General features: G+C 40.5%; 4 protein-coding genes across 9 annotated transcripts in view; 2 read left to right on the top strand and 2 right to left on the bottom strand.

Moving 5' to 3' along the window:
* The window catches only part of magi3 (membrane associated guanylate kinase, WW and PDZ domain containing 3), a 118,802-nt gene extending 118,251 nt beyond the window's left edge, over positions 1-551 (top strand). The window contains exon 22 of the mRNA XM_022761397.1: positions 502-551. Coding sequence (XP_022617118.1) covers positions 502-551 — 50 coding nt within the window. The remainder of the gene's footprint in view (positions 1-501) is intronic.
* An 8,035-nt stretch (positions 552-8,586) lies between these two features.
* On the top strand, positions 8,587-18,483 carry cd55 (CD55 molecule (Cromer blood group)). Of its 6 annotated transcripts, none has more exons than XM_022761405.1 (13): positions 8,587-8,796; positions 9,807-9,992; positions 10,127-10,226; positions 10,766-10,836; positions 10,960-11,142; positions 12,531-12,593; positions 12,730-12,825; positions 13,025-13,096; positions 14,317-14,355; positions 14,441-14,482; positions 14,585-14,636; positions 15,401-15,476; positions 15,718-18,483. In XM_022761405.1, the coding sequence occupies exons 1-12, from the start codon at positions 8,721-8,723 to the stop codon at positions 15,456-15,458; spliced, it is 1,038 nt and encodes a 345-aa protein (XP_022617126.1). In that variant the 5' UTR covers positions 8,587-8,720; the 3' UTR covers positions 15,459-15,476; positions 15,718-18,483. The 6 variants fall into 6 exon arrangements, 5 of the variants coding, with proteins under 5 accessions (XP_022617126.1, XP_022617128.1, XP_022617127.1 ...); XM_022761404.1 differs by having other exon boundaries at positions 8,588-8,796; positions 12,727-12,825; XM_022761407.1 differs by lacking the exon at positions 13,025-13,096 and having other exon boundaries at positions 12,727-12,825.
* Positions 18,484-34,825: 16,342 nt separating this feature from the next.
* cd34 (CD34 molecule) lies at positions 34,826-43,626 on the bottom strand. The gene is made up of 7 exons (XM_022761390.1): positions 43,494-43,626; positions 42,499-42,770; positions 41,639-41,743; positions 39,839-39,959; positions 39,181-39,233; positions 38,014-38,163; positions 34,826-36,479 (listed from the first exon to the last, which is right to left on the bottom strand). The coding sequence occupies exons 1-7, from the start codon at positions 43,624-43,626 to the stop codon at positions 36,291-36,293; spliced, it is 1,023 nt and encodes a 340-aa protein (XP_022617111.1). The 3' UTR covers positions 34,826-36,290.
* A 21,087-nt stretch (positions 43,627-64,713) lies between these two features.
* Positions 64,714-124,614, bottom strand: LOC111233553 (plexin-A2-like). The gene is made up of 31 exons (XM_022761392.1): positions 123,460-124,614; positions 120,661-120,843; positions 107,318-107,452; positions 99,121-99,221; positions 96,174-96,297; positions 94,982-95,135; positions 94,376-94,472; positions 91,556-91,670; positions 90,111-90,311; positions 89,277-89,373; positions 88,300-88,499; positions 85,785-85,936; positions 84,442-84,559; positions 83,823-83,959; positions 83,103-83,270; positions 81,363-81,456; positions 79,267-79,506; positions 78,449-78,592; positions 77,750-77,984; positions 77,073-77,215; positions 75,618-75,886; positions 73,880-73,946; positions 73,372-73,518; positions 72,171-72,330; positions 70,802-70,905; positions 68,949-69,045; positions 68,039-68,238; positions 67,686-67,855; positions 66,953-67,165; positions 65,994-66,144; positions 64,714-64,809 (listed from the first exon to the last, which is right to left on the bottom strand). Exons 1-31 carry the CDS (start codon positions 124,612-124,614, stop codon positions 64,714-64,716), a joined length of 5,667 nt encoding a protein of 1,888 aa, XP_022617113.1.
* Between the last annotated feature and the right edge of the window lie 19,565 nt (positions 124,615-144,179).

The raw sequence follows: 144,179 nt of genomic DNA, 5'->3' as shown, positions 1-144,179 counted from the left end.
CTGAGCTCATCATAAAGACTGAAAGCAGCAGGAAATGGCTAGTTTGGCTGTGTTTATGCTTAATGCTTTCCTATCTTGATGCTAAACTAAGCTAAACACAGCTTCATATTTAGAGCAGAGATATGAGAGTGGCGCAATCTTCTCTTCTAAGTCTTGCTGTATTTCACAAAATTTAGTTCATTATTCGTAATCAAGTTTTAGCCAAGGCATGTTTGACTAATGTTAACAACAAAACTTTAGCAAGCAACTGAATTGGATTTATTTCCTAAACGTGTTAACACAGAGGGGATGATGACAGTAGTTCAATAAATGCTGAATACATAAATCCGCCTTATGTTTTGCTAATGATAATGACTTCGTCCAGTAATTGATGGAGCCTGTTTTGCAGTGTCACCCTTACTGATTTCATTTTACATCCTTTGCTGAGTTTTTTTTTATGTAATCATTAAATCTCTAACCATCTGCTTTGTTTTGACTCTTCTTCTCTTGCCCCTGACGCAGGTGGTACTGCTTCCTCTACTGTGTGCTACTACACTGAGCACCAACACTAACATCCTCACTGCTTTTACTGGCCTCTTCTCTTTTACCTTGGTAATTAGTTTCTTCCTCATGTGTTCCCTTTTTTAACCTCTTAAATATAATCTCAATTTTCCGCCTTCTTTCAGTCTTCTGTGTGACACATCTAATATTCGTGTGTGCACATGGGTGTATACATGTAAAATGTGTGTGCTTTCCTCCCAGGTCAACATGATCAAAAACTCATTTCACCCACAAGCTACTCCAGAGAGGTGTTTTTCTCTGACACATCACCCCTGTCCTCTCCATATCCCACCGGGGCTTCCATCTTTGTTTCCTCTCCCTTCTCCAGCAAACTGAAACATTCCCACAGCTGGAGCACCATATCCCCACAAGGCCTGAAGCCCCGCAGCAGCAGGGGTTTAAGCTTAGTGGAGGAGAGTGGTGAGTGGGCAGAGAAGAAGGTAGAAAGACTTTCTCCAGCCTCTGCTGAGCATATGAACTTCTACAAGAGGACCAGGCCCACAAAAGACTCCAGAGAGCTAAGCAGCCCAAAGAAAACAGGGGAGACATTTCCTAAAGCCAAAGAGCAACATCACAGTCCCAAAAAGACTGAGAGTCAGGCACGGGAAGAAACACTAAGCAGGAGCAGGATGTCTCAGACACACACAAAAACACAATCCACAAGCCCTAGGACGTCTCCTCAAGCTGGACAGCCAGTGGCTCCAACCCTGCAGCGTGCAGAGCGTCAACAAGGCCCTCAGAGGAGATTAAAGGACTCCTCCAGCAGAGAGAGCTTGAATCATGAAAAGAAAAATGGCAACGGGGGGAATATCGAGATCAGACGATACACACAAGGAGGAGAGATGGAAGGGAGAGGAGAAGGAATCAGGCCAGAAAGTTTTAAAAGGAGAGAGGTGGGACAATCTCACCGCCACAGGACATCGCCTCAAGTGAGAGAGAGCGAGAAAGGCGCAGGTAAAGACTCAGGGCGGAGAGATGCTAATGGAAAGGGCAAACCTACAGAAGACAGGAACAGAAGTAAAGAGACTATCAACAAAAGAGAATCATTGTTGTCTTTTGTAGAAAGGGGTAGGAAAGGTTCTGTAGTTTCGCCAAGAGAGACAAAAGGAAGACAAGAAGACAGTACAAAGGAAGACTTTGTGGCCTCTATAAACAGTTTTCCAGGGACCCCGCAGAGCCCGGAGGGACCTATTAGCCCTGGCCCTTGGAAAGTGCCCAGCTCAGCCAAAATCCTCTCCCGGGCAGAGGTTCTACGTGACCCTTTGTGATAGAATATTGAATCATCCAGACTTGAGCTGCGTCATGGAATATTTAACTGTACCTTCAGTGGATTGTTTTTCTGAGTTCTTCCATAAAATCGAGACGTGCAACATGGTGCCACTTTTATTACCTTTGGACCATGTGCAGATTTGTCTTTTGACAAGGTCTTTTTTTCTGGGAGTCCTGTGACATCGCGAGTGGCATGTAGCAGCTCCCCTCTGCCTTGTCTGCTGCTTCAGCATCTTTTATGTGGGATTTCAGCATGTGCAGCGTGCTCAGGGCCTTGTCAGACAAGATGTTTTGAAATGTGAATATGTGCCAATCCTGGGAGCCTCCTGTGGAACAACGACTACCAACAGCACTTCACCCATTACAATGCAATGACCCATATGCAAAGAAAGGAGAAAGGCCCGCGCCTCTCCCCTGTAGTATACACCAAGTGTGACTGTCATCCAGGGTTTTAATTTTCGCTCTCGGCCTCATTGTGGGATATTTTGACTGTCTTTTTCTTAAAAGTTTGCTCAACTGCATGCAGTCGGTCCTTCTGTTCGTTTTACTGCACGTGTTCTGCACATCAATGAGGATGATACTTTTTCTTGTTTATAATTCTCATTCTGAACACCAGGCAGATTTCAAATCCAACCCAGCAAGCGTTCACTTTACCGGGGACTTTAGACTGTTCTGTGCTTATAGACATGACTCTCCTCCATACAAACAGAATCATTTAAAAGACCAGAAACTTGTGGTTTGAGATCTTGTTTACCATGTGTATGATAACCAACCAGTGTGTAATTTATTGAGATAATAGATGAATATATGTATATGTAGCTGTACCAAGCCATTCCACATTTTGATATAGACTTCAAAGATTCGTCCCATGTTATTTGAGCTTTCACCTTATTTCCAATGTACTTCAGTGGTAGGACTTACCATGGATCTTTGTAGTTCATGAAATGTATAGGTGACGTGCAAACCGCTGTACCAAATGTTTGCAATCGCTCAAAACGTGTCTCATTGTGAAATATAATATAATATAATATATATATTTGAATGTGTCATGTTTTGCAGATTCTAACTTTAAAATATCTATTGAATTTCATTGCACTGCATCTGCCCTTGTAGCATAACAGTAACGACGAATGACCATGAGTTGTATTTAATTTGTGATGTTGACTTGCTACCAAATGCATTGACATTTAATTATTATTATTATTATTAATATTATTATTATTATTATTTTATAAATATGGTTCTTTTTTCTAAAAGGTTCACTGTTTAAGGCCAAAATTGCGATTAATATAATACTGTGTAAGTTTTTGAGTTATGCCCCTGGTCGTTTTTACCTTACCCTATTAAGAAAAGACAAATTAGGATTTTAAATTTATGTATTTGTCAATCCTGCTGTGTGATTATGTGCCAGGGCAGCTTGAAGGATCGTAGAGTTTAGAGAGTGATGTGGTGGTTGACACTGAGAAATACTGAGCAATGAGCATGTTGCTGATGTAAAGCAGGTATACAGAGAGCCCGCCTTCTTACGTACTGTATTTCAGGGCTAATTGAGCTGATGGCTAAGATAAACAATTGGTTCTAAAAGTGGGATCTGTTAAAATGAGAAATAGTCTAATTTCAAAGTTATTTTACTAAAATTTTCAAGCTTCCGCTGTAAAACCTGAAGAAGTAAAATACACTCAGCATTCTTACTTGTACAACTTATGAGATTAAGACATATTCAGATGAGCTCAGGGAACACAGTATCGTAGCAAATGTGTGATATAAAGTCAAGCGGTGGATAAGGTCTGTGATTGTCCAAGGGAGTTTTCAGGTTAAAAATCACTAGAGGATGCGCAATGAGCCAATCAGTGATATGTTTTTGTGCAATAGGTTGGTTGGTTGAATGAGTAAATCCAACCCAGAGTGTCAGGCACAGTCAGTTCACTCTGGTCCAGAATCAGATTATGCCCTTTTCATTGTACGTCTCCTGCACTGTAGTTTTCCTCCTTTCCACTTTTATTTTGATCGTTTTGTATCTCATCTCTGTATCATACTGTGGCCTTGCATCGCTTCATTAGAAAAACAATCCTTGTGGTATCTTCTACATTCTGTAGGTAGACAGTAGATGTAAATGTTTGTACATTGTACAGCACCTTTATAAATACTTGCTGAGTGCTCTTTCGGGGAGAAAAAATAGAGGTATATTAAAATCGCTCCATTATTTTTTTATGTGAAAAAAAGAGAAAATATTTAAAAATGGATTGAAAAGGACAGATTATGACCTTGACATGGTGTTCCGTTCATGCACTGAAAAATAAAGTTTTACTGAAAACACATTCTGGATTTCTTGTGCTGAAACCTAACATTGAGATTAAAACCATGCTATTCTATCCTGAACTGTATACCATTACACTGCCAACAGTCACAATTGTTGACAGAATAATCATTAAGGTGTCATGTGGATTAATTTGTTGCACACTACAATCCAACAACACTTTCATATGACAAAGCAGCATAGGCTGCTGTTACTATGGCAGATTTCCAGTTGTCATGGTAGCCGGCTGCTTTTCTCAACTGCATGAAGTAGATGCTTTTTCAATTAGAAGGGAAAGCTCAGAGGCATCTTATGCTACAAATGCATCATGTCCATTAAATATCCATATTTCAAAAGCAGGCATAAATCATCATGCTGAATTTGGAATGAGAATACAAATTAAATCTGCTCAGCGCACCAGTGAAACCATCACTGGCTTTAAATCCTCAATGAAATTCCAGTACCAGAGGTAGGAATTACAAAGATTATATAAGATATGAATGTAGTAGTACCTTATTGTATGTTTAACATAAAGCTGAAATACATGAAAATAAATAAATGACACACACCGAAGTACAAAAATTACTCAAAACAGCAACATTAATTAAGAGCTGTTTGCCAAAGGCTCTTTTGCATATTTGTTCTTGTGAGTGAATGATCTTTTAAGCATTTGTAAATCAGAATTGGGTTAGCTGCAGGGACCTTGTACAAATCAGGGTTCCTGACTGATACAATTTTACTTTAAGATTATGAATATTTGCTGTTTTGCTGTCAGGGACTCGACCAAGTGTGTATGTGATGTACCTCTGCAGTGCTTTCTGTCAAATTCATGCAGTTGGAGATTCACCTCTGAGATGTCCAATGCTCCCAGCTGATCACTGACCAGGTACAGCAGAGCAGTTAAGTACATCTTTGCAATTGTTTTGACTGCGTCACTGACATAGATGTATTGCCTGCAATATATCTGTGAATGACTGTAGGAACCTTTGTGCTGCCATTATTTTAGTGACCTTTAGAGACCTGCTTGGTTATTCAGAACTTGATAAGATGGTAGATGAGCAGTTTCAGTGGGTGCAGAGCAACTGGTAATTGCGCATGGTGCAATAATTGACTAAACTGCTTTAAAATGGCTGTAATATGACATGGAACTGCTGGTACTGATGATTTCATAGTGGAGGTAATTGTTCTGCAAAGAGCCATTGGCTTTGACCTTCCTTTTAAACCCGTCCTAAATTTATATATATATATACATATATATATAAATTAGATTTCTTTTTATATAGGCTATAGACAGTATAATATAAAATAAAACTTTAAGCTTCTCTAACCCTTATATTGTGTTTATTGCTTTTTCTGTCATAAAATATTTAAATTATGATCGGAATAAAGATCATTTTCTCAGTTCCAGGCTATGTGACCATCAACTAAGAATGATCTCTGATCTCTGGTATTTATAGATTTGGGTTCATTTAGAGAGATGAGTAGACATTCATATTTTTTCCTCTTATAGGCCTATAGGTTTGTACCTGTATTAGCTAGTATCTCCTCACCTGCTTTTCATTGACAAACCATTTTATTTCAGATCATAAAGAGCATATTTTTGCTGTGTTTTAAATTGGCGCAGTATTCGTCACTAATGTCACTTAAGTTACCCTGTGTGTATGTGGCAGTTTGATGTCTGAGAGGAGAATTTGTTTTGAAAGAGCTTTTCCATTTTAGTGCAGTTCATATTTTTCACCACTTGATGTCACTGACTTACAATGAAGTGTTTTGTCTATGTGGTTGCAGGGGGTACATCAACTTAGATTTGGATGAATTACTTTTAATAAACAAATAAATTACTTTTGTAGTATTAGAGATAGTACTCTGGGTTAGTATCATCTTCTGCTGAAGAGGTCATCGTTATAAGAATCCACAAGATGAACAAAAGGTGTAGCTTTTTGTTGTGAAAAACAGATCGTGACAGCAGGAAATAAGTACTTATGAGTCAGTACTCTGAGTCTTTTGACCTTGCAGTTTTGTGAAACGTGAATATCAGGGAGAAAAAACTCTCCTCATGCCATAGAGATAAGCAGATAAGCATGTGTGTGAAGATATGTGGTGTGGAGAGTTATGATCCTGCAGCTCTTACATCACGCTCTTGGTATGCCTTGCCACAGAAAAGGCAGGTGAACAATGCAGCAGTGGACAGATATTAATGCTTGGCCTGGAACCTCTGTTCCCCTTTATCAGCATGAAAATTGATGTTGTTGTTGTTGAGAAGGGAGTTGGACAGGGCACTCGGAGAGATAAGAAAAGCTGACTATGCCACCGCTCTTGGTTGGCTTTGAACTTGAGAAGCTGCTTGGCAAACTAGCATTAGTTACCTATTAATACTAGTTTTTAAAATGCCTTAAAAGGACATGAGGTGCACCACACTGTTTTTACAGGTCTCATTTTATTGGCTTTACATCAGTTTGAGTGTACTGGGGCATTTTACACTCACTTACTCCCAAACCAGTGAGACAGCAAGCTTCTTTTAATATCCTGCTTTTTAGTGACGTGACGTTGTAGTATCAAAAAATATCCCACATCCTTGTGTTTCTTCACAGCTTCAGAAAAACAAAACACGCACCAAAGACTACAGTTACGGGCCGTTAAACTTTGTTCACTCTCTGTTGCCAGGTTTCTGAGTAATCATGTGTGGCTTTCTCAGGCAACTCTGGGTGGAGGACACCGACAGCTCCGTGAGAACAAACTGTGGTTGAAAATGGGTGGTGGAGCAAACTCCGTGGAATTTACCCCAGCGTGTGTCTTAGGCAATGAGGTACAACCCCCTTGCTGGAAAAAAAAACAAAAAAAAAAAAACACTGAAATGTATCCATGACAATAACCCAAACCACAGACAGTGACTCAGGTTCTTTAATGTAATGAAAACTGCAATGAAAAAAAAGAGGAATCCTGACTATCACAATCCCTCCCTTATTTCTTGTTGAGTTGTTTCATGATGATGATGATGATGATGATGATGATGATGACGATTGACGTTAGTTTTTTATTTTATTATTATTTTACCATGGACACATATTGAAATTAAATTATTGTGATTTATCATCTTCTGGTGTTCAAAAGAGTCTCAAGTAGAACAGAATAGAATAGAATAGGGATTCCCCTTTTGAAGACTCAGAGAGGCAAGACCCCTTTTTCCAGGACACACCCATGATCTTTCCACTGTTTTGCCTCTGCAGCAGCCGGGGAGACACCTCCGCCTACAGCAGGGGGTGGAGTAACACCTAGCTGCCCTGACTCGTGGGCAAACTGAGAGTTTATGTTTATTAAAAGCTTGTCAAACTAACGCACATCTTTAAAGTAACTTTTTCTCTTGTTATCGGTTTATATACTTGTTTTTCTCACCTTGAAGTCGTTGTCTGTGCCTGCTTTCTACCGTAAGACAGTACGAGACTCTGGAACACTGCGGCGTTAAAGTAGCCGGTGTTTTAAAGCCATACTTCCTGTTCTACTTTTCAAAATAAGACTTCCGTTTGTGACACTGGCAAAATAAAAATATGAAAATCCTTTGGAATGACCTGGTGTTCTGCATTAACTGGTCATGAAATATGATCATCTAAGTAGCCCAAGCACAATGTGTTCAAGATAATAACACAGAAACACACCCATTAAGCATTTAACCAGCTCCAATTTTAGCCTTTAGCTGTTACTGGCATCATCTCAGCTGGGCATCCACTTCTAGGGACTGTTGCCACAGAAATAAATCATCTCTATTTATAGACAGTTTGTCTTAATGTGGATTGATTAATATCTAAACTCTTTGAGATGACTTTTAAACCCTTTCCAGCAACAATATTTGTTTATAAATCCTCTGAGATCTCTGTATGATTCACATCAGCAGATGCTTCTTGTGAATGGCAAACTCAAAATGTTTGAGTGTTTTTTTTATTAGTCAAAGTAGCTCTAACCCACACCTCCTATCTGCTTTCATTGATTCACTTCCACGTTTGATAAACTCCTGACTCCACTTAGCTTTTGTTAATGCTACTAGCCTCAGAGATCACACACTTTTGCCAGCCTACACAAAGTTTTGAACAATATTTTCAATATGGACAAGAGCAACACCACGACTTGTGTGTTATTGGTGAGAATAGATTGTGTTTGTTCATAATTGTGGCTTAGATGAAGCTTTGAACATATTTTAAGACTAATGTATAGATAAATGCAGGTAACTCTAAAGGGTTCACTTAGGATAGCTGCTGTAGGCGATGAATGAAACATACAGGAATGTGTATACAGATATTTAATATAGGCTATATGTAGCTATCACGTGAATCAATGCATAGCTGCTCCATAATGTGTTTTATATAGAGAAATATGCAAAAAAAAAAGCCTGCTACATCCCACTCTTCCTGAGAAGAATATATTCGCTTTTATTTTCTCAGTTCCTGTCATTCAGGCCATTGAAGTTAACTTGACCACAAGACAACATGGATATATGTAGTGCGTTTACAGGAGGGTCACTGTCGACAAGCCGCGGAGCTACTCGTGTGTCAGCGTTCATTCTGAAGAAGTAGGACTGAAAGTGACTGGATCAGAACCCTTTTGTCTCCCTCCGCAGCCCGACATGGACTTTTCACTGGACACCTGTGGACGGCGACGATGTCTGCTGTTATTATATCTCTTTGTCTTGGAGGCAGCAGGTCAGTAGAACATCAGCCTCGCAGTCTGTTTAATGAGATAATATTTATCAACGTACCAAGTCACATGAGAGTTTCAGAGAGTTTGAAAAGCTGTCAACGCCACAGAAAAACAACGGTTACTTATTGTAATGTCAGCTTCCATAAAATTACAGCGCAATAAGTTTAACTAGCAGCTTAACGTAAATACTAATAGAATTTTCTGTGATTAGTTTTGGAAAGTTTCTCAGTCCGTCATTGGGTACCTATTTGTAGTGCCACAGAAAAACGTTATCAGCTGTAGCAGATACAAGCAGACTGTTGATAAACAAGTATCAACATACTATAACATACACGTCTGCTGTATGCCTAAATCTATAATCCTGGTTTAAAATAGCTCAGGGCTGTGAATTGACTATTGAATTTCATTACATTTAAGTTTAATTTAGTATGAATTGTCTGGGAATGATGAACAGTCAAGAGAGGAGATACATTTTCTTCCATAAAATGCACTCCTCCAAAGATTTCTCACCCTAATATAATCAAATATTAGGCAAGGGAGCAAACTGGAACAGTTTATAAATCGTTTGCCAATATTTTGAAGATCAGTTAAGTCTTTAATAAAAACAACTTTCAGGATGTGAAAATCTTTTTGACCATTTTGAGCCTCTTAGGAAAATTCATTAGTCAAAAACAGCAATTAACATCTTCTTCAGAATCTTCAGATTAAAAACCTTTTATTAAGGACTTTTTTATTAATATTTGTATCTTTAGACTTAATGACTTACTATAAAGTGAGAAACCCATGAGTATTTATTAACGGTTTACCACACTTACTGTATAACTGGTTTCTCTTATAACCATAAACCAGTGGTAATTAATTTATTACCCAATTGCATCACTATTAATTAGAAACTTAGAAACTCTTATTAAAGAGGGGCTCATCTTACTTCATTAAAATAAAAAATAAAAGATAAAGATAAAAAATAAGATGATGTTGTTGATGTTGCCTCTTTGTCTCATTTTTCCTCCAGCCAACTGTCCTAACCCCGAGGGAAGGGAAAACATTGTCTTAACGACTGAAGCACTTCTGGTGAATACATTTCCAGAAGGCATTGGTGTCACTTTAGAGTGTGCTAATGGATACGTTATAGAAAGTGGCTCTGGGGTTATAAGCTGCACTGATGGGAAATGGACAGAACCAGATCTCATCTGCAAAAGTGAGTCCTGTTAACTTTCATTTGAACTCTACTGGCTCTTTTTACCTTTTGACAACCAAACACCTTTATTTTTTCTTTTGAATTTCCTGACATAATAGTCATGCAGCAATGTTCTGATCGTTTTGATATTACAGAGAAGGACTGTGGTCCCCCTCAACCTCAACCGCATATGAGTTTTGATACCAGTGATGGCACCCTGTTTGGTGCTGTAATAAAAGTCATTTGTGATAAAGGGTGAGTATAAATGTAAGAAGTATTGAATCTTGCCATTTCATCACTATCTGGTTGAATTACATCAGACATTGAATATTTATGTCATAAAATTAGAGAAGTGTCAAACATTCAGCAGCTCCAATGACAACACAAAGGAGGCACTCAGTAGATAGTCATGTCATGTCCATTTACACACAAGCCACAAAGCATCTCTTTTTGCCGTCCTGCCAACAGATGTCGACCAGACAACACTGGCAAACAGAGTGGCTGAAGTACAAGTGGATTTGCCAAACTTTAAAGAAATCAAAATAGTCCTGAAATAGAGGCATGATAAATAGAGGCACTCCCAGAAAGCGGTGCGTCATAGTTTCACTGATTAGAAACCTGGCTGTCTTCGCTCCTGGCTCTACAGAGCGTTGTTGATATAAAGCTCTTGAGTAAATTCTCTAAGAATTTAGTTTGTGGGTTGGAATTCCATTGCATTGCAAAAACATGGCTCTACAGTATTAATTCCTCCTAAAATAAATTGTTCTGTTTTATTTCCCTTCATCTTTCCACAGATATGAAATTAGTGGATTGAGCCACAAACACTGCTTTTCTAAAGGGTGGAATGGAAAATCCACGTGTGAAAGTAAACGTCTCTCATTTATCTTGTATTTCTTGAAACCACAACCAGGGACAATGAAACAGCTCTTTGGTACAAATGTTTCCACCGTGATGTGAATATGAAAACACCTGTTTGTATGTTCCTCAGTCGTAACGTGTGAGGAACCTGCTGAAGTGACCAACGGCCGGAGCCTCTGGGATGGTCAAGGTGAACCGGAATATGGACAGGTCATAACTTTTGTCTGTGATGAAGGATACAACCTCGTTGGTCATGACAGCATCATGTGCAATGAAAATGGTGAATACAATTTTGAGCCTCCTAAATGCCAAGGTAAGTCCATGTGTTTGACTTGTTATTCTACAGATTCCAGGTTATTCTGATGAGAGGCAGGGTGAAGTGGACCAAGCCTTAATCATACTTTTTTGTGAAGTTCTTTAGCGACCATGCAGGTTGCGCCATTGCATGTTTTAACACATTATTTATGAATATTCTCTATGAATACTGTTGACCATTTTCAAACCATTCAATAACATTTTAGGCTGTTTTCCATCAAGCTACTGGTTTCCATTCATTTCACTGCAGTATGAAAATCACTTTGCTCTAACTCGAGGGAAACTAACTCAATTAATAGTTGTCATCATTATTTTTCATCACTTACGTTATGATGATTAAGTTATATACTATTTTGATAATACCAGTTGTGAACAAAGACTTATCCCAAGTCTTGGTTGGTGCGTTCGAGGACGTTCCAAAATCATGGCGTCAAATGACAAAAAGCGTTGCATTCCCTAAGATTTTGATAAAAGTTGTGAATGCTCCAATGTACCACACCATGATAAAGTACAAGTTAATGTACATAAAAACATATGTGGACTGAAAATAAAGGCTGTGAAATGCTCACTGTGATGAATTACTGTACCACTCTCAAGGGTACTTCAAGGCTCTGCAAGCTTCTAACTGTAGTGAAATAAATTCAACACAGTGGCTTCCTGGAATGTAATAAATCAGTCAGAAAACCTCGGTTATGCTTTGAAAAGTTTCATGTGATGCAAATGGGCTAAAACATTTCAAACCACAGGCGTGGTCTTTTAATAACTTTTCAATCCTTCATGGGCATAAATAAGAAGCTTGCAAGAAGCAGTGGTCCGTCGAGTTTGGAGTGCACTTTCAGGCAGTTAAATGTTTATCTGTAAGATACTGTTTTCAATTAAGAAGAGTGCACTTGCATGTAGGTGTTGCCATGGTGTCAGTGGAGACACTCGGCATCGTTCATGCCGCTGACATGTTTAAACATCATCACTTATACCCTCTCTACACACTCTTCTAAATATAACAGCTTTACAACACTTTTCTGTCCACCATTCATGCCTCTGCTCACTCAAAGTGGTTTTGTTTGCTAACTGCCGAACTCATACGCTCCTTAACAGTTTGAAAGTGTACTGACTAAAGAGCAATCTCTGTCCAGAGAGTTGGTGATTGTCCTTCATTTAAATATTACACTGAATCATGGTGTGAAAAATAAATGGATGATTCCTCCCATTTGACTTTCTCCGCTGACATTGAGAGGCATGTTAATGATGCATTACTGTCGTTTGTAAACACAGCTCACTCTGCATGTAAAATGAATCATGTGCATGTTCCACCACCGGCTTCACAAGTGGCTGATGAATGATATTAATTGTAACCACAGATAAGTTTAGTGATGTTCTTGTTCATAGGTGTGACAACAGAAGATAGAATTACAACAACAATAGTAACAACTACTGCACCTCCAACACAAGGTAGAGAAATATTTTACAAAACTGAAAGAAATCTTTGAAATATTTTAACACTGAAGAATTTAGAGATTATAATTGATATACAAGAAATCAAAAAATCTTTCATTTATACAGTGATTTATTTTCCATGTCACAGCAGCGTCCACTTCTACGGCTTCATCTGCCACATCCACAGCTCAACAAGATAAAAATGTAACAACCAGTGCAACACCAACTGTCTCACCTTCAGCACGAGGTACAGAAAACTTGTCTCCAAACGAGCTGATCGGCATGTAATTAGACTGAAAACCTTTTAGGCACAGCAACACTTGGCAGCATGAATAGATTATGTGCACGCCGCATGAGTTTCAGAAATGGCTTCTCAGCTCAACAAGACACTTTTATCCTGTCCAAACTCCAAACCAAAAGAATCCTTCTGATCCTTCTGTTCAAAGGTGGCAGAGACATTTTCACAGCTGAGGATAAAGCTACCACAGCCAATGTAACACCAACAACATCTTTTCAAGGTAGAGAAAGATTCCTTAAGAAATTAAATGAGAGTTTGAATCTTATTTTTAATCTGTTTGCTCTGTAATTTCACATAATTTCATATAATTTATTGTCATCACTGAGGGGTGAAAGAAATTCCAGGTCTGGCCTTAGATGTTCTATCATTATTATTATATAATATGATGTGAACAATGTAACTTACATTTAGAGAATGAACATTAGTATCAGGGTGGACAGCTGACACTAAACCATCAGACCAGTCAGCTAGAATGTACATGTGCTCGTAGCACGTTCATTGTCTTTCTTAGTTATTCAGTTCACTTTTTAGACATGTCTGTGAGTACTTGAATTAACAAATATAACATAACATAACCAATACTCTAAAAAGAATAATCAGATATTTTGGGAAATATGCTTTTTTGCTTTCTGGCAGAAGTTTAAAACAAGTAGTTGCACTTTAATGAAGGGGTTGGGGGGCATTGATGGGGTAGGGGTTTTATGTGTCAGGCTATTTCTTGCCTCTGAGCTGTTGCCAGACGACCAGCAGACACTCCAGGAAGCTACTGCTCACAGCCAAGATAACCCGGCACATCACCCAACCTAAAAGGGGTCATCACGAGTCATAGACACTTGACGTATTTAAATGAGTTGCTGGAAGAGGGATTTTGTCATGCTAGCTGTTTCCCCTAGCCTGTGTCTTGATGCTAAGATAAGCTAACCATCTGATGTCTCTAGCTTTGTATTTAACAGGCACATACTGTATGAGTGTGGTGCCAATCTTCTCATTTAACTCTTCACCAGAAAGCAAACAAGTGTATTCCCTTTAATACTGTAATGTATGTCTCTAGGTTTTCCTAGTTGATTGTATTTCCTGCAGATAAAGGCTGATTTAAAGCGGATAATAAGGATTTTAATTTACTGACGGTAGAGAAATGTAATTTAATATTCTCAGATGTGTCCTCCTCCCTCAGTCCCTCTCCCATTTAATATATTAATGTCTTTGGTCTTTTTCAACCTCACTGATCCAACACAGAGACATTCAGACGAACAGGTTGAAAGCAACACACATCAAAATAATTTGAAAGATGCTATAATTACCTTAACCTGTACACATAGTGTATTTTAATCAGTTTGTAACAGACCTTCTCGTAGCTGTGTGTTGAATATGTTTTTGTTTTCTGTTGTCTGTGTCAGTTGAAATAGTTTATGTACTAATAATACTGTTTCCTACTTGCAGACAAACATGATGGGACTGTAATCACTAACTCAGATACTGGTGCGTTATTGAGCCCTCAGTCCTACAATAGATCTTAACCAGGGTGATTGTTTGCTCTGTGTTTACCTGTGAATGTGTCTTTCAGGATATGTGAATGTTATAGCCTCTGTGATAGGCATTTCATTAGGTAATGTACTATTTCTCTTATTGGAATTCACACATTACCAAAATTTTGCATTTGAAATACAAAATATAATAAATCGTTTTTTGTTTTTTTTTTCCTTTACAGTTTCATGTATAGTTGTCTACTTTTTACACAAGTTTCTTCTGAGGAAAAAAGGGTGAGATATATTTTTCATAATATTTTGCTCTTTCATGCATGGCTCATATGTCATTGTGATTTTTATCCATCTGTTGCTTTTTCTGCTCGTTTCACCTTTTTATGGTTTACATAAACGCACAGTAAAGTACAGTTCAATATTAGTTCATATTTATATGAGCAGTGCAACATGCAGTGAAGTATTATGGGGTAACTCTGCAGCAGGTTCAGGTTTCCTCACTGCTTTTTGACTCATTTAGGGAAATCTAGATGTCTGTGTTTCCGGACTTGTGCTCAGGAATGGGAGGTCAACAGGAAATCCTTTAATAAAAACAGCTGTGACATAGAATTTATCAGTATCAGGACAATAATTCCCCTCAGGACAGAATGAATTGGAATGAATGTCTTTAATGATCAAGTTCACTAAATGTAGAGGAATTTATATAAGTCAAAACCATATGCAGGCTGACATATTTTGTGATTTATGTGTTGACTTTTTGTTAGACATTCATGTGACCTGAATTTGAAAAAAAAATGTGCAAGCTTTTAACTATGAAATAACAATTTGACATATATAATCTTGTCAACTCGTATTAACTACATACTCATATTGAGCTTCACATTGCATTAAGCCAAGATTAAAAATTACTCAAAAAAAACAATCAATCATTACTCTGCGATGACTAACACTAATATTGAGAATGCAATAATAAAACATTTGGTGGACTAATAAAAAATTAACATAAAACATTTCTGACACAAATTCCTTATTTGGTGACACCATAGCTCATATGACACCAGAGAAGACCTGAAGCCGGAGTTATTACAGTTCCAAAATCTTTAGATTGCCTTCCTCACTCAGGTATCTGTCAATTCCTGTCTATTTATTACCAAAAAAACATCAAAATACCTCTAAAAATATATTTAAGCATGGTTTACTTGTTCATTTTACTTCACATTAACTTACAGTTTTTAAATTGGAAACATAGATTGTCACAAGTGAAGCCAAAAAAGCATGAATTCTGATTTTCCCCTTTTTTGCACCACTATGTGAATGAAGCTCAAACGAAACGGTTTTTCTCTTCATTTCTTGTCAACACCAGCTCTGCAAATGGAACCGTGCCTATCTCTTAAAGAGCATCTGTTACCCAGGAGGACGTGCCAGCAAACTGTTACACTGCCTCCATGAATCGATGGGGGTGAAAGAAAGAGAACTCACTTTTGATATTATTGCACTTGAAATGGCAGATAATCAGATCTGCTGAGTAGTATCATGATTTAAACAGAAGTATAGCATTCCAGTGATCAAAAGCACATTTTATAGTGATGCTTTTTTTATTTTTTTATTTCCACATTTTTTTAACACAAAATTGTAAATATTTTATTTCACTACTATTTTGTACATTATTTATATAAAAACTGGAGAAAACACTTCAGTATTTCGTCCATGTTTTATGAAGTATTGCAAAGTTATTTAAAACAAAACATTTTAGTTTGGAGTTTTTGTGAAATTTTAAGTTTCTGTGTTATTAATGTGCTGTTTTGTTTGCACAGAACCATGAAAAAGGTGATTCAAGAGACACACAATGTGGTTAATTCAACTGATAAAGATACAATCAGCTGCATTCTTCGCCTCCCGACTTTCCTTCCTTCATTGTCAATTGTTCTGGAGTCCTTTTAGTAAGCTCTGCAAAATAATGGGAGACCTTGTTTCATGAGAAAATAATTGAATAGAGTACCTACCATCAATGAACCATGTAACTGCACTAGCTACTGTACAGTATTGTGAGGGGAAAAGTGATGAAAATGTTTGTGACCTTGACTGGGTAACTGTGCCAGTGGAGCAAAAACTTGTAAAAGTTTGTTAACCATTCATTTGAGTGGAGAAGGCTTTTTTAGATTTTACAAAGAAAACCAAAAGATCAAAATCTTACTGTTGTCCACTGCACAGCATGTTATGTAAAGGGGTCGAGAGCCTCTACTCAAAAAATGACACGTGTTAAAACATTGTCTACATCTTACAAAGTAGCAGCTTCTTTTTTCTTAGAGGACAAACTAAATGAACACATTCACAGTCATGGCAGCGGTGAAGGACCCAGCCATTATCCTGGCAGGGGTTTGCACAGTACAGAGAAAAGCCCTGTAATAAAATGTGGTAACAGTGTTTCATTGTACCATGGTCTGCTGTCGTGCCAGAGGCTCGAACTGTGGCCTTTTAGGGATCAAAAGAGATGGTTTCTTGACTCTGCTTCAATAGAACTTCCAGGTTTCATTAAATCATCTTTGGTCATTTTGAAAAAACTTGAGCTTTATCTGGACAATAATTTGTAAAATCATCTGGAAGAGATGAACAAGGTCATAAACCGGATATGTATTCATGATTATAATGATTCATCTAAGGTATAAGGACAGACAGTTTATTATCAGAGAGGAGGGGTTTGCTGTGTTTCTCAGAGAATCCTCCAGTCAACTAATGTGTCAACTAACATCTTAGTTTTAGCATGCTACCTTGCTAACATTTGCTAATCAGCACTAAACACAAAGTACAGCTGAGGCTTTCGAGAATACTATTAGTTTTGCAGATATTTGGTCATAAATTTAAAAAAATTACCCTTGTTGTGGCATTAAAGAAAAATTCAGTCGATCACCAAAGTCAGTAGGATTCATCCTCTAGCGACTGCTTGTTCAAAATTTGATCATAATCCATCAAATAGTTCTTCAGATAATCCAGTCTACACCAAAGTGATGAACTGCCAAAGCTAACTGTGGAATATCATCAGCTTTATAGCTTACACAAAACATCACAACAAAACCAAGAAATCAAGAATACATGCTGCGACTGTTGAGGGATCATATGAAAGTCACATTGCAGGGAAATCTTTATAAGTGCTGAGTAAACCTACAGTCAACACAGTGGCTTTCCCTTCCATTCACACTCAGTCTCTGGCTCAGAGATCCAGCTTTGTAACCATAGCAATGTTGTACACGTAAATAACAATGTACGTATTGGCAATGTCAATCAATGCACTGTTTTTAAGGTGAATAAGCATTTTTGTCATTTCTCAAGCTTCAACAATCCTTTGTCAGATGTCTCAACACAACACGTTAAAACCTTAGTGACAGTAGGAAACATGCTGGGTGTCCTCCCTGTTTCAGAGAGTTTTCCATTCTCTAAAGTGAAAGTCACTGATTCCTCCTCCATCAAATCCTGTTTTTCCACTGCATTAGTACAGTACCACACCCATCCTGGCTCACACTGTATCATCACTGTTGGAAAGCCTTAAAGACCATGTATCTCCTCTGAAAGACTCTAAAAGACAGACTTGTTTTTACACTGAACGCCCTTCAGGCATTTCCAATAGTACCCCTTTGTCTTTGAAATAGGATTCGTAAGCCCAAGAATTTTCACACGATAACATCAATATGTATAAATGTATGTATGTATTCCATTGGACTTCTTTGAGCCCTAATTCTGTTTGTGAAGGACACTCTGTTCATTCTCTTTGTGGGGAGTCAATTTGTACTTTAATAACACAAATTCAAAGATGATGACAACATTAATGTTAAAGGTAAACAAGACTTATATAACGCTTAATGCTTTAATGTTTTACTGTAAGTGATGTACAATATAGAATATAGAATAAAAACACAATAATGTAATTGTATCAGCAAATCAGGACAGAAGCTATTTTTATGCACACATAAAATATCTATTTATAAAATAACATTTATTCTGTGGCCCTTCATATAAAGTGTGTATAGGTCATGTACTAGTTGTTGTACATGTTATAATACACATCTTTGAGCTTTAAAGAATTGTAAACTCACCTATGAAGCATTTGTATGTGTAATAAACAAATATTTATGGGGCGTTCATGTTGGTATGAATTTTTTTTTTGAACTTTCTGTAAGACAATGCAACATTTTATTTAATACATGTCTCTGTGTACATCAATATGACTTATGTCACTTCAATAGGATGTATAATACAGAGAGATTTACGTACTGTATGTCATAATATATTTGATAAATGCTAATACTTTTTTTCTTATGAATATATTATCAACCACATAAAATGGGTGTTTAAATGTGCTGACAACAACATCTTAGTGTGTTTCAGAACATGAACGGACAAAGTTAACACGGTCAAAATCAGTCATTCTCTCTCAGGAAGTTTGAAATTGAATGCAGTGCATCACAGATGGATGTTTAACTGTCTCCCATCACATTAACTTTTCAAGATCATGATCCCATGATCGCTCTTTGAACTGTGTCAGTCCACAAAGGAAGAAATCTCCTCATGAGGCCTGTGTGAGACAGGGGGGAACCTCACTGCAGAGGAAATAATGTGGCTCTAGACATGAGGTAAACAAGAAAAGGAACTACTACACACCCACTCAGACTATAACTCATGTTTCTGCGGTACTGTAGACCTGGCAGCCTGACCAAAATAAATGTCATCTTGACTGAATCACTTACATGGTTACACATATTGTGGTACGTGTGGTCAGAGTGGTTATGGCACAATAGATTTTGCTGTGGGGAGGGAAATAAGAAAAAAAAATGGGAATGAAGCTCCTCTTTAAAGTTGTTCTCATGCGTGGGGCGGATGAAGATCTTTAGGCACAAGACAAACAAGACATAAATGCTTCCCACTGAGGTTTTGGCATTAGACCAGAAACAGATGTTTAGTATGAATAGTCTACCAACACTTTGTGATCTCAAAGTAAATGTTTGACAAGCCTTTTAACAAAGCTGCTCTTAGTGTAAGCACCGTCAACGACATGGATAAGTTTACATGAGCAGCCTACTCCTACTTTCACTTTAGTAAGAAACCCCATAACCATTACGTCAGAAGCATATCAGCTCTAAAACACTGTACATTATATGGGCCTTAATACCTAATGACTGTATCTGCCAGTGTCTGTAACTCAGGTGTGCGGAGGATGAGAAAGTAAGAAGGGTTTGAACTTGTGTCTCAAGTTTTTCCTATCTTTTCTTGCTCCTCTTTATGACAGCCATCTTTTCACCTCCCTGTCGGGCATGGGTGTTTTGTTTGGAACACTGGTTGGACAACATGCTTTACAAACTAATCTTTTTCAAGTACAACCAGACTTTGACTCTAGCACAAGTAGAGAAGGATTGCAAAGTACAGCAACTCTGAAACATCTAGCTAAAGTTTGCTAACATTAGCCACCAAAAAGTACTGCTCATACCAGACCAGGTGAGGCTGTAGCAGTAAAACCTGTGTGTAATGAGTGGAAAAAATGTAATGTGTACAAATTCAACTTTTCATTAGTGAGAGAATAAACGTGCTGTTTCTCCTATCCAAAAGTCACAAAGTCGCACATTGAAATTCCTCTTTTTATTCTTCCAGTATTATCTTAATGTTTATGTCTGCAGTGACCTATCTAACTTTCAACATCAATCCTCCTCCCACATCTGCTGCTGAAGCCAAAGGAAAATTCTGACTGTTATTTATTGCAACCAGCTACACCAGTCACACTTGCCACATCACAATGAAAGAGGTGTGGCAAGTCAAAGCGAAGCGAGTGGAATCAAAAATTGATGATGCGGATGATGACGTCATGTTCGATTGAGAAACACCCTGTGATTCACATTCGCTCAAGTGAAAGGACACCGAATGCACATGGTCTTGTTTGCTGTTGATATAGCAACACACTCTGCTATGAATATATCCTTCCCCATTTGCCAGGCCTGGCTTCTTGCACGCACCAGAGATAAAAATAATGCGGTCATGCTGTGGGTAGAGGTTTCTACATCTGACTAGTCTATCCATTCAGTATTTTAAGCTTAAAGCATTTATACGCTTTGATTGAGCTCAACAACCCTTATCACTCTGTTTGAAAAGGTCAGCAGGTAGTGGGGCGTCACTAGAGAGCTGTGGTGGATGGCAGTAGTTAACAGCTAACCCTGCCTGGACAATGTTGGTCTCTTATAAGAATAAACGTCAAAGAAGAATATGAAAAGCTTTGAAGAGACTATTCTGTTTCTGGTGGTTGAACAGTGTCAAACGATGCTAAGAGTGATGGCAGGTCTGTGTTTAATAGCTCAAACAGAGCCAGCAGAGGATAAACACAACTGAAATAGAAGTGTCTTGCCAAGTACTGTAACTATAACTGCTCATTTGCACAGAAAATATTTCCCCATAAACACAAGAAGCAAATGACAGCTGGTACATGTGCACTGACTACATGTGCTGTGACAATGCCACAATGCAAGCAAAGTTTGATGATTAAAACAATGGGAATATAGCACATTTTGGCAGTCAGTGCAGTTATTTCTTTGAGAGCAAACAGCATTTATATGGTCAGGTGCACATAAACAATTAAAACAAACTGCTGGGTACATTAGTCATACTCCACCCATATGGTAGTTAATAAAAGGCTATTAAGTGGGTAAATGATATGGTAAGGCAGAATGAAAGAGTTTCAAAATCTGAAACCAAAAAAAAAATTGTGGCTTATTTTGGAGTCACATAAATGTAGTTTATGCTACTACTGTACATGCTAAAATGAATCTTTATGTATTAGAACTAGACCAAGTTCCATACTTTCTTTTCCTGTTAACCTTGGCAGTGTGGGTTAATCATCTATACATTTAATTACGAATCTTCAATCATTTATTAAAAATGGACAACTTTATTAATGCATATGCCATCATGTGACATGTGGAGGGCAACAGGGTGGACACTTACAGACTTCATGCTTTAGGCTAATATTGGCTCTCATTCGCCGTCTAGTCTCCACATAATGGTGCCTGAGAACATCAGACAGGCATGGATTAAAAGATTACCTGCTATAATTAAATTTAATTTAAAGCTCAAAAACTGAAAAGAATTGCCTCTGCTCTGGGGTCGAACAAGTGACAGGTTATAATTATAAAAATGGTTCAGCCATTAAATGTCTGTCTCTCTTCGCTAAAACTGAACTGAGGGGACATGGTGATGACAATCAAATAATGCAAAAACTGAACTTCAACATAATTTAAATAATTAGCATGTAATATTAATTGACACAAGGAATGTATGTTACATTTCTATCAAAAAAAAAAAAAAAAAAATCCAACAACAGTATAAGGATGAAGCCAAAACCTCTTCATCTACGCAATGAGACTTAATTAAAGAAACACTGTACAACTTAAAGTAAAACCAGATTTATTTTATTAAAGTAAATACAGTATGAACCTGTGTTAATTTAACTGTAATTTGTCACTTTCTATTATATGTAAATCTAAGAAAACACTCATAATTTTGACTCTTCAGCACTGGGCAGGTACATAACCTCTGAACTACTGAAATATTTAACCAGATATTCTTTCTTTATCATCTGAAGTAGAGGATACAAGTGACGGTATGGTAAATTATTTAAGGTAAAAGAAGAACTTTTCATAAAGTTTTGTTTTCATAAACTTTTCTTTCTTGTACTTGATCAGGGTTTTCATTTACTTCTTCAAAGATTCCAACAAAGTTAGTAGGCTTGGACAATAGCATGGTCAGCAGTTCAATGCTGCCATCTTCTGGTGCTTTGAGGAAGTTTGTTGATAGTCCCTCCACATTGTAACCGATTTCAAATGGTGCTAGACATGATGGTAACTCTGAACACCAGAGGAAAACGGTCAACCTTGGTGAGAGGGGAATCAGGTGGTCAGAAGACTGAACTTTGACACTGTTCTCTTCTGATAAGTGGAACATGAGCTGTATGGACAACTGGTTGAGAGCACAAACCGACACAAAATTACATCAGTGACTATCACAAATCTGGACTAATTTGCAAAAATATAGATGCGTTTGCAACCAAACTGCAATCCTGAACCTTCCGGCAACTTCGTGAATGAGGCTGCTCACTGTTGGCATTCTTGAAGTCGGTTCCTGCTCAAGAACACCGATTTCAAATGGTGCTAGATGGGATTTTATACTCTAAGTCACCATCTGAAACCAGTTTCCTGGGGAGGATGCCTTTAAGAAATACATTTGTCCACCTGAAATTAGAAAAAAAACAAAAACATTATTGTCATCACTTTTGAACATAGTACACATAATTATGACGACATGAATCGACATGTTGAATATATTTCATCAAGTAAATTATTCTAATACAATCAATGAAAGAGGTATATCATATCAGTGAACACTGAAAAAGACAGAGTAACGCTATGCCGGCAGTTAGTCGTATAACCTATTCCTTTTAGTTCTGGCAAAGGAAAACGAATTCCATTTCTTTAGGGCACATACTGTATCTGTGGCTCTCATGGCCATTTGATTGGGAGAACTGTGATTTCTTAGTCACATAAAATAAAATTCCCCTTTTCCTTATGTAAACTTCTGCAGTTTGTTTGAAACACTGCCTCTCAACTTTAGGTGTGGTGTTAAAATTACATTAAAGAATGTCTGATTACCATCATCTCGTTTATTTATTAAATTTATTAAACAGAATACCCACCTGTTTTATCACATTCACTGTGAAGCAAAATCTCTATACATACTACATTTTACTCGTTACAAAAACTAATACATGCTAAAGACATAGCATATTTTAGTTTATACACTGCTCAGTGTGAGATAGTCCCCGAGGTCTGTGTTTGAGCTGATGCTGTAAAACTTGGGGTTCTGGCTCTTTCCAAAGAGAGAGACAGAAGAAGAACCAAAAACTCGAGAAGATGCAGACTGTTTGCTGGCACCGAGACCAACGAGTAGAACCACTGAGTCATGGCCAGCACATCTAAGAATGACACAGCAGCTCAATTCCTTGCGTTATAAGTGCATCAGATGACCACGATCTTAGTATAAGAAAGGGTACGGCAGCAGACTGGCACCAGAGATGAACCCCAACAAAAACTGTCTATGAATCATACTGTGGAAAAATAGATCTCCGCCGCTCCCTGTAGACCTCTTTGTAATGCACAATAGGATACTGTGTCCTCTCCTGGGTCTGCCTCAGGCATCCAGTCCCGCTCCTGGTCCAAGTGGGGTTGACTGTGTATAGCAAGAAGGAAAAAACAGGTCCTGAAATAGGTAAGGATTCATTAGTATGAACCCCTGTTGTACATCCCTTTGAGGCATGCCGTACAGTACATCTGTAGGGAGCACATTTGAGGCTTTCTCTGTCACTATCACCGTTCTTATTTTCTTTTGAGATGACAACACAATACCAAGACAATTAATGTGGAAAACTCACTGGATTCTATTTGTAGGTCTGGCATTAAAAGGCTGGCATTATCCTGCCTTGTCAGTGTCACAGACGCTGTTGTCCTGTTGACGGGAAAAGGTGACGTAGCAACTAATCCAAAACCTTCATGTGTCTTTCGGGGACAATTTCCCTGTCTGTCACTCCCTAATCCTCTTCACTGGCAGTTCAGTGTCTTGGCTTCTAAAACAAAAGCCCTTGTTGTACTAAATATTTTCGCCCCTTTGGGCATATATGATGACCATCGTTATTTATGGACGTGTACTTCGGCCCAAACAAAGGCTTAAAATATTCTCGATTTCGACAAGCACTTCCAGTATTTACATGAACACAGTGTCAGCATCGAGAGTAACTCAGTCAGGCAGTGTAGTCTGAAGGCCGCAACCCTGCTTTCATCTGTCTTCTCCTTGTTCTTGCTATTCTGACTCCTCCCATGTTACAGTGCTATTCATGAACTCTGTATCGACCTCTCCCTTGCTCTCTTGTTCTTTTTACTACAAGCTCCTTTCGCTGTCTGTTGTGTGTGCTGTGGCTGCTTTCTGCATCGGAGCAGTTTTTTTTCTGCCGAGTCACCTGACCATCTACTGCTTGTTAAAGGCGCATCAGCCCCTTTCAAAACCAAAACAAAGGCCAATTGCGCAAGTACTGGTTTAATTTGTAGCTCCTACGACAAACTGTCTGTCCACTTTTAGCAGCAGATTACAGGAACAGATGCTACATGTTACATAAAAGTCAACAATGAACATAATGATTCAGTCATAAACGAGATCATCAAATGTTTCTTATTCGGGAGAATACCAACACAAAATATCCACGTGGTTTTCAAAAATGAGATATCCATGACAATAAGAAATCCCACTGTGCATCACGCAGGGCAGACTGTTAGTGGCCGAAGTGTGTCAAAGGGAGAGCCACTGGGTTGGGTCACATTAGAGTAGGTGACGTAAAGCGAACACTGAATGCCTGTATGTGTGTGACATTGTGTGTGCGTAACAGTGGGGGGGTGGGGTTGTGTGCATGTGTGCACGTGTAAACAGGGTAGGTGGTTAATCCTCTTACAGATTAGAGGTCCTAATTTATCAGGAGTGAGAGGGGCAAACTCATCGAGGTAATGTGTTTTAAACCACCTCTCAACATTTCTTCAATAAAGGAAAACTTCAGAATATATTAGCCTCATTATTCTCAGCATATTATATATACATGTATAAACAAAACTTGGATATATTGATATATGTGGGTTGTGAGTACCTACAAAAGTCACAACCGCTAATGGGCTATTAATGTGTTACCATCAAACCAGTGGAACTATACAGGCATCACATGAGACTTGACTGGACCAATCAAAGCAAAAGGTGGCTTAGACTTCATTTCCTGTTGATTTTGCCTGTACAGACAATGTCCTGAAAGCACCAATCATATTTGGATTGTTTAATGGCTTGGATAACTCCTTCTATGTTGCACCATCTTCTCTTCAGTGCAGCGAAATTGCAAAATGTTTAGAGATGTGAGAGTCTTAATGCGCTCAGATGAGTCTGACATTTTGTTTGTTCAACTGTATCTGCTGCATGATGGGTGGAAGAGTTGATTTTCACTTTGTCACTCTCTCCTGGCTCCCACTCCAGCTGTTGGGAAATATCACATGACCTGCTGATAACAAGAGGGACTTTATGGGTTAAAAAACTAAATATAAAAGCATTCATAAAGGTCGGAAATGTGGCTAAAGGTGTTTTTTTTAAAGCAAAGGAAGAGAGGGAAAATCTGGCTGGTGTTTCCCATTGATTAACAGTAATGTTGGACAAAAACATTGAAGCACCAATAAGCCGTCTCACTATTTCATCCTCGTCATATGCGCTGTCTTTCTTAAAGAACTATTTACAGAAGTCAATAAATACTTTTGCACAAAGTGAAATCAAGGCCATTAACTCCAGCAGTAAGGAGACGTCTCTTTTGGGCTTCAGCACAGCAGCTTACAGTATTTTTTTTTCACTTTTGTAGCATGTTAGGTGTCTAGCTGCGAATGATACCTGCGAATGAATGCTGCCTCACACTTGTCTATTAATACATCATCATCTAGCGAGGCCAGCAGTGCTCCGAGTTTAATTTTAGCACTGTCATCTCTCGGCTCTGTGCCACCTCCTATTCTATAATTTGTGTGTAGGAAGGATCTGTTTTAAAAGGCAGTCAGTCGCTCACCATTTTCTCCGAAGATTTATGAGGGCTACAGGTGATGCTGGCCCCCCGCTGTACACGCACCCAGAAGTATATTCACACTGCCTCTCCTTTGGGGTCTTTTAAAAGTGCTTGTTTGAAGCATCCAGTTTTGACCCAACAGTATCTGCTGAATTGCATCCGCTAGGCTGAAAAAGCCGGGATTTCTTTTTGAACTCAATAACACAATTATTGAAAAATTCCTTCAAGAACTCTGAATAAAAGTAGGTTGAAAGCATTGAATTTAGCCCACTTGTACTCGGCTCCTCTGTTTGTTTGACTCGAGAGGCTGCGCCCCTCCCCGAAAGAATCGCAAAATAACTATTGAGGTCACGTTTCCTTGTCTGTGAAAGTGGGTCACTTGTTCTAATGGTCAGCCTCAGAAGACATGGTAAACATTTTGACTGCAAAGGACATGATAATCCCATTCTATAAAAATATTCTGCTGAGCTTTGGCAGCCCAAAACATCTGATATGGAGTAGATGATTTGACTCATGTTTTCAAAAATAATGTAAATAAGCACAAGGGAGGTTCTGCTGTAAGGCCACCCCGGACACTCTCAGTGATCAGCTTGTGCTTCCTCCCATTACCTTTACCTGCTTGTTTCAAAACTAGTAATGTCATTCCCTCGGGAGTCAAGTTTCTATTAAGTACACATAATTAAAGTTCTAAAGCTCCTCTTCTTTCCCCTCCGCTTCTCACTCTGTCTCTCTACTCGCTTTCCATTTCTTTGCCAGCAGTTTAGCAACTCATGAGGTCTACTGCTGATTCACCCATTGACCGAACAAATCCACTTGTCATGAAGGAGTTTGCTCCTCCTGCGTGCCTGCTTTTCACCTCAGCAGTTCTGCCAGGCGAGGGAGCACTTCAATCCCCTGTTCTTCTGACAGGTAAGCAGTAGGAGGCACCACACCCACACCCTCCCTCACCAGGATCATTAGGAAAGTACGAGAGGCCGGCAGCCACAGTGTCAACAGCAACAGTGTTGTCACATCAGGCGTGTCAGTGTCCTACTGCTCTCACAGGTGTGCATTACAAGCTTTAGCTCTAAGGGAGACAAATCTGCCAAATGGCAACAACTTTGAGGAATACAAAACTACAGTTCCTGAAAGCTCAAGGCTCCGAAAAAATATAATCAGTTATGTAATCACATTTTTTTGTCCATGCCATCAATACCAAAAAAAGTAAAAAACTGTTACTGTTGATGAGGAATACCTGTGTGTCAATCCCCTAACAGCAGATGATATCAAAAATTATGTAGCTCAATAGCACCTCCTATGTTTGGGAAGAAGATCTTGTTTTCATCGTATCAAGTGCGCACTAAAGAGCCAGATTACTATTAAGGACCTCCTGGGATCTCTGTGACGCAGCAAATGTTGTTTAACACCTGAAACACAAAACAAGCTGCGTCACCATTGTGTTGCTCACTTGGAACTGAAGTTTTAATTTGCTCTGAAATTACACAAATAATAGAACAACCCCATGTGCGTCTATTTGTGACCATGTTTGGAAAGTGTTCTGATTTTTATTAAAACTGCAAGTTGATTTTTGATAACACCAGGAAAAAAAAGGCGACGAGGTGTTAAATGATCGTGCCAATATGAACTGCGTAACATCGTCCTCTCCCACAACAGGATTACGCACTATCCATCTCTTGCGCAGCATCCTATTCCAAGCTCTTCCTTCACACGCCATCCCTGCCGAATCCACGCTTTGTTTACATCCTCATTTTAACATCAGAACCAGGCTCAACTCAAGTTTCGGACCGAGCACAACACGCTGTCATTCCGTCACAGCATGTTCCACCATCACAGCGGAAATTCCCACTGGATTTCATGTGGTTTTTTCGGTCCTTCTCGCTGACGCAGTTTAATTTACCTGTTGTCATGTCGATGATGAAACACTCGTGATTACAAAAGTGTTTACAACGTTTTCCCTCGTCAAGCCCCCGCGCACTCTTTGACTGCGAATATACGACTTTCATTTTCTTTCTTTATTCTTTTCACTTTTACAACAGCGCCTCTGGGCTTTTATTCTTACCTTTTCCACTCAGCACTTGAGTGGTTATGAACTACATAGTGGTATTCTCTACGCAACATACGCAGCATTATGTCGCTCTCGTCATATGATAACATAAATAACTTACGTGTTTATCCCAAGAATGTTTTCTTCCTGTGCCGGAGGAGTCTCATCCATTCCCTTGCCGGTGCCTCTCAGACCCGCTCCTCGGTCAACGGTCAGTCCACTAGGTTCCCGTTTCAGCCTCGCTGTCGCTATTAGAAATCTCGGTGCGTACGTTTATCACAGTGTATCCCCCTAACGATTTTCCATAGCGCAACACGGGAACCCCGCCCCTGACACTCCCCCGGTCGCTGGTTGGTCGGGCGGCTGGAGAGTCTTTCCTCATCGCCAGAATCACATGTGGCTGACGCATGTTTACAAACATCGGTGAGATCACATGGTAATGGGCGCCGTTTTACCGTAAACTACCACCCCTTGACGCAGCTAACAGATGTCGTGCCGAGAGCTTGTTATTCTTTTGTTCAGCAGTATGAAAAAAATTATATAAACACTTCTATTTACAAGGACAAAGACAGTGCATACCAATATGGATAGCATACACGAGGGCTATTAGCCCATATAGTACATAGTATGTATAGAGAGTTGAACTGCATGCTCACATAATTGTTTCTATACCAGTGGGTCTCCACCAATTGATAAGAACATATAATACAATGTATGATTTTTTTATTTTTTATTGTGAACTACTGGATACTTACCTACACATGCTTTCACAAATCCTATAATATAAGAACAACAAGACAAATCCAAGAAGTAAAAATCACTTTTAGTTACATTACTCACAACCCATGAGGGATCACTAGTAATTGCTTAACTTTAACTGGGTCAAAAGCAAAAAAGGTTTTGAGCCACTGTCCTTTACAGTAGCTTTTGAGCTTTAATTAGATAAAGGTAAAAAAAAAAAATTAAATTATTCTTAATTGGTCATAAACGTCTTGAGGTGTTTTTGATACTCACCTCTGACCTCCTGTTATAGCCAGTCGTAATTTTTAGATGTCACAATATCCCCATAATATCCTAGGACTGAAAGTTTTATGGCCCTATACCTATGTGTAGTATCTTCAACTCCAAAAGATTACTTATTTTATTTATTTGTAAGGTTCTTTGTCAGAAATGTTTTGTTATCCANTAAAAAAAAAAAATTAAATTATTCTTAATTGGTCATAAACGTCTTGAGGTGTTTTTGATACTCACCTCTGACCTCCTGTTATAGCCAGTCGTAATTTTTAGATGTCACAATATCCCCATAATATCCTAGGACTGAAAGTTTTATGGCCCTATACCTATGTGTAGTATCTTCAACTCCAAAAGATTACTTATTTTATTTATTTGTAAGGTTCTTTGTCAGAAATGTTTTGTTATCCATATAGATCTAACAATTTGTGAGGTGACGAGACAAAAAAAACGTCACCTACATTGTAATGCCGTTTTTCTTACAACAGATGGCAATGTAACACTCAAAATTGGTTTGGCAGAATGAGTTTGCAGTGGCTTTATTTTGAATATCTTGTAGTATCACCATATGTCTATATGGGTAGATTTTAAAGCATCTGAAGTGACATTATAGATCTTCAATATAAATTTTATGTAGGTAAGGCAACAGCCTGCTCAATGGTGAATTCAAAATTATTTAAAACAGGCTATTGCATTTTGTCCTATGTCCAAGATCAGGATAAGAATGATCTATGAGGGGGCACAACTAAGGGGCCTGAGGAGACAATGCTGACTCATTTTCTGACTCAAGAAACCACTTAAAGATGCAATCATCTAACTAAAAAACAAGCAAAGACAAAACCACCGGAAGTATTTGGGCTACCTGATGCTATTTTGCTTTAACATACCCAAGTCTCATTCTGCTCTAAGCAATAAATCGAGTAATTTACTTTCTGTAAATCGTGTCCTGCTTTACTTGACTGTAATTTACGGTAACTGAGGTGACTCACTGCTCTACTTTACTGTCCGTTACGGTAATTGTCACGTTACGTCACTCGCGTTACATCACTACCGAGACCAGGATAAAAAAAGAAACTTCAGTTTTTCACTGCATTTGTTTTCGTTCCTTTGGGGTCACAAACTTACAGTATTTCAAGTAAGTAGACGTATATTTAAACTGGTGCCTCGTGAAGGATGGTCCTAGCAAATTTCAGAAAACGGCTATGAAAATGTCTTAATTTGGTTTTAAATGCAAAAAACACAAAAACTCTCAAAATGTTTGAAAAAAGAACAAGCTAACAAACCGTCTAAACATCAAGCATACTGAAAACTCAATTTTTTAATGTCGAAAATAACACACAATGAGTTTGATTTTGCGGCAGTAGTTCACATAGTCTCTCCGGGACTTATTAGGAAAACACTAGTTAGTCCATGTGGTTGTTTGATATCAACCTGATCTGATAGCTGAAATGACGCAAGACTGCCAGTAGGTGGAGATACAGTCTTAACAATTCTGCTTTGCTGGAAACACAGTTATCACATAGTTGAAGTTTTGCTTTAACTAAATCAGAATCTTCACAGGTTGTTCTTCCATGCAGTCAAACTGTTGGTGGTGTTGGTGAATAAATTCTCTCTTGCATGGAGGTACTTATGAGTGTTGGAGAAAGTATATTAATTCAATGAGATGATTGTGTTCCTCATGTATATTTCCATTTATGTTACTTTACATCTCTACCCCAGTAAAAAGGTACTTTTTTACCCTTGTACATACAAACATTTGAAAGCTATTACTACTGGTTTGCAGGTACAGGTTTTTACATACAATACCTTGACTACTACTGACCTTGAGTACTAGTGCTTTTAAGGCATGTATACATTTTGTTACCAATATGTCCATACTTTTGCTTAGGAAAGATCTTTAATGCAGGGCTTTAACTTTGCTGAAATCCTTTTACCTGAGTAAAGGGTTTGAATACTTCTTCAACTACTGCTTATAGATTAGGCTGCTTGGCTGAATTTGGAAAGTCTGGGATTGTTTGACAGCTGCATCTGATCATTTTCATCTAGAGATGTTTGCAGTGGCTTTATGTATAACGTTTCCTTGAGCAAAGTACTGAACTGCAAATTGATCCCAAAATTTGTGTAGGAATGTGTAGGAAAATATGAATGCAAAATGAGTGGAGAAATAATTGCTCAAGAAGAACTGTAAACCATGGAGACTAAATGGTAGCCCTGATTTTGTGACAAATGAGATATTTGATGTTATTGTAAAAGCACTGACATTTCACATATTGGGATATTTGTTGTTGTAGGAATGATCTTCAGTGATGGAGTGATGAGGCCTTGTTCGGAGTCATTGCCAAGCTGCTATTGGCAAACACCACGCTGACCTTTGCATCTACTCAGCTTTACAGCAGCTGTACAGACAGTGGTAGCCTCTACCCCAGTGGGCTTGGTAAGTGAACCATTACTGCAGGCATGTATAGGCTGTCAGAGTGTAACAACAAGGGTTGAAAAAGGTCACATCAGCTAGTATGACATCAGTGGTTAATTTGCAGTGGCTACACCAACTACACACTCTCACACACACACACATGCAGAGTCAGACTTTTTACACATGCATACTCCCTCTCCAGAGTATCCACACGCAGAATGAAAGGTGACCTTGTGACCATGTGTTGTGTGATTGAATTTTCATGGCCATTGGGAGCCACTTAGGTCATTGTCTTTTTGTACACAAATACTTGCTGGCACTAGCAGTGGACCATTACTGACAGTAACAACAACAATTCCTTGTTGTTGGTAGTTTGTTGTTAAGATACAGATTTATACCGACGATTTTTGATTTTGATATAAAGGAGATCCAAATATTACGTTGAAAATGCTGCAAATATATGCTGTATGAGGGGGACTATCTTTCATTTAGGATGGTACACCAGACTAAATAATTAATGTTAGGACGACGATTGATTTCAAACCGGAAACCTCCTCTGTTTTGTCAACACATCCATCCACCATTTAGTATTTATAATCTTTACTGTACTCATTGTGTCTTCATTAAAGTAAAACAAAAGTTAGTTTTCATGAATATTTAATAACTACTTGCATTAAGAATTAGTAAATTGATACAATAGAGCATGTAAATTTGCAAGATATGTACATAACAAGACTGATAAGCAGGCAATGACCCAGAATAAAACTCTTTGATTACTGTATTTATGTGAAATAATTCACCAGTAACATGCATAACATAGAATTACAGTTGAATCAAAATCACGTCATAGTAATTTCAGCTCTTAATATGTTTGTAAAGACATGGATATATATCAATATCAGGCATCGATTATAGTACAAATAATTTTCTAAGGTGCTCAGGGAACTAAGGTATCCTATCTTTTCCTCACATTTATTGGTCATTCTCTATTATTTTGGAAAGAAAGCATACATAGAACAGCTTACATACCTTGGATAAATATATGGTCTGTCATACATTTGTCAGTTGTCATTTGTCAAACATTGCAGTGTGTACAGTATGTTTCAGGACATGCTTAAGTATTATATATATATTTAATTGCAGACAAAGTTGAATTTGTTGACACAGTCCTGGCTGTCCCAGTGCTGTCCCTCCAGTGGGAGGGCCCCACAGTGGTGACCCCTGTTTGGGCACTGCTGTGTCTTCCCTTGGCTCCAGGCCTTGTACTCCATTTTTTCCCCGTCCACCCAAAGCCAGCTGCCAGCCAGGTAGCGCAGGCCAATCCACACATGGCCCGTCTGGGCTTCCCTGTTAGTCTGCAGGGTTTTAGCCAGAGCAGAATCCAGAGGGCAGGCTGACCAGGTCACTGTCCTGGCGGTGACACTGCTCCATCACCTTCTCCCGTGTCTTGTTTTCTGTCACCAAAACCAGGTTGCTGTTAAAACAGTAGAACGGGAATTTGTCCATCTCACAGTTCCCTCTATACCAGCCATTTCTGTTGTGTACCACACATCTGTTGTCATCACTTGACTTATGCAGTCTTGACCAGTTGAGGAACGATGCAGTTTTCCCTCCCGACCATTTCCAAGTATCTTTTGCCTCTTTGTAGAGACCAATCCAGGCATCAGGAAGCCTTTCTGACCCTGCAATCTTGAAGAATTCTTCCTGTTTCTCCTGGCTGTTGATTGAAGACAGATCAGTGTAATACCTTCTGCAAATCTTTCTGGCCTCTAACCAATTCATTTTAAGAGGGACATAAATATCCCTTCCAAAGAAGGCACCGAGGACCACCTTGAAGAGACCTGTGAGAATGAGAAACCTGATAGCACTTTTCTTCATGTTGACTTGATGTTGAGGTTCCCTTCTGTGGATATTATGTCATCCTATCAAGGATCTTTAGGGCTCTTGAAGGAGCAGCAAGCACCCATTCAGAGTGTATCCCAGGCTGTTATGAAAATACACAGCAAAGCATACACAGGCGTAATGATACAAATTGAGGGCATTCAACTGTTCACAACTTAGGCTGAATGGGAAGTATCAACTGAAGGTTGTCTTTATTTTGTTGCCAAAACATTATGCCATTCCCAAACTTCTGTCCTACCCATTTAGACCAGATAATGATTATGACACAAAACTCTAACATTGTGTATTTTTCTTCCACTCTGCATGTGAAATCTTGGAATCTTTTACTTGCTCAGAAATTTTTATTCCTATACATGATGCACAGGGCTTATTAATTGGATTGGTATTGGTGTTGAGACTGGCCTTATTTCTGGTCTCAATCAGACATGACCAATCTGCATTAAATTCTTGTCACTGAGGTTATAAAATTGGTTCTTTACAATTCTATAAACTTCAGACAATATAATTAAGTTTTGCACAAGCTTCAAAATAATGTATGAACATAGAGCTCCTGAAATCGACAAATATTTAAAATTGTTGTTGTTGTTGGGTTTGTCTCCTCCCTCTAATGTACACGCAACTCAGGAATGACCATTACTGCAATGGCTTCATTGAAGCACATTTCTAATGGTGTGTTGAATAAAAGATTTGCTTTTTCACTATGAACATTCAAACTACAGTGTTTAGCACTGCAGGCGATTTTCTGCTCTGTCTTAGTCAAAACATTGATTTGCATTTCAATAGAAACTGAATTTCAAGACTTTGTGTAATCTAACCATGTAATCATAGAATTTTCTTGTACGAGTGTTAAATTCCATTATTCTTTGAAATCTTTGACATTCACTTCATTTAAGACAAGAACCTTGTATTAAAAGTGATAATCAAGTTCAAGTGTCTATTTTAAAACATGCTCATTTAATTTGTCATTGCCTTGGGTGGAGATAAAATCATGAATAGTTTGCTTGCAGTAAGTCACATTTTAGTTAATCAGTTTTCGAGGATCAAGAGACTGCTGCTTTGCATGAAAGGATGTGTTTGCTGAAGTTTTTAACAGTTTAAAGGAGCTTTATAGACAGTCTGTTTTAGTGGTCATTTAGTACTTAACAGCTGGATGTTTAGATGATGGGTTAGGGTTAACTTTAGGAGACCACAGATCTTAGATATACAGTATAAATATATATATATGTTTATAATCCTAAACTTACCATCCAGAGCTGTACCCTCGTGTGAATCCACTTAAAGCTTACTTATGCAAGAGACAGTTGCATTTGCATGCTAGTGCTTAAGTGCTCAGTTCGTTATTCCCTTCAGAGAGGCGTGTGTGTGTGTGTGTGTGTGTGTGTGTGTGTGTGTGTGTGTGTGTGTGTATGCCACGGATTGCTTTCCTGAGTAAAGCTATGGATTTAATAACGTCGAAAATATCTATGTGTTTCAAACATTTAAATGTTTCTGTTCTTAAACCAACCAAGCACAACAGAGAAGTAAGCTGAAGACAACCCAGGAAGATATTGTCAACAATCACAGTTTATGAATCAGGCACAGATACTACAGAGAAAATAGGCTTATTTACACATGCAGTACATTATGAAAGCAGCCAGTTGTTCAAGAGAGAAGCTAAAAATTGTTAGAAATTGTGATCCACTGATGTAATTTTTTTTATATCAACAAGGAAATAAAGGCAGTCTTTGGAATGCTGAACGTGCCACATGTTGTGTTGGAATTTCATGGTAGAGATTTTATTTACCAGCCTTGAAACTTGAAAACTCCCAGTCTATTTTAATAAAAATGCTTCTGGACTTCACCATCCCCAAAGACAGTGGAAACAATAGGAAAAATTTGAAGTTGCTTTAAAAAAAAAAACAAAAAAAACTGTACACTTATGTCATTATGAAAATCACTGCACACAACACAAAAACCTTTCCTAATTAAACTTTGACCAAAGGTCAGTAGTTATCAAGGTTTAGTTGTTCATTATGTTATCAGTATAAAGCACTGCGGCCACATCTGACATTTTCACATTATGAATAGCTCGGTAGCATTATTTGATTCTTCAGTAAAACCAAAGATCATGCTTGCTGCTTGCTATCTAACTATTTTTGTATGTTGCTAATACTGGTTTCTATTGGTTTTCTACGACAGATGTTAGCACTGGTAAGATTTTTATTACAGTTTGACAATTTATGAGAAATATAGCCAACTTTCAATAAATTCAAACTTGGGTATCTCTTATTTTTCACTTATTTTTGCCCATCTCACACTTTATAGGTCTAACGAAGTTAAGGCAAATAGTAAGGTTACAAAAAGAAAACTTTTCCTGAATCACATAGAGAAAAAACAATCAAGCAGTGAGCATCAGTCCTTTTTACAACAGCACAGAAACTGGTCTCCTTTCACCTGCCTAGCTTTATTGGTTTCATTGCCCCACAGATGTGGATTGAAATAATAGATCATTCTCTGCTTCTTCGTCATGGATCAACAGCACATATTTGGCATTATTTTGGTGATTCTACAATGATTTCTACTAGACTGAAGTGAGGGCAGCTAACAAATCCCAGTCAGGGCCCTGCTGATCAGTCTCAGTCCCAAACACAGCGTCTGTAGTCTCCTCTTGACACCAGCAAAGGCCAGTCATCCCAAGCTTTTCACATTACAGGCATTGTCATTATCATCATCATAGTGATGAGCTTCATCATTGTCGTCATCATTGTCCCGGAAGGAGAAGAGGAGAGTAGGAGGGGAGATGAATCTATTTGGTGGATTCATGTTTAGTTTGTCTCAGTGTGTGGACAGTCTTTGAGGCAGCAGAGGGGCTTGTGGATTGTGTGTCCCAGTGGGTGATGGTTAGAAGAGGAGGTGGGTGGGTGTCATGATTCACATTTCAGTGTCAGCCACAGGGGTCTGGGTCTGGGAGTGTCCGTTAGTGGTGGGGGCGGGGTTGGTCCCATTTTCTGGTGGAGACTCTCCATTGGCAGTGAGCTTGTCAAGGGGCTCCTGGGGCAGGGGGGCCACAGACACCAGTGTATTAGCTTGGTTCTCCTCATCCACCTGGAAAGACTCAGCCTAAGGAGAGTACAGAGGCATGACTTGAGAACAGAGTTTATGGAATTTAACACACTAGGTTTAAAGCAGACAAGTTACACTGTGCAAATATAACTTGCAAACAAGCAGGAAAGTGTGTGATTGAGAATGGATTTGTTTTTGTGGGTGGTGTTCAAAAATAAACAAATGCATTCTTCATGAATGAGGTTTATGGGTTTCAGCTGTGTGTGCACTCAGTAGGGTGTTGATAATTCTCGTATTTTTAAGAGGTTAACAATAGGTGAACAAGCTTGTTGTTTTACTTTCTATCTGCAGATATTAACCGTTTGTAAGTGACTTGGTGAGGTGCTCTGTCTGCCGGCAAGGACTTTGTGGATGATATTTAATGCTTATGACAGAAACTTATTGGCTGTGACAAGTAAACCATCGCGTGGGTGTGCCCCCATATGTAAACACTTTTAAATGATGTCATGAGCTGTACAGAAAAAATTGAAAACTAAAACCATCTGTAGAACCATCTGTTGAAGTTGAAACAGCTTCAGTGTTTCCCGCAGATTTTAAATGACTTTGTGACAAATAACTGAACAATATCTACAGTTTCATTGCTTCACACTGTGTCAAATAAATAACAACCCTCTCTGACTCAGGTTGGTCAGTGAGGATTGATCACATATTATAATTGGCCAGTGAACCCAGTTCCGGCACATGCAGGCAGCACACTGAATGACAGGAACACACATGGGGTGGTAAAGAGATTGACAGGAATGTTAAAAACTTTATGGATTTTTTGATGGTGCACCAGCTCACTGATGCAGCGGGATTTCTCCCGGTGCTCCCGATGGCCAGTTGACTATGACAGACAGACCTTTGTTGTTGTCAATGTGTTTGTGAGAAGGAGAGAGAGGGGCAAGCAGCAGCTGAGCGAAACAATGCACCACGCATAGCTCTATGATGAAATAAGAGTTTACCCATTTGAAATAGTAAAAAAATAAATAAATAAAAAAAATACAATCAAATTGTGGCAGGCTGCCACAAATAAATCAATGTATTGGAAACACTGAGCTTAATGCTGCTTTGAGTTAAGAGACATGGGAGTCCAGCATGTCCTCCTCGAGTCAGGAGTTGACCGGAGGCTAACCATACATTTAACCTCAAATCCATGTGTACTTTTATTTTCCAATTAAACAGTCACTGTGTAAAGTTTCAGCAGTGCGCTTAATTTTGTGGGGCCACATTATCTCAGGGTTCGGCCAACAAGGGATTGTTTTACGGCCAGCCCATAATGCTTTTCTTTACACACAAAGTAGCACTGAAGAGGGAAAAACAACATAGAAAGAAGATGAAGGTTCAGGTGGGTCTTTTAATATAACCAGGGTCTCTGTAAGTACACTTTCTGTAAGGGCTGACCTTGTGAGTCCATTTAAATTTAACTTAAACAAGATGATAATAATGGTGTCTATGATGTAATAATAATGTTACCATTGATGTTTAACAAAAACCGAATTTTCACTCACTTTGCATTAACTGTGTGAAATACCTCCTCTAATCTACTCACCAGTCTGACTCCTTTTGAGTTCTTGCGGTGGGTCTTGAGGTAATAACCAGCTACCAGCAGTGCAGCCAGCAACAGGCCAGTTAGTAGCAAGGTAACCAGTACCAACTTAGAGTTCTTTCCCCAGCGAGGAACAGCTTCCTCCACATCAGTCTGAAACCAATATTGACAACAAAATAACGATCGTCAAATGGTCACGTTGTGTGCCTAAACTAAATCAAAAACTATAGTGCAAGCAAGCTGTACAAACTGAAGCTGACACATGTGGACTCTGTTCAGACCTGGGAGAGACATGTGGAGTCGCATTTTAATGTGTGAACTGACTTATATAGAGCTGTCCACTCTGAGATGAGATCTCGGTTACCTATGACACATGTTAATGCCAGGTCTGAACAGGGCCATGAAGGTATTAGATTCAGTGCAGATGTGTTTTGACACCTTCATAATCCGGTTATTACTGTCTCATCTATCTTAACTGAAAGTGAGCAAAAACAACTCCACCCAAAAGGCTCTGAAGACGTACTGTACCCACAGAATTGGTAGTATTTCCTCTTGCTTTAAGGCAGCGACAAAAATATGCCAATGTGCAGACTGTAGACAGTATAATAAAGAGAGACTGTTTGCCTGAAAAACTGGTAAATAAGGTTGTGCGGTGTACGGTGGAGTAAGGAGGGAAATGCAGTGTACGTCAAATACAGAGACAGACAGACACACCCATAACCCGAGATTGTCCCCTAGGTACTAGAAAAAATGTTTTGCAGCTGACAAATGGATTGTTTGTGGGATTTTTGTTTGTCACACAAACTGTCATCCTGGCAGCTTGAAGCCTTTGGATAACTCCGGGAGTGTTTTTCTTCTGCCTAGTGTATTTTCCCATCTAGTTCGATTATGAGTCAACCAGCAAATAGAAGGTGGCTGAGTCTAGTGGATATACCTTTTTGCCATAGTCTGTGTATTTTATGGGACCTTTATTGTGCTTGGTATGATTTACCATTTTGGCTGGATAAGACATTGAGTCAATGCCCATAGAAAAGTCAAAACCTCAGTGCTCTTGGAGAATAATCGCAATCACGTTTATTTTTATTATATTTACAAATACTATAAGTGGGACAGATAAATATACATGTGTAGATTGTACATTTCTACAATAAAATATAAGTGGTACTTTACCTTATCTTTGATGTTGTCATTGTTGAACTTGTTAGCCATGCCTGCAACATCAGCTGCAAATTAAAAAACAAAAGTTTTTCCAGTTATAGTAGGCTACATTTTTATTCACAGAGAAGTGGAGTTGGAGATGCAACTTAACTAAAACCATAACTCCCAGGTGAAATTTTATTCGCCAAGAGCTGTCTCCAGCAACGGAAAGCAACACCAATGTTAACTTGTTTTGTGTCTATTTTACTTTCTAAGTTATTTTTCTCTACTGACCTTTCTCTACTGCTAACCAGCTAGTCATTTTCCAATTCTGCATCACTGTAGCGTCCAGACTTCCCTGAGGAAGTAGCGCTGCTCAGAGGGTGTATTATAACCTGTTGTCTTGTAAATGCAATGAAGCGCTTGGCAAAACTTCTAAGTAAATAACATTGGCTATGTAGCAATAGCAAAACTTAGAAATAGTTCCTTTAAAGCTAGGAGTAAAGAAGCTGATATTAATGTAGGTTTAGAGGGAACTAAAATTTCTACTTTGAGAAACCTAAAGACTTTAACAAGGGCTGCTCATCAGAGGATAAAAACTCTGACTATCATTTGAAAGCTTAGGGGTGTAGCAATATGTTTTGTCAGTATTGTTTTTAGTCATGTTAATTACCACAAGTAAAGTACTGACCTTCAACATACTTTCCGGACACAATGATTTCATCAGAGTTGTCTGCCTGGTAGATCTCTAGTTTACAGTCTTCACCACACAGCTCCTGCAGAACACTTTCAATCTTCACTTTGGTGTCTTCCTGCAAGGAGAAAATTTAAGGTAATTAGTAGTGAAAACATTTTAATTTCAACATAGGAATGGTGTCATTTATCAAATTCTAAATTACACATTGCACAATGTGACATTCATTTCTAATCCCAAATCTGTAGCTCTAAACCGGACATACTAAACCTTCAATACTGCCTTGAATCTTCCACTCCTCTAATCCCTCCCTCTCTTTCTTCAACTTGCATGACCTTTTCCTTGATTTAATCTGATCCAAGCGTCTGCCACACTGTAGAGACCCTTGATCCCAGCTAAGGAGTGGACAGCAGAATTTCTTACAAGACCGTGTAGGTCAGGACACAGTGACCCCTGTCTGGTAATCTTTGCCTGAAGAAGCTCTCTGTGTTTTTTAAGGCATTGTGACATTTGCTGTTGGTAATTTTGCTGCAGCAGCACCAAAATTGCATAAATTGAGACACTAGATGAACCTAGACCTGCTTTATTTACTATCATCCTATCTATCATCCTTTCATACAGTATCTCAGATCAAAATACCAAACACCATTACTCAAATATCCCCCTTTAGTTGTCCAGATTTAACAATGTTACATTACATAATAACGTGTTTAAGAGACATTTAGATAGCCTGCTTTACAGGCAAATAGGATGGCAGTTTAAACCAATTTAGGTTAAACCATGATTTCTTTAAAATGACATTGCAACAAGCATCAAACCTGGTTTCAAACAGAATTCATTTTGGATCTCAGTTTAGTTATCTCTAAATCTGTATTAGCATTATAGTTTAATTGCCAAAACCTTAACTTTACACAGAGTTTATAAGAGTTAAATTTGCAAAAATGGCTGCCCAAACTATTGAGTTCTTCCAGGCAGATTTTATGGTAATTTCGGGCTTGTTGAGTATGGTTGATGTCTTTGTCTGAGTACACCAGGACCTCTCTGATGTATATTTTGCAGCTTACAGCTGTTTATGCATCGTATAAAGGTTAAATAATGCATTTACTGCTTAGACTATGAGAGGTGTAGCAAGCTGAAATCACTTCTAGTGGGTTCAGGCCTCAAAGCCGTGGTACCTGTTGACCTCAAAGCTGTTATCCTGGGAGGCTGAAGAATCTGTGGTTCTGAACACAAACACACACACACCCACCCACACGGTTGCTTCAGGCCTCCATACATTACACATTCTACAGCAGCAGTGAGCCCACCCACTGTGCTCCCTTCCCTCTGCCCTCACAACTCAATCTATGCCCTGGCTGAGATGCAGCAGAAATCTTTTGGATTTTCCTTCTCATAAAAGAAGTAGACATTAAAAAGCATGGACACAGTTTTTCTCTAGCTTCACAGATTTATAGGCAGCTGTCACCGCCTCTTAAACAGGGAAGAATTTCCTACTGTGCTCATGTTTAGCAATCTGACAGCCAACTTGCCTGGCATCAAAACAAAGCTGCAGACTATTTTCCTTTCCAGCACTGTTTGTTTTTTTTTTTTGTGTGTGTAAGTGTGTATGTGCATCAATATTTTGACCTCCTGCAGGGTCATATGGCCCCTGCAAGAGTCTATGCTGCCCTCTTTGCATCTCGGCAAAACCACTAAAATTTAAGCCTTTTCTTTCTGTTCTGTCTCACAAACATTTTTTAAATTCTTTATGAGCAGATACATAAGAAACAGACAGAAGGAGATGTTTTTTGAACTTACACAGCTGGAAGTGGCTTTGAGTTTCAGACTGACAGCGTTTTTGTCCTGGACCGTCTCTTTGGGGACACAGACAACATCATCCTGTGGCACTGGCACGGGCACTGGCTGCAGAGAGAAACCAAAACTCTGTAATTCTTCTCACCATTAGGATCAGGACTGCTGTATGGCGTCGGCATCGGCCAAAATTATACTTGAGTTATTAGGTTTGTGGTCAGTGCCTTTTAACATGCTGCAATACACAGAATGTTACTGGTGGACATTTTGATCTCAATACTTCTGACTTCTTCCTCTATTATACAGATATTTTTTTAATTTATGTTTTGATTCTATTTAAAACGATCAAGGAGAAAATCCAAATGTATACCTACAGCACAGCATACTCGGGTGGATAATAAACTTGTTTGACCATCTCAGAAAAACTAAAGGAAGTCAAAGAGTCCCACTAGTTGTGCGATTGAGTATCTGCGAATCATACAATACAAATTTGTGTCCAAATTTTGTCTGGAAGGACAGCATTTGTAAAAAAGAGCAAACAAAAGGTGGCCCGTGAAGACGCAGTTCTCATTAATATGAAAATGCACCCTCATTTTCTTATGCAAAAAGTAGTACCACTCTTCATTTTCTACTTAAAGAACAATCATTTGCAAATATGTCACGTGTTTGCGTCTTTTGAAACATTTGAAAATATGATGCACAAAAAAAGTTTTTGCATCCAAAAATGCAAGTAAACAAATATTAATTGATGCTGATTCAGTATAAATTCTTGCATCTGACTGTTATTCTGAGCTCTGTATTTAAAATAACTGACATCACTTTATGACAGACTAAGCAATCTGAAGGACTACTTTATATCATCTTACCACTGGCTTGTTCCTGGGGCCATCGCCTCTGGAAGGCATAGGTGCTGGGGTTTCTGCTTCCACTATGAGGGGTATGACGCTATGTGCCACAACTGTGAACTGAGTTCCCTCTTCAGCTGCCTCCTCTGGAGCTGCAGGGCTGCTGTCTTCATTGTGTACGTCTCCTGTCTCTTCTGTTTCCTCTGTAGCTGTTGCTGCTGTAGTCTGTTCATGCGGTTCTACAGATTCCATAGTAGGGAAAACCAATGTTTGTTCCTGTGGATCCTCTGGCTCTGAAAAAGCAATTTATCTTAAATGTTTAGTTTGTTAGATATGAAAACAGCACACAACTTTCAGGTGTTAGCAACAGTAGAATATGTATTTTGGGGTTTGATTTCAAAGTTGATGTGGACACATGGGTAGGCTGTGTTTTCAGGGAATGCTTTGAGGTTGTTGTACACTTTATTCTGAAAAGTGATTTTCATCAATCCAGCCAAAATAAGGTGATGAGCACAAACAATTTGTGCAACCCAGGGCCTTAGTAACACTTAAAATGTTGATATTCTGGATTGTATGTTAATGAGATCAAATTTATGAGGCTGATCTGGTGCAGTACTGCTTATCTAGGACTTGTATGTAGATTTGTTTCCACCTCCTCTGTTGATGTTGCTCTAGCCTGTCTTTGCATTTGTTCATACAACCTTTATAATGTTGGATCAATCGAATGTTATAGTGCTATTGAAACATGAACTGCTCTAGGGGAACATAGTTGAGTTTGGCTACATTAACAGAGGAAGGGCCTGAGGTTTTAATGCATGAACTCTGTTAGTTAATTCACTCACCCCAAATGCATTTTAATTAACGTACATAGTCTGACTGTCAAACAAGTTGATATTTTTGCAACAAGTTGCTTAATTTTTACCCTTTGAATCAGTCCCATCAGTGCAGCTCTTTGCACTGACAAATCAAGCCACAGCGTAAACCTATGAAATATTTTTATAGTCAGTGTTTCTTACCAGGAGCTTCAGTTGTCTTTGGAATCATGTCTCCTCGTACATATGCATCTGTCTCCACAGATGTTGCAGTTGCTGTGACAACTTCCTCATCCTGTGCCACGACTCCTGCTGTAAAACCAGAATAAGGCCCCATGTCACTTTGTTTATAAACCAGGTAAAAGTTCTCATTGATATTGTCTAATTCTAGATGCAATAGCATACAATTAAAACAGTGGCAATGAGTTAAAATCATTTTAAGATATTGGTCAAATGATCCATCTCAAACCAACAAAGTTACTTATGTTTTACAAAGCTTAGTGACAGTATAACTCTTATCGGTTTTGTCAGCATCTGAATTTATGGATGTGCTGTGCAGTAGGACATTACAACAACTCTCACAATATGAACTCAAATCGATGAATCTGTGCAACGCTGTGGAACTGTCTATAATTAAGAAGCCATTGGTGGACTAATTCCTCTGCACAGCATGAGCAAATAAACCACCCTTCAGTACGAGACCTGAGCCAGCCAAAAGCTCTGACCTCATGCTCACTCCCACTGGGACAAATGAGCTTCTCAGGGAAATCAGTTGTCCTATGGCAAACATGCTGTGAGCTACACACTGGACACTGGACTTGTGCAATATAGTTTACAATGTTTGTTATGATAAAAACGTGCTGTGGAGCAGAGTGGTTCAGTTCGAACTAGATAGACTGACGAACTGTCAATCAAATCAAAGAGTTCTGTTTAGTTTTTAACTGCTTTATGAAATTGTCTGTTTGCAGCGCTGGTTTACTTTTTCTAAGCCTATGCTACAAACCCCACTGGCATTAAAGATGTGTTGAATTAATATGCATTATGTTGGCAATTTGATCAGGTCAGCAGTACTAACAGTTGGACTTCCAATGTATATGGCCTTCAGCAAAAATGAATACATTTATGCTTTCAAAGCTGCACAAGGCAACTTTGCCATTTTACATGCTTCAAATAATGGCGAGACATGAATTTATAAACATTTTCATAATCGGCATCTAGCAATGTTAGTAAATTACACACAGCAAGGTCAGATTTACCAAAGTGGACAATTTGTGATCACTCTATCGTAACAGATCAACAGAAGAAAAATGTCTAATAGTGAGCTCTGTTTTCTCTGGATGGAGCTGATGTTTTAGAGAGCAGTTTTTCATTTTGTATTTTGTTTCTGTTTTAATTCATCACTGTTTGAAGGCAAAGAAGTGTTCATACCCAACACCAGATTGTCCTAGGGATCTGTTGCGTCTTAGGGAAAAAAGACATGTTCTTGTTAAGCTGATAAGAATTGTGACTTTTAGAAAGGTGTCATTCCTAGAGGTTGTTTTAAGTCCAGCTCCGCAGAAGAATCATGAGGTATTTTCCCACATCTCATTATCGTTCTGCAGGAGTGATTTAATAAAGTTGTAATGTGAGGTAGCTCAGATGGACTGCAGTTTTCACCAGTGTGCTGTCTTAATGTCAATTATCACCTTAACACATGAACTCATACAGTGGTTGAGAGCTCTTCTGTGGGCTCACTGTAGGATTTCTGCGTCCCTAGAGGCTTCTGCAGTGCTGGAAGATTGGGTAATAGATCTTATTGCAGTGGATAACTGAAGCTGTCTTATCCATTGATCACATCATGAAGTCATTTACTTTGAAATGCAATCTCCCTCACTCTGAGTTTTTTTTTTTTTTTCAAAAGATCCTGTGGGTACAGTGACTCACTTAAGGTTGGGCATGAATAGGATATACAAAATAAGTTTCTGAAATAAATTAATGCTAGCGGAATGATTTTCCATCAACCCTGTTAAACCGTTGAATGCCCTGATTAAATGTGCTACTGAAAGGTGCCAGGTAATGATGCCTTTGAAAACATCACTTTTTCCAAATTTTTGAATTATGTAATGGGCTATTGTACCATTTTCCATTTTCAGGGAGCCTCATGACTTTGGGGAAGGAGTCCTCGATAAATTGCAATACTACATCAAAGTCTTGATAGGGGTTTTCTAGTCAGGTTCTTTCAGTTGTAAATGTTTTGTAATAACCTGGATAACTTTCAGTGCATGATTCTCTGTGCTAATTTATAAAATATGCCACCACACCCTGCAGTCACAGAACTAATGGACCTCGGGTCATTATTGCTGTAAATTGCTCAGGTCAAATTGCAATCGTAGGATCCAGAAGTCGAACCAGAATAACCAGAATGCATTCCCCTTACCCAGATCTCCCTCTCTCGCTCTAACAACAACAGCATTACCTCATTCTCAAAACATTCCCATAATGCCTTACCTCTGCAGATCTCATTACCTCTCTTTCTCTCACTTTCTCATTCCTCGCTGGTTGTCAGATTACACTTGTTTTTTAGTTTTTTAATTGCAGTGTGCTGCAACAAAATGTTTGACTTTGTTTTGAGTTTGCACATTTGTGATTATTTCCAATAAATTGTTGCCACGTTTTTATGATTTAATAGTTGTGTAAAATCCAAAAAACGTCTGCTCATGCTACACTCCTACTACACTCCTACTACTGATATTAAAATGCCATCTTAATGTAGTATAGTACACACCAGTTACAAGAAGAGATTACCTGCTCCTGTAGGACAGACCAAAATGATCACTTAATTCATGCTACAGGCCGTTTAAATGTTTCTAAGGATCTTGGCAAAATGGTGAAAACTCGGTGTCATTGGAACATTCCTGTAATGTTGGCTATACTCTCTTGTCTTCTAGTGGCCGGCTCACTGTCTCAAGTCACTTCTTGAGGTTTCCACACATGGGGCACATATATTCAAACAATGGTGACACTGTGACACAAGTGCACTGACTTCCTCAGATAAATCAATGTGACAGACAGGTGCCACAAGTACTGAGTAAACGCTGTGTGTGCTGTGCTAGCAGGTGGGGCCGTAATCTCCAAGGAGGTCTTCAAGCATGCTTAGTGTTAGCAACTGTCCATTGCAGCTGTCTGTCATACAGCATTTATGCAAGGGAAAAAAATCTTCTACACCTTCTGAGAGTCTCAATTGAATGGGAAAATACAGTCGCTGCCCTACCCATGTCAAGTCTATAATAGCTCAGTTGTAGACATGCTCAAGTTTCACTATGGAGCCAGAATGTTGCCAAATTTAGTGCCAGATCTCAGTCCGCTTGGTGTCTCTAGTTTACCATCAGGAGCGTTGGAGTGTGGACGTGGACCAGCAGCAGGTCAAGGACTCCCTAACCTTGTCTTTTTTAGACTCCTTCCCCACCATGTAGCCTACAGCTGCCATCCCTCCTCCATCTCCGGGTGGTCTGTTTGTTTATTTTACTGGAAAGGACGAGGTTCACAGTTGGTGAGATGGTCAGGCATAAATCAGGTTTTCTCATACAAATGTGACACACAGGAGTGGCAGAGTGCAGAGGCTAAAATGTGAAATGTAATGTGAAATGTAAACTCTGTGATCACTTTCTGTCATTCTGTGAGTTGTAGCAGACGAGATGGTCAAACCTTTGTCAGTGGTGTTGTAAAATAAAAAGTCTAAGGATACACACACTGTTGCTGATTGCTATGTTTAGTTTTGAGTAACAGTCTCTGATAGAACATTTGTTTGAAATATTGTGGTGAGTTACTGGTAGGGACTTTGTTATTCCTCTAGAACTATAATAGCACTGGTAATATTTAGAGCAGTTTCCCCATTTACACAGCATATTTTTGAGTTTGGAGTATTAAGGGTGGATTTTAAATCTCTACTGTAAAAGGCAGCTGCGTTTTAATAGTCTTGTGCTAATGATGTCATGGCACTTCATACCTATTTGTAAAGCTTGCCTGTTAATTTTCCTAAAGCTTCAGACACCGCTGACACAGCCAGTCAACTCTATCCAGCATCTGACCCACCATCACTCATTTCACACAAACTATCCTGACAGACCAGAGCCCAGATGGAATGAATCATCTGCATATAATTGCCTCTCATGACCAACATTCACAGAAACAGCATGATCTGAGTGACTGTCTTTTATTGTTTTGTTTTGATTGTCCTGGTTCAACGCGGAGTTCCTCTGAATAAACTGTACCTTCACGCTGTAATTAATGTGGGGTCTCCGGTGTTCTCTGCAGCCCCCAGCACACTTCCTCACAGTGTGACCTCTGAACCCATCACTGCCTTCCTGTCCTCCACCCTCCACTTACTTACTCAACGGCAGCCACAGCTAACGGTGATTTTACTGTACAATTGCACTAATGCATACATATACACTTACATGTTCACAACCCTTGAGCCCTGCAGCATCACATATGTCCACCCAGACTTGTCTTTCATTCCTTCTCTTTATGTAATGGTTCCAAAGCGGCCAAAACATCAGTCATCGGTCGCGTGTCTTGCCATTATTGCACAAACACAATAAACCTAACCCAGTCATCCTAATCAGCCCTGACTCCATATGTTATACAGTGTGGGACTTGACTTCATTGCTGTCTTGAAGATTTTCCCACCAGATTGCTCTGAGTGACGGCTGTGGTCTGGGAATGCTCCACCCCACACCCCCCATCTCTTGGGACTCTGGATGGAGGAATGCAGCAGGCTTTGGAAGAAGCCTGCACTTCCACGCCTTCCTTCCTCCCAGCTCTCCCTGTATGCTAGCCCTCTCCCAGTCACGCATAGCTAATCCCAGGCATCTGTCAAGGTGAGATGCAGGCCCTCGCACCTCCCACACCGTATAGTGTAATATAAAACAACGCGCCAAGAGTCATATGCTAACAGCTCATTTCTCTCCCCATGGCCCCAGAAAGCTTTGCCTGCCTTCTGTCTCTTAGGCTTCATGGTGTATCTCATGGCTAAACATGCACAACTTCTGCATTAAGGCGCATGTGTTCATGACATAACTTTGCATTTGTGCTTCTTGTGCCTCTCTTAATGGCCTTAAGTCTGAAAACTCTACAAGTAGAGTACTTCATTTACTAAGTTTGTTCTACTTCTTCTAATGCATGCACCTATTCATCTGTATATGTAAAACATAAAACAGCTGTTGGATATTTTCACTGGGTAGACCCTCTAGTCCCAGCCTGGCTTCCAGAGACGCCGTGTGCTACATTTTCAGTAGAGACAAACCCTAAAAATATGGCCTTATATCTCTGGAGCCCCTGGCCTCTCCTTCCATCTGTTGAGAAAAACCCTGTGCTGTGTAATGGGGCATGGGGAGGTGATAACGGTGTGTGGACCACCAACAAGTCCCAACCTTTCCCGACACATACAGAATGCTACAGTTACCATATGATATAGTGTTTTTGTAAAACGAAGACACTCATTTATCTTAGAATGTTATAAATTAAGTTGACAGCTGCGACCAGTGCCAAAATCCAGTTTTCTGTTGGTTTTGAAGCTGAATGGAGATGTCTTAACTGCTCTGACTGAGTGTGTGAGAGTCTGTCCAGCTAAGACAGCTTCTATAAACACTGTTAAGATATATCACCACCCCTTTTCTATCAGGGTTATAGTACATATTCCTGGGCATATTCCTTGTGTATTTATCTACAGCATGTGTATGAACGCGTTCCACGGTCTTGAATGAGGGGGATCTGTGGTTATGATGATTGATATGAATCCCATAAAGTCCCCAGTGTCATACTTGCATTCTGGTTGATCACCATCAGGTTACGAAACCATTATGTTTTCAGAGTGGTATTTAAGTTTGATTTTGTTAAGGTAATTTAAGTGCAGGTGTTCTTAACTGTAAAAATGCCTTCTATAGAGCAAACTACAATACATACACTTACTGTGAATAATGTTACACAGCACAAACGTGTTTAATTTTTCTGCCATCAAGTGGAATTTTACTCATTCTACTTCCTCTGGACCTGGCCCAAATTTCTAATGTCAAAGTGCCTCTTTAGAGGGATTAGGGTTAGTCAAAGTGACTCTTAGGCACATTGACTAACTGTAACCCTAACCCTCTTTATAGGCACTTTGACATCACTCTGGCATCATTTGGATGGAAATTTGATCTAAGAGCACAGCTCCTCCAGCCCGCCCCAAACATTCCTCACTCACAACATGGATTATGTGATACATTTTCGTTTGAAATTTGTCAATCTGGCCTCTGAATTATGTAATTTCTTAAATGGCACTATAAGAACCTGCAGAAAGAATTATTATAATTGAATTTGGATTCACTTTCCTCCAAATGTGGCTGCAAAAGTTAATCAGAAGTTTATATTTTCAAGTATTGTAAATATATTGCAAAAATAAACATGCGCAATGTTATTTTTCCTCATCTTATTCAGCCTCATAAGTGGTTTCCTCTTGTGGCATTTCCAGACAGTATTCTGCATTAGTGAATGCACCATTCATTCACTGTTGTTTTCTTAATGAGTCCTCTCATTTTTTAATATCCTGCTGCTCTGAAAGAATCTGAATTTTAGAGTTAAGAGCGCACAGAAGAATGTGACATTGGAACCCAGTCCCTCAGGGTTAAACATGCTCTGCAACTCTACCCTCTTTGAAACAACAGACCGCTGACCCCACTATGCTGACCCACCCCACTGCGCCCCCACCCCTGTCGTTCCTGTCACAGCGATTAATAGCAGAACCTAGGCCATTCTCCTCTCTTGGCAGGAAAGCAACTGGATCTCATGGTTTCAATCAGGCACTTGAAGCCGCACTTACTTCACCAAGTTTGCCCAGCTGCAGTGATCACCCAACCCAACCCTGAGGCCGCTGCAGCTCCTTGTCGAGAGCATGATGCATGTTTCTAGGGACCACAATCAGGAAACATGACATCTGCTTTCAATTGGCAGCATTATATCACCCCACCACCCCACCTCGCCCCTATCCTCCCCCACCACCCCCAACACACACACACTCACAATTGACCACTACAGTTTAACTGCCTTGTGCCTTACCTTGAATGAGCCTGTCTGTTTTGAGTGTACGCAGGTAGACTGTAGGGGATCCTGTTGCAGAGTGAGGCATATGTGGCTGTCAATAGCTTAGGGGCTCAACATTGATTTTATCCAGAAAGAATTTGAGTCATTCTATATCTTTCAAAAATCTACCAGAGTAATTGCTTGCACACATATCCAAGGGTGGTATTGAAAAACGGCTATAATAGGCCATTAAGATGCTGAACTGAAGTGCACTTAGTCGATGTGCAAAGATTTGTTCTCTGCTTTAAAACATCAATTGCTTTCATTTATGGTTTTTTTTTCAGTACGTGTTGCTATCTGATACTCTAGCCTGACATCCCTTTCCTTTCAATGTATCTAATTTATAGATCAGGGCACATACCAGCACCATATGTTTGATACAACAGCTTGTTTAGCTCTACCATATCAGCACTTATTGTATGTGAATACAAACATTAAATACAGGTACAGAGGCTGGAAAAAGTTCAAAGACGGAGCTGTTAAGAGCTGAGTGGAAAAGCAGCTTTCTCTTATTAGTAGAGGATGAAAAACACTATCCTAAGTGAAGAATCGTGTGTGTGTGTGTGTGTGCACGCACACGTCCGTGCATGTGCACAGCCAGATATCTACTTGCCACCACTGGCTTGCTCTGTGCTACTGTCTTCGTGAGAGGATTGAGAGCTCTGTTGTTGACATTGTTTCTACGATTCTTTGGTGCATCTGTTACTTCTATGGGTACAACACAAACAATGATTTCCATAATTACATGCTCTGGGGTTTGCAGCAAGGTTGGGCTGGGTTTGCTGCTTAACTAGAGAACCTCCTAAAACCACTTCACAGCACAGGCAGAGCTTAAACCGTATTACGAAAATTCTTTGTAAGTACAGTTTTCAGATATTTAAACTGAGACCTTCCAAGCATGCGACATTCCAGTCATGTCACTGACAACAAAGTAAATGTAAGCATGTTCCTTTCTCAGTGCATTGCTTCAGCTCACGCCTCTCAGCACTTTTCCAAAAGAAGTCTGCTAAACAGCCTCAACAGGGGTTTTCCCCCAGTGTTTCTGATCATCTCCTGTTTAGCCTCTGCTGCCCAGACCCCCCCCCCCCCCTTCAGGTTGTCTGGGTAACCGTTACGCTCACCAGCATCTGTGAATCTGATGTGACCTCATCATAGTAAAGTTGTTCAGTAAGCCCATCTTTCCACTACTTACATAACTCTGCCCTGCTCCCATCACCCAGGTTGACAAGACAATTCAGCAAGAGGGATTTTTGTCTGACTCCAGAGACAGATGTTTTACCCTCTAGTTTACTCAAGTGGTCTTCTTTTTCTTGGCTGTGATTCCAATCTGTATGAAATCTGATATTTGCTCCACTGCCATTCATCTTTTTTGACACACACATATGGCCCAACTGCAGTTTGTCACATGTTTTCAGTTGCTTTGTTTGTGATTTTCAGGGAAGATAAACATTGCAGTGTATATCAATAGATGGATTTTTTTTCTTCTCAAAAGCAGAATAAAAGCTTTTGCTGCCTCTGGTTTAAAGTCTATAGGTTGAAATGATGTCAAGGCAGTTTTCTTTTCCAAACCAGATATAGCTACTTCTCACTGCTGATGATCTCATCCCCATAAGCTATATCCCATGAACAAGACAGGAGGTTTGAATTAAGCAGTTTAGTGTGTGATTCATTTCCAGCCACAACAGAGGGCACTTCAAATGATAAAAAAGCTATAGGTCATTTTCAGCTCCGTTTTTTGACATCCTGGACTCGCCTTGTGTTTATTTTGATCAGAACTTGGCTTGAAACAACTCATCTTTCTCCACATGGTTCATCTCTTAATTTTCTTCCTACCACAGCAGACAGTTTATGGGCTAAACTGGACTGAAATCCCACGTTTGAATTAATCTACATCTGAGAGTTTATGGAAATATTCAAGCAGTATTTTTACATTTGTAAAAATATATACTGCACTCATTACCTTAATTGGTCCTGTTTTTAAGGTCTTGATTTCTTTTTGAATTAGTGTTGACTTTGTCTTGGCTTTAACTAATGTAAACTCAGTTTAAACTCAGACTGAATTCAGATGCTGTACCCTCTGCCTCTGCTTGATAGAAATCAATGAAAAAGTTCATCATGGTGATCATGCCAATAGAGAATAAATGATTCAAACTCAACAACGAATACTTAAAAAAATTGATGATTCAAATTTGGATTGCTTAAATTGATGTTAATGTACTGTAGATGACTAATGCTTTTAGAGGATAAATAAATAAATCAGATTATATCATGAAATGTAAGCAATTTTTATATTGCTATAATCATTCTTATATGGATCTCAGCCATATCGCCTTTACGCATAGTTTAACATCAGTCATCCTTGATGCCTATCTAAAAGCACCTACTATATCAGCACAGCCACATTTGAAATGCACATTAACAACCAAACTCCACACCCTCCTCTCATGCACGTTTCAAGTGGCCTCACATTACAACCAGCTAAATATAAATACACACATTTCTCAATGTCCTTGAAGATCATGGGAATCAGGTCAATGAAATACCAAGCATAGCAACAGAAGACAGTTCACAAATGATTCAAAACTGAACAGTAAAAGGCAAAAACAACATTTATGAAAACATGCAGAAAGCTGGAAAGTGCTAGAAGTTCAGAATAGGGATCTTAACTTCAAATCATCATTTAAAACTTCCCTAATCCTCCACAAAATTAAAAACCCCTCTCTCTAAAATGATTGCTTTGTTTGCAGAGGTATACTCCACAGTAATGTTTTTCTCTTAGCATCGGGGGGGAAACATCTTTATCAAACCCTTCTCAAAACACATAAAGCCTCATATGTTAAAGATTTGTTTTCAGTGTGAAGATAAGTATTTTAGCATTCCAGCAAGTAAAAGGGTTGTAGGGTTAAAACCTGGATTCAACTCAAAGACCATTCAAACAAACACTTCTCTACTCCAACCCCACCCCTGCTGGCCCTCCCTCTCCCATTGTAGATAGCAACACAATCCCTGAGAAGTTTACCGTTTTTTTTTTTTTGTTTTGTTTTGTTTCTTTTTTACTACCTACCATTTAAAAGTGAGGCGATGAGTAGCAAAGCAAAAGCCAACATTTTGCAGGGCTGTTCTGGTCTCTTTGCAGATGATGCTGCCATTCTCATCCTGAGCGCGCACACGTCCGATGGGTGGGAGTGAAAAGAGAGGGAAAGGAAAAGAGAGAGGCTAAAGCTGGTTAAGCCTGAGCAGTTTAGGGTTTCCTCTTACCCAGAGTGGGACAGGGTGGATAAAGCACCACTTGTGTTCTGTCAGTTTTTATATAGCCCCCCCCTCCTTACTGAGGCCCTGCCCTACACCCTATCTTCCGCTGGTTACTTTAACCCTTCCTCTGTACCCCCACCCCTTTAGAAGAGGGAGCCAGGCAGATGGAGGGAAGGAGGAGAATGGAGTCTTGTTGGGATGTTGTGTATTTTTAAAAAAGAGAAACTACGTGCAGCATTCTTCAAATACCTCTCAATGTTTACACTTGCATATAGCCATTAAATAAGCAATTCCCCTGCATCAATCGTCGTTTATAACTGGGCTGCAGCGTGTGTGATGTGTGTTATAGCACTGCAGAAAATGCTTTAGTGATCAATGCTCATTACTTCATCCCTTGCTCTCACTGGGTTACCATGTCTGCTTGAACTGTGAACCCTGTCTGGATGGGAGGAGTAATCCTACTCACAATAAAAGGTGATAGCGGACAATAGGCTGTGACACTCTGGTCCTTAATAGGCTTATAGAGATAGACTGTTGAGCAGAATAATCATACTCGAAACGAAGGTGTGATCCACTGTTATGTTAATGTTATTAATCCATTTCAGTGGCCCGAAGCCCCCACCACTCAGCAAGGCCATCAATCAACAACCGCTCTCCCAGTAGTGAAGACACCACAGGATCCGCTTAAACTATTCACACTTCCACAGAGTCCCCATAGCACCCAGCCCCCTCCCCTGCAACTTGCATGAGGATCTTTGCTTTACTTTTGTTAGCTCTTTTGCTAGCTGTTCTCATGCTCTGTGCAAATCAAACATCTGGAACCAATAGTAAAGGTATGCTAAATGACTTGTTAAAAAAGAGGCCCCGCCCTCTTGGACAAAGAAAAAAAGTAGCAACAACAGTGAGTTGGGAGAAATAAACTGAACCACAGCTAAACCTTACATGCTTGAGAAACAGTCTTGTAATTTGATACCATTTCTAGTGCCCGAAGTCCCCCTGTCCCTGTTTTGGCCCCATCCCCCGCCCGCCCATCTCCCCATTTCCTCCCGGTTCCCCCCCACCACCACTAACCCTTCCTCCTGGCCAGTCCCCTATCAAACATTCAGCTCAAACAGCAGGGTGTTGAGGTGGGCAATTGGCCCCTCACTGTGACTCGAGATGAGCTTTGCTGAAAACCCCAAGAAAAAAAGCAGCAGCGTGCCCATTACAGCGGGCACAGCTGGACAACAGCAGTCATGTCACTCCAGTAAAACATTCATTAGACTGTTAGCTAGTTAAGTGTTTCTGCTACTGGAGTCTCCATGAATCACAGCTTCCTGTCAGATGGCAGTAAGGCACAGAGTAGACCTTTTACCCTCAACCAAGGGCAACAGGACAAACCCTTTTTCCTTATGTTTTTTTCATGCGCTGTTTTTTCTTTTCTTCTTGCAAAGAACATAACACTTTCATATTTTACCTAGTTTTTTGTGTCTTTATTTGAAATGAATGCTCCATCATTTGGTATTGCACTTCCATAAAGCTAATTCACAATAGACAGATTTAAAAATGAATGTCAGAGGCTGAGATATCCTAATTTTGATCATGACGAGTAAATCGAACTTCACGTGTAAGATCGGTTTCAAGTTCAAACTCTATTATTTTAATCTGGTTTTTGGTATTACTGTATTCTGATGGTGATGATAAATCATTGTGTGCAGGTACAGTCAGAACGCCTTTACCCTCAATCATTAGACACTCTGTTTCCTGTCTGTTTTCCCAATGGCTGTAGCTCAGGGTCACAGAGTAGCTTGTCATGGTCACGGAGCAGGAAACCAACACAGACAGCAAGTGCGTACCTCCTAAGACCTTACAGAAAGCCAATCTGGAAAACATTTCTACCACTGGCATCCTGTGAGTTAAAGCCTATAGGCCTTGCTTCAAATTGCTTTATTTGTTTATAGTATATTGACTGTTCTGCACATCTGTTGCAGCTTATGGAGTTTGAAAACAGCCTTGTCTTTCCTTTTAGCCGCTGCACTGTTTCTTCAGTTACAGTACATTGCAATTGCCATATATCTGCTGGTGTCATAGATTGTTTCTGACAGCAGTGTGTATTTTTGTTTTAACTTGCAAGTATGTCTCAACCAGATTTGATGGTTGTGTTTTTTAGTTCCATGCATTGTGAATCTACACCTTGGAGCATGTGTGTTAAATACTTTCTGAAATCAGTGATGGGATGTCTCAGGAGAATACGCAACAGGGTTCAATATCAAAAGAGAAAAAAGAGAAGCATTGTGATTTTGTGTTTGTACTTTCTCACCAGGAGTCCCCTTTACATTTACCATATACTTTTAAAGACCACAAAAATCCTGAACTGTTCCCAAACATTTTGTGAACATGTACTTTTTTTTACCTGCATGCAAGTATATTCTGTCACACTTCCTTTCCTTTTCCACCTTTTTCTTATGTTTTTTTTCTTTTCTCTGGTGCACATACACACTTTTTGTGACAGGAACAATCAAAGCAAATGCATTCAAACATGAGCATCTATTTCTGATCTCAAAAAGAAAACATTCAAAAAAAGCTTATTGACTTTTCTTAAGTCTGGGGACAAACTGCTGAGAAAAAGACACCTACCTAACCTGTTTTCTCAGTGCAGGAACAATTAGAACAAATGTTATTATTATTATAATAATACAGTTTTTTCAGGGTATAAACGAGAATATAGCCTATCTTGGTGGTTCATTTTGCACTTAAGATCAACATTTTTAAATATGTCAGTGAGCATTACTAATAATGTTATGGCGTTTAACTCCTCAAACCATGCTGAGGAAGGCGCTTCAAACAGCCTGGCTAGATTCTGACTGTAAATTTCACATCTTGGATGTTTTTTTAGACAAAAGGTCACTGATTTTCTAGCCAAGAAATCTTACTTTGTGGTAATGGAAGTCGAAGTTGTTAATTGGACACCCCTGGGATCACTGAGGTTTGGCTGATGAATTATTGGCTACTTTAAATGGCAGATCCCAGAGAGTTTATTAGCAGAATATGTCATGGATTATAATCTTTGAAGACTTGTGGCTTTTATTTGGATTTCTAGACATAGAACTTCAAGCTTGCCTGATGAATTAATGAGTTCAGCGTCTTATGAATGTCTTTTGTTTATGGCTTTGTTTAAAATGTAAATCTTCAAAATATTTGCAGTACAAGCAGTGTTAGCAGTGTTTATTCTGTCTGAGAGCAAGATTTCACCAGCAATGGATTACTTGTAAGAGCTCGAGGCAGAGTTCTGAGCAGGAAGTTGTAAAACAGCAACTCTCCTAATGTGACAATCCTTTGTGGGAAGAGAATTTCTTTGCCACTCGTTCATAATTAACAATATTGCTTCAGAGATTCATGGTTCTGTTTTGACTTAAGTCACAAGAAAAGACAAAAAGCAATCAATGCTCCCTGTTAAATTAGTAGTGAGGACATTTTTAAAGTCCTCATTGAACTGCAGTTGTTAATTTAATTTTGGTTAATTTATTTGAACAAACACATGCAGACACACACAGTTGTAGAAACACATACACGTTGTAATGCACATTTTATGGAGCTTTGAAAATAGGAGCCGTAAATCCCACAAAGTTCACAGATTGGCTTCGTTCGAAGGATCCCCTGTCTCGAAATGATTTCATGAGTGCAGGAGAGAGAAGCTGAGAAGGGGGGAAAGTGAGGGTAGGTATGGGAGGAGGAGGAGGAGGAGGAGGAGTAGTGGGAGGGGATTTCATTTCAAACTGCAGCAAATGTTGACCGTTACCTCTCTGAGACTGAGCAGCGAGGTCTTTGAGCGGGAAGAAGAAAAAAGAAAGAAGTGCCTTCATCAGTCCAGATGAAGTCACTTCTTCCCAAAACAAAATGTGTCTCGGGGACGTCCCTGTGTGGGTTCTCTTCACAATATCAGGATACAGTCTTTGTACGGTGTATGTCATGACCTCCAGGACTGCTGCGTAGCCCTGCAGATGTTCCACACATACACACACCCTCAGGCTGCAGCGCTAAAACAGACCCTTTTTGTCAGTGACACATACTTACCCTTTGCTCTCTCCCCGTGTCACATTTTCACAGTGTCTCACATGATCCCTCACACTGGTGTAAACAGTAAATGAATGGATGAAGAATGGTCATTCTGTCTCTGTCAGCCAGTTACCATCAGCTTGCGATGATAACTTTGGCCAGAAGATGGCACCACTAGACTGGTGTGCTGTCTAGATCAACCCATTGGACATTAGCTTCATCAATAAATCATTAAACGCGTCATTTATTGCTTTAGACTGTACATTTTGGTGGAACTGAAATCATTTACCACCTTCATGTATTTAAAGACTCCAGCTTTTAGGCAGTGAGTAATGAAGACAGTTATGACCATAAAGCCGACAAGTGACCATGTCGTTGCTAGCAGACGCAAAAGAAATTACTACAGCAAATTGGTGAAATAAAATGCCGTCACGGATTAGCTCATTCAATAAATCCCGAAACAAGTTGTTGCTCTGAGAGGCTGAGGTTTGGCCATTTAGGATTTATTCTTACACAGTCATCAGGGATTTTTTTTTCCTGGTTTGGACAGCTGTCTTTTGTCCTTGGTGAGAACAAACGTATCAGTGCCTGTTTGATGGTGTGTGCTGTGATAATGCAGTATGCATTTAATTAAAGCAGCAGGAGACTGATGCTCGCAGACCTCAACAGCCTCAAAGCTTCGTTCCAGCAATGCCTAAGAGAATTTGATGCTTGATTGTACAGTAGTGGGTGTCTACATTATGGACAGAGAAAAACAAAAGTGTGACAAATTTGTGTTTGTATACACAGACAGTGGCTGCTGGTTTTCTTCCCAACTGAAAAGAACAACAAACCATAAGGAAAGGCATCTCTATACTATATATATACAGTATATATACATATATAAAGGGAAGAAGTCTTGTCCAAAGAAAGAAATGTATTTTGTTGTTTACTGTGTGTGTAGTTACCATGCAATCCTGCACAACAACACACACTACAGCCAAAAATTACCACTGACTTTAGGCAACACCTTCTTGGCAGAGTCTCAGCAAAAACACATCAGTAGGTAGTATTTAATGTTGGGCTGGTGTATTGCAGGGCTGCAACCAATGATTGTTTTCATTGCACGTGAATATGATGATTGTGATTTTTTTCGATGAATTGCTTCATCTTTTTTTTTTTTTTTTTTTTTTTTTTAGATAAAATGTCAGAAAATGGTTAAAAAAAAAAGTGTCTCTTAGAATTCTCAATGGCTCTAGGTGCCCAAGTTGTATTCAAATTGTTTATGTGCAACCAAATGACCAAAGTCCAGACATTCAGTTTACTATCATACATATTAAAAATATGGTCAGATCCTCATCAAAGTTACAAGTTTGAACACAGAACACAGTATGTTTTCATTAATGATATGCAAGTCATGATGTATTCAAACATCATCATTCAAACATTCAGTGTAGGTTGGGAAAAATGTATGTGAAGTCTAGGCCTCTAATGGCATCAACAAAAGCTTACTGGAATCAGGAGTTAGCAAACCTGGAGTTGCATCAATGAAACAAGATAGGGTGTGTGGGTTAGAGCTACTTATTTTTGATTTAATCTTTATTTAATCGGGCATTCTCAATGATAATATCTTGAGAATCTCTTTTTCAAGAGACACCTGATAACAAGAAGCAATCACAAAGACCTAATCAACAACAAAGACAATATAACTACTCAATACAACATACTAGGACACAAAGAAATAAAGACATTTACAATAATCATAAAATACATCAAATAATAAAGCTTTAAAATCTCCAAGAGAAATGTACTTTGAACAAGAAATCACTCAAGCATTTCAAGTTTGCTATTCACACGAAGCATCTGCTGATGTAAACCATGCCTCACACAAAGAGATCACAGAAGACTTATAATCAAAAATTGTTTTGCATTTTCATAAAGCAGGAAAGGGTTAAAAAACCATCTCAAAGAGTTTAGATATTCATAAGTCCACAGTCAGACAAACTGTTTATGAGTTTTATGGCTACTCTCCATAGAAGTGGATGTCCAGCTAAGATGACTCAACATGTGCACAACGCAATACGTTCAGTGAGGTAAAAAAAGAAGCCCAGACTAACAGCTAAAGGCTCAAAGGAATAATTGGAGCTGGTTAACATCTCTGTTCACAAGTCTACCTTACTCGCGTTATGGAGCATGGTGTTGAAGGCAGGTCACCATGGAGAAAATAAAACATCATTGCACCCCTGAAGGAAAATGGTTTGTGGACTGATGAAACGAGATTGAAGTGTTTGCTTTGCTGCCTCTGGCTCTGGACAGCTCGCCACCATCGAGGGGAAAATTAATTTTATGAAAGTTTATGAAGGTGTTTCATAGGATGATGTCAGAGTGGCTGTCCACCTGCTAAGCCCCAGTAGAAGTTGGTGATGCAGCACGGCATTGACTTTGAAGTAAATCTTCTACCGAAAATTCCTCCTGAATGTTGTGCAGATCTAATCTGCAGCTGCCAGTAGAGCTTGTTTGAGATTATTGCTGCCAAAGGTTCGACCAGTTATTAAATCCAAGGGTTCATGTGGCTGTGTTCAATAAAGACACAAGATTATAACCGTTTGTGTGATATTATCTTAAGATCATTGTGTTTGTTTCTTCACTTGTTTCTACACTTATGACTTAGATGAAGATCAGATCACTTTTTAGAAGCAGTTAACACAGAAAAGTCATTTCAAAGGATGCACATACTTTTTCCTCCCATTGCATCTGAAAATGAAGGCATCAAATCCTCTAATGTGAGAGGATACGATACGGTCCGATATAACCCAGCTAGTGCCACACCCTTCTATGTGCTAGAGGACAGTGATGCAGAGTTTTGGCCATTGACTATTAACACAAACTCGCTGGGTTGTTCAAGGTAAAATAGAAAGTCCAAGGCCTTCTCTATTCATCATTAATACCATAGTTTGAATTATTCTTCAAGATCTGCAGTTTGTGCGTAAGGTCCGTTTCCCCCCGAATCAAATATTCTGCGCAGCAGGAGAAGCTGACGGTCTGTTATACCTGGCAGTGTTCAACCAGTGATTTCACAGAAATTAAGAATTGCACTGTTATTTTACTCCATGTCACTTATATAATGTAGCTACATCAATCATGGGTCAGAGCAGAATGAGATATTATGACAACTGTCAGCGCTTCATAGAAGAATAATGGGGTTTTAATGGCTGTAGTAGATCCATAAACCTGTCTGGTACCATCCAGCTACACAGCCTATCAAGAAGATATCCTGCGGCTTGCTCAGTTGTCAGTAGAGGAGGTTTGAGTCCTAATGATCCTCCTCTGTGTGTGTGTGTGTGTGTGTGTGTGTGTGAGTAAGTGAGAGAAGTAAGTGAGGGGGAATTGCTGGCTGCTGAGTGTAGTCACTCTGACAAGCAAAGAGAGATGAGACGATAGACGAGGGGTTAGAGCCTGGCAGGTGTACAGAGGACCCTTCGATACGCTGATGACACCCCCACCTGCATCTGACAGGTATGGGTTGGGAGGCCTGGATATTCATACAACCTTCCTTCCTCCTCCCCCCTCTGCTCTGCTTGCCCAGCGCCCCGAGGGTTAAACATGAATAATAAATTCTGGCTCCTTATGGCAAGTGCTCAGGAGCCCCTATATGCTGCTCACATGCCATACCAAATTCTGTCACAGTATGACGGCAGAAGAAACTATTCTTCATCCCAAGAGGCTATTCATCACATGGAGTTGTTTTTTTTAAATATATTTATATATTATTAGAATTCAAAGGGATTTTGTAATTTTCCTCCCGGATATTTCTTCGTTGTTTTACAAGCTCAGCTCCTCTTTGGTATTGAATGTACTTTTCTCGTCAGACAAGTATTTTTGCGTTTGTAAACATCAGTTTTCCATAGTAGTTGAGCTCACAGTCAAAATTATTGTCTTCCTTTGATAAAAAATTAAAAAAATATTTCCCACAAACCCTGTTACTTCCTGATATACTGTAACAAAGACATGGAACATATTTTCTTTCTTTCCTGGAGTTCCCCACTACAACTGTAACTAAAATAATTACTACTAATAATTATTCACGCAATAATCATTCCATCTTGCAAATATTGCTTAGGGTTTATGGTACTATAATGTTTAATGTTATACTTATGTTGTAAGCATATGGGGTGATTTACTTGTTAGATAATGAATTTCTCATTGATACAAAGCTGGAACATCGCTTGTTTTACCTCCACTTTATTCTCCATATTTGGAGATGTCATTAGAGGACTAACATGATTTGTACATGGGGCAAACTATTATATTAGTCTCTAAGTACAAAGGTTGAATGGAGGATATACCCCTGGGATTTCCGATTATGTCTGACATCATCTGGCATTTAGAGCCTTCCCATGAAAACTCAATAACAGTTTAACTATTAAATTATTATGCTAGTGGTCCACAAACATAATTACGATAGATCATCCATTTATATGTGGTAGAGTTCCCATTGGCTTGAGAATAACCTCACCTCAAACAGCAGCAGCATTTTGACTGCGAAATACAAAACATAGCAACTCAGTGGTCATGTATTAGTGGTCATATAATGATTCTGTGGACAAACAGATGTGGTTATACTATGTTGCAGTATTATAAAATGTATGAATTCAAGGATGTCAACACACAGTCCAGACTGTAGTGTCAAATAATAATATGGTACACAATACTTTATCTGCCAGGGCTTCAATTTAGAAATTAGCACCTTTTCAGAATTATGTGGCGTCACCACAAAAGAAACAAGGCAAAAATAATTTTCATCAGCTGCGCATTTAATGTATAACAACAGTACAAAGTGAATCTTTTGCTTGCAAAATAGGAGTGTTTTTTTATGTACAGTATTTATACAATAATATAGTTTAAAAAACATTACAGTTTAAATGTCTGACAGTTTATTGCACAACACATTTATAAATTATCATCATCAAAACACACATGAAACAGATGATTTCTCTGTCATATTTCAACACTTAACAGGAAATGTATTTATTATCTATCTTATTTTATCTTGTTCTTCTAGATTAACATGAATCAAGGTCCTGTGGGGAGTACATTAACCCCACTGATACTGAAATGGTAAAAAAAAAAAGCAGTCTCCATAAAGAAGTTAATAGATGGCCACAGTGACTTCTTATGGAACAATGAAACAGCCTCAAGCACAGAAAGATGTTCATCTTTCATCATCGCAATAGGTGAAACAATCAAAACTGAAACCCTGAATTAGCATGATGCCTCAAACTAAATTTTTCCTCATGATAATTATTATTTTAAAGTTTAGATATGGCACTCTATAAATACAGCAGCAAGGAGACAACAGGCAGTCAGGTCAAATATACACTGAATGCGAAATGAAAATGTGTGAATTATATGCCGAAACATGGAAATAGTCAGGATGTAAAGCGAAGATAGCACTGTGAAGCAGCAGACGTTAATGAATGAACTTTACATGGACCAACTGCTGATCCAGACACATATATCATTAATCATATATCCGCACTGTGTACAGAATATAAGGAACACCTAAGCTGCAGGTTCTCTCACATCTCAAAATCTCTTGGATTAGAAATTCTTTTTCATCTTTTTATTTTTTTCTATGTTTAATTTCCAGGTTACGTTCAAAGTGGATTTATTGGGAAAATCAATAAGGCATAAAAACCCTCGTCCAACTAAATCTGACCAGATTACTCCTCAGGAGCAGCAGGTGTTCTCAATATCTTGTACACTTGGTGCATTTCAAGTATCATGCTGAATGTAAACAATGACTGATGAGATGGGGAAGGGTGAGGGAACGGCACTGTTGGCCAGGGTTAGGCTAATCTGATCCTCGATCAGGCTTATAGCATCATTAATCATGCTTTCTGCTACAGTTCAATTTGGTCTCCACTTATCTTTGAATGGCTGAATTAGTGGTCTATAGATCATCACTGTACAAAATTTCCTATCTTAAATGGGATCTTTTCCGTACAATAGCATGTACTATTAATAGCTTTTACAGGAGCATTTAACATGAATGAAACATATTATATTTGGCACAAAAAGCCGGGGACTGGAAATATATCTACATATATTTTGGATTTGAAGGTAATGCCCTCTTGGTGTTGGATTATTAAAGCGGGACGCTCACCTTGTCAATGACAAATTCGATGTATACTGTTCTATCCCCAGCAGAGTTGTAATTCATTAAACAAAAAAGAACTTATGAAAGGGAGCTTCAAGTGGGAAAATGAAAAGTAATGATGCCAGAGTCTTTAGTGTTCTCTTTTTAAGCCTTTAAAAGGCAATAGAAAAAGGCTTAACAACATGAAGTTACACATCTCTGCTCCTGATGGCTCCAAATGGCGACGCCACTCCAAGCCTGTGATATGTAGTCCAACCAAATGTCCTTCATCTTTGACATATAAAAAGTACTATGTGTCTCGTCTCACCACACGTGCCGTCCCATTAAATTGGCTTCTGTCTTTGTTGAGCTCCTCCAGTGACTTTTCAAGTCAAGTCCTTCTTTATCAAGTGCCGTTGTATGACATTTAGTGTAAGCACCAACTACAAAGACAAATCATTACCCAGCGGAAGAGAATTGGCAGCAAATTCAGCAACCGCGATGGCCCAAATCCTCTTTGTTTGTCTCTATAGGAGCGTTTTAGAGGTTGGATGTTTGCCTGTTGGAGTTTCTTCTGAAAAAACGATGACACTGGATTCAAAAGTCGTGCTTTGGGACAATCTGCTGTTTGATGTATTGTTGTGGTTTGTGTCTGTACATTTGTAAGTGTGTGTTTGCATGTGTATGTTGCTCTTTGTGTGTGTACTGTTTGTTTATCCGGTAGGTCCAGAAAATCTGCAGTGACTCTGCGTACATCAGTATGTGTTTATGTGTAATCCTATATGTGCCCATGTGTTGCCGATGGGTTTAGAACTCTGCTGTTAATAGTATGGTTTGATGTGTGTGTGTGTGTGTGTGTGTGTGTGTGTGTGTTTATTGACTGTGTGTGTGCGTGTGTGTGTGTGTGTGTGTGTGTCTGTCTCAGCTCTCTGCAGACATGACTGAGATGATCTGCTCCACTTTATACGCCAACTTTTGCTTCTGGGCCTGTTCGTCCTGCTCCAGTGCCTCAATGATCTAAAACACACACATAGAAACACACACGGGCACAAACTGTGAAACCACATGAGGCATATCACTGGTAAGCTACAGGAATCATACAAGTATGAACATACACATTTTGAATCAAACAAATACACAACAGACCGACAACACTAACAGCTTCAACTGCTTATGCTATTTAGACGATGAAATATAGTGTGTTTTACTGCACTTGATGAAAGTTTAGTCTTTATATTATTTTTGCAGATTAATTTGAATGAATCATCACTGATTTGATTAATAATAAATATATAATGCATGATATCAAAATGTCTTTGGGTTTCTGTCAGCTGGCAATGCAAGCAATTTGAAGACCCCGTTTTTTGGAAACTGATGGACATTTTTCACTATTCTCTGACATTTTAGATACTAAAGCCATTAATTGATTAATTGAAAATCAATCTACACATTAATCACGAATAATCATTAATTTCAGCTCAATCTATGAGCCTATAAACATGCATTAATTAATTAAGAAATATACATTTTTGGCCACTTGGGGGCAGCGCGACAAGCTGACAACACTGACACACAATAACCTTCCAAAGTTGTGATGGTGAACTCGTTAGCAAACAATTGCCTATCTACACATCCAACAGACACAGAGCAACAGTGGCTCTCAGTTGTGTTTGTGTCCACTCGACTAATTGAAGTCAAACATTCACTCTTCTTTTACATCAGACTCTACCAGCTCACAAGGGAAACATCTGGCTTTTTAGCCGCTTAATGCTCCACTATGTTCTCAAGCGAGTCAATAATTTTCTCTGTTTGCTGTTTGGTGCTGAGCAGGTAGTGTACAGGAAATTTATCAGAGCTGTTCAATGAAGACAGCTGCTTGCTGTGGCTAGAAATGACATTGGGAGGGCGAACCAATGTAAACAAGTAGCGAGCCGTGAAATCAAAACAATGAGATGAAAGACATTAAAATGCAATAAGCTGTGGGGAACTGCAAGAGTTGGGTGATGATTCTCTGTGATTTCATCACTACAAGTTACACAGTTGCATTACACACAGTCATTTGATCCATTGTTAATAAATAAAAAAATTAAAAATGTAAAAAAAATATTATAGCTGCTTTAATATCAAAAAAATGCTAACTTTAGTCAGCTAACCACACCAGAAGTTCATTTCCATGTTCCAGTGTGTTGACTGGGCCTCACCTCTTGGCTGTACTTGCTGACGTAAGTGTAGATCTCATGGAGGGCACTGAGCACATTGAACTCACTGGAGTGAAGGCGAGCCTGTTCAGCCAGATAGGCATTCATATCCTGATCACTGATGGCAGGCAGGCGGTTGATGTCAGCATAATACCTGAGAGGAGACACACAGTCAGTGTCAAGGGCACAGCCGTGCACACCAGAGCTTTTCTCTTCACTTGGATTCAGTTTGTTGTTGTGAAAAGTCAAAGAATATCCCATGTTAAAAGTGTCTGAAAATCAGAGGTGTTTTGGCAGGAAGATAAAGAAATGTGTCACTCACAAGTTCAGTCATTTAGAAATACTCCCACACTTACACACAGTACTGTACTTATAAAGACCTTCACTTGGCTACATACAGTATCAATTCTGTCTGTGTTTGTTCATGAGTAATTGTATTAACACCAATCAAGAATTCACAACTTTATGAAATCACATCTGTAGTTGAAAAGTCCGTATTTTGTAATGCAAAAATCATATTGGCAGGGAAGTCTGTTGCACCAAACCAAGCACTCAAAATTAAGAGAATCTCTCTGGTGATTGTAAGTGAGCGTAAATAAATTCATCCGTCAATTCTGACAGCAACCAATGTTCTGATGCAGCTGCTGAACATTGGCTGCACCACAACTAGAAACTGCCACACAATATAATATGATGAAGCTATCAAGGTTACAAAAAAAAACCACTCACACTACACAACATGATTACAGAGACAGTTCTGAGGGAGAAAATCATGATTCTCATTTTAATCAGAATATTAAGTCTCATCTTACTCCTAAAAGCAAATCTTAAAGCAAAACTAACAATAACCTTTAACATAACAAGCCTAATCCCAGAAACACTTAATCTTACTTCTTACTTTTACCTAAAACACAGGCTCTGATTCTTCACCAACACACACACACGAGAGCGCACATACACACCTTTCTACCCAGCTTTTGTAATGCGGTATGTCCTTGGCATAGAGTAGTTTGGTGGAGGGTGAGTCTTTGCCCAGACGGTGTTCAGACGTCGAGCAAGAATCCATAAAGGTCTGGGCCACCACAGAAAGACAGGCGTCCGTGATGCTGCTTTTATGGATGTCAAACACAAACTGGGGATTCTTGATCACGTTTACCCAAAAACGCAGCGGCAGGCTGCAGATAATGAAAAAAAGTAGAGAGAAATATTTTAGACAATAATTTAACTCGTGTGCAAAATGTTCCTTTTCAGTTTGTATTTGATGAGTCCTTTTATTGACTCCACATTCGCTATATCATTCAATCAAGTATGAGAATAAACTGAAGATGTAGTTAAAAAGACTTTAAAAACTAAGGTGGTATAAAATAGCTGAAACAAAATAAAACACAAGAGAATAACGATATGAAAAACAAGTTGTTGTAGTAATTTTAAAGTAAGGACGATAGAATAATCATCACTATAACATAGCAAAAAGAGGAATCAAGTAAATGAATGTTTGAAGTGAGGGTTTTAAAGGCAGACACAAAGACAGTTCCAGGTGTCAGGTCAGGTCTGCTCTGTTGGTGATGAGTACAATCTAAAAATAAATTGTGAGTTCTGCTAGAAGCCACTGCAAGCAGCTTAAAACTGGGGTGATCAGGTCTCTTTTCTTTGCATATAAATGAGCGTCAGCAGTGCGTCAGAAATCCCTCTCACCAGTTGCTCTTCCACGTGTGGCGAACATCCATGTCGTGGATGCCGTGTCTGTCAGCCTGCTCATCCAGAAAGTCAAACATGTATTTGATTGCGAGAGGCAGGGCGGTGCCCCGACACACTGTGCTGAACAGAGTCTCAAACAGGTCGTCCACAAACTTCTGCAGTGTGCCCTGTAGAGAACAGCATACGAAGTTAAGACTCATAGTTCCTCTAGAAAACCAAAATGAACACACGCAAGGACCACAGTTACAAATTTATTCTTAAATCTAATCCTATTGTATGAACTGACATGTCTTCCCTTACGTTACTGCAGGATATTGTTACTACAATATAGTTTATGTCATATATTGAACCTTTGTTGCTAGTAGCCTCGTCAGGTAGATCTCAGACACCATCTTGCTGCCTCGCTCTCCCTCTTTCTGGTCCCCGTGGTCGTGGTTCTTGACTAAGTGCCAAACTTTGACCCCGCTCTCCAGGTCGGGGGTCAGCATGGGCACACGGGAGTGGGGGCTGTCGGGGCTGGTGGGGGTGGAGCGGAAGGGTACATCCACACCTAGATGGTCAAAATTTGAGATATAAAAGAAACATATATTCCAAAATGTTCTAAATGCAGTTTGTAAGTAGAATATATCTTGTCTGGTCGTCAGGGTCATCAAGGTCACGCTCAAACGGAGAGAAATCCTTTTTGTTTCTCAGATCTGAATTTAAGACAGACTGTCTTCTTCGTAACCTGCAAGTGGGCAGGCTGGATGTGTGTGTATGGACTGTATAATCATTTGCTGTCATTATTTCACTGGTTGTCATAGTAATGATACAGACATGCACTCACTGAAGGCATGCTATCTATCCATGCTCTGTTCCTCGCTTTATTTTTCTGCTCTTCCTCTTGTTTTGTGTCGTGTTTTTTAAAGAAATCACTTGAAGCTAATGTGAAAGTGTGAGCTGTGGTTTCAGAGACACGACTTGAATAGTGATGTATAGGAATCTAAAGTGATAAGAATGTATTGAACATACACCACATTGTTGATTATTTGAAATAAGACACATTTGGTCTGCTTGTCTAAACATACTGTAGTCATAGACAGAATTTGTCTTGATTTTGTGCCATTGAATATTTGTGAAACTCATGTTGCATCTCTGTTTGATGTGCTAGTGTGCGATGATGTGCTTTCCAACAGACTGATGAGTGACAGCAACAGATGGTGCAGCACTGCTGTATGTCGGATGAATATTAAACATTTGTATTTCTTAAACAGTACTGACCATATCTGCTGATGCTGCGTGGGAAGCTGGCTGAAGAAGGAATGTTGAAAGAAGACATCTGTTTGGGCACCAAGGCCACTACACATCGCTCAGACACCTGGGAGACAAAGGTAAAGCCTGTATATTATTTTTTTTTAATTCATAGCTTGCAGCTGATGGTCAAAAGTAATCACTGCTAGAATTTAGAAAAATGGTTTGAGATTAAAATCCAAGGACCAAGGTATTTGTGAAATAATGATTCATGAATGTCTGCCATGGGCAGGTGAGTCACAATAATTACAATCAACTTATAAATGACTGGCCTCTAGTTCAAGGAAAACACACTGTAAAAATCTATCATCATCAGCTAGATAGAAACACAGACAGCACAGCATTGATCACTAACAATAACTTCAACTACAAAGGAGGACTAAAATTAAAGAGGATTTTGTGAAAAAAGTAGAAATTCCTCTGCACTGCAGTAAAATTCAGTCGAGTGAATGTCAGATGTCAAATGCAGTCGAGGTGAAGGAATGGAAAGTAGGTTTACCACAGACCAGAACTCCGCTCTAGACCCACAATGGGTGTGTGGCAACCTCTTTCCTCATTAAAGATTCAGTGACTCGTTACTAACAGAGGCAGTTTCAGTACAACTAAATGAATTCATAGGTCTTCTTGGTGTAGATTAAACTACTATTTCAAGCATGCCTTGGCCCTGCTAAAACTCAACATTGCCTTGCCGTGATGAAGAGCCGAAAACCACACGTGGTGAAGTAATTATGTGTTTTTCATGTGTAGTTCACTGACTGCTGATTGTTTTGAAGTTACGATGGCTAAGCAGAGGCTTATTGCAAGTGTCGGTATGTTTTATCCGTGCAGTAGTTCCAGGTAAATACTCTATACTGTTGCTGTACTGCTCGGCGGACGATGTAAGGTCATCTGCAGCGTGAGCAAAAATTCACGCTTACTGTTCTGCATGAGTGCCAAATGCAGCTAATACAAATCCAGCGCGGAATCCAATCAAACATTTCCACACCTGGCAGAGAAATTAAAAATGAAAGAGCAAAATTGTTTATCTGCTTGACAGATAAGAGCTAGTCTATCCCTCGCTTATCAAAACCTGCTTTTAGTGGAGAAAATGTAGATTTCCTTTTGTCTTTATTTCTCTGTTTGTTTGAGCACGTATTCTGAAATGTTGGCAAGAGACAAACAGAGACTGTCAAAGGGAAGGGATGACTCATCTGAGGTTGGTGACCCGTGTCGTCGTATTAATGAGCTGAAAAAAACAAAAGATGTTGTAAAAGACACAGGCACACAAGTGCGTGTTCAGCTGACTAAACGTGCTTGTGTCTCAGAGGTTGAAAAAATGTTGGCAGGGGTGAGGTGAGTGTTATGAATATGAACGAGTAGTGCCCTGTCCTTCCACCACAGTGTCTGCTGTGACGTCCTTGAGCTACTGGATAATCGTAGTTCTTTTAAGAAAAAAAAAACTACTGGATGAACAGAGGATAATAATCTTCTAACATTCTGATCATTTACTAGTTGTTTTTTTTTTTTAGGACTCAGCCTTAACCAGATGAGCTTGTGTGCTACTGTTGCAGCCCTAATCATATTCTAGTTGTTTGAGTCACTGAGTCATGGCAAACATTTGCTGGTACCACTTTCATAAAAGTGAGTATTGTCTACTTTTGTCTTTTTTCTGTTATTTTAGATTCAGTATCTTTGGGTTTTGGAGCTCTGTTCGGACAAAATGAGCAACTTGAGTACAACTATGTGATGGCCAGTGTTTCATAGTTGATTGATCAATTAATCAAGCAAACGAATTTGCAGATTAAGTGATATCTGTAACCCTAGTAATCATGTTTTGAACAGACCTGGTAGTGCATGAGTGTGTTGAGTCGCTTCCAGTCGCTCTCTATCTTGGTGGTGATGTCCTCATCCTGGAGGACCACACGAGCTGTCCTGCCCTGCCGCCACTCTATAGGAAAAATAACATCCATAGTGAATGTGTGACACATGGCATTCTGGGGAATGTTTGTACGCCAAGTTCCTGACAGTTTCATATTGTCTAATGTCCATTGTTTGTCTCTCGCTGTGCCGTTGTGCTGCAGGTGAGGTCATGTTAACCTTGTGTACTGTGTTAGTTTGTTCTTTTGAATCTCTGCAAGATGTCAAGCGTAGCAGCCAAAATGTCACACCATCCTGTATATTTCTGCCGGACAATTATGTGATTATGATTCTGTAAATAAACTACAAATGACACAGCGTCAGGGCTCCAGACTGTTGCCAAAATAGTGATATATGCCACTGTTTTCTGATAGTGTGCGAGTAAAAATGTTTCATGGTTGCATTAGTGCGAGTGCACGGGTACTGCGTTAGCTATTGTGTTTGAATACTTTTTCCTCCTCACTTCCTCAATTTGTCTCTGCCTGCCTGCACTTTCAAACCTGTGACACAATCCACTTCACTGTTGCCGTATTATTAAGATCAATCCATCAATCGTTTATTATTTGAAAAAAAAAAAAAAATTAGCAGAGAGAGGAGGAGGCTGGTGGAGAGGGAGAGCCAACGAGAGGTCCCGACTCGGACAGAACTGACGTCAAGTTTAACACTGACTATAACATAGCGGGGAAAAAAAGGGGTGCCACCAACTGAGAAAGTTGGGAGCAGGGAGCACCAGTGCTACCAGTGGAAAAGTTATTCTGGAGCCCCCAGGGATTTAAGGTGCCCAAAGCAACAAGGAGAAACTGATCCTCTCCAAATCCGTAACCTATAAAAGCCCCTAAAGGTATAAAACTACAAACCCAAAGCAATATCAGGCACTACCGACAAGGTGTCTTATTTACTTCCTTTGAAGGTGCATGTCAGCTGGATTTGTGCCAAGTCATTCAGTATTGGATGACATGTTGTGGGCGTAAGCCTAAGTGTAGGTGCGCTGTCAGTAAGGTTTAACGTCAGTGTTGGAGAGTGTTGCTCTGATTTCGGAATGTAAACAGTCACGGGGAGGGGGTTGTCTTCCAGAAACTGATGTTGAGCCCTTTGTTGATGTCATTCGTCTTCAGTGAAACACCTGTGATAACTCCCCAGCCATGCCCACTCTCAACTGTATTTTTCCCCTTCTGTCAGTATTCCAACACATCATGTGCCATGGCAAATTTTCACTTTATGTTTTATCTCCGACTATATAATGCAAGTGGAATTAAATAGTTTCACACAGTATGGTTCCACCCAGTGAAGTCTCACCGAGATCCATGTCTGCAGCTCGTGGGCGCTGTGAGTAGGGCATGTTCTTGTACACCGCATCCAGGATCTTCTCCTTTACCTGGGTAATGGTGTCACAGTTGAGCACCTTGACAGGGATTTCCGGGCTGTTCTCATTGTCTGGGTTCACACAGCTCAGTGTCTGGGGATCCGGTATAGAGAGAGAAGGTAGGGGAGGGTAGGTGGGAGTAAGAGAAAGAGACAGAGAGAGGTGTTGCTTGTGAGGAAAGTTCTTTCATTACCTACTCCTCACCAAACTGTCCTGGTGGAGAGGATCCTGGCCTGAAATGTAATTTCACACCTCCAGGATGCGACTGTGCAGCTCTAGCAGGGGCATTAAACAAGTAATGAGACACAGACTCTCCGACATGGCGATCAGAGAGGTGTCATCCTGCTTTGGAGCTAAAGCCTGAGGGGGAAGTTATCCTGACGGGCTGGTTGTGGGAACCTCTACCTCACAAACTCTTCACTGATTAGCATACACCAGTCACGATTTTGAAGCCTCAGTAATTTTGATTATATTTATCAGTTAAAATGTGTGAATCTTTATTCTTTTAAATAATTTTTCCATTAATTTCTTCAACTTAAAGCACAAAGTTTGTTAGAAACGAGCCAAGACAGCTGTTTAACTTAAAATCTATAAAATGACACTGTGGGTGTTAGCTTAGGTCGTAGAGCAGGTCAACCATTAATTGTAGGGTTGGTGGTTTGATGTCTGGCTCCTCGTGTCTATATGTTGAAGTGTTATTGAGCAAGGCACTAAACCTCAAATTCCTCCCAGTGCACGTATACAGAAGAAAATGGACAAAAGCCAAATTAATGTAATGAATTGTAATGGGAAGCCAGTGAGGGAATATTTCTTGGGGATGAAGCCGGAGTTGGCATTAGATTCAAAGCTAACTGAGTGGATGTGTCAACACTCTTAGGTTTCTAGAAACGTTGTCTAGAATCTCCCTGAGCTTGATGAGATGGACATCCAGCTATGCAAGATTATTTGCCCACTATTGCCATGTTATTTACACTATTCCAACATTCAAAGGATTCATAAAATTATAACCACACAGCCTCGACACATGGCACATTTCTGTGGATCTGTCAAGGTTCTTTGCCAAGAGAGATGCCAAAATTAATACAGACAGTTTTTGTTTTTTTTCCCCCTGTCTCTAACGTCTTTATGACTCACCAGCGTCTTGTATTCAATCTGCTGTCGGATGAGCTTGTCCTCACTGAGGGAATAGCGTGCCTCTCCAGTGATGGAGTCTATGGGTCCCTTCTCCATTTGCTGTTTGATGGCACAGAACAGCATGAAGAGAGGCTCGCCAGCACACTCCTTTGTTTTGGAAGGGAACCCAGGGATTAGAGCGAAAGGTGGGAGAAAGGAAAATAAGACATAATAAGGTGGAGGGAAGGAGAGAGATCTGTATTCATCAGCGCAGACGATGAGACTCAGCAACACATCGAACATAATGAAACAGATCTTTCTCTCCTTAGAAATTGCAACGCTTGGAGATAGATGTGACCCCAGAGATAGCCATTGTCCCTCCACAATGTCCATAAAACACATCGCTGTTAGAAACTTAGACCATCACAGCCACAACAAAACCAGGCACAGCAGCCTATTTCAAAATCAATGCTGATACAATATTAATTGACACCTGTAGCAGTAAGGTGTGATAAAGATTTGTTTTTACCTTGAGAAATTTGTGGAGCAAGAAAGCAAACCAATTTGTCAGCATCTTCTCTGCCACCGACTCTGTTCTGTGAGACAAGAAGAAAGCACAGTCATTTGTTAGCAAGAGACGTCCCACAGAGAGCTGGAGTGCTCTGATTATTCTTTTATAATTTAAGACATAGAAGAGCCTGATATTGTTGAAGCCAAAAAACATGACATGGAGAGTTTACAGAGAATTACATCCTTACTCAGCCGCTCTGTCTCAAAGGAGACACACTCCGATATATTGTAGTTAAGTGCTGCTGGTGCACAACATATTTGGGTCATGACATAAATGTGCAGAACTTAGAGGTCCACTTCCAAGTCCTCTTCACTGCTGTGTCTGCACTTAGTACTTTTATGTGAGCCCAGATGGGAAGATTTTATGATTTACTGTAGTAAATCCTCTAAATCATGTAACAGTACCTTTAAAACGACACATAAGCCCTTTTGCAGCATTATAGCCAGTCGGTCTCTCTCCCGAACCTGCTGTCTCTGTCACTCCTCTTCCGACCTTACCCGCATTTCAACCCTAACCTGTACTGACTCGGATGTTGACAGCATCCCATTAAATTTTAGAGTGTTTCCGCACGAGCAGCATGTTTGGGCTAACAAGTTCTTGTTGTACTGGCTCCCATGTGAACTCATCCTTATATTTAATGAGTGTGCTTCAGATTGAGAGAGCCCTCTTTTTACCAAAAAAAAAAAAAAAAACTCATGAAACATTCAGTAGGCCAGTCTCAGCACTGGGAAAACAATCAGCAGATAACCAGAGGTGGAGGAGAGAGGGAGAGAGGCGAGAGAAGGGAGGAGAGGAGAGGTGACGGGGAAAGAAACGTGAGCTACAGCTGAATGTTTCATGAGTGGCACACGGAAGATAAGTCAGACTGACAACAACTCTGCCGCCGCTGCACTCACTCTTCCCCATTAGGTTCTCTTCCTCTGTTGGTCTCTCCCACTCTCTATCACTTTTACTGCTCCTGTCTTTCACCTGTCTGCTCGCGCACCCTGTTTCTCACACTGGTAACGGCTGTTTCACGCCGCTGCACAAAACAAAGCTGAACAGAGGTGGGCTTTCCTTCACTGGCCTAGTTACTCATCCATCAGAAGTGTGGTAACTGGGCTGGAAAGAACAATGCACAAAGGAATTATCTATGCCAAAAGATAAGCAGGGTTATCAGAACCGGTCGAGATTGTGACTCGGAGGCCTCGAGTTCAAATCCTCTGACCACAGTAGAAAATAAGTCCAATTTGGGTACCTCAAATTCACAAGCCAGTGTTTGAACCATATACAGTACATGATTTCTCCTCAAAAGTCAAACCTTTTTATGAGTTTTAAAACTTCTTACTTATAATACGCTTAACTTTCAAGCTTTCAAGAGTGTCTTTAAAAAAAGTGGTAATATCTTCATATAAGGAAAATCCATTTCTCTGAGCTATAACTGTTACCTAATCCCCAAAGACTGTGGTTCTACAGAGCAACTCCCTGCAACAAATGTGTACAATTTAAATATAAATTTAACCTCATGGTCTTCTTCTTTGGACATCTTTTACCTCATAATTTTACAGTTTATTTTCACAGTGAGATATTCAGCTGAACAAAGTGGCACACTATTCCAGAATGATTAACTTTAAGAACAGGAAATAACTTCAATCTTCGGTTGAAGTATTTTTTTCAAAAATGTATAACCAGCTTATTATAACGAATCTTTAATCACCTGCGGAGGAGTAGTTTGGGGTGGTTCTTGCTCTCCAGGTTGCGTTCGATAAGGTCTGAGAGCAGGTGTTTGAGGATGTCTGTGGCGTACTCCAGCCGTCCCTGCAGAGCAGTCATGATGAGCGAGGCGACGTAACCGCGGTCACGCATGGAGAAAGAGCGCTGCAGCTCCAGTGTACGGATGAATGTCAGCAGGAAAACCTTGTTATTCACCAGCTGAGCAAACTGCTTCAAGGCTTTCTCCACATTCGCCTGTCCGCTCCCTGGCACCTACACGCATCATGCATTTTTGCACACACAAACACACACACAAAGATGCACACGCTCATTAAATAATACTCACTCAAGGATGAGAAAAGTCATAACATAGATGGAAAACATGAAGACGTAATGAAATACGCACATAAATCCTCATAAACCATCTGTGTGCAAAACAGAAGCACTAGTGCGGCTACAGGCTCACCCCGGTGGCAGTGACGTGAAAAATGAAGGGCCTGTTACTTTGATGAAAAAGTCAGGATGTTTAAAACTGCAATTAAAGGCTCTTCTGAACAGAGATCTCTTTTTAAATCAATGTGATCACAATAATGCCTTGATTAAAGTCTCATTGGCAACACTGACCTCATTCAAATTTTGCCCCCGAATATGTGACAAGTTGTTCCAAATTAGTGAAAGGGGTTCGTCATCAGAGCTGATTCAAAATTAGGTATAGAGTGCTTCAGATTTAAACCCTTAAGATCAGGACTATAATAAAAACAACAACAAAAAAAAAAAAAAACGCTAAATATTAACACCAGGTTCTCTTGAGTGTGAGAGGAGACGAGGTCCTTAGGGATCTAGACCAAGATCAGAGCAGAGCAAAACGTCTTCAAACGTCTTCACTTCGACAAAGGCAGGGAACACTCCTTAAATAATAATACGTAGGGATTGTCTTCAAATTCAACTGAAATGTAGGTTTGAAAGACCTCCACTGCATCCCTCAACATCTAGCTGATTAATGTTTAGGATTTTGACACATCAATACATGCAGCATACAGAATACAGCGTTTTACAACCACTTTGTAACATCTTCATATGAAGTTTCCACAACAACGTAGGATCAAGTGTAGAAAAATTATGTGTTGGAAAAGTTTTACACATAAAAGTAGAGAGTCCAAATAAAATGGCTAAGACCAAGAGAAGTTTGACTCCAAACAGGTGCATGACTAAAGCACTGAGAGAGGCATCAAAATCTGCTCACAAACCTCAGCTGTGGTGGACACCATTAAACAGACCTCAAACCACAGTGAGTAGACTGACATTTGCTCACACTGCTCAGTTCGAGAGCAGTTTGACAGCACTTGCCAACAAGCCAAAATCAATTTAGTTTTGGAGCCTGGAGCCTGAAGGTCAAGATGTCAGAAAAATAGTTGAAACTGGATTCAAGTAGTGCAGCCCCGCTTCAGGGGTCCCTCACCTCCAGCTCTCTGAGCACAGGGTGATCATCAATGCCGGGGAAGAGAACCCTCATGGCGTATGTGCGATAGTCCAGGTAGGGGATGCCAGCTCTGTCCAGATCACTGGTTAACTCGTTGATGTCCGTCTGTAGTTCTGCAAAGGCTGCACAATAAAATTACATTTTTTTTTCCCATTCTTGACTGTTTCCAATATATATCCTTGAAAATTTAAAAGCCATATTTTGAAGAGAGTGCCCTAAACACTCTCTGAAAGAACTATAGTTCATAATTGATCTCACAGTATATACTTAATGTTGGGTTTGTTAATTAGGACTTTTACTAGATATAGATAGAAAGAGTTATAGTGTGACATTTTGTGTTGCGTTATTACAACTTAAAATACAGGTATCTTGGCCCAGTGTTGACAAAAATTCAATAAGTAAACAAACATATAGCTATAAAATAACATACCCAAAGCTTTCAATCATCACTGGGCACTCACCTAGACGTTCAATTAGTCTCCAACCAGTACATATAAGTAAATAAATCTTCATTCAAATAAATCATTTTGTAAAACTACAATCATCAGTCAAAACATCAGTACTCAACAGATGGCAGTGTAATGCAACTACAAATCAGATGTTCTTTTGGAGTGTTGGAGTTTTAATCAACAGGATTTATAATCCGTCTCACTCACCCTCCTTGCACTCCAGAGCCACCCGGGACTCCAGATTGTCCATCTGCATCTGCAGGCGTTTCAAAGTGAGGTCGTTCTCATGTGACTTCCGTCTGTAGGCCAGCAAGACTATAATGACGATGATGAGGAGCAGCCCTCCTCCAGCTGCGATGCTGAAGATAGCAGGAAGGGTGAGCAGGCTGTCAGACCGGATGTGAACTTCTCCCGGGGAGATGTGGAGTCCTCCTACTTGGACCTGGGCAATAATAATAATGATAATAATACAGGTACAAACACAGGGCTTCAAAACATTGTTGAAAATGCTCAAATAATAAAACATCAAAAGACTGTTGATGAAGAATTCAATTGGTAACTACAATGGATGATTTTCCTGAACAACTGCCTTTGGGTAAAAGAAGTTCTAGACACGCCAGCTTAGTTTTCTTTTTACAGCTCTTTTCATATTATTTACAAGAGTGCCTGTCAATAATTCTGGGGGAGGGGTGCTGTAATTGGGAACTTACCAGACCATGAATGACGGACAATGACAGAAAGACAGCGACTAACTGAAAGCCTGTCAGTGACCCACAAACACAGTGACGTACAGACAAACACTGACCCACAGACAGTGACCCACATCCATGCAGTCAGCAAATCAGACAGACAGACAGACAGACAGACAGTGAATCACTGGACAGGCAGAAAATGCATTAGACTGACCAGGACTTTGTGCTGCCCGGTGAGGTTTGGCGGTTCACAGAGTAACTGAGTGTCCGACACAGTGAGAGAACATGGCGTATCCCCAATCAGCACTGTGTAATTCAGCCTGGCTCCACCAGATGCAGATGGCACCAGGTTACGTCCCTGCAGCAATATTAGAGAAGCAGTATACTGTACATAACTGCAGATAACAATGATATATCAAACATAAAACATATTTTAAGACCACACACTTCTTACTGAACAGTTGATTGAGAGCCTAACAAGCAAAGTTCTGGTCTAAGTCTTCAGATTGGACCTTTTCTGAAGGAACTGCATTATACTGGTAAAAATACAAATCAGCTCTGCTTCCCAAACAATGTAAAGTCTTCAGGTCTTTTACCCCTTTGGGACTTTTTCTGTTGGTTCCAAGACATCGGTTTTTAGTGTCATGTCTTACTGATCCTATATATGGCAACACCTCATAACCTCAATAAGTTATTACTATGCAATTTTGAGGTATTAGTATAATTACTAAGAAATGAGGTTAAACTTTATGATACAATGATATTTGGGAGTGTTAATGTGTAGCATCGCTAATTGCTAAGAAAATCGGATTGTGCTGATCATTAAGGGGAACATTGGGGATTACAGTAATGAGGACATGGCATAGCAGATGTTAAACAAGAGTAATGAATACTGGATCTTGTATACTGCACATTCAGCTTCCTTGTTTATGGTAAATACTTATAAGCTTGAAAGTATTCTCTCTAAATGCTGCAGCGAAATAAAAAAAGAAACTATGATACCAGCAGCAAGTCATATCTCCTCTAACTTACTTTGAGTATGATGGGAGCTCCAGGTTTCTGCTCCAGAACACCTGATAGGCTGAGGGGCTCCAGGTAAGGGTTGGGGTAGTACACGAAGCTTGTGCTGTTGTAAGTGAGCAGAGCTTGAACGTTGTTGAAGACGAAGCCAAACTCGTCCACGTGTTTGATGGTCTCCTGGTCTGTGTTGTACTCCGCCTTCAGGGAGGGGGCGAAGCAGCTGATAGTGGTTGTGTTCAGCACTTTGCACACCTGGAGAGGAATCAGATCAGGTGTGCAAGTTACACATCTCCCGGTACATACAGTAACCCACAACCACATCTGATGTGACACACATTATTGAAAGCAAACAATATCATACACATATTCAATTCCTCATAGTGATTCGTCATTGCATAAATTATTTCAAGACATAGATAATTAATGTTTGCAGGTGATTTACAAAAAAAGTCCATTTTGAAATCTTCGCAGACATTTATGAGTCAATATTTTACCCTCAGAAAACATTATTATTATATTAACATTATTATTATTATTATTATTATCACTATTTTACCAATAACCAATAACTGTCTTGAATTAGCATGTTTGCCATCTTTTTCTGCAGTTCTTCAAACTCCTCATAATCAAGCTGTTCCATAAATTCCATCCGCTCCAGGCGAATTTCTAAGCTCTAGTTTTTATCTAAGGTTTCACAGAAAGTTGTTTCAAGTCAATTAACTGCTTTTGTGTTTCAAAACATTTTTAAGCAGATCCAGTTATGTTTTCGAGATAAGCTAGATAAAGAGACTGCCCTCATTAAATTTACCAGTGACCCTCTTTTAGCAGCTGATTCGGGTGAAAGTTGGGCTTTAATCCCTTTAGATCTCAGTCCTGCCAGTGACACTGTAGAACATGCAGTTTTAATTGACTGGCTCAAATTTTGGCTGGCATCATTAACACGCCATTTTTTTGGCTCAGGGCATACCTCTCACACACAACATTGTCTGCATAAAATAAACTCCTCTTCTTCAACACATTTAAATTCATAATTTTTCTCATCTTATTTTCCTTTTACATGCTTCTACCTTGTCTTATGTTATCTTTAAGTACGGCATTTCTTTCCAACAAAACAGATATACACACTGAAACCCAAAGACACAAATTGAGTCATTTTGAGACTGAGATCTCAACTTTTCCACCCTCAGCTGAGAGCATTTTCTTACAATTTTCTTACAACACTAGAAAGAGCCATAAACTCTTTCATATCATATTTACCTTGTCCTCTGTCTTTATTTCAGCATCAGTAAACTTTGTCTTTAAAATCTCTCTCAGGTACAAACAAACAAACGCATCATTCCATCCCTGGCATCTCTTCACTAGCTACCTTTTTAGAATTGATTTTGTATTATTGAGCTCTTTCAAGGTCGGGCCAAAAGTCCCCTCCAGAATTTTCGACCCTCATTCAGCCAGTGTGCAGCCTCAAATCCTCAGGCGATTCTCTGACTGGTCCAAAGTGGAAAACTTTGAACCAGTCAGGTAACTGGACTTTTGCCATCGGGGACCCAACACTTTGGAACAATCAATCACTTTGAAGCAACCTGCCTGAGGAGCTCAGGCAAGTAGAATCAGGACCATAAATCACCTCCCAAAACACAGTTGTTTTTTCATGCCAGGTTTTTTAAAATCTCATTTTGGGATGAACCCTTCTATATATATTATGTGTGGCTTCATTTTTACAGCTACAGCAACACCGGCATTTTAAAAACCTCTGACTTTTCAAGCAGATTGCAGGCTGTTTGGTGCATGGACAGGATGTTTTTCTGACTTTGTTCACACTTCTGGTCTGTGGTTGTACATTGACCATTCAAAACTAAACAGGCTATAGACCAAACTGTCACCTCTGTGTATAAAACTGTATAAATGTTTAGGCTACATTTGAAAATGTCAGTACAGATCAGTAAGTGAAAAAAAAAAAGTAGTAAATTGACCACAGTGCTAAATGTACCACGTTACACTCCTGGACAACCTATCAATAATGAACAGCTTTACTCTGCCGTTTTCTATCAGTTTGAGTAAGCAACGTCAATAAAGGTTGAGTGCACCGTGTTAGCAGCTGTCACACTCACATTGACAGATTCGTGGCCGGCATATTTGACTCTGACCCGCGGCTCCTGAACCACATCCAGGTTAGTCCCAGTCACTGTCAGTGTGGTGTGTCCGCTGTTTGGGAGTAAGAATTATTGGTCAGACACACGCACACATATTCACATAGAAGCATACACTTTCCAGAGAAACTGCATTAATGCAGGTTTGAGGAGATATGACTGGCATGGAAGCTTGCTCTTTGTTATTGGGCAGAAGAGCCAGATCAAACGGGGAACCAGCTGGCTGCTATTTCATATTCATCCATGACTGTGAGGCTGGCATAGCATGAATACAGGTGCTGCTTGTTTACATATCTGCACTAGATGTGATTAAAATAAACAACACTCTCTAATCTTTGCATAACCTGTGCAGCAGTGTAATTTTAGAAAACAGCAGAGTGAAATGAGAAGTAGAAAAGGAGAGGCAAACGAGAGAAAAATACAACAGAGAAAGGAGGGAAAAGGTTTTTTTTTTTTTTTTAACTGGCCAGTCTAGTGAGCCTGACAGAGTGCCAGTCCTTCTCTTCTCACACTTCAAAGGCTACCTAAGCTTGTAGGGCCACATAGTGGGACTGCACATTCATGATGAAGGCTCTTGATTGCAGCTCCACAAAGCTCCTCCTGTCACTAGGCTGCGGGCCAGGGTGTCTCTCTGAAGTCTAATCTGCAGGGACATAGTGCTGGGTAATCCCACCCGAATCCACATTAAGTGCCATCTTTTATTTAGTGGAATACAGGTAACACACCATTCCGCTGTGATAGAAATGTTTATGCAGCAAATTCACTCCTAATTGTAATATCAGCAGCATCACACTGTTTCATGTAAAATACATAAAGAGAATTTCAATAAAATCAAGCATAATTCCCATTTGGTTTTATAAATCATCTTGTTGTGATCACAGATTAGATATTATTAACAACCTTGTTATATCTGACAACAACACCTCTGTTCTTCACATCACTCTCCCTGTAAACCCTGACACGCTGGCTAACTCGCTCATAGTGATCTGTGCTAGGAAGACAGCCACATTTAGGCAAGACGGGGGTTTCAAATTATTACTGTGTGCTGTATATAATAACATATATATAAGATATATAAAATTTAAGTGAAACTATGTTATATTTCATAGAAATATAGATTTGCAACTTGTGCATAATGTTTAACATGTATGTAACACTGGAATGGTTGGGATCTGATGGCATTAAGACTATTCAGATGACATTAACTTATAAGATCTAAAACACAGAAAAACAGAAGACAACACAATGTGAAGAGCAGTTCAAGCTCCAATTCACACCTACTTAGAGTCACCAATCAACCCGGGGCCCGATTACACCAAATTTGCAAATTGCGATCACTTCCTCTCACATTAATTATGACACATTTCTCTAATCCAAACTAACAGCACACTTGCGACTCATGCATGAGAATGTGAGAGCCCTGTAGAAGTCACAAATTTAGATGCAATTTACCAACAACAATTATTTGTTAACCATAACACTGCTGCCATTTGTGATCAGTGGAGGCAGTGCTCACAGGTTGCTTTTGTTAGACAGGCCCTAATGTTTTCATGTCTGTGCACTGTGTAAGGAAACAAGATTACAACAAAACCCCCAGTAACACTGGGAGGAGATGCAACCTGCCTCCTTGCAAGGTATCAGTACAGCCATGTGACAGTAATCTGTATATATGGAGTACTATACTATATGGCTCAGTGTTACCTGGTAATGCTCCACAGGGGCTCAATGCGCTGGACTGTGGGGTCTTCTATGTACTCGAAGGCCAGACTCCCAGGAACTTTGGCCCGGTCGACACTCAAACCGACCTGCACCGGCCCCGCCCCCGTCACCGATGGTGCAGAGAAGCACACAATCTCGGACGTGGTCCTCCTGGCGGGAGTACCAAAAGAGAGATTTTTTTTTTTTTCATGCCTTTGATTGTGACTCCCCACTTACTGCTGCAGTGGCAAATCCATGACTTCACGCAGTCATGAACCGTGCACATTACGATGAGGAGAGAGGATTCATTATAGTCTGTCCCATCTCCTCGTTACAGACACATTAGGAATGGAACACTGTAATTAGAGGGTGCTCTAGCTAATGGCTTCCTCGCTTCACCCTCCTGACTCCTGCTATGTGAGGCATTTTGAACTTTAAATAGATATCTATAAATACATAGAGAACAATACCTACCGCTCTGGGTATCATCACCTCCTCACAAATCATTGTTAAGACTTTTCATCTTAACACACAGACACTTAATTGTATCTAAAGTGTGTTTCTTTAAATAGAGCCATGTCTTACTGTGTTTGATAGAGATTAGAGGAGACTAAATCTTTAATGTTGTGTGGAGGCAGTCTCACTTTGGTGTCTGTGAGTCTGGATTCTTAAGGCATGTGACGTTAGGATAGCATCAGGTGGATATTTTATCATCAGTCTCACCTGTACAGCTCACAGGTCTGATTGCCAAAGTACACAGTGACAGTGCTGCCAGCACCCAGATTCTCCCCAACAATGGTGACTTTGGTGCCCCCAGATTCAGGTCCTCTGCCAGGGGTCAGCGCCAACATCGAAGGGGTCTGTGGGAGAAATTCATTGATGTTTCATTCAACACAGGTCAAAACACACAACACAGTATGTATCTTTTTCAGTGTCTGACTCTGAAAAGCTCCCGTTCTACTGGCCTTGGCTGAAAAAAACAGTGTAGAACTAAAAAGTTTACAAGACAACTGTCAAAAAGGTAGACCAAAGAGCTTCTTTAGAAAAAACAATTATTGAAATCAAGATAAAAACAGTTATAATGCAGTGCATATTCAGAAGCAAACAAAAACCTCTGAAAGCACATATTCCTTTCATAAGCCATATATGAAAATAATGCACAAAGTGAACAAACCATTAGAAATTCCTTCCTAATGATGTTTCAAACTCTCTTATGCAAAATCTATGTTGCACTTAAGTTAATGATTGCCGTTAAGCCTTCAGCCTAATTCATTACAAACTCTTAATGCTTAATGCTTCACAACAAATGGGCAAGGTAAATGTGTTTCAGTGTCAAAATTACCACAAAGGAGTAGAACTGGGAGGACTGTGCGCGTAGTTCTGGTCTGCATTCGCCAACACAGAGCTTCACTGGACCTGCTGCACTTCGCTTAGGAGCCGCAGCCATCTCACACACGATCCTATCAAGACAGAAGACACAAATACATGAATGTGGTTGCACAAAAAAACACAGCCATGCAACAGATCATCATGCATACAAGTAATAACACCAGCCAGGGACACACACACACACACACACACAGCAGAATCACTGCACTGTATCACATTTGTTATGAATTGCGCTGGGGGAAGATGGCCTCTGCTGGCCAGTGTGATTGAGGCAGACTTTCATAGAAGTTGTGGGTCAATACAGAGGGCCATCTTTCTTCCTAATGGGAAACCTATAACGGCAATATAACTCAAATGATAAACTACACCCCTCCCCATCTCCAGCACGATTGCCACCCACCATTACCTCTGGTTGCCATGACAACATAGGGGTTTCTTCAATAAATCAGTATTGCCTGTCAGGTCAATAAGATAAAGTGCACCATGAATAAGTCATTATAGCAACTGACCCCATGCTGAAATTAATGTTCGTAACAGCTGTAATGCCATGTTTTAAAGCACTGTGTGTGCCAAATGAATGGCCCTGCCGAACACACTGCTCTGCGCATGAAACTCTGCGTTCCCCGATACAATAAGAGCATCCAATGAATCGTCCCTGCCCAACCTTTCTATTCATACATCACCAGAATTTTCCAATTTTCTGCTGGCATGTCCTTTTCTTTTTCATTTTTTCTTTCTTTCTTTCTTTCTTTTTTTTTTTTTTTAACGAGGATATAAATAAAGTCCCTGCAGCCTGAGCCCAATCGCATTACATGGCTGTGAGAGAAACACATGGCTAACAGATTGTCCCTCCAGTCAGCGACATGCAGCGCATTTCAATTACAGCTGTGCCGACAGCCTTATAACGACAACGACACAAAGACTGTCTCTTCCTTTGGCTCTGCCTGCACCAGTGCAATGCAAAGCCCCCCTCTCCCACACACACACACACACACACACACACACACACACACACACACACACACACACACACACACACACCAAATCCTACAACCTGATGAGGCATCACTGGGCTCTGGCTTATTCACAGACTGTGCTATAGTGTCTGTGAGTGAAATAGTGTGAAAGAGAAAGAGATTGCGTGTGTTTATTTTCTTGTGTGTGTGTGTGTGTGTGTGTGTGTGTGTGTGTGTGTGTGTGTGTGTGTGTTTGCATTTGTACAGTATGCCTATGTACAGTAATATATACAGTATGAATCCATGCGTGTCTGAGTGGAGGAGGGGAGGAGTCTCTTACTGTTCTGCTGTGATATATCCCTCCTCCTGTGGGGTGCACTGCACTCCAGCCACCTCCACGTTACCCTCTAGCTCAGAGAAGGACAGACCCAGGTTCAGGCCCTGGATGGTGACCAGTGTGCCCCCCTCCAGAGGCCCTGCCACTGGGCTCACCTACATAGAGAGGAAAATAAAATGATAGTAAGACGAAGTCGAATTAACGCACAGTGGTTCTCAGGTACAAAGTGACGACTGTAAAACCTGCAGTGTCGTATTTTATTGCGTTTTGTTTTTTTCGTTTTGTTCGTTTTTTTTTGTTTTTTTTTACATTTTTTTTACTTCTTTAACTTTTTTATGAATAGATTTTTTTAGTCAGTTTTGAGGCAGTAGTATCCCAGAGTTCCACATATTGGGGAATAATGTGCCATAAAGAGAGTTTAACTCCAAAATAATGTAATTAGTTACAGTTTTACTGGAGAGTCACTTAGTTTTTCTAAGTCTTTCCAACCCAAGAGAAATGCAATTATGGTGAAACACTAATTCTTGATGAGTCCTGGTCAGAAACGTGACTCTTATCAAATGTTGGCTGCTTCAGTACAAAAAATACTGGCCCTTAGAATGTGTTAATGTTTTAAGTCCCGTTTTTCCATTATACATGTTATCTGGAAGTGCTAAAAAAACACAAAAGGGCTTGCTTTAGATTCTCAATTCTTTAGATCCTTTTAAGAATCTAAAAAATCTAAAGTAAGTCCATTTGTATGGGCTAGTAGTTGTAAATCAACCTTTATAAACCTGTAAAAGAAATCTGTATGAGAAATTCAAGTTTGTACATCTGTAGAAATTTGCAAACAAATAATATCAGTGGTGACTTTAGCTGAGCACTCTACAGTACCATGAACTAGATGACTGAGAATCTTTACACACTTAAGCACAGTTTCTGTGTAATCCTCCTGTAATCATAGGAAGGACACATAACATTTACAATACAGTGTGTGTGAAATATGTATCCCACATACTGACTAGGTTTTTTCAAAAAACCTTGAAATCCAGGGTAACTCAAAACAAACATAATGAATAATGCAGCGAATAACAAAGCCTTGAGAAACCTATTCACAGTCCTTCCCACTGTAAAGTTAACCACCACAGCAGGAAACCTATGGACCTGCAGAGCAGAGCAGGAGCAATGCCGGAGCAACACTCCTTCCACTCCCGAGCAGCACTCGATAGTGGATTCATTCTGCTGCAGCTCCTTCAGAAACACTAATAATGTGACAGGGACATCAAAGACTCACGGCTCTTTGAAGTGGGAGAGCCTTGCATCTCTGTGCCTGACCCTCTGTGCCTCATTCAAGAGAATGAACAGGAGTTTGTGACATAAAAGATCCATCACCATTCTCTAAATAGACTGAATTCGTTTAGCTGTCAAGCACTTAAGGTATTCAGCCGCTGTGGAATAGAATGTGTGATAGTCTCAGGTAAACAGACATTTGGATGGGAAACTGGAAAGTGGCCACAGATAAAATTAGGGTTTTTTTGTTGATATATGTCGATCTCCAACAAGGTGTGCTGGCACTGTGTTTTCTCATACAATATGAAGGGGTACCAGAAATATGGATTGGTTGAAAAGTCAGAATTGTGACCAGACATTTATAAGCAATGGGCCTCTGATCAAAGGCTTTAGCCTCCACATCTTCCAGTAAAGACCTGAACAGAGTGCAAGTGTTGATGTCAGAAGATGCAAAATATTCATATTCTCCATGTGAAATGTTAGTCATAATGCATGATTGTATGTGTACACAGAAGCAGAACTAATGTAAATTGTTCTGTAGAAGAAGCCACAAGTTGTAATTCCAACTATACTTTTAACAAATCATGTTTATTCCCACATTTCAATGACAAACGTTACATGGTGATAGTGCTGTGGAGATTTTAACTACACCCTCTTTGCAGGCACAACACAGTGAAATAAAGTAGTTTCAGCTACTGTAGCAGCCTGGTTCACTTTGGTTTCTCTGTCAGACACGCATTGCATATCAGTCAATGAGTTTGACTTTTTATTTCCAATAAAACACTTTGTTAAGTGCAGCCTCCACCTTCAATTTCAAAGTTTCAGAAAGTTTCACTGCACTGTCATGATTTATCTTTCAGCTGGTTCGCCTATAGTTCAGGACTTAGAACTTCTCTTGCTCTGATTTTCTGAAATGCTGTTTCTAGAAAATAAATGGGACATTTACTTAGGAATGCAAGCTTCTGAAAAGCACATGCAGGAGCCACATTGCAATTCTGTTTTAATTGGCATGACTGCTAAGACTGTGTATAACTCTCCCTACCCCAGAAACTAAATTCTTTGCTAACTACTTTGCCAAATAACTCACATCTTGTGTTTGCATAATTTAAATACATTATATGTTTAAGCTTGGTGGCATGACTGACTGACTCATGGACTGACTGGCTGACTGAGTGATGGACTGAATGACTAAGAGACTGAGTGACAGACTGGGCAAGAGCCCAAACAAACAAACAAACAAACAACAAACCTCAGTAATGCGTGGGTTGGTGCACTTGACATTCCTGGCAGAGAGGTCCAGCCAGCGGCTTGCGTAGGGGGAGATGGGAGGACAGTGCTGCTTCATGGTGCATCGGCCCTCGCCACTGCACCAGCCGCACTGGAACTTCCTCTCCGCCCGCAGACACATGCCACAGCTGTCCCGCTGAGCACTGCACTTGTAGAGGTGCACTGTGGCACAACACAGAGGACGTCTGGTCAGGTGTTATAATATCAAATCATTTCACACGCCAGTATTCTTGCCTTAAATGTCATCAAAAGATGAAATCACTAATTTTAATAAATTACAAAAGTAAATGAAACCCATAAAATATACTGTAGAAACACAACAAAGTCTGGACCAGCAGGGAGTGCTGTTACAATTTAAATCAAACTGATCAACCAATCAGAACGCATATGTAATCTCCAAAAATAACTGACTGCAACCATGGAGAGTCACCATGTGAATTCAATAAAGTCATAAAAGGTATGTTTGTGTAAATTCCTATTTCAAGTGTTAAGAAAAAAGATGCCGAAGTAATCCAATAAACCTTTCTTTGAAGTCTGTCTCTTACATCCTCTCTCCTGTAAGTAGCCTATATTTATGCCCATATAAAGTAACTCACTCCTGTGGCCTGTTAAAATTTATGGCCATCACTGTATATCCTTGACTTTGATGATGTATTTAATGTACAACCCAAAATGACAACTGACAAACACCTTTTCTTGCATGATGATGGAGAGGTAACCGAGAGCAGCCACGAGAGCCAAATTGAGCAAATACGAAGATTCACCCTTCACCCCTGTGGGTGCACAAGTGATTGGGTGCTTTTTGATAACACTCCCTGCTATTGTGAACTTTCTCTCAACGCCCTTTGGGAGCCTTGAAATGCTCTATGACCCATCTATCCCCTGTGGATTGAGAGCTTTACACTTCTCTGGCCTGGCAGTGATGGATGGCAGAGTTACCTTTAATCTTCTCGGGATTGTCGATGATGAAATTGCCGTTCCATACGATGGAGAGGTCCACTGCCAGGTCACTGATCTTCACACCCTCGTACATGTACTGAAAAGCAGAAACAGAGAGTGAGGGAGTGTGCGGAAAGTGCATAAAGGGAGAGAGAAAGTCAAAGAGACACAAGGGATAGAGTCTAGAAAAAAAAGATGCAGAGAAAGACAGAGAGGGGGAAAATGAGAGGATGAAAGGGCAGCAGAGAGACGATGCTTTTAACCATCTGTCATTTCTGCCATGGTTGTCTGCTCCTCTCCTCTGACATGTAGGGACGCAAACCCTGGCTGGTGTGGCCGATCATCCACATCTGAAGAAAATGGCCTTTTCACTCATTGTCACAGAGTAACAAGGTGTGCTTTGCATCAAAATTTATCCTATCATTTGCATTGCGCAACAAAACTCCCTAGAAATCTCCTATATTCATCCCAAACTTGTGACTTTCAGTTGGAAAGATCACATTCATGCTCGATGATGTGAACACCTAGATGTTAATCTGACCATATCCAGCTTACCAGACAAGGTCATATTGAAATGCTTTCCTCTCCAACCATTTATTCCTTTCCTTTCCTTTCCCCTTTTCCTTTTCCTTTCCTTTCCTTTCCTTCCTCTCACATGCTTACCACTTTTCCTCATCAGGCTCACTTTCTCCTTCCTCCACCTTCTCCTCAGTATGCTCAACACCTCAGGCAGTGTTCACTGATGTACCCTATGTACCTTGCCTACACAGCAGCCAAGCTGTCTGCCTCTTTTGACAGCTGTGAGATTCCCACTGGGAGTGTTTGAGGTCATACCGAGCTGTTCTGGCACTGCACGCTGGTGCTGTTGAAGCGCAGCGCCGTGACACGGTGGCTGACACCCTGCACATGCACCACACACTCGTAGCCGCGCTGGCCTGACTGAGGCTGGGGAAGGTTTCGGGCCCTCAGGGTGATGGGTCGGACCTCACCAGCTGGGATGAGAATTTCCCCGGAGTGAAGGAGCTGAGGGCAATCCTTTGAAAACATCAGACAAACAAACATAATTGTTGTATTTACAGTGAGGGACCTTACATTTTTCATACTACCCATGCCTTCTGCCTTAATATTCCCCCTGCATAATACACAGGCCTACTGTAAAGACCATTTACATAACTAGTTTCCCCACTGGGTATTAATTGACTAATGTATCTCCAGTATCTATATTTGTCAATGTGTGTACTGTGTTTATCTGTCTATGTCTATATCTGTGTCTATCTGTGGTATCTAATCTGTTTTAATACACATGAATGTGTGATATAAACATGAAAGACTAATGTAGCACAGGGATTAATGGGGCAAAGAAATCACTAATCCAAATGTAGTTTTCCTTCATCTGCTACATGTTACACTCTGCACTACAGTTAACTATATGTAAGACTATGGTCTGTTGTAAATATGTCGCCCACTGTATACTCCCATATTATATTCTTAAAAGCAATACTTTTTTTGTATTTACTCAGTCTTTGGTTATTGATACAATTCACTCACGATGAATCCTTGGCGATCCTCTAATTTTTCATCTTGTGCACTCAGCAGGTCAAAGTTTTCTGTTATCCAGTAAAATATCTCAAAATCTAGTGGATGGATTGGCATTAAATTTTATACAGATATTTATTTTTCCTAAACAATTAATCCTAATGACTCACTTTTCCTCTAGCGCCATCATGAGAATGAAATTTGTGGTTTTGAATGAAAATCTCAGAAGCTGTTGCATAGATTGCAATGAAATTAAATTCATGTCCCTCTCAGATAAACATGTATTCCTTGGTGGTGACTTCATGATCCCTTGACTTTTCATCTAGCATATCCAATACTTTGGTTTACAACTTAATCTTGCAAAGCAAAAATATTCCCATCAGCCTCAGCTGTTGTTTGTGTTCAGGGCTAAGTAGCAAGTGTTAGCATACTAACACACTAAACTAAGATGGTAAACATTATACCTGCATAACATCAGCATGCTGGTATCCTCATTGTGTGCATGTTAGCTTTTAGCACAAAGAACCAGTAAACCTCAATGCAACCTGAAAGAGCTGCTAGCATGGCTGTAGACCATTAGTCTGGTTGATTCTTTGAAGTGGGGCTATGTTTTGGAGTTTAAATTGTCGATTGTGTCCTCAAAGTAGAAGTGTCACACTGGAACAGATAAATGGTGCTCTTGAAAGCTACAATTTAATTAGCTAATGAAACTGTAACTCTGCAGTGTGTCTATGTTAATGTACCTCTGAGGCGTTGACTCTGCCCTCCTGGAAAGAACAGCTGCTTGGGTCGTGGGTGCACAGGTTGCGGTATTTACACCAGTGGCAGCGGAAAGTGCTGTTTACACAGGACAGACACCTGCAGGGTGAAATGAACACGTTACCTCATACTACACACTGAGCCTGCAAAATTTTAATAGTACTGTGTAATCAGTCGTTTTGCATTTACACAGTCAGTAATTTGTTAAAGATTAAGCGTTCTTTACTTTCTACATGTCATCAACATCTTCCTCTCCTGGGTGAAGAAGAGGATTGAATAAGGGAGACTGATAAAGGGTTATAGCATTCTGCTGAATTTATCTTGTCAGTCTGCTTTATGGAAAGATCAGATGCCCGAAGTTTCTATGTAGACAGAATGAATGCTAGTCTTTTTGTCATAGATGACAATAAATGACCTTGAGCATGAGGTCTCAGCAGGAGAATAAATATTCAAGTGTTACTGGCACTTAAAGCACTTTTTAACACTTGTAACTGTGTTATATAAAAACATGCAGTACATCTATCAGAATACTGTACTGTGCAGTGTCCATGTTAGATGTACAGCAACCTCAGCTTTTCATTTCATCAGTTTTTCATAGCCCCTCTCATTTCGTTTCTGATTTTTGACTGTAATAAAAACAGTGTATTTTTGAAGTCACTCGTGCAGCTCTGGATTATAACAAACTCTGGAATGAAAGTGACAAATGAATATTTGATGGGTTGAATTGTGCAACATCTTTGGCTCTGATTCAGTCGACTGCTGCCAGCGGTCAGTTGTGGATTAAAGCTGAAACAACCCTGCTGGACTGCATTTAATGACATTTTGGTCAACAAACAGGGAGGTGGTGGCACTACATACTTTGAGAGAAGAACTGAGAGGTGACAAGATGAGAGAATAGAGCTGGCTGATGCACAGCTGTTGATATACCAAACAAAGCAATTGGAGAGCTGAAAATTGATCATGTCCTATTTTCCTCTGGGGGGGGGGGGGCTGGACTTTGCTGTGTATAATAGAGGTGTACCACTGTGCAGAAAACTGATCCATGCATTGTCAGAGTGGTCTCCTGAATGTGGTCCTGCAGTAAGTTGAAACCAGGAGGAAAAAAACCACCAGCAGCACTCCAATACCGCAGCTCATGGCGAGCTGCAAATGCCAATAAATGTTATGCAGCACCATTAAATTTTGATATTAATTAGCTGCCCAGGGCCAGTATGAACATAAAAATGTGTGCTTGTGTGTGTATTTGTGTGTGAGAGAGAGAAATTTGGGGGGTTGGGTATGAATAGAACTGGACTGGCAGGGTGCTGCAAACACTAGATAATTAATTATGTAGGGTGATGTGATGCTGAGGTGATGTAGTGGTGAGGGAGGTGGAGGAAGAGGTGGTGGGTTAGGAGTGTGTTTGGTCTGAAATATTAATCACAGGAGTTCACACGGTCGCCCCACAGCTAATGGAGGCCGTATTGGTGTGGGGCGTATATGATGAGCTACTGACTGTTTTTCTCTAATGGCTTAATATGGCTATATTGGGGTATTCATGTCGCAGTCAAAGCGCACTGTGAATAGATGGCATTTGTATCCACTGTGGGCTAATTTCCTGGGTTTGGCTATGACCACTCCATCAGACAAATGTTCCCTCCCAGAGTGAACTTATTGTTTACCCCTGAATCAAGCTTTTGTGTACTCATGGTGCTGTGTAATTCACAGCATAGTGAAGGTTAGCGAAGAGTGCATGTAAGATCAGTTTAAAAAGAAAGGAAATATAACTTTCCTGCTCTAAACTATTACTGCAGCACTCATACAAAAGGTTATGATAAATGTCCTTGAAGTAAATATTCAACATTGTGTGATTTGGCGTCTTTGGAGATTAATTAATTGTCTTATGTTGCCGTGAAAACTCATAAAGTTGCTGATCTGCAAACTTCTTTTAAAGCTGACAAATGCTGCTAATTGGCATTCATCCTAATAAGATCCACCTTTGTAGCAGTGTTTTTAATTGTTATTCAGACAGAAACACTCTTATCGTAGTTTACTGTTACGGTAAATACAGTTGACATTAGCATAATGGATCAAAGTCAAAGCAGTTTCCCTGCTCAGTTAGGAAGCTTATATTGGCAGGGTAAAACACATGAGCTTTTAAATAGAGTCCTTTTTAATTTACATTATTCTATCTGCCCTCAAGGCACCACATCAAGGCTAAAAATCTAAAGAGGCTTATGTTTTATGTCTGACAACCAACACAACTCTCTGGCAAGGCCCCTTGGGACAAAGTCAAGTAAAAAGTGGGTGTGCGAGTTTAATGGTTGTCTGTATAGAGGTCTGAGGGGACTGCTGGCCTCCAACGAAGCACGCTCAATTACACTAGTGAAGATGCTCAGTCATGAGCACTTTGGTTCTACGGGACAGCCTCCAGGTGTGAATATGTCCAAAGATACTTTGAGTAATATGTGTATGAAAAAATAATAGTCATTTGGTTTTTATTTTTGTGTTTTTATTTCAGAATAACTGACAGAAAAAACTGTAGTTTAGTTGAATTTAAAGCTGTAGAAGCCTGAGCTCACAAACTGCCAGTTTAAGCAAACCCGAAACAAACAAGCCATGGCAAATGCATCATGTTGATTTAAATGAGACCTGACAGATAAATTGAACTCAGAGGTTATCTAACAGCCCGATCTTAAGTGGGGTTGCAAGCATCAGTACATCATTGCCCTAAATTAAGTTGTGCTCTACCATCTATTGAACAAATCAAATGTGCGGGGGAATGGGGGGGTGGTGGTGGGGGAATGGCAGCTGCATGGACTCACGTTTGATGGGTGCTGCAGTTGTAGAACTTCACCTCTGTGCTGGCGACCATCTGACCTGTCTCCTTTGAGTTTAGACGAAGCTCTACGCCAGCCCAGTCTGAGAGAGAGAGAGAGAGAGAGAGAAAGCATAATGAGTGAAAGGAGGGAGCAAGGGAATGAAAAAATATGTGAGCGGAAGAGCAGCATGACAAAAGGTGAGAGAGAGTGAGACAAAAAAGGATGAGTGAAAGAACAAAAACAATGAGTGAAAAGAGGAGGTCAAAATGAGAAAAAACGTTAATACTTTTATCACACTCCTGTAAAGAGCCACCTGGTGTCTGCGTCTCTGCAAGGGCATATTGCTGTTGTCTCGAGAAAACCTTCCGTCAGAAACTTCAATTGAAGGATTACTGCACATGCTCAGAGGAAATACTTGCTACTTATCAAACTCTTTGGCTAAACTAAAATGCAGGGTGGTCAATCTGAAAAGAAGGCTGTTTTCTCTTTCTGTTTTTTTTTTTTTTAGTTCGTGTGTCTGGAATATTGATATTTTACATTTTCCACCTGTCATTGGCAACATAAAGTGTTTATTTTTTGTTTGTTTTGAGACCTGATATCTGAGCTCACCTTGTCCCTCTGGTATCTGAGGGACCTCCTTCCCAGCTGGGGACAGACACATAACCCTGTTCCCTTTGACGTGACCCTCCACTTGGGCTTGCTGGCCAAATGAACAGGTGATTCCTGCAGAAAGGTCTGGAACATTATTCACCTCCAGGAGAAGCTAAAAGAAAGAAGGGGGAGAAGATTTAATGTGCTGAGCTTGAGACTGATGCGGTGCATTGGTATATGTACATTTGTGAGGAGTGTTGCAGTGCTTTGACAGTAATACATAACACATTTTACTGTAATTACAGAGAATAGTTTGACATTTTTAGATGAGAAGAGTAATACCACTCTTATATCTGTCCATTAAATATGAAGCTACAGCCGACAGTCGGTTAACGTAGTTTAGCACAAAGACAGGAAGTAACACAGAACAGCTAGCTTGGCTTTGTCTAAAGAAAACTAAGTCTGCTATCAGCCCCTCTAAAGCTCACAAATTAACATGCTGTATCTTGTTTGTTTAATCCGTATAAGAGATTAAGTCCAGGAAACTACTGCTCCTGGCTAAGAAGTATATGCATACACGCTCCCTATAAAACCACAATATGTTGTTTTTACACTTCTGTTTTTGTACGGATTAAACAAATGAGATATAAAATATTAATTAGCATGCTCCAGTGGTAGGCAGGTTTTGTTACATTTGGAGAGAGCCATGCTAGCTGTTTCCACCGGTTTCCAGGCTTTGTGTTAAGATAAACATCTGGTTCCAGCTTCATATTTAACATTTAAATAAATTAAAGTGTTTTTCTCAAAATGTCAAAGACTTCTCTTAAGATGATGTTCCTTAGCTCCGACTGTACTTCACTTCTCTGTGCTCTTAGCTACCGTAGAAAAATATTTGAATTAAGCTTTTAGGAAATGTGATAAACTTTTTGGCAGATGCATCAGAGATGCAGACAGAGTAGTTCATTGCTACAGAAACAACTCCCGCCTAATTTTTTCTGGATACCATGGATGCCGTGGAATGCCATAGGACCTACAGGGAGAATCACCCTTCTCTCTCTCCCTTCACCTCTCACAAAATGAATCTTCTCTCTCAGTCTTATACTTACTGTATGTGTGGCTATACAAGACTACTCACAGTGATTGCTCATAAACATCGGCATCGTGAGCAGAATGACAGTGTAGTAATTGATGGAATGATAAGCGGACTCACAGGGACACTATGTGCTGATACAGCAATGCTGTCCGGGTGAGCGATAACTTTCACACAGCGGTCAATGTCAGTAGCGAAACGGAAGGTCTCCTCTGCCCTCTGACACCGATCCTTCCTTGAACACCTGTGGAGCAACAGGAGACACACAATTAAATTGTATAAAACAGTGCAGCAAGTTTACTGATGAAATATAGCCAGCAAACTCTGACTTTTAGTCGCGCTTCGTTCGTGGTTCCCAGAGGATGAAACCCACCGACTTTGGTGAACCCCCGACTTTTCCTGGAGTGCTACCAAGAGGCTTGTGGTTTTGTGTGAAATGCCTCAACAACTGTCATCTGGATTGCTATGAAATTCAGCACACACATCCTGTGTCCTACTCAGGACTAAATAATGGCACTTCGATGATATCTTCCATTCCACTTTCATTATATCTGCTAAACTTAAGCTTGTTAGCATTGTCATTGTTAGCATGCTGACATTAACATTAACATAGGAGATGCTCCTATGGGCTGTATCAGGGGTAGAGACGAGCAGCCTATATCTTCGGTTGGGGAACTTGTTGATGAAGCTTCATAGAGCTAGTGGCATGGCTATAGAGAGTCTTGTTATATTCATACATAAACAGCCTGCAAATGAAGCTAATAGTCAATACCATGTCTGAACCAAAGTTGAGGTGACATCTGTAGTCATGCACAACTGGTCCTTGAATCATATTATAGAATATGCCCAAATACTGTATCTGATGTTTTTACTTTACCACAAGTAAAGAGATTTTGTTTGTTTGGGTTGCTATTGAACTTTGTCACTCTCTTGGACACGGCTGTCAGATCATTGGTTTTATCAGTGTCTACCTCCTGAGCCTCGCAGAAGGTAGAGCGGCCGTCTATTAACCGGAAGGTTCACAGTTCGATCCGCGGCTCCTCCAGAGAACTTGTCGAAATGTCATTGAGCAAGACACTGAACCCCTAACTGCTCCTGATGCTGTGTCATCATTGGTGAATGTGTGTATGAATATATGTGTGTATGAATGGGTGAATGAGACATACATTGTAAAGCGCTTTGAGTGTTTGATAGACCAGAAAAGCACTATACTGTATAAATGGGGTCCATTTATCACGTCTTTACTTTTTTACATTTCTACTATGCTTTTCTGCAGAGCAAATTACAGTGAGTTCAACAGTAGAATAGGCTCAACTCCTAGATCCCAACAGGCAATTAAAAGTTAGAAGTGAAAGGGTTGGAAGCATAGTGTGACCTTTACAATAATCTTGTAAGAGAGAGGTGCAAATTTAAAAGCACATTTAAAGTTATGGCCAGAGGTAGATAGAATTTTAAAACTTGTTCTTGAAACTGTTCGGTTTTAGAATTGGGGGCTGTTTTTCAGCTAGTTTTTATTGTCGGCTAGTTGTATTGATACTGTTCTTTGAAAGGGGCACTGTAGTTCTTTCCAGGCTCGGATGGTAACAGGCAGGCTGTACTTAAACATAAACATCACATTATAAAGAGTCTTTCAGCTGTAGAGTTAAATTGTAATTGCAAACTCACACAATATTCTGGCTGTTCACCATCATCTCTTTCTTTTAAATGTGTAATGCATGCAGCGTGGGGAGACAGTACTTAATTCACTCTCAGATGCTGCTGAGGGGGTGGCACCTCCTGAGAGAGCTCAAAGAGAACCGAGGCCTCTGCTGTAATTACAACACAATATAAAGGCGGAATAGAAACGCAGTGACAGCTGTTGCGGACTCGGCTCCTTGAGGCGGACCAGAGCCACAGGAGTATAGACAGTCACCTTCTGACCGCTCATCAGCTGAAGTGCCTCGGAAAAAAAAAAAAAGTCGCCTTTCATCTCAGACTGTCTTTCATTGCCTTTTATTTTGCCTCTTTTATTCACCATGTTTTGTCTGATGGAGCCATTTATTCCCCTTTCCTTCAGGCTTTTTACAAGTTCAGCTACACCCCCCTCACACTCTCTGTCAGATAGGTGCTTTGGAACACTATGCCAGGGGTGGGAAAGTAAGATCCTGAAAGCGATGTACATGTCACTCTGTGAGAGTCATTCAGAGGCAAGAAAAAGACCCCAATCTGGATTTAATAGACAGAAAGATAAAGTGGTCTCATTCCGCAGTGTGAGGGCTCATGATTCACTTCAGGTTACTTGAGGGAACTTCAGCCTATCTGTTTACTGATAAGTGTGAGGCATTCATTTAACTAAACAACATAATGCGACTTGCAGACAAAGTCAGCACTTAGAAAAAAAAAAGGAAAAACAACTGTTTAATGAGGTAATTTAGATTAAAACAAAACATTTTTTCCTCTCACTTCAATGGCCATTTGATAACAGAGAGTTGCAATTTAAATAATGCTGATCATGATCAAGATATTGCTAGCTGAAATGCAGACGTCATATGATGAGACGGGGGTAAATCCCTGGCTGAGGTCAGCTTCAAACACAGTGACTGGTTCAGAAACACAGGGTTTTAATCCCCTTTGAATCCCCTCTGCTCCATATCGCGGTATTATGCAAGCTAACCCGGGGGTCAGATAATTAAGATGGAAGAGATAAGCTTGCTCCGTCAGGTCCAAAATGTTCCCCGGGTATGTAGAGGTCCAGTTCATACACCCACTGTGCCTGCCAGGCTAATCCCTCCCTCCTCCATTAACACCACTCGTTCTCTCGCCCGAGAGACAATAAAATCTGGTGGGCATGCAGCTTGTGCTGTCCTAAATAGCGCTACTTAGGAGGGATCACACTGTCCAACAACTACTGCCTTTTTTTTTGTTTGTCCCACCAGCTGTTGATAAGGGCACAAATCATATGACCACGTGTTTAGCTTTATTTATAGCTTTCTATGAACTGTTTAGTAAACAGTCATGTTGTGGTTTTAATCTCTCAGCTGTGGTGTGTTTATGGGAGTATGGGAGAAGAGAAAAGGAGCAGACTCACATGTTATACAGGACACACCAGCCACAGTGTGGGTCGCCAGAGCTCAGGCACTCAGCACATGTCCCGTACTGCTCACAAGCCTCCACGGGGACCTGGGCCACCTAAAGCACAGGAATGACAGAACAAGAACACATGTCAAAGAAAGATACACAGGTAAATTGCCAAAGACGGTAAATGCAAAAAGTTAAAAAGGTTTTTAAACTTTAAACTTTTACAATCGTTATGAGAAAGTGAATCCCAATTTGATCCTTGTGTTGTGTACATTGATCCATATCATACAATCTTTATTTGTAAAACATTTGTAAAACAAATGACATGCAGCAAAAGTCTTTGTCCAGAATTCAGCCACAGACAGAACAGATTTAGTTATGAGTTAGTGTCTTACAGTCTTACAGGAATATGCAAACACTTGCCATTTCACAAATTCCACTGTAATAAAACGAATCGATCTGACTAATCTTTTGGTTTGCATACAAGGTATTAGGGTATTTGCAGCTAATGGAACTCAACCTAGGTAGTTAGTTACAGAATAGTAAGTTGAGTAATTATCCTGCCAATTTCAAGCAGCCACTATAATTCTGTTCCCAGAATCTGTAACTCATTTAATAAGTATCAGTGAGGGGAGGCTGAATTCTTCACTTTGTAGTTTTTAGTTTCTATTATTCCAAATACTTCAATAGGCTCGCTTGGAAAATAGGAGAACAGATCTCAGGTCTGATACAGGGAAGTCCAATTATGTGATCACTAGCTCCAGATAAATTATTTTGTTGTGAAACAGAATTATAATCACACACAGATGGAATATTTTGAATATTGCAGTAAATATAAGGTTATATCCTGAAAAAAATCAGATATACGTGTGATTCAGAGGACACTATAGGGAGGCTATATATACATAATATACAGTTCATCCAAAACATACACCCATAATCCAAAGACACCTAGATAAAGAAAAACTCACTTTCATAACTTTGTTTGACCTGAACATGTTTAATTGACACTGCTGTGCAGAGGACTTTCACACTACTTATATGTAAATGTCATTAGTTTCCAACTCTTTGTGTGACAAAAGTTAAAAATGGCTGCCATGGAGTGGAAATAAGGTCAACGAAGGCATGCAACCAAAACATTCTGATTAAATAATAAGCAATTCTGATGAGGAGAGACCAAAGCCCATTTCATCATGTTGTCTATTTTGCAATATATGGAAGCCTCATCACAGTAACACGCTGCAGAGTATCCCTGAGGAAAACAACTGTTTTTTTTTCTACTTCTTGCTGCTGACACACATATTTGCAATATGCAGCATTGTGGCTCTGCCCACATGAGGACTTATCTGATTTTTTTTTTTTTCTCACATGGCAGAGACAACAGGAAACGACACCACAGCTGTTCAAAAAGTATTTTTTTGCAGCAATATTCTTAAATAACTTTTCTTTATGACATTTGTTTAAAGGATCTTGCACTACTAACACCTCTGTGTACTCCTGCAATAGTAATTATTCTTCCTCTTATTTTTTCACACACAGGAACACACAAGCAAAAAGAACATAGTCAAACTGATGGACAGACAACCACACACTCTACTACTGCTGCCACTTCCATGTGTGAACGTCTGGCAAAGCATAAGCTCTCCATTAGCTGCTTGAGAGTCGCTTCTGTCGCACAGCCAGCACCACCCCTGCATACAAAACCAGGTTGGAGCTGCAGCCTGAGCCTGGCTACTTTATACTTTATTATTCTAGGTCTGGACGTATGATGCAAGCAATTTCCTGATGTAAGCAATCACAAATGAAGAGTGGATTATGGATTAGAGTGTCTCCGGTGCTCTTGATAGCATAAGTGGGTGCTCTCTCAGGTCTGTGTTGGCAAAATGGATTATCTGCTGCTCCCCACGAAATAACTTTCTCTCTTTTTTCCAGCAGTTCAGAACCCATTCGGTGCATTCCATTAGCGAAATGATTTCGTAGTACGGGAGGGGGTGAGGGCGCTAAGTCCATATCTGACGCAGTAGGAATAATCCATGAATTGTTGTGGACTGGAGCTCGTCTAAACTAACAAAGTTGGTCTGTGGCTGTTAGGCAGTGTGACCTTTAGAAGGGGAGAGCTATGGATCTTCTGCTTTCTGCTGCCCAGCTAAGAATCAAATGTGAAGCTCGCGCCACACATCAGAGGTGAATTGTTTAGTGGAACTGACCTGAGCAAAAACACACCATGTTGAATCCAAATAAGATCAAAAGACATGCCCTTAGCTTTTATGTCCACAGGATACTAAAATATAACAACTCAGCATTCGGATCTGCTGATCAGACTCCTTTTGTGTCAATTACATTATATGGTGTTCTTTCTTTTTTTTCTTTTTTTTGCATTCACCCTTAACTGAATACCAACAGTTAAGATACAGGCATTACATATGGGGAAAGAGAGACAGGTACGACAATGCAACAATGATCCCCAGCTGCAATCGCACAATACCATTAATATGGTATTTGTCTCAATCACTACTCCAGCAGGTCACCCCAGTTCCTGTTAGTTTGTAGATACACAATGCTTAACAAACTATAGTCTCAAAAATCTGGGTTGAATCAGATCCCGTCTGACAGTCATAACAAAAAAAGGTAGAATTTACTGCAGGACTAAAGAGAGTCGAAAGGAACTCAATCAAGGTCACTTTGACAGAAAACTAAAAATCCAGCCTTGTAACACAACCTTGCTCAAACACCGTGTTGTGTGGCTGCTCCACATCTCCTGCAAAGGACTGTACAGTAAATACAGCCATGTAATATTGGTGTTAATTCAAAATTTGTTTCTCTTTTCTCACAAGTCTAGGCCATCGTGGGTTAAATTGTGGGTTGTGAGTGCAGATTTGAATTGTGACGGACGTGCAGAGCTAAACAGTTAGACAGTACAGCTGACATTAAAATACAGCGTTGGTTGATTTTATGGACGACATAAGAACCTGCACTGCTGCTACACTGATACATTTTCCTTTGTATGCTAACAAATTAGCACAAAAGGGTTAAGCTTATACTAGCAGGTGTTGTAGGGGGTGCTCATCTATCTTGGAAATATGGAAAGTAACAAGAACACATTTAACTTTTTCATAAAAACAGATGAAAGAAATGCATTTGAGAGACAGAAAAGCAGCCAGTCCAGAGGAGATGTTGGGACTTAAGTTCTGTATTGAATTGTATGATACTTATGTACATGCAATATTTCATTTTTTTATTTTTGATAAATTTGCAAGAATTTCTAAAAAACCTTTTTCGCTTTGTCATTATGGAGTATTGTGTGTAGATTGATGAGAAAAAAAAGGAATTTAATCCATTTTGGAATAAGGCTGTAACATAACAAAATGTGGGGAAAGTGAAGGGGTGTGAATACTACTGTGTCTCCCTTCTATGATTCTTGGACCACTGAATTAAGCCTTCATACTCAGTTCATGTTCGATGCATTGTAGATGTGCCTCATAAATCATTCATGACCAGATGCTGTATGTAGTAATTTTCTCATCAAGCTTTTGTTTGCCTCGTCTTTTCTGAGATCATTTCTTCAGAAGAAACTGATCCTTTAGAGCGGACAAAGAGAAATCAATGAAAATTCTCCGTTGCTGAGAGGCGAAATCTCAGTCTGGTCCAGTTTTGAATAATGTTTTTCTGGATTGTATCGGTCGCCACGTGGTTGCATCACAGCATGGCTGGATGATGATCATGTCCACTTTTCCTGCTTTAGGACTTACACAATCTGTATCTTTTCACAACATCTGGGATGCCCCTCACACTAATGCTCGACCTTATCATCTTACCAGTTTACTAACACTTTAACGCTTTCATCCGGATTTACTTGAACTTTACGAATGCTGTCAGAGGAGCATACAGGCCTTCAGACCCCTGCTTTGCTGTCATCCTATATCCTCAGCCTAGCTGTGGAAAATCCACAACCATCACATGACTTTTTGAGTCACATGGTGGCTGGATATATCAGGTCATATATCCAGGATTTAGTTTTTAGTACTCAACAAGACAAGAAACATAATGATCTAATCCAGGACAGTTACATCACCCATTTATCGTTTGTGTTTTGCTTTCAGACGTAATTTTATTGTACAGGATGTGAAAGAAATGAGTAGTCATGTTTAGTAATGTTCTAAAATTAAAAACAATCATTAACTGAATTTATCATTTTAATTGGTACTTATTACAGAATTAAAAAGCCAAACATTAATGTTTCAGCAGACCTTTGTTCTGCTTTGAACTTGTGAAGTGAAGTGCACAAGACATAAAAAACTCTGATATGGGACATTTTAGAAATAAATTTTTAAATTTTATGATTACAAGCACCACTGGCTGTAAAACTTTCAGTTTTCAAACGTTTTCCACATTTTCTTCATGTAACATTTCCCTTTTCGCTTTCTCAAAGTGTGGTAAGTGCAGCTGCTGTACAGCCAGCCCTGTCTTCCAGGATTTATGTTCATATACTACTAAACTGTTTTCCCAATGATGTTGTGGTGGCAGGATGATCTCTGGCTGGATTTTTGTTTGTTAGTTTGTTTTTTTAAAGAATGAAGCACTACATGTAGTCGCCGAGCGGTGGTTGGAATGGATGGCAGGTGTGCAAAGCACATGGCTGTCACAAGCTCGCATCCACAGTCCCGTCTGTAGTTAGGTTTAGGTAACAACATTTTACTGTATCAGTATCAACCTATTTGTGACTTGCCAAATATGTTAATTTCCTCATTACGTTAATAAAAAATGTTATGCGGTTGCAATTAAGTTCCTTCAAAGCGTATTTGCTGTTGTATATAATAGGAATTTATAAGAGACAGAGTATGTACAGCAGTGACTCCAAACCAGAGGTATGTATTGTCTGTGAGGTAATTCTGCAGTTGTGTAATGAAATATTGGGGAGTAGCTCAGCTAATTTAAAGGAATTCATTTAAAAATATATATGATTATAAAAATGAAGTCAACAAACAAAAAGGATTACAAATTGTTTTGGTTGTTTGGCTGATCTTTAGTATATTTCTTGCCACAATAATCAATAAACTACCAGGTACAACAGGCTGACTGCTCACCGACCTACTGTAGGTCAGCTGTAACACCTGACCCCCATTGCTGTGAGTGAGAGCTGTGAATGGAGCTGAAATAGATGGAGAAACGTGCTGATAAATGATTATGTCCATTTTCTTCCACAAGCAGTGACATGAAAATACTGAAAATGAATAGAGAAGAAGCGCTGCTGTAGCTCAGGGATTAAGGTGCGGCCCATGAACTGCAGCCTTCCTTGTTTGAGTGACTTTAGGGACTTGTTTCATCTCTCTCTCATTTCCTATCATCTCTTTCTATCGTTTATAATAAAATCTTCCCCTGGCATCCAAAAACCAGCAAGTACTGTACAGCTGAAATGGTTAGATGATTAATCAAACTGATGACTAACAACTGAAAAATTTTAGTCATTATTTTTTTTTACCTCAAATTCACTGGCACCAGCTTTTCAAATGTCAATATTTGTCAGTTTTTCCTGTGTTAACGTAACTGCTTTAAGTTTGTGACTGATTTAATTAATATCTTGTTTTTCACAATTTTCTGACATTTTATACACTAAACAATCAATTGATAATGAAACTAAGTGTCGGTTTCAGCCTTACAGTTCTCTCATGATGAAATAATACTACCTTTCCCCAGGTTTTGTGTGTGTTAATGACTTGACATTTGATGACAAATGGGCTCAATATAAACTTATAAACTAATTAGGTCTTAAAACTAGCACACACAGGGGCCCTCTACAAGACCGGACCACAGGATGGAGGAAAGAGCACTTTTCACAATTGATTGACTATTGTACTTCAGTGGTGCAAATTTCTAACACATTTGACATTAATCAAATTACGTAGACCAAATGATACGGAGTAAATCTGGGGCTTTTGCGGCCCCTGGGCGGTTGCTCTCTTCGCCCGGTTAGTAATGGAACATGACGGGTGGTGTTGGTAAAGGGTTCATCTGAGCCATGGGGGTACATCAGACAAAAAAGGTTGGGAACCACTGCTGCACAGTACACTCACACACAGGTGAGGGAGGTAAGATACAGACAGACAGACTTAGGTAGAGAGAAATGATTTTACATTTTAGAGAGTGGCACTTTGAGAGATTGCCCTGGAAAAACCCTGCAGCAGTTTCCCCCTCCTTCTCTAAGGTTTAAAGCCTTAGCCATCATTTCACAGACAGACGAGTGACATTCAGTGAGGTTATTGTGTGTTTGGATACTGAGCATTTCTATTCTTAGAAATGATCAAACTAAAGGCACACAGTGAGAAAAAAGATTAACTGCTGTGAAGACTTCTTTTTTCATATCAATAATGGTTCCCAAATGATGTTTTGTTGCGGACACCGACACACAAAAACACACACGTATCCTCACGCATACACAGTGATTCCCTCTTTTCTCTGCTCACTCTTCATCATCATGCTAACCCTGCGTGTTTCACTCGGCAGGAGACAGAGAGGCTCATTGTTATTCCACAAGGGTCGGCTGATCTCAGCCAAATCTGTCTGTGCCTCGCTCCTCATTCCACATCATTCCTATATTGTTTGGCTCCCTGGAATCCGAAAATCTCTCATCTCTGGGATCTACTGGAAATGTGGGAAATCTGTGAGTGAAGCCCTCTCCCTGGGGGATTCCTTACCCAAGCTGCAGGAAAGTCTGAAGGGAAAGCTGTGCAAAGATGGAGAGGGAGACAGAAAGAGGAAGGCTTTACTCTGCTCGGAGCTCCTGAGGGCTACAAAGCCAAGGCTGTTCTAATATTGAGAGAAAATGCCCGGCCAAGCTAGGTTTGGTTTTTGCTCGGTTATTATGTGTCACTGGAGGCGGAGTGAAGAGAGTAGCTGGCTATCTCCTTGAAGGAAGCATGTGTCTCTCCTTGAACGACCAGAGCTCATCAATAAGTGATGCGCTGTCTCTTCCAGTCTATCACACAGAAGGAAGCGCTGCCTTGATTTGTTTTAGAAGACAGTACCCAACACAATAGCGTCTCTATTCTTCCTCACTTCCTCAGATGACATCCCTTGTTCTCTTAAACTTGGTGCATTTATAGGTTTTCAGACTGTTCTACAAGCTGCCAGAAAAGAGTTTGGAGACACTCTGAAGTAAATGACACAACTGCAATTGTTCCACTGCCCTTTGCCTCTCTGTCCTGTGACTCTGGCTCAATACATTCCAGCAGTCAGAAGACAACTGAGAGCAGTGATAGCGTTTTTTTTTTTTTTTTTGGCCACACTGAAACCTAATCCCATTTCACAGTGCCATGCAGCCGCGCCAAAATAATCACTTGATGGGAGTTGAAAGTGATTACCACTGTTCACTCTTATCTCCAATGAGTGCAGAGAATATCGTCCAACAACAACAACAACTGCTCGCCTCTGTGATGCCGGGCCAAGTGAGGAGCAGATGAGGAGGGAGGGGGGAGGGCTGGGGTTACAGCCACACAGAAAAAAAAAAAAAGCAGCTAATGGTTTTCTATGGGATGTGTGTGTGTCACGTACAAAAGATGCTTGCACTGTAAGTCGATTCGCATGGATAAGTAATTAGAACAGTGGTCCATCCCCTTACACACAGCCTGCATATTTAAAAATCCCTACTCTGTAGACATACAGTTTGTGAATGTAAGAGAGTTGCCACATTGGATTTTGGAGATAAGTCACAATCGTCTGGTGGGATTCCAAATAAATAGCATTAGTTTAGCATTTATCATAAATTAATGTTTTTGATTTAAATCTATTTAGCTAACGCTAACAGTAATGCTGGTTTCTGTGCAGACCTAAGCCAAACATTTCTTTTTGCAATATCCTGACAAATTAGATCCAAACAAATCCTTTGGAAATAAGAGCTAATTATTATCCCTGTGCCTCGACGTTAATGCAAAAAAAAAAATAATTTTAATTTTTTTTCTGTTTAAGTACAGCTTCCACTGACCTGATGGCAAACATATTCCTATACTGTACCTTTTCATGTCAAGTTAAAACTTTTGACTCCAATTTTTAAGCCACGCATACAATATCTCACTCAAGGACATGTCAGGTCGCTGTCACAGGGGTTTGAACCCACAGGCTTCCAGCTGAAGGACGGTCTCGCTACTCGCTACATCGCCCCATCGCTTAGCATTTCTCCTGACAGCAGCAGGGAAATGAGGGCGTTTCCTCACCTGATTGTCAGACATGACATAGAGAGAGTTCCTGTCCAGGGAGAAGGCCATGTCCCGGAGGATGGTGCCGCTATCCTTCATCACAGTCACTGTCTCGTACAGCACTCCTCCCTCCAGAGGGCCGTCCACCCTGATCTACAGAGACACAAATACAGAGACAGGGACAATGAATGTCGTGCTGCGGGACAAAGCAAGTGAATGGCAACTGTATGTTTGTCAAGGGATATCTGTCCTCTGCTGTATAGAAAAAAAGTCCTCTTGTACAAGCTGGTTTCATTTTGTTCTATGTTGACAAATTATCTGATAATGACTTATCAGTTGTAAAGAAACTCTCTCCAGTATGGCAATCAATTAGAGCATGAGCTCATTAATAGAGAAGCTGCTTACAGTTTGTGAGAGGACACACAAAAACAGCCTGTTCATTTGTATATGAAACAGAAGTCACTGACACTTTGTAGTTCCCTCGTGGAAACAAGACATCACAGATATAAGTTCATACAGTAAATGCAGGTGTGTTAAAAGGCAGGATTAGAAAAACAAGTAAGTGTTTTACTAGGAGATACAGTAAATGAGAAGGTCAATATCAATTTCATCTCCCCGTGTCCACTACAGAGATCTATGACGTGATTAGCCGAGCTAAGCACAAAGTTCTGAAGCAGGGAGAACTGCTAGCCTCCACCAAGAAAGGAAGTTAGTTTCAATTTAGTTTTTACTCAAAAGTTTCCTGTGGTTTCATAATAGTGTGTGTGTTAATATTTATTATGTTACTGCATTAGTATGCCCTGATGAGGGTCTGTGTGACTGAGAGCTTACACAATAAGCTGGGTGTGCGTGTTTGCAATGGAGATAAGTGTGTGGATACTTTGACTTCGCTCCGCAAGTGTCTTTATTAGTGCCGCCAAGAAACAGTAAATTCATTGTAAAGGTGAGTCTGAGAAGAAAGACAGACTGATCTGCTGCTACTCATTCAGTAATCCAGCTGCCCAGTGCGACTCTAACCCAAATCCACCCCTGAGGTTATAGCCATGACGCAGTTGAGTTTTAAAATGTGTTCGGTGAGCTCAGCCCTAATTTGACTTTGGAGTGACTCTCAGGCAGCAATCTTTTGGGGCTCATTAAACTCAAGCATGGAGAACAGTTGCCCACTGGTAAAGGCTTTTCAATTCTCTTCTCCCAACTCTGCCCACAAACAAGATGTGCTGTTGCAGTGAAGCAAACAAATAAGCAGGTCTGTCTTTGTAGTAAGTGGCTTACTGATGTTGGAGCTGTCGAAAGGCATCCTCGTGAAGACGTGGAAATGCTTGTAAAGATGTAAAACGGTGAGTAAGCTGAAAAACCCTTTATTATTGCCAATATAAATAAACCATTTGTAGTACTCCCTACATAATGAATGTGTTCTAACTTTCTCCTACTAACCACAAAGACAAACCTCCTTATTTGTCTGGGTTATTTTGCGTAACCTAATGTGATTTGCACCACAAAAAATGAAATAGTCCTATCGCACTTTTTTATTTAAAAAAAAAAACTTTAATTGGATTCATAAAACCCATCTTTCACCATTGGTGCAGGCTTGACGAGTATTGCATCATACAGTAATGATAGCTTGACACTTGAAATTTAAGTCTGAAGAGTGAAATGAGAGCAAAAGTCTGAATAAAGCATGATCGCCAGAGAAAAAAAATCCTCATTAGCAATGCAAACCCAGGTTGAAGCCCTATTTAAATTCCAGGGAGATTGGATCATTAACCATGTGATGCAATTACAGTAAAGCTGAATTAATTTCTCAATCATAATAATTAAAATAAATGCAAGATAATGAGGAATTAGAGCAGAGAATCGTGGAAGTGTTGCGAAGTGGTGCGATTCAACCAGTCGTTCCGCGTGCATCCTGCCGCGTGGACCTAGGCGACCTCGCCACCCAAATCAAATCTGACTGCAGACGATTTTGAATGAGTGCCAGGTCTAACTTCCACACATGGTGGCAGAGCCTCAGCAGTCTCTCAATGGGGACAGTCAATCAATACAAACTGATTACATGATTGGATCCCGTGGGCACCGAAACTTCGTCAATCAATCGTGCCTCCACCTTTCAGGCAGCTGTGTCTCTCCAACCATCAGCTCCGCCAGCCAAGAACGAAGAGGGGAGGGAGGAAAATCTGTGCAAACGTGTGTGTGTGTGTGTGGAAGGGTAAATACTGTGGGGTTACGAGGAGGGCGGGGCATCATCTTCCACATCCAAAAACACTAAAATAACCAGCATAATAATCACAGGGGATGTGTGTCTGTTGATTCCAGATCATAAAAAGAGACAGTTTGTTTCTCACCGGTCAGACTGTCATTACCTCCTCACCGTGCACAATCCAATCCTTTAAATAATTATTTCATAGACCGATTTATCTCGGAGCTAAGCTTCTTTCTCTCTCACTCATTGTCTGCTTTCTTTCTCGTGCCCCATCCTCTCTCTTGCTCCTACTCTTCCTCCTCCTCCTGCTTATCCTATTGCTGCCACAGTCCCACACAGTAATGGAGACATACATAATTTTTTCCCACACTCCTCATTTCATAAATAGCTCAGATAGAAACCAGAACATGTAAGCAATTCTGTGGTGAAAGCCTGTATGAAAAATCTCCCAAACAATCGTCTAGAGAAGGATATACTGAGCTGTGTGTGTGTGTGTGTGTGTGTGTGTGTGTGTGTGTGTGTGTGTGTGTTTTTTTTCTTCTTTCTTGAGGCGGTTATGATGAGGCTGACCTAGGGACAGGAAACCAGGGATGAACTCAGACCCATCATGACCCATCAGCGGTGTTTGATTTCAGCTGACTGAAAAGTGTTTTTTATCATTTAAAACAGGGCTGACCAGGCAGAACCCCCCCTCCCCCCCCCTCCCCCCGGGAGTACAACAGGTCCTCAATCTCTCCTTAAGCCCCACAGCTCCATAATGAGAGTAAGGCGGGTTTAATTGGTTTTATAATGAGCCTGCTTGTAGGAAATGACACACAAGTTGCACATATACACATTCACACAGAGTCTCACCTAGGCACATAGGCAGACAAACAAAGACACATATACACTCAGTTTTCAGTTAATAAGGAAAAAATAGTCCAGCCCAATGCAATTCCTGCTATAAATCTTTCCTCGACGAAGGTTATAACGTTCAGTTTTTGTTGAAGCTGTGTTGAACAGGTGTTGAGTCAGCTGTGTGATCATTTTGGAGGCTGCAGTTTGTGGTGCTGTTGATCTGCATTGTGCTTTGTTGACAGGCGTTCCTATTATTTTGTCCACCCAATTCTAATGAATGATGGTTAGCTAAACAGCAGACACACCTCTTTGTATAATGCGATGCAGCTGTTCAATACAAACTGAGCATTATAACCTTCATGGAGGGAGGATTTATTGCAGGACTGTTGTATTAGACTGCATTAGTCTGAGCTAGGTGTTCCTACTAAACTGAGTGAGTGTGCGCTTGCATACAAACACACACTTACACACTGAGCATGCACTCTTTTGTTGGTTGTGTCTCATTAAGTTTGTTGTTGTGTGCATGATCACTTGTTTGATCAATACACTGTCATTGATTGTGGCAGATCAGTAACCCGCACCCAACATGCAACAGTCCATACAGTGCAATATTAACCCTCATCTGAGTAGAGGTCAGACAAGACTGACTACATTTTTATTTAAACTTTACCACACATACATGAATGTGTTTCTATTGACCAGATCACAAGTGTGATAGCGTCATCTCGGTTTTCCCACGCACACGCCGACAAGGCCTGGTCCTCTTCCAGGCCTGAGAGTGGGGCTAATGCACCTGAAGCTCTTTGGGAACTGCCAAAAACAACAAAAGGAGAATAACCTCTGCAGTTTGGCAGTTCAGTTCCAACATTAACAGTTTAGCTTGCTTGCTAATAACTATTTACAAGTGAAAAAAACAAATGAATGAATTGTATTTATGAACTACAGCAAGACAAAACCTTTACCATCTGCCCCCCAACAGTCCGTCAGTCATGCTGCAGGTGTGAAACCACTTTTCCTGTCATTTTAATGAGACAGGGAACAAGGGCTAACTTCAGTCTTTCAGTGTCACCTCAGCCGCTGTCGCCACAGGACACAGACCCTTTCTGTAGCTGCACTTCATCATCTCGCCAGAACACGGCAATCAGATTTCAATTCACCTCAAATACTTCATGGTTGCGTTTGCACTTTGCTATCAGATATCAAAGAAGCTATCTGATCCTGCCCAAGATGCATGAAGTGACTAAGTGCAAATGAGGTCTTATTGAAGTAGTTAAGACAGCCCTTTAAGGTCAGTATCGAGGAATACATAGTTTCCAAAACCCTCAGTAAACCTCTTACAATTCAAATGATTCCCCCTGTGTGGTCCATATCATGTAACATAAGAAGTGAACTCATTTGCCATAAGTACCATATGTTCATATGACCTCAGTTAGCTTTTCATTTCATTCATCTTCCCAGAGTGTCACAGCCGATGAGGATATATATTTAACCCATGAATAATATTTAAGCCAATAACAGCAATATCCTCCCTGCTGCTGAAATTCCCTCACAGAACCTGCAATGGATATAAACAACCCATCTTAGTATGGCTTCCACAAACAGATATGCAACCTGAGCCCATGTGCTCTTAATGAAAACAGCCTCCCTTTCTCATGGCTGGGTTTGCATCCTAAATGCTCGGCTGTACTCTCATCCTCTGAGAGCCAAAGAAAACAAAAAACCCTAGACTTCTAAGATGTCACTTGGCTTGAGCCGGGTTGACTCTGCTGTAAAGCTGCCAGACTTTGCATGAGCAATACACCAATCAACATGTCTCCCCTGTGAGTATTTTCATGTGGAATTGATTCTGGGATTCATTTCAGGCGATGATTATCATTCATGCTGAGAGGAAGTGCACATGTAAATGTCTCAGAACCTCCGCTGCATTTTGGGAAGCCTTGTAAGCAGATGATTACTATGTTTATGTGGTAATGGCCATCCAATCTTAAAAAAAAAAAAAAAAAAGTGTGTCCATATGTGGCCAGCCAGTCTGTGCCCTCCAAATTCACCCAACTAACCTCAACATATGGATGATGGCCCAGGAGGCATGGAGCACTCTGTTCAACCAATCATTCCCAATCTGCCAATCTAACAAGGTTTCATCTGTGCCTGAAGATTTGTCTGTCCGACATGAACCAGACACATGGAGGTTGGTTAATTTCTGCTACAACATACTTGTCTTCTTCAGTCATTACATGACATTTTTCTGGAAACCACTGTGTCCTTGTGCATGCAAACATCTGATGTACAGTGAAGTACTGTTTTTCATATAAAACCACTAAAAGTAAAGAAGTTAAAAGTTGGCAGGAAACCACACATAAATCTTCCATTACACTGGAAAAGGGCACAGAATGAAAATACACGCAAGACTAGATCTAGAAGTAGATGTACACAGACTGTAAGCAAGACAGATTTTGGCACAGAATTCACAGTGGATGCTCCCAGGTTTGACTCAATATTGTGACAAGGGGCATGCAGCGACATAAGGGCCAGACAACTGGCCACCTTTAAGGTTGAGTGGCTGTGCATATGCTCCAATCGTGGGTGACAGCTGAGGAGAGCGGGCATTGATTAGCTCATATATCCATCACGGCTCTGTGAATGCTAATGAGGCAAAGCTCGGGACAGAGCTGAGCTGCAGTGGCTAATGAAAACGAAGAGCGTTCAGGGGACGAGGGGTCACTGAAGTGGAGATGTGTATTACAGGACACGACTAATCATTCAGCCATCACATTAACTACAGTCACAAAGGGAGGCGAATTGATCACAGCCAATAGATATGCTGTATATTGGCAAGTGCCCATACCTAAACGCAATTACCAACTGGGTCAGAAGAGAGGTTAAGGCGTCTGAAAGTGTGTGCGTGTCTGTCAGTGCATGTGTGTTTTTGATAGTTATTGTTAAAAGCCTCTCAGTTGCAGCAGCCAGATTTTCAGTTCGCTCTAACCTTCAGCTGCGTGGCCAGCTTCCAAGTCTTCATACCAAATTTTCTACAACTTGACCACAGTACTTTTGAGTCTCTACATGTTCACTTCATTTCTGTCTCCTTGAGGACATGGTTTCCTGTTCTCTGTTTCCTGCCCTCCTCCATACGGCCCCCATGCCTCCAATCACTTCCATTGTTTGTCAGTTTCCCATGGCCCACCAACAAAAGCAGTAGGAGGGGGACAGTGGAACAATTCATGGCACCCGTATGGTCTTCATTTTCCTGACCGCAATGCAGTCATAGTCCGCTCATGTGTTTCCATTTGTGTGACCGAGCAGGAGAAAGAAAAAAAGAAAGAGAGAGGACATGGAGAGCCGGAGAAAGGGCTGCTAAATAAAACTGTAGTAAGGAAAAGCAGGAGGGTGGACACCTTAACGTGTTATCACAAAATTGCCTCTCTTAATACCATTTACTATTTCAGCTGCACGAAGACATCTAATAGCGATCCGCTCTGAATACTTTCACCCTCAGGTGCAGCTCTCCTCATGCAGTTATGAAAATCCTTTCAATTTAGCCTTTCAAACACACCTATTCTGCCAGTGCCCCTCCCCTCCTCTGAAACTCCATTCTAATGATTTCAATCACCAAATCTCCCCTTCCTGGCCCCTTTAGAAACCGTGACTTTGAAAAGTCCAAGTCATTTAGCCATGCACTGGAGAATTTCCCCACCCGGTCAACTCTCAATAAGCCATAATGAATCCACTATTTGCACATGAGAGTATTTGACTAAGGCTTTATTTGCCATGAGCTTAACATTTTCAACCATGTCTAGGGAAATACTGCTGCTGAGTAACTGCAGCCTCTGAGTCAGTGTGGCTGGTCCGTTTTTATTTCGTTCAACACCGCACCCCCTTCATATTACAGTATGTGCATCCACTAAATTATATTTACCAGCACTGAGATAGTTCAGACAGACAGTAATAGAACAGTAAAGGCATCATTGGCTCAGGAGCAGTGTTGAGACAGCTCAAATTTGTGACGCTTCAGTTAGAGAACCACTACTCCACCCTTGCAGCCTGTCGAGAGCATTGTCTACCTTAGTCTTCCGGCACAGATTAAAGGATTAATCATATATTAAAATATCCCTGCGACTTCTCTCAGGCAGCTATGACATCGTTTCAAGTCCCTCTGAACTTGGATATGCACAAAACACAAAATATAACTAGAAACTTGTAGCATCTTGGTATAGAGTTGCACAGTCTTCTTTGTACACTCCCTGTGTCAGAGAAGCATCAGGTTTCACTCTGTATGCCATTGTAGTCCTTTTGAGCATTACTGTGCTCTGCAGAAACATTTCTTCAGAAAATCAATTCCACTCAGCACCTGTTATGTGTTTGAGGCTGCCACAGGGTAAGCAAAGGTATAATGTCATTCTACAGTGTGTTTGCTGCATACTTAGTTTCAGTAGCCTAGAGACAAAAATCTGCTGTCCCTCCTACAGAAAGAGAAATAGAATATAAAAGGAGGAAAAGTGTTTGTTGTCCTATAGTTTTAGAGTAGGCTTACTGATCAATCATAATATATACAAATCTAAGCACAAAAGTAATTCTTTTATAGTCTGGATGATGGTAATAGAGCTGCACGCACAGCCGTTCTGGCAGGCACAGAATTACTCTAATAGTTTCTTACACTGACCAGTCGCATATAACCAGCCTACCTCTGTTACTGCGAACACTCAGTTATCTGCTGCTTTTCTGTCAGTGACATCTGGCAAAACCATTTCCACTGCACACCGTCTGATTACTGTGATCGCCGCTCTCTACCACAGTGGCATCCCATTCATTAATTAGCTAAGGTGAACGCACAAAGTGAATGAAAGATTGTAAACATTTACCGTCCGTACCACTTGTGTTGGTATAAATCCATCTTAAAATCAAGCACCCACATCCTTACATCCTTTTCATTGGAGTAAATGAGGAATGGTGCTTGTTGATTTGAAAAGTTTTGCTCAGTTCAGTTACAGTCTGCAGTTCAGTGGTAACATCGGTCTCTTTGTATTTCTCTCAGCTCTACACAAAACTAGATAGGTAGAAAACTAGATAAGTACTTTTTATGAGGATAATTGCCCAGCAGCTGCCTGTCTGCTACAGAGTTATTGCATTATGATTGTCTCTGTGTCGTTGGCAGTCTTTTAGTAAAGCTTTTAACAGGGAATGTAGTATGTAATAGCTGAGAGAAACTGATTTGATCAGAGGCAATGATTCAGTACATTCAGTCCTTGAGATAATTTCATGAAATTTAACTCCACTCTCCCTACCTCCCTTGTCTGAGCATTTGCCTTCATGTAAGCTTCGAATGTTTCTTGAAATGTGTGCTTAAATTTGCATGCAGCATGTGCCGTGTTCGTAGAGAATAGACCAAAAGTTAAAAAAAAGAGAGCGAAAAACAAAAAACTGTCTGTTGTGTATCTCAGGCTCAGCTTGGCCAGAGCACCGCATGAGCAGAGCAAGCAAACTTAAATGCAATGTATTGCTGCATGAAAAGTTAAAACCTTGTTGTACTGGCTGAAATGCTAACCTTGTAGCATTCTGCTAACAAGTGGAAGCTGTGCAGCTCTATCTGCCCCTCCTGCCTTGAGACTGAAATAGATTTGAATCACTTTTTCCTGGATTCACCTTGTTAAGTCTCGTACATCATGTAAAGTATAATAAACCCTTGTATTAAGAGTAACGCACAGGGTCATATTACCCAGCTAAAAGCAACAGAACTGTGGCAGATGATGATAGAAATGTCCTGTTGTATCTGGAACAGGAGTAGCCTAATCGAGAGACGCTGATGGACACGTCCATATGCTGCATGGAACCTGGATGGTGAGACTGTTGGTTATCCTTGTGACCTTTCACCCTGGTTTACACCCTTCCTGTTTCAGGCTTGACCTTTGCGGTGGCCCTGCAGCCAGAGTGATCTGCTGATGGCATTTATTGTCATGCCCCATTTCCACTCAGCCTGTCCATTTGGGGGTGATGGAATAGGATTGGAGAGGTGACCCCGTGCTCCTCTGAGGCTCCTGGGAGTCTGAATCATGACTGCATGTTCTGTCAGTGTAATCACTAACTCTGGCCCTTAGACACTCAGTCGTTAACACAGTAATGATTGATTTTTTTCACTCAAACTTACTTCTCATTTCCTGGACACCTGCAGAATATTTTCCCTCTGTGTTCTTCCCTTCTTTTCTTTCTTTCTGAATCCATCCCTCTTTCTCCTTCTCAAATGATATCTCTGTCTTTCTACCTTTATATCTGTTGTGTCTCTGTTTCTTCCCTCGGCCATTCTTCTGTCTATGTCTAATGCTGTTTCAGTTTCTCTTTTTCTCTCTCTCTCTTTTTGTGGCAGGCTATCTTGTCTTTTTCCCCGATGGCTCATCCAATGAATAAGCTGCAGTGATGTTATCTTCTGTTCCTCAGTCTGACCTGTGTGTGTGTGTGTGTGTGTGTGTGTGTGTGTGTGTGTGTGCGCGTGTGCGTGCATGTGTGCACGCGCGCGTGTGTGTGTGTGTGCGTGTGTGTGTGTGCGTGTGTGTTTGTGTGTGTGTCTCAGACAGCATGCTCCTCATAAGACTGACGCCCGCAGGCTTTGTGTCACAACAGTCCTTTCTCACATTTCCTCAGTCAGCTGCATGCTGTACGACTGTGCAGAGCCCACAGTGCTACCGAGTCAATCCAGATCGATCAAAGAACGGCCCTTATAGAAATTTGATTATAATGTATCATTACAGTATGCTTTTGAGCTGCATTACCTTCGTGAAGCTCTCAGAAAGAGGTCATCTTACATCCGTGGCTCTGGTGTAAAGGATCCTATAGATGCCTGTTTGCTGTGCCTCAGTTCAACAACAAACAGCATATTCTTGTTTGCTTCCTTGGCTTTGCTTGCCTGCCTTATCACGCTAAAACTGCTGTTCAGAGAGTTTCAAACCTATCTTGATATAGCATAAGGGTCAGCATGCTTCAAACGAATTGCCGGTCAGACTTTCGAACAGTGTCTGAAACCCCGGACAGGCACTCCCACTTGGAGGTAAAGACGTAGTCTAGAGCTGAAATGATTAGTCAATTCACTGATTAGTCCTTTGATAGAAGATTAATCAGCAACTATTTTAATAATCAATTAATTGTTTCAGTGTCGGCAAAAATATCAACTGATTTGATGCTTGTCTGTGTCATGCATAAATACTAAACTGAATGTCTCTGGGTTTTGAACTGCAAAACGATACAATAAGCATTTTCGCAGCATTTTTTCGCTATTTTCTGACAACAATTAATCCTTTAATTGAGAAAATAATGAACAAAATTAGTTGATACTGAAAGTAATCATTAGTTGCACCGCTGAAGTAGTCAGGGTTCAGTAACTTCTTTCTCAAACTTTCTTTTTTCACTCTGCATCAGATTTTGAATGTACAAATAAGTGCAACAACAATCCACAATTATCCCCATTTGAACGTTTACTGCGTCTGGCCTCTTTATGACAGCAGGCTGTTTGCTCTGAACAGAACAGCTATAAACACTTATGCCTTCACTTTTTGCTGGTTGGGCAACACGTCATACAGACTAGTACATTTCTAGCACACCATGCCCTGTCAGTTCATCCTTAATCCCTATACTTGATGATATAAGCACAGGTTGAGCAGCTGAAAAAGGCTCTAAACCATCTCCTACCCAGATTAAGTTAGACTAAAACCAGGAGAAGCAAATTTAAGCTTGGAACAAAAGGATGCCTAAAGACTTTGAAACAAGGACTACTAAAGTCCAACTTTAATGGGCAAGGCTTGTGATATTCTATATTTTCCTTATTGTCAACAAATCCAATGAAAGGATCAAAACCAACAATGTGTTAGTCAATCTCTTAATGCTTTTGGAATTCCCTAGCCTGTCCGTCGCTCTCAGCCGTAAGCTCATTTGTTCCTATTGAAGACTGAAATCTTTAAAAGGGGTCACACGCATATGGATTCATTTATAAACAGATCAAGTGACCTCCTAAAACAGCTGGGCACTGTAGTTTTTAGCAAACATGAGAGTGAAAAGTGCACTTGTTGTGGACTATTTTTCAGCTGCACTTTTGATGTGGTAGTGGGTTTATAAGGCAGCACAATAGTGGATGTGGGACTGACTCAAAATAAACCACAGTGCCCATGTTCATTGTAATGAAGGAATGCATATGTGCAACAGTGTGGCTCACTAATGCGTTTTTAATAGATTTTGGACAACAATGGACGTCTGTGGCACAGAGGAACAAGCTATATCAGGCACTGGATACACAGGCAGCAAGAACATAATAAATTGTGTGGTTTGGTCATGTTTGGTTTTAGTCTTTTCATTGGATTTGTTATCAATAAAAAGTGTTGAATATCTGCAGACGTATCCCATTAATAAAATAAATCTTAAGTTTGACTTTGAAACCTTGAAACCAGGAAAAAGAAACTCACAAAACATAAGGCAGAATTTAAAACTTGAAGAGAACAGGAAAACTAATGTTAGGCTCTGAAACAAGGAAAAAACAAAATAGACTTGTTAGACAAGTAAATTACATTTCCTTGTGCCTCATCACGTAAAGGATTTATGCAACATACAGAGACTCACACTCAACACTCACAAGTCGAATGATAAACATGTAAAAAGTCTTGTCAAGTACACAGACGTAATGTTCAGAGTCAGTGAAGTGGCCCTTTAAGTGCTTTGTAATGCTAAAAGCCATTCAAACCAAAAATCCACCAGGACGCTGTTAAACAAGAGGCACTACAGCTGAATAATGTCATGTTTCTTTCAACTGACACAAAGGAAAAGAACGTGCAAGTGCTTCAGTTGTGATTCAAGTAGTCATGGATGGAGATTTACATCAATTTGTTCTCGTCTAAGAGCACCGTGCCGCATGATTACTGCACCTTTGTTCAGCTGTACAGTGTCTCGACATAATCATCACGATATATCATACATTACCAGTTATGGTAATTAGGTCATTAATTGAGCAGATTATTGCGTTAATTAGAGCTAATGGATAAAAGATCATAATTACGTAAATGTGCCGTGGTGGTGAGACACAAAAACAGCTGTGGATGATGTATCTCAGTGGTGTATTTCTCATGGACATCTGACGAATCATACTACATGGAGTTTGGTGGCAGAAACCTTTAAAGTGATGAAGTGATTAAAGGGGTATCCCACCGATTTTACACTTGAAGTTGGGTTTATTATAGGGAGAACTACACAGCTTGTAAAAACAGTTGTGAAATATCCGTCTGATCATCTCACAGATTTCATCCCTTCAGATTTTTAAAGGAAATGAAAGTTACACACTGTGGACGTGGATTTTGAAAGACATAGATATTTACCAGATGGGGATGATCTGACAAAAAAAGATGCTTCAAGTTGCATTAAGGGAAATGTAGGTTTTAGTATTTTTTGGATCCTGACTCCACATACAAGGAACTAAAATTTAGGATATTTCATTCTCTGCAGCATTGATTTTGACTTTTCCTTTTGTAGCCTGTTTCTTGTCTCCAGACTTTATGGAAGTGCAATACTAAACTGCTCCTGTACTCCCATAATGTTGAAAATCAGGTTTTGCCTTCATTCCCTCAGAATTGATGCACAACAGATTATCTATACACTTGTCATATTGTGTAGTCGTGTAATCAAGCTAAATTATTATTTTGTTTTATTTAATTAATTCAGCCTGACATTGTGTTAATGAGAGGGGGTTTATTTTGATTTGTTTTGCTCTTATAAATCAGTAGCAAGATACATATCCGTCCATGGACATCATTTTCAGTTAACACAAAAGCTGCAGTAACAATTGTTAGGCGCATTTAACATTTTTCACACAATATATGTCAGTTTGAGAGTTGTTATTTCTGTGCATGTCATTATGCCATTTTTCTGCTACTATATTCTAGGAAGGTGATGTTCCCGTTCTGATCCCTCTTAGTAAGCTGTGATTAGTTGATTGTTTCACCGAGCAGCACAAATAGCTGCCAATGGGCACAATATCAGACTTGTTTGAATCACTGCGCAAATCTGAGATGTGGGCGGTGATTCTGAAGTCTGGGGCCAGGCTACATGTTGCATTGGCATCCAAAACCTAAAACAGGGAGACCATCTGATGAGGTAGAGATGCCAATGGGTCACCAACAGCAGGTTCAAGAAATTGTCGTTACATTTAGAGTAGGGAAGTAATACGATTTGTTCTCAAGACCCTGGTTACATCTCTTCAGAGTTAGCAATACCCTGAAAACAACCAGGCGATCTCTGAGTGTCTGATCTCAGTTTTAAAAAACATGCTTGCCTGTGACTGTCAGTGTACTGTTCTCACCTTCTTCAACCGTCCACTTCTGGTGCCCAGGAAGACCACACTGTGCCCATTGTAGACGTAGGAGGTAACAGAGGTCAACCTGTCCCTGCTCTCAGTGAACACTGTCCGGCCCGACACCAGCTGAGAACCCCCCAGGGGTTGGTTTATATCCAGGCCGCAGAAGTGATCATCGATGGGAACAGGCTGCATGGAGAGAGGGAGCGGAGAGATGGGAGTGGGGGTTGAGGATAGAGAGGGGTGTTTTTTTTTTTGAGAAAATGTGAGGGAGAAATCAGCAAAAGAGGTGAAAGTAAGAGTGGTAGAAAAGGTGAGAGAGTGAAAGGAAGGAGGAGTGAGGATGACAGATATAAGGAGGGAAGATGGAGGTAACGAGAGAGAGGGAAGAGCGTAAGTGGGAGCCAGAAAAATGACTGAGATCAATGTAGACACTTGCAAATAGAAGAAGAGAACTCAAACTGACTTCTGGTAAGCCTAACATGCATTAACTGCACAATTTTCAGGGTTAAAAATGGATACTTCAAAAGGGTTTGGGCTGCTGCGTTTATCAACAAGCCTCGGAGCGGGCGAATTTGCGGAGCAGACTAATTGCTGATGGCAAACACGAGAAACGCTGTGTGTTTTGCGCCTGTTTCTGTGATTTTTAGATCGCTTGATCTGACATCATACAAACACACAGCACAAGAGATGTCAGGTTTTGATTAAGCATCAAAGAGAGCTGCATGCTAAGCAGTCCTGTTACATCTACTAAAATGCACCTCAAACCTTTGCTAATTGCCTGTCACTCAGTATATAAATCTACCTTTTTAGGGCAGCTAATTTCTCATTTCACATCCCTACTTCTCATGCCCGTATTAGGCCTTACTGTGCTTTTCCTTTTATCAAGTGATGTTCCTGAGCTTTACTGAATGTGATCAGTGAAGTGAACTCAGCGTAAACAAACTTCATATCATCACTGCCCACTTTTTCTCTTCTTACTCCTGACATCCAGTCTTGTAAAAGAAAAGACGAATGAGCCATTTCTGTCTGTCTAGGTATTCGTTGAACTGTTTTCTCTTGAAGATTAATATTGTGTACATATGTTTAAACATTTGACTCCCCCGAAAAATTGCACATCTAGAATTCTGCTGCTGAATTTTTAATGTCGTGTATAATAACCCCTGGGAAGGAGCTTCAGAAACTATAGAGGATTTATCTACATATCGTTGGTGAAATATTTCTATATTAAACTTACTCTATTCAAGTGTTGCTTTGTCAGCCAGTTGGTCCACCACCTGCCATGTAATTTAGTGCAGACATTCATTATCTCCAGTAGATTAATCCTTATGACTTTGGTGATGCCCTGACTTTTGCTCTTGTGTGACCATCAGGTTGACATTTTAGCTTTTTTGTGAAATGTCTCCACAGCATTCAGATTCGTCGTCATGAAATTGTATGCAGATATTCATGGTGTCAAGAGGATGAATCACAATGACTTTGGTGATTCACTGACTTTTCACTTAGCGCCTCCCGCAGGTCGAAACTTTCACTTAACCAGTGAGATTTCTCAACATCTACTAGAGAGATTTACCCAAAAATTTTCTACAGGTATTAGTTTTACATTTTTGGTTTTTAGTGAAGTGTTTCAACAACTACTGGATGATATTCATGGTTCCTAGATGATACCTGCTAAACATCAGCATGTCAGCATGCTAACTTTAGTATTTAGCTCAAAGCACCCATGTGCCTGAATGTGGCTGTATGACTGTAAACTATTTTGTCATTAACCCAGTAACTGGCATTTTTGTAACTTTTTACATGTCAGTAAAGCAACACAATAAAACCATCTTAGTCTTTTCAAGCAATTATCAGACACGTCTAACATCTTGGCACAGGTAGGAAAATTTCTGATATTAGTCTTGGCCTCAAAAAACCGTATCGATGCATCTCTAAAAACGTTAGGCTGTTGATCGTTCACACAGACACACGTTCACGTAACCCAAGAAACACGATATCTAAAGACATCTTAACAAAAGTGAACCATGGTATTTAATTTACAGTCGCACTAGATATAAACCTCTTTGGTTAACTGTAGAGTGAGAGTTAATTATTGAATTATTATGTATCTCTGTCCTCCCTCAGCTGCTTTTATGAATAACATTACATCTTATTTGTTTGATGGCATCGTGGAATGAAAGTACATGTTGAGAACCACCAGAGCGATGGTTGTGATGAATGTCATTGTTTTCATCGTTTGCTTTCAACTAGTTTCCGTGAAAGCCACTCATTATACAGAATTACAGCTTTCACAAAGGCACAGACTTGGACATTTACAAGAAAGCCCTTTTCTCAAGATCAAGAACAGGTCTCAGAGGGTTCAAATACTGCTGACAGCGACTAGAGCAAAAGGATGGAGATATGAGGGGGAGGGAGAGAGAGAAAGGGGAGGAGAAGAAGGCGGGCGTCAGTGCCCAAACCCCTGAATGAAATCAAAGCTCCATACAAAACTTGTCTGATTAGCATTGTGGAATTAATCTCCTCCAGCTCGTCTGCTCTCGTGGGATCCTGAAAACCTGAATGGTTTCTTCAGCACAGCGTTGGCTGCCGGCCTATCAGCTATTTAGGCTGCAATCACGGTTGCAGATACATGAAGAGCCAACTTTTAGTAAATCTGTATCAGAGCAGCTGAACACCATGTGGGTTTTATATCTAAACCTGTGTATGCAAACGCCTAAAATTTTGGGAGGCAAAATCAGAGGGTCCACAAGATGATGATGGGAGCATCGTTCACTGTCTGCCTTTCTCTCTCTACAGTCTACCTACCGCCTTGGTGCACTGGACATCCTTTCCCAGCAGCCAGTGCAGCTCCAAGTTTCCCTCTCCCTGGTAGCAGGACTGCAGCCGCTCCTTGATGCGCGTGTTGATGTCTTGGATGGTGAAGACACAGAGAGCGGAGTGATCCGGAGGGTCGTGGTACTGCTTCTGCCCCTTGGAGAACACAGCAAAGAGCACGTCCTCCTGAGCGCTGATGTTGAGCGACTTTGCCAGAACCCTGCCGGCCTTGGCCAGGTAAGCCGCCTGCAGCAGACGGTACTCCTCGCCTCTGTGTACACACCCTACAGGAAGTGACACATAGGAGTGGAACTTCGTGTCACCTTTGCACAGGCGGATGATGCGAGAGGTGTAGAACAGGTCGCCAGGGGAGCCGCCTGCAGGCATCCCGTTCTCTGGAGTCTCCGGCTGGACGGTCATGAAATAGACAAAGCTGCCGCTAGCGAAACCATAGATGTAGTAGATGTCAAAGTGCGGGACGAGAGCCAGTGTGTCTGAGGGGATTTTGATGAGTGATGAAACAAAGTCGGTGTGAAGCTCATAGTCCAACATGGCGGAGGATTCTGGGTCACGAGGCAGCTTGCGGCTGGAGATAGTTGGGAAGTAGTCCTGCTTGCCTCCAACAGCTGTGCCAATGTACAGAGTGGCATCCTGACCCTGCGAAGGCACAACAACCCCATACATTGTCCCTGTCTGGTTGTCACTGGACAGGTAGTGTTCTTTCTTATGTGTGGGCTCAACCAGGATGAACAAGTCATCCAGCCTCATCAGCTTACAGACGCCCTGGTAGAGGCTGCCGCAGGCCAGCAGCCGGTTGTGAGAGTAGTCGATGAGCAACAGTTTGTTAACGTTGTCAGTAGAGGCCAAAGGTTCGGAGCAGGGCTGGACAATCAGCGGAGGATAACACGCTTTGTTGTCATACTCTGGCCCTGTGTCATGGGACACCAGGAGGGTGAGATTAGCCGACAACTTGTAGATTCGGTTGACAGCTCCGACGTACAGAGCCCCAGTGGACTGATGCACAGTCAGGTGGTTCAGCGACCACTCCCTCCTCTCTGATTGGAAGGTGCTCACAGTCTGTCCCACAGTCGTCTTTTGATTCATCGAGATTAGAGTCAATAGCCACAGTGCCAGGGGCCATGACATGACCTTTAGGGGGCCGTGACCTTTAGTGAGGCCGCAGTTAGTCCATCCTTTATCTAAGCACGTTCCCATTCCCACAGGGCTCCAAAAAATACACAGCTCAGACAAAACGACTGGGTGTGTGTATCAGCACGGAGCGGGATTGCACTGTAAAAGATGAGCTGAAGTGCAGTCTTGTCCTTCGTAAGTGATCTTCACATCATTCTGAAAGAGAAAAGAGAGACATTTGTTTTAAAGATCCTTGATTCTTTCAAGAGTGAAATAGTGCTTTCAGGGTATGATTAGACACTTCATCTAAAAACCTTGAAATATATTGTCTGTGCTTGTTTCTCCTCTATCTCTGCTTAGTCAGACACATAAGACATCAAAGAAACAAGTAATCATTTGTTCAAACTGTCTCCCCATATTTACAAACCCAAGAGATGGTCCAATATTCCCCCTATCAGCAGGGGAGCTCATTATATTCGCCTCTCTGTAAGAGAGAACTAACTGCGGCCTATTACTTGAACAAAGCAGTGACACACTGTAGCTGTGCCTTCCCTCTATTTGGGTGGCTAATTAAATGATCCAAATGTATTAATTATGCGTCCATATTTTTGGGCTGCCTGTTTTCCTTTCTCCCCTCTGCCTTTTTCGTTTAAATGGTTGAATCCAAGAGGAATTAATCACTCTCCACTGCAGCCGACATTCCTAAATTAATCAGGCTTTTTCCAGGGATGGAGGGAGTCATTAGAGATTCAGAGCCAGGCAGCGTCAACCCTCACTCTTCCCTTTTTAATTTCATTAGCGCATTTTATGGAGATATTTCCAGGGGACAAACAATGTCTCTCAGACAGATGATGGACTGAGGGATGGATGAGTTACACACATGGCAAAGGACGTGTCATGTATTCAGACTTTTTGTTTCCCTTGTCATAACTGTTCGGAGATGTAAGTCTTACTCTGATGCAAGGTGCTTTTAATGTAGATGAAACAAAATGAGCTCATTTGGAACAAAAAACACGTTTTTATCTCAAAATAAAAAGACAGAAGGCAGAAGGCATCGTAGATAAAGTCGGTTTACATACGCTCTTACTTCATCGAAGTCCATTAATGGAGTAATAAAACTGTCTGCATAGGAGGACAGGCCATAAATTAAGAAACCTATATCATCCACTAGAAGCTTCTCCAATCTGGTTCCCAAACATTGTTTCTATCACCCCCTTTGTCCTCTCCATCACAACGCCAACAGCCCCTTCACACTCTTATAAAAATACCTTTTTAAAAAAAATCAGTTTACCCCCCTCAGTGAATGTCTTTTATAGATATCCTGCCAAATGCTAGACAGCTTTAACTCAAAAGCCTTTTTGGCTGGAGCTAACATAAACAGGGTGTTTTCTCAGCGAGATTTCCTGGTATAAGTAAAGGTTAAATGAAGACAGCCATGTCAGATCCTAATGCGGGGGTCATGATGTGGTGGGTGCTCTCCATTGGCTGACTAACAGGATGTCCGGCTGAGTTGAGCCGGAGCCAGGGATGGAACGGATGGACTGACACTGAGCTGGCTGGGCCGACTCCAGCTCCACTCCAGCATCTCCTGTCCATCTGTCCCCACCACACTCACACCAGGGGGAGAAGTCACTCGAGTGTCTCGACCTACTCTGCTCAATTTGGCAGACTCAGTGTGAGCAACTCTGCCAGTAATTGGCCACCGAAGAGTAATATCTTTCACACACTCTATGGCTGCATTTAAATCTGAAGTTCAACGTTTGCTTTTCTTTGTTCCATTCTTCATACACAACATCTCCACAGACCTATATGAATCAACCTTAGTCACGCTTTGCCTTTCACCGCTTCCGCTATCTCTGCTTTAAATGTTGGATGAAGGAAGATTCTTCTTTTTCTTTTATTTTCTTGACCATTTTTTTCCTTAGCGGACACAAAAAAACTGTGTTTGCTTTTATTAGTTCTCAGAAAGCGAGAGATTTGGCAGGACATGTTGGCTCTAATATTTACAGATTCTTTATTTTGGGCAAAATTGTGTCCAGCAAATTCCCTCTGAAAATCCCTCAAATCAGCTGCTTTGCAAACTGATGAGTCCTTGAACCAGTTTCTGTGTTGATGTTACCACAAAACTCATCCATCTGCACTTTTAATGTGAAAACCCAATGAAAAGGGTATTCAGGCATTTTGAAAAGTTTTCACAGGAAGCAGTGACATTTCCATACTTTGATGGCTTCTGGGTGAAGTAAAATATAAACTCATGCTTGTTTTCATTAAACAAATAGCCCAAACCGGTGGTCACTGGGAGTGTGTACTCTCTGTACTCTTTTTCTAAGTCTTTCTTCTGCTTGTTAATGAAGGCAGCTTTCGTGTGAAAGGGGATGCTGGAATGGGATGTAATTCAGTGAAGAGCTGTTTGAAAGTGGGCCTGTTGGAACACAGATAATCTGACTCATTCCTTTGTGCTGCCACAACAACAGCCAGAAAAGTGATTTTGTCTCAAACAAATCAACTGGGGCTGTCTCTACTTTATGGCATCCAACAGAATCTCATTACTTTTGAATTTTTCTTGTTTAAATGACACCGCAAGTTTCCAGGTGAAGACCTCTGGTGTGATTTGCATTGTAATCTTGTCAGAAGCTCAAGCGCTGTCCTCTTCCCAACTGGAAATAATAAATAAGATGGCTCTCTTGAGTTTCCGACAGCAAATAGCAGAACAAATGATATTTGGGAAGACGGGCTTGAGTCAGTCATGACCTTAAACAACAGACACCAGCAGTGCCACCCAGAGGTTAATTCAGTGTTGAGAATCTCCAGTCAAACCCCCGGAGGAATTACAAAAGACGGGAGAAAAAAAAACAACAAGAGAAAATAGGAAGTGCTCGTGGCAAACGGACTTGGGCAAGCATGCAGGCAAGCAGCAGCCTCGTCGTTTCATTCATTTCTGTTCTGCCGGCTTTGGTCACGTCTAAGGCGTGCAGTCATGCTGCTCAGTGTTTACCCTGGATTATAGAGACAGCTCTTCGCCCCGCGCAGTCCTCCCTGCTGAATTCTCCGCCTCGCCACTCAGACACGCTCCAGCCGAGACGTGACTCATTCACACTCACACACAGGAACATGGTTTGCTCGGGCCTCTGGGGACACCAATCACAATCACAACGCCGACGAGGGAGAAGCCAGCCTCTTGTGCTCCACAGACGCGACCCTTTGACCTGGATCAGTGGATCAGTGGAACCAAATCCATCCTTTGGGTTCAGCTGTTAACGGGGTGAAATGCTGTCGTAGCTTCTGTAGCGCCCGGTTAGGCATGATTCATGGGACAGAAGGGATGGTTAGCTTTTTTCAAATCTCTTGTTTGTTTGACCCATCTGCCTTCAGAAATGAACTAAAATGTTCATAGGGGATATTTCTTTGTGAGGCTGTCCATGTGCCTCATTTTCACGACTCAATCAAAGCTGAAAGTGTGAAGCTATGCTCTGTCAGTGACTAACAGGCACCTCAGCAAACATTTTTCTTGTGGTAAATTTACAAATTCTAGAAAATTCAAATGAGCTGTTCTTAATAATATCACTGATGGTATTTAGAAACCTCATTGCTTTAGTTTTGTGGTGATTTGCACATTTTCTGTTGTAGTGATGTTTGCACTTTTGTGGGTGGAGACCTAATGGGTTCGAAACACAGCGGATGACGTCTTTACGCCAGAACTATCTGCATTCTTAACATTTTCACATTCTCAGGTTAGTATATTTTTCAAACACCAGCACAAAGATGATCCAACATGATCTTTTCACTTAAAAGACAGACAGATTTAGCACAAGCAGCATGGTGTTAAAGTTCATCTTGTTTACCTTTTGGATTATAGATTTGTGTGAGATCGGGAGCACTGTTGGCAGACTGTGCCATGATCTTTTGAAAGGTCAGAAGAAGCATCTCTGTTCTCACACTTAGTCAACAATGGGAGTCATTGTCACTCGCATCAGAGGTGATAAAAACATTTTTTTTTTTCGTTGCTGTTGTTTTTTGTGGCCTAGATTTATAAGGCTGCACAAAAGCAATAACAGTATAAGACCATGGGGGCGGAAAAGTGTCTCAACTACACTAGTCATAAGAGCTTCTGTGCTCATGATCACAAGCTGGCTGGGCAGAGATGTGTTTTTTGTGTCAGTGGGCTTTTCGAAAATGGGTGATGGAAGTTTATAGTCTAAATTTATAAAGTTCCTTCTTGGGGGTGATTTCAGATTGGTTGAAAGAGTTTTTGGCTGCAGCACTTCTTGTTTCTGAACTGTACAATGTTTGCACCTACAGGATGTAATCTCACATGGCCTGATGGGATACTTTTGTCTGGGGTTTTCTGTGAATCCACATGGACGAGTCATTGGGGGTGGGGGCCGGCATTGTACACATTACACATGAATGAGCTGGGAGGGCGCCAGCCGCAACAGAACGTGACTTCCAAATGAATAAATGAAGGCAATTAGTAGATCTGTTTACAATGTTGTGGAGACAGAAGTAGGTCAAACGTGGCAGAGACAGGAGGGAGGAGGGAGCCAGCAAGCCAGAGCCAGGGGCTGTCGCGGGTACCTACAGTGATGAGTCGGGGAATTAGGACATGAAAATGCCGTCTTTATTAACGATGACTTTTAAATGAATGTCATATTGAATCACAAGGGACCGGTAGGGTTTATTAGAAAAAGCAGTGTTTTGTGATCAGTCCACCGTGTTTTATCTGTGGCTGCGTTGCGGAGGGGGGCAGCCCTGGGCGATGGGCTCCGCCTCGTAAGGCCTCTTCACAGAAACACAGACGCGGGCCTCAGAGGGCATAATGTGTAGCATGGATGCTCACACGGCAGATACCCACAGGATATCTTCGCTTTGAAGCCACGCAGTGAAATTTTGTGACAGTTGGCCTGTGGTTAATTTCCATCATTATGTTCTACATTGTAAATTCAAACAGCGGTGCATCCTCCAGACATTTCTCTCAGACGGGGAAAAGAAAATCTTACAACCTGTATTTAGATTAATGACACTAGCTTTTTGTGATGTGAGTATTCTCTGGAAATCATCTGAATTGCTGTAAATTCATTTCAGTTTTGTTGGCAGCTCATCTGGCACGGTCTGTGTGTGTCCCGGCTCGGTTTTATATGAACAAAAATGAACCATGATTGCCCTTTTTTCATTCTTGTTGTTCAGTTTATTGGTCAGCGCAGATATTGCAGGCTTTAGGACTCTCTAGCCGGCCACTAATCTTGATGGTAGAGTAGCTGAGGTTGTCTGCGGGGAACAGTAAAACAGCACTATGTCATCGCAACACGCTCTGCTCCTAATAACTGCAGGATACTGTGAGGGACCTGGGCAGAGGCAAATGTGACATAGGGGACCAATTCCAACACATCGCCACAACACAGTCAGCAGCCTCCTCTGCAATGCATGCCATTATCTCAGGGCATATGCATTATACATGCAGATACAGTACTATATCTGAAATTGCTGTTAAGAGCAGGGACCACATGAAGGGCACTGCTGCTACAGACAGATTTAACCATGCATGCCTTTCTCCTCCCATCCCTCTTCACAGCTCTGTCTCCTCTTCCATAAATCTCATTGTCGTTCTTCCCTGGTTAATGGTGACCTCAAGCAGGCTCCTCTCAACTGCCGAAGCCCTCGCGTTGCATATATGATGAGCATGGAGGGGAAAGTCAAAGTGACCCCCAGCGCTGTGATGAAAAACCATGCAGCTCGAGTGCAATAGAGGGTCTTCTATAATTCAGCGACCGCAGAAGAAGACAGCGAGCTCCGTTTTCTTTGGAGCCACACAGCATGTGCATGTGAGCCGTGCTGCAGCAGCTGCCCGGCACCCCCTCATCCTTAACATCACTTAAGTGCAAGAAGGAGAACAAGGAGTAAACAGAGGAGTCTGGCCGGGGCTCAGAGTGATCTGTGGAAAGTGCAGCTGAAGAGAATAGAGAATGAGGGTGGTGAAATGTGAGCTGTAGTCTTCAGCTCTGAGACAAGTACAGAATACCTCTCCGGTTGTGTTTGTGCACTATAAGAGCACTCTTTTAGCCATTTTTATTTGGCTCAGCAACTAAAAACCTACTATTCAGCCTGTATGGAATTTTATTGTCTGCTGCCATCTTTTGAGTTTCAGTCTTGACATTGCTCTTTCTGTAGAACAAAGCTATATATCCGCTCACACTGATCCGGTTACAGATGTGCTGGGCTATATTGCTTTTGCATGCATAAATCATGGAGACCTGACAGGGAAAATACATTGCATTTGCTGCAGAGACTAGACCTCAGCGAGTGTATGAATGAGAAAAATAATCAAACACAGTGATGCAGAGCATCCATGTGAAGCTGTGAGGCACATATGTCCATATATCCCACACCACTGCACACGGAAATCAAAGAACTTATTCCAAAGAATCCTGTATGTTTTCTCAGTTTCCTCCCTCTTCGCCCATATGGCTTCATGGGGCGGAGGATGCCAAGGTTGGAGGTAGCTGGCACGAATAATTACGATCAAAGAAATTACAGTGCAAAAGGAACAGCTGCTACCTCCACTGCTGACAAATCACTGTGAGCAAAAGGAGACAGCGATTGACAATGAGCGAGGGAAAGAGAAACAGGAAAGAGGAGGAGAGGTGGTGCATGTTGTACTATTCAAAAACTTTCTCTCTAAGTATCTGCTGCTCCAAAACCCATTTAACATTTAATCCGCAGTGCAGATAAGGCCTTTGGTGGCCACTCACCCAAAAGCTGTACAAATACAAGCATCTGCCCAGATTATCTCAGTCTGCCTCCATGGTCAGCCCCGCTTGTCCCTAATTCTAACCTACTCTGAAACTTTATCCTGTCTCTGACTGTGATTTATTATGAAAATGCACAGAAATTTCAGCAATGTTCAAAAATAGAAATAGCCTGGTTAAAAGAACAGTACCCTAGTGGGCCAGAGGTCTACCAGGACTGCAAACACGGGTGAATTTCCTCAAATAGAAATCCACTGGAAGACAAATGGGGCACAGGTTCCTTAAATCTTTTTTTACAGAAGCTCCTTCAGGGGTGACACATACTGCGAAAACACTAGAGCAACTACAGTGAATACACAGCAGAGAAGATTTCCCTTCGCTACAGCCTGTCCCTCTTCATAGGATTTGATCCTCAAATTAAAATTGAATTCTCCAATTCTATTAAGTAAGTCCAGTCCCACCTGGTTTGTGGCTGCCAAGGGCTGAACACTACAGCAGTCTCAGATATAGTCCAGGTGCTCTGGGCTTCTGGGACATGTGGTAGATAACCTGATGGGGACCATTTTGCAGATGTTCCTACGGAGCAACCACACTGGGCATTTATGGAGGAACGAAATGACTTACTGACTTACTTTTTTTGTAAGACCAGCCCCAGCAGCTCATTCAGCAGGTGTTTGCTGTCGTACCAAATCATAAAGGTCAAAGTCAAGCCAAGTCAAATTATAAATTATACAGATTTTTGTTATCCATAAAAAAACCTACATTCTTTAAAAATTGTTAGATTCCAGTAATTGCAAACATGCAGATACAGCGATTTAGGAAGAGGTAACGGTTTTCATGGGTGAAAACTCCAAACTTCGAGGCATGTTCTTTGAAACTTAGAAGCTGCAGGCGACTGTGTAGATGGTGAATGTATAGATTAGAAATTAGAAATGGAAGGAAATCGAAGAATTTAAGTAAAGTGACACAGATTTGCCATGGCTCTACCACATTATTGTAAATTGTCACATTTTAATTAATAAGTTAATCAGAATGTTCCAAGATTATTTTTTTCTTTCTCATGATTTTTTTAAAGCACAATACCATCCAAACCTGATATGAGGGGCTAGTTAAAGCGGAAGCTACACAGCTTTATTGTAAAAAGGTCCAATTCAGTGCAAAAGAGATTCAGATATCTTGACTTTTGTTGTTCATAGCTCCAAAAACACTGAATCCTACACTTCCCATGTACAACTTGATAGCATCTTTCTTGAAAAGCTTCCTCCAGAGCCACAGAAGACTTTTCTCTTCGACTGTTTTCGTAAGTTGTGCTGCTCATGACGAGTAAACGGATCTTCATGTGGAGTGTCTCTTTGAGAAAAAAGAGATGATAAATTCTTCAATTCAAAGTTAAAAAAGAATGTGTCAGTACGTTTCCAACAAAAAAGTAGACGTGACATCCTTCAACTTTGTCAGCTTTTCTTTGTGACCATATGCCGTCTGCTTACACCAGTGCCAAAGAAAATCAGGCAAAACACACACATCAGCAAAGTTATTTCACTGTTTGTATCAACAACGGTGTGACAATCTGGAGGCGATGCGCCATATTGCAAGACCGCCATCACTGCCTGCTGAGCACTGCCAAAGCTGCCATCTGGCAGGTGAGCTGCACGCTTTCCACTTGTACCTCTCCTCCCTCTCACTTCTCTCCGCCACTGTTTGTCACCACCTCTCTCTCTCTCTCTCACTCCGTCTCTCTCTCTCTCTCTTCCTCTGTCTCTCTGTCTGTCTCTTTCTGTCTTTATTAGTCTTCCTCACTCCGGCTACCTACAGTATCTATTTCCACCTCTTACTCCCTGCTCTACCTCTGCACCATCCTTATTCTCCACCTTCATCTACCTGTGCATGCACCTCCCTCCAGGCCTGGATCAGACACTGAAACAAGCAGAAGCGTGAAGATTGAAAGGGGGATGAAGGGGAGAAAAGAGTGAGGACAACAGCATATCAGCAGTACTTGATGATCTGCTGTGTTCTGTTGTCTCTTCAGTCACTGTTGGTTTAATATCATTTGTGTCTCTCTTCTCTTTTTGTCGCTTCCTCTCTGCTCTCTATTGTATACACTCATATGCAAAGACACACTAGTAAATGCACACACATGCAGTATAACAAGCACATGTGTATGAACACATACAATACATGCACACACATGCAAACACTGACACACACACACACACACACACACACACACACACTGGGGGCTCTCCTTCTTCTTCTTCTTCCTCGGGCTGTAGCATCTGAACAGTCGTGTTTAATCAGTGTCTCCGTGGGCAACCGGGGTAGTGGCTGGGGGAGGGGGTGGGGGGCTGGAGATGGGGGGTCTCCAGCTATGGGTAGTAGCAGTGAGCTGCTGTGCACTCACACACCGTGTAATTGTGTTACATACACTAATTTGCCTGATGTACTATTGTAGCGACTGTGCACCGCCTTTGCCCCTGACCCACATCGTGCACCCTGATATTCGAATGACTCCAGAATCAATGTCATGGATTAAACTGGTGGTCATTTAAATTTAAATCAAAAGCTGTTTTTCACAGTGTAGTGCTGTGTTCCTGATTCCTTTGTCTTCCTTTTTTTTTTTTTTTATATATCTTCTCAAACATACAGTATAGTTCATCAATCTCTGTAGAAGTCTGAGATAACACCTAACTCCTGGCGTGAAAGGGGGTGGAAATGACAGAGACAGATGTTCTAAATTACTTCACCTACACTGGTCTGGTGTTGCCTTCAGGGTCAAAATAAATGCAGTTTGACTTGCAATTCAAAACTATCATTGCAAAAATATAACGCTCAGCAAATACAAAATCAATGAGCAATCCAACAGAAGCCTATTTTTAAGATTAATATGCTTCATGTTCTCTTTTTATCTAATCTACTGCATATTAGTTTACTAACTGTGTGGATGTGTCACATTAAAGGATGAGTTCAGCCAAATCATAAAAAGCATTTTCTCTCTCAACCCTTGTAGTGTGTATTAAACTACTACCAAGGTCTTTAGATGTCTGCCTCTGAAACAATGAACGGACATTTCTTTGTGCCCTTCAAAGCGTTGAAAAATAGCATTTAATAACATTTCTAACCAGTAAATATGTCCAGGTTACAATGGATGATCCACAGAACCTGGATTACATGAAACTCATTTCTTTTAAAGTAGTTCAAGTGAAAATGGATCACAGCTGGATCTGCGGATTATCCTGAATAAGCAGGACATTTTTGTGGAAGAACCATCAACAGATTTCGAGGTTTTCAAATGTCATTTAAGTGAAAATTGTCATTCAGAAATATTCTGATGTGGCAGCACAAATATCAGAGACAGATAACTTAAAGCCTTGACTTGTAAATCCAAACTTATCTGTGTGGCAAGAAACCACAAGGATTAGCTGGAACATATGTCTTTTTTTTATTTTAGATAAAGTGACCCTTTAAAAATTGGTCTTCTTTTGAGTTTGGAGTGGTTAACCCTTGACTACATTACTAAGACTCCTTAGATGAACAGAAATCATCACAACCCAAACCCCAGTTTCATTTATTGCTGTCAAATGCTGCAAAAGGGAGAGACAGAACTAATATGGAGATTCATTTAAATTCTAAAATTAGCAGGCAACTGATAAAGTGCCGGAGCGCATGACTGGCATGAACATGCCAAGAGAGAAGCCACTCTCCCTCTCTCTCTTCCTCTCTCTCTCTCGCTCTGTGAGAGGCTTTACCCACTCTGGAGGGGCCAGGAGAATAAAAGCTAGTCCAACTGGCCAGCCAGATAAGCCAAACCAGAAAGAGCACACAGAGAGAAGAGGGGTTCATCTGGTTTGCATGAGGGGGGAGAGTCAAAGAGCCGTGAATCCAACAGCCAGCCCTCCACCGCCCCTCATTGCCCCCTCTCTACTACCACACAAACAGAGCAGGGCTCCAACAAAGATGCACTTGGTCAACAGCATTGTTGAGGCTGGCACTGCCACAACTGCGTGCGCTTTAGCTCTTTCAGGCTCGGGCTCCATCTCAGCCCCTGCCCAGCCTTATCAGGGTCCCAGTGGCTTCTGCTCTGCCCGGGCTGCCAAGGCTGCACGAGCTCCGGCTGCAGGAGACAGGGCAGCAGCAGAGGACTGACTATCTGCACGCTAAACACTTCACTCTGGTATTCTCCTGATGACCAGTGATGGCTGCCGCACAGAATAAACCACATGTGTAAAGAGTTCTGGAAAGAAAAATCTGCGCAAGCAAGGCAGCTGCAGCAGGTTTTGTGTGAAGTAGAGTGAAATTTTAACCCACTAATAACGAAATGATTTGAAGCAAAGCTGCACAGTGCTGCTCTGCCTCCTCTGCCTGTCTATGAATCTGGTACTGAAGCTGAGGCATTTACAGTCGCTCTGTTTTCAGAGCATCAGCCCACATCTGCTGGTTGTTACAGGTGGCCAGTACAGACATAATTTGATAATTTGCTCATGCAACATTTTGTATCACATCTCGTTTCGGAGTGCACAGTGTCACTGAACGTCTATCACTGCGTCCGAGGCGCGTAAAGTCTACCCAACTTTAGCCCTCCGCACACCGCTGGGCTGCACTACAGCCTGCTGCTCAGCTACAACAGTAAAGGATAGACTACTCACCTTGAAATAAGAAGAGACTCATTCATGAGTAGCGCAGATCCGGTTATTTCGCTGGGGTTTTTTGGAGGCTTGGAAACGTCCCGCATCAATCAGTCAGTCAGTGAATTTGTATGTGTGTGGACGCCAGATAAAGCGAGATAAACTGCCGGTTAATTTATTCTACGCGCTGCCTGTAAAGTCATCTGGACAGCAGTGAGCATCTCCCCGTCAGCCGCTGAGAAGGAGACGGTATCAAGTGACCCTCCCGCCTCGTTCAGGGATTGATCATTTTCTGTAACAGGCTGCCACATAACCTCTCTCTCTCTCTCTCTCTCTCTCTCTCTCTCTCTCTCTCTCTCTCTCTTGCTGTGGATGCCAGTGCTACATGAAGTCACTCATCAGTTCACTTGCACCTCACGTACAGTGTGCGCTTTTAGACCCAACCTCCGTCGCGTCATCCTTTGGCACAACTTGAGCGCAATGCAATACATTTTTATGGCTTTTAGATATGAACTGCTCCCTTCAAAGTGCTCTTGGATTTATACGTTAAGGCAGATGAATATTATTATAATATTGAGAGATAATCAATGTATGTAACACAGATTGAACAGAAATAGCATAGACTTCAAAATACATATAAAAATTGGATCTAGCCTGCCTGTGTTATCAGCAGCACACAGGATGGAGATAACGTCAGTGTCTAAAACAGGCCTATTTATCAAATTGATTGCTGTCTTCGTTTGTTTGTAATGTGTTTGCCTCCCACGGATGTATTTTTGGTCTGTTGTGTATTTTGAAATATGTATCCACACACCTTCTGAGGTGAGGTTTGGAAGAAGGTGAAAGGAAATGACAGTACAGCTGATTAGTCAAGTCTGTTTGACACTTCATAAAGTAGGGAATAAAATCATTCACACGTCTGACATTGAACTCACGTTATTATTTTTTTTCATTCAGAGGTCCAGATAAATGCACACAGCAGCGTTCAGAAGTTTCCTTTGAAATACTGCCATCTATAGGCGGAATGATGTAACCGCACACCTTTGTAACGCAGAGGTTACTCTGTTGTACAGACAGAGCCTCAGCATTTGAGTCATGTTTGCTTCCTACATCACGTTAACGTTCACTACACATGTGACAGGGACGGTTGCGTTGTATGATTCATGGATTGTTTCACGGCAGCCAACAGCCAGCAGTGTGTCTGGATGCGACTCCCCACCAACACAGAACTGCTCACATTGTTGAAAAGCTCAGTCGGCACTTTTCAAAGTCTTCTTGATGTTTGGGGGGGTGGGATGGTGGTGGTGTTCGTGGTGAGGGGGCAAGCGGGGCCCATCGGCCAGATGTCTGCCCCTCATTATCTGCCGTTTGGTGGGTTGGAGATGTCAGACCGAGCTACCTGTTTGGGCCCAGTGGCTCTGGGTGGCCGGCGGTCTCCCTCAGGGCTGACCAGATGGCAGCTACTCCTCACTGGCACCGCGTCAGGTGTCGTGGTCATGAACCCCTGTAACACACATACGCACAAACAAACTCATATACTATATCGCAAAAACACACACACGCACACACGCAAACAAACTCATATACTATATCTCAAACACGTACACACACACACACACGCACAACACAACACACACACACACAAGCCTGCAGACACAAACAAATACAAATATGTAAACATACACTTGAGGCAGTGTACATGCGCATTAACAGTGCTGGAAATAGGTATGCAGTTCCACACAGGGCTGGAGGGAAAGTGCAGATTCAGGTGAGAGGGAAAGTAAAAAATAGAAAAGCTCAGAGTGGAGACAACTTTTTTCCTGACATGTTTCGAAAAGGCTTTTAGAGAAGTGTGAGGATGTGATTTGGTTTTTGTTGATTCATTTGTACTTTATTAGAATACCTCCACTTCAATTTTTAGTTTGTTTACTCTCGGTTTGGATAAAAACTCCCCTCAAGAACAAAAAGAAAGCTCCATGACAGACAGACATCCGTTAGATCCGGTAGACAGAAATATGGATCGTAAAATTACGATTAAAATATTGCCTACACTAAAAAATCACTTGAACTGATTGCACTAAAGTTACACCCTTATCCCTTTGTGCCTTAATATCACACCAGGGAGGCAGAGGGCGCCTGAATGGTTGAAATTGGTTGAGATGCTTCAATCATTAGCTCTGCTTCTGCTCTGCACTGAACCTGACCCTCAGTGTAACCCTGACAGTAAGCTGGCGCACACAGTAGAGATGCAGAGTCTTTGCACACCAACAGGTATGAGTGAAACAAGTCAAGAACAAAACTGATGAAAATCCAGCACCTGAGGGAAAGCGGAGGTCTACAGCTTCATCAGCGTTTGTAATTAGTTACTTAGGTAACCACGGTGGTCATTGAAACGGCCCTATAGTGTATCTGGCGTGTGTGATGTTTTGCTCTGGCATTGTTCTGATGTGTTCATTATGATTATTATGCTGTTGCTCCGGGCTTCTCTCACAGACAGGGCCCAAGTGGAACAGCCAGCTAGATGCAATCTACTTCATGAAAATTACCATAACAACACAAAGCTGTGGAAGGAGGGAAAGGGAGGCGCATGCAAATGGAACAGCGATGAAAGAAGACCGCAGGCCCAATCAAGCTGTCATAATATACAGAATAATAACAACTGAAAGCCATTAAAACCTTTCACTCTGAACCGTTACACCTCACTGTGCAAAGAATAGGGCCGAGACGCGCTCATATCTCTCATTTTCCCTAAACAGCCACATATACGCATCAGGCTTTATCCGACTCACATCCATCATCTCCAGATTATAATGAGACATTCATCAAAAGGAGTCTTGTGCTGCAAAATAATTATCTATCTATCCCCTTGTCACTTGTACCTGCTTACACCTCTCCGTAGAAATAAATCGTTTCTGTTGTGTTGTCCATATAAACATTTTCAGACATGTTTCCCATCAAAAGAAAAGCAGACCCCGGCGTATTTTCAGGTTAGACTGATGGCTTGTGTAGGGGTGAATAATGTGTTTGTGTGACTGTTTCAAATCCTCAGGGAAGCTTCGAAAATCTGGACATGCCAGTGACGTAAAATGTAATGCTTTCACCTACCTTTAACGCCAACTGTGGTGTCTTTCATTATGGAGTTTAACTTTACCCCAACATTCATACACGCACATCAGTCTGTCAATATTCTGTATTTTTCTTATTGTCAGAAAATCCCACAAAAAGACCAAAACAAACAATGAATGCGTCCTGCTCATTAGTATTGTCTATGTAGCTAAAGTCTGATATATCATTTCCTCTGTGCAATAGAGATTTGGTTGTCCAAAAACCTCTAATAAACACATCAAGGCACAGCATCGCACTGCGTGACATGTTCCTTCATTGCCATAAACACAGGTACTGTAGTTTATTCTGAGTCAGTCCCACTCACACCGTCCTGCTGTCATAAATACTCACTAGAGCACCAAGTGTGTACTAATCCACAGCTGAAAATAGTCCCCATCAAAAGCACTATTTACTCTACTTTGAGTAACGTCTGCTAAGAACTACAGTGTCCAGCTGGTCTAGGAAATGATTTGATCTTTTTATAAAATGAAACTATGTATTTGTGACCTGTTTTCGTCTTCAGTAGGAACAAATAGGCTTGAGGCAGAACAGACAGTCCCCCCTCAACCCTGCACAACTTCTTTAAGCATTAGGTTGAATACCAGTTAACATTCAGTTTAATTTATACTGTCACTAGTTCTATACTGCATGTTTTCAACTAAAAGCAGAAAGATGATATAGTTGGTACCTGAAATGCTGATGTATCAGCAACATAACCTGCTGTTTTGTGTGATGCAACAAGGGAAGCACAGACAAACAGAGAGAGACTGTGATAGCTGCTAAAGGCCCCAGAGGTACAGCCTCAAACCCTCACACCTCTATATAACACTTCTATGACAGAGTTTCAACAAAAACAATGTACTGTGAGCTTCACATGGCTGTTATTTACAGCTTTACAGTGTAAAGGGAGCAAAATCTGAGCCCCGAGCAATTAACTGTAGTTACATTAAACTCTTCCTGCGAACAGTGATTTTCCAATTGTAACTTAGCTCTCGTACATAGGTACGACAGGCTTGTCAAGATTTGAATGGTGATTTCTTTTTTTTAGTCACTGGGTCAGATGATCATGTTGTAGTGGTTTAGGAGGATGACAATGTTTCACCGGAGCAGATGCACCCTGAGTTTCCAACATGTTTCTCTCATGATGTTCCCATGTTCACAGATGATGAGGCTCTTGATTAGACAAAGCTGAGACCAGAGGTTGGATGAAAGCCAAAATGAAATTGTTAAGTGAAATGAAATGAAATACAAAGTGACAATAATGATACTATGCCAGAAATACTGTTATACTGGTGTTACAGTAATATACAAAACAAGTGTGCTTAAATTTGCAGGTTGTAATCTAAAGTGTCACGAATGACCAAAAAAAAAAAAAAAAACCCAAATCATATCACACAGCATGATGCGGTTCCACCAGTAGATACAATTATGAAAGTTGTTTATAATTTAATCTTATCCAAACTGATATTGCTGTTAGTCCTTGGTGGCAGACCTACCCAGGACTTTGGAACAGCAGGCAAAAGCTTTTACACATTGAATAAGAAGTCAGTTACTGTGTTGTTACTGTGAAACATTATTATAAGAGACGCTGCAAGAAAGGATGTGTCAAGCAAACAGATCTCAGGTATTATGCACTCATAGCTTTGTGTCCTGTTCATATTCAGCCCGCTCATTTCACAAATTAAATTAAACCTGTAAATTAAAGACTAATGACAGAGACATTCACAAGTTCCTGACAGACTAGAAATACTGCAGGGCAAAAGATTTCCGCCTTTCTGAATTTTATAAACAATCCACCTCCTCCGCTGATTGAATTGAGAGTAAATTGACCCTTTTCTCAGTTACAACACTGAGTAAATGAAGTTCTCTGATCTGTTTATGAGAGCACAGTGTTTATCATCAGTTTATTACCCCCATTGACTCTGAAGGTATTTTGCAGGATTCTGCATCCTGTAGCAGGAAGGAGGGGGCTGGGGAAGGCAGACAGTGTGTGAATGTGATACGAAAACACTCAGTTCACCCATCAGTCATGCATTTTCATCAGCTGACATTTGCTGACATTTTGTGGCTTCCCATTTATTCCAGTGCTTATAATGCAACAAATCAATACTATGAATATTGAGAAAATGAAGCAGAGGTGGAAAACCAAAATAGTTTTGTAATGATGTTGAGTTGGTATTAATCTAATTTAAACTTTTAGGTCATTAATGTGGAATTAAATGCCACATTAATGGCATTTAATGAATGTATGAGGCTGTGTGGAATTAAATGCCTCATTTAGAGTTGTTTTGAGGTAGTGGGCATTAACCATTAAAACATATTAACAATTTCAGGCCCAAAACAGCTTTTTTTTATGCTGGCCAGGAAAGGGGGCATTATTTTTTCGGGTTGTCTGTCCATCCATCCCATTCTCGTGAACGTGATATCTGAGTAACACCTCAAGGAAATTTCTTCACATTTGGCGCAAACATCCACTTGGACTCAAGGATGAACTGATTAGGTTTTGGTGGTCAAAGGTCAAGGTCACTGTTCTTGGCCAAACCACACTTATTCATATGCTAATTATGATACAATTTAACACAAATTTCTAACAAGACAAAATTATGAAGTGATGTCATTTTATATCCAAATAGTCAAAGGTCAACTTCACTTTGATATTGTAGTGTTCCATTACCATACCATATTTCCTGCAACTTTGCTAGTTCGCCGAGGCAAACAACCGCAAGGTTGTATGTAGTAGTTTTGCCCTGTAGTGGTATATCATTGGCTGGTATTATTGTACAATATCATAAATAAAATGTTATTAAAATTATGTACATAACCTTTGAGTGGTTTGGATTCCATATTATAGAAACACATTTGTACAAGTAACACAGTGGTTTTTGAAACAGTATTTTTCCCTTTTACAAGAGAAAATGATTTGAGGATGAGAACTAACTGATGTAAAGTATTTCTCAAGCGAGTTTCTCAGGCATTTTCTTCCTCAAGCCAACTATATAGCAAGATAGTGCCTCTACCTTTAATCTAAACTCTAAATCTAAACTGATATCGTAGCATCTTGGCTCCCTCGGGGTGCATGCTCAGTCTTCAGCAGGCAGTTTTCTTGGGTAACCTGTAACTTTGAACATAAACATACATTTCAGCCAAAGCTAATTTACTTTTGAGGTACTTTGTCATATGGATGATTCCGGTTCGCCCAAAACACCAGATGGCACCTTATGTTTGCAAAGTTTCCGGGTATTTTCTATCCATCTTATTTACTGACATGTCTCTGCCTCTTATTTAAATTTTGGGATTGAGTTCAGTTCACTCCTCTTTTCCATACTGAGTTTATGGCTTCATCGCTCAACTGTGAATTACCTGCATGCTTGGCTTGATCGTGAACTTATCCTGCTGGGACATCTACCTGTTCCTGGAGGTCATTCCCTCTGCGAACAGGTGGACACAACTTGATCATCTCACTCAGCATTTCCCCGTATCCTGTGGAGCAGGATGCACTTTTTAAGCCAAATTGCTCTGGTATCCTGCCCACTGCACACATTTGAGCCCTATGCATGCATGAGGTCTTCAGAAAAATGCCATGCCATTTCTTTTTTACCTGAAGCGAATGATTCGATTTTTATAATTTATAGAGAACTTAACAGATCCCATATTTTGTCATCAACCAGGCAAGTCAAGTCTATTAAGAATGTGTTACAAGCTTGCACTTAGTGCAGCGTGCATCATATTTTAAGAGCACTTCCATATTTAGACCAAGATCAGACCCTTTTTTTTTTTTTTATAAAAAGAGAGCTTTGAAAGTCTTGAATATGTTTGACCTTCTTTACTGGAATTAATTTGCATCTGGCTTATTGGATGAAAGTAGTTTTGTGCGCCACGTAAATTGGCGTTTTCTTGTCAGAGTAGGATGCTGCATGTGTAAATATTCAGCAGGAGCAGACTGAAACCTTCCTTGGGGCTGCAAATTAATGTGGTGAAATATAAAATTGGGTGTAAGATGGAGTCAGTCGGTGTGGTCGAAAAGGGGCAGCGGTGCACTGTCGCAGAGCTGAAAGAGAAAAATGAAGGAGTGAAGAAAATGTCTACAATTGCCATTTAACCACCACCTCAGCGAGATTTCTGATTTGCCCCTCTGCAAATGTTCTGGGGGTCGCCTATTGAATCCAGCACAAATGTCAGATTTTGGTTTAATTTGTGCTATAAGAAATGTACCACAGACCTCAAGTGATGATAATACTTAAAGTGGCTTCTGAAAATGGCTGCTGATGAGCCCAGCAAGTGCATACATTGGACACTGGCTTAGTACAATGTGTGGTGCTGATTAGATCTCTGCAGGGTTTCTCTCACTTTCAGCCTTATTATTGGATTCTTCCACAATACACAGGGAGGATGAAGCCTGTGCTCAGAATAGAGTTTAATGTGTGGTGCCTCTACCTTGGCACAGGAAATCATTGCACAGTGGTTTAGCAAATAAAAGGAAGCGAGGCAGAGCAGGAGAGTGTGCTTCAGCATCCCTCCCTGGTTTTTGCAAAAGGATTTTTTCGTCTCATCATTAGAATTATTATATAAACTAAATCAGAGCGAAGGTTTCAGGAGGCACGTTAAGTCTCTAAACTTCAAATTAGCTTGTCTTTTTCATGTAGCCATGCTGTAGGTGTTTATATTTGATTTAATGGTCGAGGTGCTCTGGATTTGAAATCGGCAACTGTGTCCATATTTATGTATTTGTTCCAGGCAGTGATTGTAGTGTGCTTTTCATCACAGATAAACTGTAACTCTAGACTACTGGTATATATACATGATTGTTCATAAACAAGACTAGGAGTCTACAGCCATGCAAGCAGCTCTGTGAGGCTGTACTTTGGCGCAGTGGTAGTTGAACTCAATGCTAATCTCAGAGTGCTCACGATGACAATGTCAGCATGCTGTGGTTTAGCAGCTATAATGTTTACTGTGTTCACCATCTTAGCTTATACTGGTAGCATGCTAACTTTTGCTAATTATCACTAAATACTAAGTACAGCAGAGGCTGATGGGCGCTTCATAAGACAAATTAGATTTCCACCTGATGATGGCACAAGATGAAAAAGTTGAGGGTTTATCAAGCTATGGT

Source organism: Seriola dumerili, unplaced genomic scaffold, assembly GCF_002260705.1.
Source record: "Seriola dumerili isolate Sdu_G_001 unplaced genomic scaffold, Sdu_1.0 BDQW01000409.1, whole genome shotgun sequence".
Taxonomy (NCBI): Eukaryota; Metazoa; Chordata; class Actinopteri; order Carangiformes; family Carangidae; genus Seriola; species Seriola dumerili.
Note: the sequence above shows the minus strand (reverse complement) of the source record. Positions and strands in the feature narration are given on the sequence as shown.

Coding starts and splice junctions, on each gene's coding strand:
- cd55 (XM_022761404.1), top strand. CDS start 8,721: ATGGACTTTTCACTGGACACCTGTGGACGGCGACGATGTCTGCTGTTA. Junction 12,826..13,024: donor TGTCTCACCTTCAGCACGAG/GTACAGAAAACT, acceptor TTCTGTTCAAAG/GTGGCAGAGACATTTTCACA. Junction 14,356..14,440: donor AATCACTAACTCAGATACTG/GTGCGTTATTGA, acceptor TGTGTCTTTCAG/GATATGTGAATGTTATAGCC.
- cd34 (XM_022761390.1), bottom strand. CDS start 43,626: ATGGGGCCTTATTCTGGTTTTACAGCAGGAGTCGTGGCACAGGATGAG. Junction 42,771..43,493: donor AAAGACAACTGAAGCTCCTG/GTAAGAAACACT, acceptor TTGCTTTTTCAG/AGCCAGAGGATCCACAGGAA. Junction 41,744..42,498: donor GCCCCAGGAACAAGCCAGTG/GTAAGATGATAT, acceptor TTCTCTCTGCAG/CCAGTGCCCGTGCCAGTGCC.
- LOC111233553 (XM_022761392.1), bottom strand. CDS start 124,614: ATGTCATGGCCCCTGGCACTGTGGCTATTGACTCTAATCTCGATGAAT. Junction 107,453..120,660: donor GAAGTGGACGGTTGAAGAAG/GTGAGAACAGTA, acceptor GTGTCTCTGTAG/ATCAGGGTGGACGGCCCTCT. Junction 81,457..83,102: donor CCCCTGTGGAGCATTACCAG/GTAACACTGAGC, acceptor ACTCCCAAACAG/CGGACACACCACACTGACAG.